Below are 127,144 nucleotides of genomic sequence, written 5' to 3'. Positions count from 1 at the left end.
ACCAGAGCTAGACAAGTAAGAGACTTTGGCGGCTCTAAGCATGTCTTCCAGGACTTCTCTCTAAATTACATTACAAAAGAGATGTTGTAATGTCCCGGTACTGCTAGTCCAATTCCCTCTAATAATCCTTGCAGACCGAGATAGCATGGACATTTTCATATAAGGTAAATATTTTCCTCCCCCTTCATTCCTTCTATATATTTCTATTCTTCCAGAGCCAGCACACAGGGGGTCTATTAATGAGCCATCTTGTGTATTTTTTTGTGAACTGCACCTGCCTATACTTTGCCATTGTAATTTGAGTTGTTACTGTAAAGGGAGTGTCCATTATGATTAGCTGACCTCCAGGACCAATCAGGCTCCCTTGACTGGCCTGGAGGGAGAGTTGAGTGACCACCCTCTCTAGAGGGGGTTGGGGACGTTTTTGGCTGATTTTTTTTGTGTGGGGCTACAAGTCTAAGACATGAGACAGCTAGCAGACTGAGCACATGGAGCATGGATAATGGCTCCCCACTATCAGGGTACACCAAGCAGAGATGCCTTCTCCTCTGTCCTCAAGGCCCTTCTCAGAGAGTGTTTTCCTCTGAAGCTCTAATCTTACAAGCGCTGAAGTTGATGGACTTGTCTTATCCGTACATCTGGGACCTCACACGTATATCTCTATCCAAGTAAGTCTTTGGGACAAATCTATAGTTAAGAAACCCATAGCTAGTCTGGCAGAAATTGAGGGTCTCCCGCTGCCGAATTGTATCTCCTCTTCTATATACGTGTACCCAGTTTTGTTGAGGACTAACCCCCTGGATACAGGCCATCTTTACAAGTATATACAAGTTAACTGCCAAGCAACTACTATCCAAAGCATTCTGCCCCATCCTTTGCTAATTGGACACTACCTACAAAGATCGCTGTATTGTATGTGAAGAATTCCTCCATATGTACATTTGTATTACTTTGTCCTGCTAGTAAAAAGAAAAGCAACGATTACCCCCGAAGCCTGGTTGTCTGTTGTCACTGTCAGGTATCAGAGCAGGGGTGGGTAGTCGGGGACATCAAAAAGGGAGATTTGGTGCACATTCGGGACCCAGGGACTCCCTGCAAGCCGGCCACATCGGATATAATCACCAGTGATACCAGCCCTGGCCTTCCTGAGTGTTGCAATGTCACTTTTGCCCCCTACTTCAACTGCTCTGTGAACATCAGCTACCCTTCAGATGGGGTTCCCTTTTGCTCTGACTGCTCGTCGGGATGGTCATTCTGCTGTCCTATAGTCCTTCTCAGATCTGTTCTGAGATGCCCTGGATCTTCCTCTCCTGGGGTTGATCGACTGGGAGCTAAGCCCTCCTCCTCCTCTACCACCACCTCCCCTCTGGAAGCCTAAACCCCACCAGCAGCCTTCACAGCAGTCCTCTTCCCTTTTGCCCCATATTGCCTACTCTCCACCGTGAGGACGGTGGGCTCACAGATACAGTGACTTCTATAAGTTATACTTATTGTACCTTCGGGTGCACTTTTGATATCCTTTTCTAGTATTGATTATAGATGGATAACCCCTACAGGTATACTTACTTTTTTTTCTAATTTTGCTTTTTTTTCTCTGGTCCTTATGGCCTTCTCATATCCTTGCCTGATATTCAGGATCATTTCCTCCTAACTGGAGCCCTGGCCGGCTGTGTCTTCCTAACATGGACTCACTTGGCCTTAGTCTGGCACTATTGCTGGAGTATTCTCCTTAGCCCCATTACTCAATTTACCTTCTAGACAGATGGGTAAGACACTTGTCAGACTATTCCTATATCTCTTATAAACTCGAATTGCTTTAAGATGGAAATCCACTGCTCTCCTGTCAGACACTGACTTTCTTGCTAGGGTCAAGGATAACCTGGAGAGCTTGAAGGCCTCCCTTACACTGTAAACACACATCACTCTCCCTTTTTCTTCCCCGTGCCTCTTGCGTCTATCTCCCTCGTTTTCTGTATAGGTATAAGAAGGGCAGAAAGTCTTTACTGCTGTAGCTGATCACTGGCCTCAGAAGTATATGGCACTTAAATAGGGACAACCATCATGTGTTCAGAATGGGATAAAGCAGGGCTGCACATTTCTTTGATACCTTTATTATATTGAGACGCCATTTTTTTCCTTATTTTTTATTTTTGTGTACTGCTATGTTTCTTATACTTACTGTAAAATACGTACAGCAGTTGAGCACACGCTGAATGCAACAATCATGTTTGTAATCATTTTTTTCTTATTGTTTTAGTGATTCATACCAAATACTGCCATCTGCTGGAACAAAGAAACTGAACATTATAATTTTTTTTTTTTTTTTTTTAAAAGAAAGAATATGCTGCTTACTGCTTTCCTTAAAGTTTTGGTTGATTAACCGATGAAACCTGAAGGTCACATCATAGGTATATTATACTCCAACATCCAAAGTCTTTAAATAATGACATTAAACCCATTTCTGTCAGTAGTCCAATAGACAAAGCATTCCTTTCAGTTCACCAATTTCCTTGAGGAACTTTTAATGGTACATTAATTACATAATGAGAATTATTGTGTAATTAGAACAAAGAACACTTATGCTACTGTTACAAAAAAACCTAAAAACTCTGACGCTATTGGAAACTGTCAACAAGTAGGCTAAAAGCTGACAGCAATTTTTATCATATCTATTTTTTTGTGCTTTATTATACTCTAGCACATCCAAGTAGCCTGATTAAAAGTATATATTCGAGTATAAGCCGACTTTTTCGCTGAAAGCTCCCCTCCGCTTATACTCGAGTCAGGGCCCACAGAGCACAGAAACTTGAAGGACCTGCATAAATTAAATGAAGGGGGAGGTCCATTAGTGCTACTGCTCTGTGATTGGCTTGTCATGTAGTCACGTGACTGTGATGTCATGAAAGGTCCTGTAGAAACTAGAATGTAACATCTGCAGATAAGTCAGCGGCCATTATGTGCAGGATTCATTGTGTCTTACAGAAGATGTCTGTCGTATGCAGGAGAGGGAAGCTACAGTAAAGTGAAAGTAAAACACACAGGTACCTACTAGTGTTACTCAGTAATACCTAGTAATGTCAGGCATTTGGGGTTATTAATTTAGTTTCAGTAACTCCATATGCCTCACATTAATAGCAGTTAACCCCATCATCATACCTCCCAACCGTCCCGAATTCCGCGGGACATTCACGATTTTGGTGTCCTATCCCGCGGTCCCGGTCAGCGGGCGGTATGTCCTGGTTTCAACTCATCAGCAGGACGCAGATGATTTGAACACACAAGCGAGTAAAGCAGGAGCTTTCACAGCTCAGCTCCTGCCTTACTGCTGGGCTCTGGTTTCTCCGGCAGATGAAGGGGGGGAGAACGGCATGACACTGGGGCAGATGAAGGGGAGGGGGGGGAAAGCATGAAACTGGGGGAAGATGAAGGGGGGGGGGAACGGCATGAATCTGTGGGCAGAGGTGGGGGACATGAAACTGTGGGCAGAGATGGAGGGGGGACATGAAACTGGGGGCAGATGAAGGGGTTATGGTACCGCACCCCCTCATGGCTACTCAGCAAGGGCCTAGCGCCCACAAACCTTTGCTGGAGATGCCTTCAAGAGGAAGGCACCTATTTACATATTTGGTGGGATTGCCCGCTCATTCGCCAGTACTGGACTGACATACAAGTTACCATTCGGTCCATCGGATATCCTAACCTTGAGATCACGCCTGCCATGATATTCTTGTCAGCCTCGATGCCTGAATACCACCCTTCTAAACATGTTCTTGTCTCCCACCTGCTAGCGGCGGCCAAGTCGCTCATCCCTATCCACTGGCTGCAGACTGTCTCCCCTTCCTCCCAACACTGGATACATAAGGTAGATCTTATTGCGCACTTTGAAGAGCTTCTAAGCTGGACCCATTGATCACATGACAGGTTTCGCCAGATCTGGTCACCATGGCTTGACCGTCTCACTGCCCAGGTCAATACGCCCTCTCCATCTCCGCCTGGACTAGCATAGGAGTTTGGAGATTCCTACTGACTTCCACTGAGTAGCTGTTTTTTTCTTTACCCTCCCCCCCCATCCTTTCCCCCTTATTCTCTTTCTCAGCATTTTCCCCCTCTCCCTTTTTCTCTCTCTCCCTCCCAATGGGTTCATAGCTCCTATGACCCCCTCCCCCTCTTTTCACACTCTACTCTCTGATTCCTTATCCTTCTCCCCTCTCCCCCCCCTCCTTCCCTCTGCTCCCTCTCCCATACCCATTCCCTCCTCCCGTACCCCTTCCCCTCTTCCCTCCCCCCACTTCTCCCCCCCCTCCCACCCCGTAGGCAGGCCTGCTTACACCACGGGTCCTCGCGGGGACCGCGACCCTATGTCTCTGTTCTTACTTACCTTCCATTATTCTCCCTTATTCATCCCCTATGACCTACCCACCTGATTACCTAATCCTTAGCCCACCCATACCTTCACGAAAGCCTGATCAGACACATTTGTAGTCCTTACATGTTGATGCTCTCTCTTTACTTACCAATTCTACTCCTGTTTGCATATTGGACTCGTTAATTTCGATACCCCTGTATCCTTTATCCGCTATATTAAGTTGTTGTAATGTTTCATTGTTACTCATTCACGTTTCCTTTCCTGTATCATACATGAAAAACTTAATAAAAAAACTTGTTGAATTAAAAAAGATGAAGGGGTTATATGAAACGGAGAATTATACTGTGTGGGAGCACATGAAAAAATGAATGAGAATGGGCGGAGTCAACATAAAAGTGGGCGGATAAATTTGTCCCTCTTTCTGCTGTTCATGAGTTGGGAGGTATGCCATCATGTCCCTCATATTAACCCCTGTGTGCCCCATATAAGGGCTTACTAATATGTGAGACACATGGGGGTACTAATAAAGGACCTTAATTATTAAGATACCTAATTATTACCTCCATATGTCCCACATATCAGTAACCCTTATGTGAGGCACACAGGGGGTTAATGTGAGGGACATGATGGGGTTAACTGCTGTTACTATGAGGCACATGGAGTTACTAAGCTGTAATGCACATGACCAGATTTTTTATCTGCAATGGTGGATTTACCCCCCTAGACTTATACTCGAGTCAATAAGTTTTCCCAGTTTTCTGTGGTAAAATTAGGGGTCTCTGCTTACATTCGGGTCAGCTTATACTCAAGTATATACGGTAGTCTTCAGTTTTTGCAGATAGAGTGTCTTCAGCATTTGTTCAGTGTTTCTTTAGCATCAGTAAAGTATGTCCACAAAAAAACTGCCTTTAAATATCATGATGTTATTCTCTGGGTCAATACAAATACAGCAATACTAAATGTATATATTTTTTCTTTTTGTACACTTTTTTCTACTTTTGCAGGATAAAACCCTTTTTTGCATAAGAAATTACTTTTGCATTGCCGTATTCCAAGACATATCTTTTTTTCAAACATATTTGAGGGCTTTATTTGTTTTTTTTTAATCAGCACTAGAGATGAGCGAACACTGTTTGGATCAGCCGATCCGAACAGCACGCTCCCATAGAAATGAATGGAAGCACCTGTGATGCCGGCCGGCCGCCGACAAAGTCAGCGTCACAGGTGCTTCCATTCATTTGTATGGGTGCGGGCTGTTCGGATTGGCTGATCTGAACAGTGTTCGCTCATCTCTAATCAGTACCATTCTACCAAACGTAGGGCTTTTTGATTACTTTTAGAACATTTTATTTCATTCTGAGGGTATATTCACACTGAGTATAGACACTGCAGCACATTGAATTAACAGAATGTGACTATGTTGTAGGTACAATATTTTAGAATTTGGTGCCCCCCCCCCACTTTTAATTTTGCCCAGGACCAGTTTTAGACAAAATGGGGCCCTGGACAAAATTAAAAGTGGGTCCGCAAATGCTGAAATATTGTACCTACAACATAGTCACATTCTGATGTTTAATTGATCTGATATTTATTAGGATATAAATCTTTGTAGTGCGCGGCTATTGTCTTTGATTCACTATGCAATGTAATGGTGGTAGTCACAGTATGGAGGTCGTGTACTATCTGGTCCTTGTATAGAGGTGTTGTTGGTCTATACATGATATGTTTTGTTTGGTAATTGTTAGAGATGAGCGAGTACTGTTCGGATCAGCCGATCCGAACAGCACACACCATAGAAATGAATGGATTCACCTGGTACTTCCGCTTTGACGGCGGCCGGCCGTTTAACCCCCCCACGTGCCGGCTACGTCCATTCATTTCTATGCGAGCGTGCTGTTCGGATCGGCTGATCCGAACAGTACTCACTCATCTCTAGTAATTGTCTGTATAGCGGTAACAATTCTCCTCAGTGTAGCGGTAAACACCTAGCAGTTTCACAACAAAATATATCCTTACATTTTTTTTTTTGTATTCCTGATGTTTTACGACTATATTAATGCCACTGGAAGTGCAGCCCTGACTTCTGAAATGACTGAATATGATGGTGTTGTTGGTATATCAGGATATGGGGCCCCAATTTTAACTTTGCCCAGGGCCACACTTTGTCTAAAACCGGCCCTGGTTGAGTATAGCCGCTTTTATCTCTACTCACCTCCCCTGGTGCTGCACAAGTTCAGCCGCTACCTATTGGGTTATTCCAAAAAGGTAGTGTCTGATATTTTACTCACTGATCCCCGCTCCTGTTGTGTTTGGCCTCTGCTTCTGCCTCTAGGGTGCAAACAATGAAGAACACTGCAGTGCCCTCTGGAGGATGAACTGAAAAATAGCCTGGACAGAAGTGGGGATCGGTGAGTAAAATACCTATGGAATAATCCAACTGGAAGTGGCCCATTAAAAACATGCCACCCCTCAGTTTATGTCAGTACATCATAAGGTCAACTCATGGCAGGTGCGGTCCTGGTTACTATGTAAGTTGCCAAACAGTGACCTCTAATAACCGGATAGAGTCCCTTAGATACATCCCTACGCTATGCTGAGGATGGCCCAATAGGCTGAAACAGCGCTGTCCATAGCTGGGAATCTGTTCCTTTTGGGACAGAAATACTAATTTGGCAATTAAATCCACATTATGATTAAATAAAAGACTTTATAACTGAGTCATTCATGATGTTAAGGATGCTGCCCTCTATAGGCTGGTGTACAGAGTGCACTGTTCTCCTAATTACATCCTGGAGAATAGATTTGCATATTTTTTACCCATATTGCCTGATAGTGACCCTAATACCAAAATCCACTAGTAGGAAGGTCTGCTTGGGACAATGATCAATGACAATAGCTGTAAGGTGCTGAAGAAAATATGTTCCCTGTCGTCCTTACCAGCGGCACAATGTGGGGTATTTCGTGCCCCTGTGTGCTGGTAGGACAGGCGGAATTTTAATTAGCCATGTATTAATTTCACATGGCTTGTTCCCTTTAAGAGGGCACAGATACCTCCCCCCTGTGCGTTTTTTTCTGTCCTGTGTAAAGGATCGGACAGGTGGGGAGGACTCTGTGTCCTCCTAAAGGAAAAGAGTAAAGAAGAAGTTTCAGGTACTTACCTGTTCAAGTGTCTTCAATGATGCACTCTGCCCCTTTGGACTTCGGTGTCGGTCCTGCAAAGAGAATGGGTAAGATTAAGGTTACCTATTTACCCACCTCCCTCCCGCAATCCTACCTCCTGTTCCCCGGCATCCAGTCCTGCTGGGCTTCGGGAGCCGCGCGCAGCCAGCCGGCGTGTACGCGCGGCTCCATGAGGGGAACTTCCGGTTTCGCGGAACCTTTCCTCTGCCGTAGGAGGGTTCCGGCCGGTCGTTCAATAGTGTGACACCGGCAACTTCCGGTTTTCGGCATTCGCCGCTCCGGGACCACGCGAACGGCGTTGGACGCTAGAGGTCCTCAGGAACTTTAAGGTAGGTGCCAAAAGTAGTTGGCTCAGGGGGGGAGCGTGCCTTGAAAGGGCTAAGAGTGTTATTAGGGCAAAAGGAACGGAGCTCGTTTTTTTGACTAAGGCCACGCCCCTTCCGGGTATGGGGCTGTAAAAGGGGGCAGGTTGCTTCCCTCATTGCCTGCTAGTTTAATCCCTAGCTGGTTCTGCGCTGTGGCTTGTGGTTACCGCTTCAATTGCATTTATTCTACTGCAAACTCTGCTGAAGTTTGGTAAGTGGTCTGCAGAAGCTGGGTGAGTCTCCTTATATGGTTCCTTGAATGTACTCCTCTGATGTTTTCCGTATCCTATGCTTAGGTATCGCTGAAAGCTAGTTTCTATTTGTCATGTCTTCCTCTTCTACCCCTCCCGGGGATCAAGTGAGACGGAAGAAGTCTTCTAAAAGGAGACACCTGGCTTGCATTGAGTGTGACGTTCCACTACCTGATGGTAGGTGCGGGTTTTTTTCGTCTGCTAATTCTCCCAATGGTGGGAGTATCCTGAATGTCATTGTTTTGCCTCTAGGCTATGACTGGTCACGCTGCCAGCAATGCAGGGGACCTCTGCGGGAGGAACCCATTACCAGTGATATGGTAGCATGGGTCAAGGAGTACATGGTGAGTACGGTTGCCGCAAAGAAGGGAAGGGTCCCCTCCGGCTTCTAAGTATCCTTGTGTTTTTTGCAGGATGATTCTTTAAAGGATAACCGTACTTCACTGGCTCAGCTCACCAAGAAGCAGCGCGTGGAAAGGCGTTCTGCTTCACTGCCCTCCCTGGAGCGCCTCCAGGTGGAGGATGTGTCCATATCATCGGACGATCAGTCCTCCTGTACCAGCAGACCAATTTTCCATCGGGAGAAGACTAATAAGCTGCTGAAGGCCATCCGGTCGTGGGACCAGGTTGGCGAGGGGGAAGCCTCTGCGTCCACCTCTGGGAAGCGGAGGGTTTTCCAAGTGGACGCCTCCATGGCCAGCCTAATGGAACAAGAGTGGAAGCAGCCGGAGAAGGCTTACGTCACCACCAGAGCTTTCAAAGCAGTGTATCCGATTGATCCCTCCCAGCTGGATCGCTGGGGTCCACCACCCAAGGTGGATTTAGCCATCTCTAAGCTTTCCCGTCGCACTGTCGTACCCATCGATGACGGGTCAAACCTTCAGGATTTGCTTGATAGAAGAGTGGATTCAACGCTCAAGAAGGCGTATTCGTCTGCTTCAGCCCAGGTGACGGTGGGCATCACCTCAACGGAAGTAGCTGATAAGCTTCAAGCCCGGCTGGACCGCCTGGAACGGGATATCGACTCCGGGGTCAACAGGGATGACATCCTGGCATCCATGGGGAGATCCGTCTCGCTACGGATTTCCTGAGAGAGTCAGCAAGACAGCAGGTGAAGCTGGCTTCCAAGGCCATGGCCCTGAATACCGCCGCCAGGAGGCCCTTGTGGCTCAAACCTTGGTGGGCTGATGTCGCCTCCAAGTTTTCTTTGTGTTCCTTCCCCTTTCAACCTGGGAAGGTTTTCGGCCAGGGGCTGGACGACCTGATGGAGGGACTGGCTGATGGTAGAGGCAGATCACTACCACAAGCGACCAGAGGAAGAAGGCCTCCCCCTTCTAGGGGTCGAGGCTCCACGTCTCAATACAGGCCTCAACAGGATAACCAGAGACGCCCCAGATACCGTCCGAAGGGGGCGGGTCGGGGGATCCCCAAGGAGGACCCTAAGAAGAAGGGGTTTTGAGGAGACGCCGCTCTCTGTGACCAGCTCTCCCGTAGGAGGGCGCCTTTCAAATTTCCTTGTGGCATGGCATCTTCACATTCTGGACCCATGGGTCCTTCAAGTTGTTCAGCGAGGATACGCAATAGAGTTCTCCCATCCTCCTGGATCATTTCATCACTACGCGGGTTTTACCAGCCCTACAACAAGACTGCCTGGAGGCTTCCGTCGCAGAATATCTCTCAAAGGGGGCCCTGGAAAGGGTCCCTCCTTCAGAAGTGGGACAAGGAGTTTATTCACCCGTGTTCCTGGTTCCAAAGTCCACAGGAGGGTGGCGGATGATTATAGATCTTCGGTTCCTCAACCTCTTCATAAAGAAAAAACCTTTCAGGATGGAGTCCATAGACTCAGTAACCAGTTTCCTATTGCGCGACGAGGTCATGGTCACCCTGGACCTGAAGGATGCCTACTTACATATCCCCATATTCCCGCCACACAGGAAATATCTACGTATAGCCGTTCTTATGGCTGGTCACAGAGAGCACCTACAGTTCACTGCTCTGCCATTCGGCATATCGTCAGCTCCATATGTATTCACCAAGATGGTCGCACCAGTTGCCGCCGCTCTCAGACTTCAAGGCCTCTTCGTGGTTCCCTACCTCGACGACTGGCTTATAAAAGCTCAGTCTACTTCAATTCTCCATCACCACCTCCAGATAGCCATCACCTTCCTCCAGGAGTTAGGTTGGCTGATCAATTGGGAGAAGTCAGAAATAGTGCCATCCACCCGGAAGAAATTCCTAGGGTTTGTTCTGGATTCCCAGATCATGCAGATTTTCCTATCTCGTCCAAGGCGAGCAAAAATAGAAGCTTCGGTTCGGGGCCTTCTCAGGTCCCGATGGATCACCATTCGCACCGCCATGCGGGTCCTAGGCCTGATGTCTTCTTCAGCCAAGGCGGTCCCTTGGGCTTTATGGCACTTGCGTCCCCTTCAGATGGAGGTGTTGAGAGCCTGGAACGGATCTCCACGGGGACTGCACAGGAAGATCTGCCTTTCTCCCGGTACCCGTCTTTCCCTCAGATGGTGGAGACACCTGAAAGACGGAAGGTCCTCGGTTCAACCTCGTTGGACCCTGTTGACAACAGATGCGTCCCATTCGGGATGGGGAGCCCACCTGGACGGCAGGACTGTCCAGGGTCTGTGGAGGAATCCAGAGGTAGGAACCTCCAACCTGAAGGACCTAAAAGCAGTTTATCTGGCGCTGAAGTACTTCGCCCCTTTTCTCGAAGGGAAGGCAGTCAAGGTCCGGTCAGACAATATGACGACGGTAATATACTTGAACAAACAAGGCGGCACCAGGGTCCCAGCCCTACTGAGAGAGGCGAACTTGATCTTTACGTGGGCAGAGAAGAATCTGACCCACCTATCCGCTGTTCACATCAAGGGCTCCCTGAACATAGTAGCGGATCAGTTGAGTCGGGGTATCCCTGTATCAGGAGAATGGTCTCTCAATCAAGACATATTCCATCAGATTGTCCAAACATGGGGCCTTCCGGATGTCGACCTCATGGCAACCCGACTCAACGCCAAGGTGGAAACCTTCTGCTCTCTGTACCAGGAGGACAATGCCTTGGCAGTGGATGCCCTGTCCATCCCATGGAGGTTCAGGCTGATATACATTTTCCCTCCAGTTTCCATCATTCCCAAGGTATTGATGAAAATCAGACAGGACCAAGTCTCGGGAATTGCCATAATCCCGTTCTGGCCGAAAAGGACTTGGTTTGCCCAGCTCATGTGGATGAGTCAAGGCAGGTATTGGAGGCTTCCCCCCCTCCCAGATCTGGTGACACAAGGAGAGCTGAGACACCACGATCTGAGGAGATTCAATCTGACAGCCTGGAGGTTGACCAGTCCCTATTAAGGAATAGAGGACTGTCTCAAGGCGTCCTAAGGACTTTAGCCAGCGCCAGAGCCACCTCGACCAATAAGAATTACCGTAGAATCGGTAATATTTTCCAGGCCTGGTGCATGGATCACGAAGTGGACTCCTCCGATCCCCCTGTGAGGGCGATCCTGGATTTCCTTCAGGACGGCCTAGACAGAGGGCTTGCAGCTTCTACCCTGAAGGTACATGTAGCCGCTTTGTCCGCCTATCTGGGGAGGCGGTTGTCTCAGGATCCTTTAGTGAGCACCTTTATCAAAGGGGCAACCAGGCTGAGACCAGCAGTTTCTGCTCCTGTCCACCAATGGGACCTCAACAAGGTCCTAACGGCACTTTGTGTTGCTCCATTCGAACCTCTGGAGGAGGTGGATCTAAAGTGGCTGACCTATAAGGTATCTTTTCTCCTCGCTATCACCTCGGCAAAAAGAGTAGGGGAGCTTCAAGCACTCTCATCTGAAGCTCCTTACATTGTCTTCTTTGAAGACCGTGTTCAGTTGAGATTTCTGCCAGGATTCAGGCCGAAAGTTTCTTCTAGGGCGAATGTGAGTCAGCTCATTTGCTTGCCAACCTTTTTTCCCGTGCCCACTTCCCCTGAGGAGGAGAAGTGGCATACCCTAGATTTAGTCCGGAACCTGCAGATTTATCTTCAGCGCACACGCGCTTTCAGGAGATCTGAGAACTTGTTAATAAATTATGTAGGTGGCCATAGAGGCCGCAAGGCTTCTAAGGCCACCATCTCTTGCTGGGTAAAGGAAGCAATCAAGTTGGCGTTTGTGAGTCAGAACTTACCTCCGCCGACCGTCCTAAGGGCCCATTTGACGCGGGCAGTATCGACCTCTTGGGCAGAAGTCAAGGCTCTCACCTTGGACCAAATTTGTGCGGCAGCATCCTGGTCTTCAGAATTGACTTTTGTGAAGCACTACCGACTTGATCGGTATGGCTCAGAAGCTACTGCCTTCGGGCGCACTGTATTACATTCGGCTTGTGTTTAATCTCCCACCCTTATGGGGATTACTTGCTATTTCCCCACATTGTGCCGCTGGTAAGGACGACAGGGAACGAAGGATTATGTAGATAATCTTGTTTCCCTTAGTCCTAACAGCGGCACAAGGATTTCCCACCTATTGTTGTTTATTTTGGAATGTATGTATTATTACTTGTTATTTACGCACAGGGGGGAGGTATCTGTGCCCTCTTAAAGGGAACAAGCCATGTGAAATTAATACATGGCTAATTAAAATTCCGCCTGTCCTACCAGCACACAGGGGCACGAAATACCCCACATTGTGCCGCTGTTAGGACTAAGGGAAACAAGATTATCTACATAATCCTTCGTTAGTGCTGTATAAGCAAAACCAATAAGTGAATGAGGTTGTGCTGTTATCATGTCACCTGTGCCCACATTCTGGAGTCCTCTACTCTTTGCTGAGTGGGGCCCTCTTCCAACTTTTGTTACAGGGACCTGCGGATATGAAGCCTCTTTAGTCTATTCCATATTTTTATACAAGATCCCCGGTCACTCTTGTGGACTCTTCAGTCTTCTTTCAGGTAGTATGTTGTGAATAGATGTGAGGACACTTCTTATATTATTGTCCCCCATCAAGGAGACTGAACCCCATAACACATGTAATGTAACCTGGGACAGGAGATGACATTATGGTATCACAAAGACTAGAATTCTGAGTGATCTGCTCACTGTATATGGCACCCCTATAGCCCCCTGTCCTGCAGGAGCTGCTGCCATATATGTAGATGATTCACTTTATAACTGTATCTACAGATACTGAAATATACTGTAATATTAAGCGACAGTCATTACTATCATCATGGTCACAAGACGAAAACCACAAACACAATATAGATATGTTTAAATGTATTTTATTGGCAACATTGTAATGAAATATTACTGTCCCTTTAAATAAAATAAATGGTGTCAGTGACTGAGAGGTCATGCCTGGTGGAGAGTTGTAAAATATCCAGTATTTGGATGAGACTTGACATGATAGGAAGAGTCAGCTTGTTATAAAACAACATGTTGATTTATTAACATCTTGAAGGAAAACACAGGAACACAGGAGTGATTGAACTGCTGCCTTTTTCTATATATGACATATCTGAGGAGAAAAATAGATAAAATTTAGCAAAAAACAAATTGGTACAATAATGATTTTAACCAATGGAAAAGTTTAATAACTTTATTGACTCCTATACTATTTGATCTATAGTATTATTCACAACGGCATAATCAGCATAACCATCATCACATAACCATGTGAACTATACCTGATCATTGGACTTCTCATATAAAAGGGATTTCTCTCTATATAGCCAAATAATAAGTATGAACCCAATAAACAGTCATTCCTTCAGAGATATATTTTTAAGTTCGACCCATGACCTTCCTGTCAATAACATCCATCAATAGTTGGGCTAACTTGTTAGAGAATGCCAAGCTCTCCATTTTCTTCTTTAATAATATAGGGCAGATCAGATTCCACTTGGTTACTGTAAAGATCTGACATTTTGGGGACAACTGATACATTCTTTTGCAAAATAGCAATAGATTTTACTGGCTGAACTGATTCTTTTCTGATCGTTTTCAATGATAGAATTTGCCTGTTCACATTGTGTATATAGATCCTGCCATATACTCACTAAACTATCACTAGACAAAAGCTTAAACTCAAAGCTACATTTCTTAGAAGTTGACTGTATGATCAATACTCAAATGTAAAATCTTAAAATCTTACTTACCACTGTAGGAAGCTTGTCCTTGGAACAGCTGGTCCCTGTCGTCAGACCGTCTCAGTACGTCTGGCACTTGTAGTCCTCTGCACTTCCTCACAGGCTTCTGTATCATATAACACATGTAACTGTCAGCTGTAGCTCACCGTCCTAGGTTCTTTTCGAAGGTTCCTGAAGCTTGCAATAACTTGCCACATAAGGTCATGCCCTCCTTTTGCAAGTGAAGTAACATACGAATGAGCTGCTCACCATTTGGGTGAGACTTGTGGTCACATGTTGTGAGGCCTTAACATGATAGGAAGAGTCAGCTTGTTATAAAACAGCGTGTTGATTAACATCTTGAAGAAAAACACAGGGAAACGTGCAGAATAATAGAAATATCAGTCAGTGTCTCATTAGCTTACATCGTCAGAGAAGTTAGGTTTCTTCATCTGGGTATCTTGTAGAGTTCCAGCTTGGACATCTGGTTGACTTGCGGGCTGGTCAAGATGTATCTTCCATCTTGTTGCTATGTAAGGAGATTTCTAATATGGTGCACTCTAACCGCGCCCATGTACCCAAAATATAGGCGTGTGAAGCTAGCATAGTTAATCCAGAGGAAGGCAAAACAACCCCCCCAGATATGGCAATAGGATATATCCCTGGATCATATCGCACCTGCTGCCTACAGGTGTCTGTCTATGTCTGTCCATTTGTGTATCTGTCTATGTATGTACGTCTATGTCTGTATGTTTCCATGCATCCCTCTCCATTTATCCCTCTCCATGCATCCCTCTCCATTCATCCCTCTCCATGCATCCGTCTCTCTCTGTACATCCGTCAAACATACAGCCATCTCCGTATATACATCAGTGTCTGACGAAAGTGCTGAATGTGAAAGTGCAGGATATGCGATGTAATCCAAGGGAATAAATCTGTAAAAAATAAATAAAAAACTACAGCAGGTCATACAAATGAGAGTTGACGTCTGAACAATAGCTGTGTCATCCAACTTTCCAACACACATGCTAGGTCAATAACTACAAGTAACCCATCCCCCCAACCATTTTCTGCAGTTAACAATCAGATCTATATAAAACAGTGACTGGCACCAATTTACAGATGTAGCAACTTGTAAACTAATGTCCAGCACACTACAAGGACTGTTTGGCCAGAGTCAGTGGGGCTGTGTAATGTATATGGAGACATCTAGGCCGGGGCCACACACAGAACACACTGCAGAATTTCCACCATGGCAAGTAAACCTGAAATTAGATGGTGTCCCCCCCCCTTCCTCATCACAAGGCACACAAAGTGTTATAAAGTGTCAAATACACATAGAAAATGAGGTGCAAGTAAGGTACATCAGTTTTTGGTGAAAATTACATCAGAATTCTGGTGCATATTTATTAATTTATCTTCCCCAGTGTGTGAACAAGGCCTCAGCATTGAGTGAAGAGCTACATACCTGCACCGACCGTCCTTCTTCAAGTTGTCAAGCTCAGGTGACACAAGATGGCTCAGGTAAGATCTGTGCACATTCTACAGCCGTTGTGATATCATAAGATGTCTGTGATGTCATGTGGCATCTATAATGCAGCAGAGATCTGCACCATAAAACCTTCATGTACATGATCACATCACAGATATGTAACAGTGACCGCACCAATATAAATCTATATCACAGCACAACATGGAAGAGCCCTGATATATCGGGAGAAATATAAAACAAAACAAAGACTCCGAGCGCACTAAGTGTAGTATTTGAGAGTACACAGATGATTAAAAACTGGGTAAGTATTAACGTGGACCAGATGGCCTCTCACCTTATGAGGTTGTGAATAGTCACAACACTTGAAATCGTATTAGGGTGAGAGTGGCAGCAGTTCAATCCGTCACCGGAGAACCGGAGGAGATACTGAAGAGGAAAAAGGGGACCTGTCTGAGCGTCTGACCTGACGGGACCTGCTCTCGTTTTTTGCACTTGAGAAAGGGCCAGTGTAAGGCCCGAAACACGTCGTGCTATATGCTGTATTTTTAACTATCCAATAAACCCTATGTGATTGGACCCTGGTTTACCATCTTCCTAAACTTACCAGTGTGTGCGGTTCTCCTTCAACAGACCTTTGGTCCCCTTTTTCCTCTTCTGATATATCGGGAGAGACATATAAAGGGACCCTTTTCCTTTAGTACATATCACCTACCGCTCTATTTACTAAAGGAAAAGACAGGACCCCAGACTGGTCACCCCCTGATTCTACATGACCAAAAGGAGCTGATAACAGAGAACTAGAGCACTTCTCTAACAGGTTTATGTTACAAAATGCTTGTTCTATAAATTATATGGAAAACTACCACAAAAAGAACCAAATATAAAGGCATTAACCTAATGGTTCACCCCCCTGTCAGACCACATGGACATATCTTTGTGCATTTTGGAAGGGTAAAAACCCATTCCCCGGGTGTGCACATGTTCATAGAATGAGGCATAAGAACGTTTCCAAGAATTGTCTGCCTGTAAAGAATTGTCCTGACAATAACAGCAAGAATTCCATTGTACAGAGGTCTAGCTGAGATTTTGGCAGTGTTCATGGAACAGTCCTGAACTTTAGACCCCTCCCCCTTTCCCAACAACACAATGTGTGAAGGAGTCAGCACTAAGTGAAGAGCTACTTACCTGCACGTGTGTCCTCTTCAACCTTTCAACCTCTAGTGACACAATATGGCTGACATTGAGAAATTGACATTCTACACCTATTGTAATGTCACAGGGTGTTTATGATGTCATGCACCTTGCAATGTCACATGATGTGTATGATGGCAAGGGGTTTTAGAATACATTTACCTGTAGAGATGATATTTAAGAAGTTTTATCTAGGATTTATAATATTTATATATATGGACAGTATATAGTACTATTTTTCTTATGCTGTACACTGGCTGTAATTTTCAGTATCTTCTCTTATTCTGTATACAGGGTCTATTCTAGGTGAAAATACAACTGACACACCCACATGTGGTCCCCTTAACTGTCCCCCTCCCCAATCTATGCAACGCATTTCTTCAATATCCCACTGCTCCAGCACAGATGCTATAGTGGTGCCTTCTAGTCTTTGTTTCCTATTCTACAACAATGATATACTAAAATTCATGTGACCACTACAGTTCATTTATATATTCATTTATAACTCTCTCAGATGCTCTGGGTGTCTCGCCAAAAAAAAGGGGTGACCATCCAGACTCCTGAAGAGCAGGTTAATCTTCCAGGCCACCGGGGTAGCAGTCACATTATATATGACTTGTGTGTGCTATTTCACCAACAGGGTTTTTGCAGAAGAATCTCCTACCACCTTCTGAGCAACCAAGGTCTCACACAATACAGACAGATACTTCATGAACATGGAGGTCATCTCTTGCTGCCATTTTTCGGCTGCCTACATGACACTCTGTTGACGCTTTTCAGCATCCAGCTGGGCCTGGCCAAGTAATTTAATCAAGTCCTCTATGATAGTAGCATCCTTTCTTGGGCTCTCCCACCGCCTTCACCCAGCACATAAGCTGTGATGCACATGACCACTTTTTATCTGCAATGGTGGATTTTCCCCCCAGGCTTATACTCTAGTTTTCCCAATTTTCTGTGGTAAAATTAGAGGCCTCAGCTTATATTCGGGTCGGCTTATAAGTTTTTTTTTACAGACCGTATATACTCATTTCACCAACTGCTGAGGTCTTCTGCTACCCTTATATTTCCTCATATAGCCATTTTTACATTTGTTTTATCAAAATAAGTCACCAAACAGATAAATTAAAAAAATAACTTTTATTCATAATTAAAACTGGAGCGTGGTTGAACTGTAATTATACGTGAGATATCCATATATAACGGGATTACAGTTTAGGTGTGTAATTATATAAAAGAGTAACATCCCTTATTCTGATGTCATAGTGGCCCAATAGGTATTGGTTTATCAATGTCATAGAGAAATAAGATGGTATAAAGGGTTGGCACCACAAACAACACTTATGTCATTGCTGGTGTTCTCACCAGTCACGAGACTTAGGGTCACAGAGTTAATAACCAACACACTATTCACTTCTATAGGTTTACAGACTTCACCATCTATAACACTTCATCTGTTCTATAGATGTGATTGAAGTAGTGTTCACCATTTGTGATCAGTGGGAGTCCCTGGGGTCAGACCCTCACTGATGAGATACTAATCCCCTATCATGCAGATAGCAGCGAAGTGCTAAAAAACAAATCCTTTAAAGGTTTACAATTTTGGTCTTACAAGGTACAGAATAAATTAGTTACCAGACCGAGTCACTGCGGGATGCTGGATTTTATTACTCACTATTACTTAGTCATTCCAGTTTAAAGCCTAGAAATGACATCACAATTATTCAGCCTGTCCACAATCAAGCGGCTTTATCATTGCAGAGCGCCCTATTATTACATTAGCTTATTGTAGATTACCTTTATGAATGACCATGAATAACTTAAGAAGAAACAAAGCGCTGACGAAAAAAAAAACAACAACTCACTGCTTACCCTTGGCTAGAGGAATGCAACTGTAAAAATTATATTTTATGCATCATAACACTGAATAATCAAAAATCACAGCAATAAAATGAGAATACAACTAATAGGGTTGACCAGCCGTAGCCGTAACACTGCCTCAGTTGGCTATAGGCTGTGTTTGGTTAGTTCATCTGTTCTTCCCCATTCACTTAAATGGGGTTGAATTGAAACACCAGACAAAGCTCAACAGTAGCATGGTCTCTGGAAACGTCCATGCAAACCTATTTCTAAACCTGGACAATCCCTTTATATCTATGTATACATTTGCAATCATTTTACTTCTACATCTACAATGATAAAGTAATTATGCAATAGGTCTTGATAAATAAAAAAAATCCTCTTGTTTTCTTTAGAATGCCCCTTAAACCTATGTCTCAATGGTAACAGACTACAAGTTGGACTTGGAAGAAAGTAAGACTGCATAAACTAAGTATACATCAGTCCTCTTCTTTTGGTAACCTACTGAATATACTGTATACTAGTAAAGTTGGAAACACATGGCAGAAAGTATAAGTACAGTACTATCTACAGTAGGTAGCAGTTTGTTGTCTGCTATGATAGAGCAGCACTTCTCTGCATACACTGTACAAAACAATAGGAAAATTGTAATAAAGACCTAATGCAAAGTTACATTGTCTTTCATTTCAGATTTATCAACATAATAACAAGCTAGTTGCAAAGGTAGACAAAGTCTTTAGGTTCTTAAAGGAAATCTTTATCCAGAGCCCAGAATATTAACTCAGCCCAATAGATACATAGGTTGGAATCCCCTGAATTAGTGTTCTCCCCTTGTAAATTGGTGCCTTCATTGCTAAGATACCGCTGTCTTTGTCAATATGAGCTCTTTGAAGCAATGATGCCATTGCTTCAAAGAGGGAAGCACCAATGTCCACTTTGCTCCAAGGAGCTTATTGGCATATTCACAAAAATAGAGATATCTCAACAACAGAAGCACCACTTCACAAGGTGACAAACAGGACTTTTGTACTCATGGTAAATTCCTTTTCTCATTGTATTCATTGGGGAAGGGGGACAACGACACAGTACTATGGGTATAGACCTGGCCACTAGGAATAGCAAAAGATGTTGGCTCCGGCTCTGAGCACTGACACTATGCTAACCTGTTTGTACTGCAGGAGTAGTAGGAGAGAAACATAAATAACCAAAAAATGAACATGGAACCAACAACCACCAAAATGTCCTGAATCCGAAAGCTAACCAAAATAGCCTGGGGCCAGAACAGCAAAAAACAAGGGTGGGATCTGTGTTCCCCACTGAATACAATGAGAAAAACATTTTATAGAGAGTACAATAATCCTGTTTTCTCGCTTATTTAATTGGGGGACACAGAACCATGGGATGTCCTAAAGCTGTCCTTTAGGGTGGGAAGTACATGACAATGTGAATAACCCACAGCTCAGCCATTTGCAGAACCTGGTATCAACAGAGCAAAATTGATCAGATAGAACCTGGCAAAAGTATGGACAGAGATCAAGGTGGCAGACTTGCAGACCCGGATGTCAGAAGCCTTACACCGAATAGCCCAGGAGGCTCTGATAGCTCTGGTGGAATAAGGTGGTGTCCGGTCCTTAAGCCGATAGGCCTCCCTGATAGCACGCCCGATTCACCGGGAGATGGAAGCCTTGGAAGAAGCTAGGCCCTTATGAGGGTCCTGAGAGAGAACGAAAAAGGTTTACAAATTACAGAAGGGGTTAGTGAAAGTTCAAATAGACCCGGATCGCCCAGACCACATCCAGGCAGTAAAGAGAATGCTCAAACTGCCAGCAGGAAGATAATCTTCCAGGAGAGAGGAAGAGGAGAGATTTCACACATAGGCTGGAAAAAGGGAGCATGAAACACCTCAAGGACAAGTTTAAGAACCCAAAGTTCCATGGGAGGATGGTAGGGAGGACCACAGTGCGCCACTCCCTATAGGAAAGTCTTCACCTGAAGGTTGCCTTCTGGAAAAGAATAGAGAGGGCAGAAACCTGTCCTTTAAAAGAAGACTGGGAAAAAGCCGGGATCCTGGGAAGAGAAAAGGAGAGCAGATGAAAGTCATTACTCTCACACCATCAGATGTAAACCTTCCACGTGTGATGATAGATCTATGCTGACTGGGGTTTCCAGGCCTTGAGCATGATCTGGGTAACAGGCTCTGAAAACCTGCAACGCGTCAGAATTTCAGCTTCAACAGCCACACCGTTATATGTAAAGATCTTCAGGTACTTACCTGATCAACCATTTTCCAGCGTTGCAGGGTCACCTCTCACACAGTAGTGGGATCAGCATTTCAGCCACCAATGCAGTGAGTGGGGACTGTGTAACCAGCGAGTGCTGTGCCTGCAGGGGGTACAGCTAGTGTGGCTATACGCTGAAAAACTTCTGCACTTGAAAAGAAAAAATAAAATCGATGTAAGACAGAAACACCCAAGTCAGGTTGTGTCTGCCTCCTATAGACATTAGGCTAAAAATGGTTAGAATAGAGTCTGTGGATAGAATACAGCCGGAGGTGGAGCTGGCACCTTTCTACTCCTAGTGTCAGCCTCCTAATTGCCAGGTCTATACCCATGGTGCTGTGCCTCCAATGAAAATAGAAAGACAATATTTGATTCATTTGCCCTGACTTATCTATCTGTTGGGCTGGACTGATATAATGGGATCTCCTTTGAAAGATAATTGTGCAACTGCAAAAAGAAAAACAAAAGAAAGCCAAACATTAATTAAGTATAAAATACATTGTATATACAAAATACAAGCATTTGCGCAACATGTAAACATCATACAATGACACAACCGCAACACAAGATATGATTACTTCCCCTAACCACAGTGGCTTATCTAAAGTGCACCAATAACCAGAAAGTACATATGGTTTAGGTTAAAGCCCACAGAAATTCGTTCTAATATTACAGTAAAAATGTATTGGTATTTAGTTATATAAACAGTTTCCAAAAAAAGTCTCCATGTTATTTTTATAGCCAATCAGAATTAACGTTTCATTTGACAGATTTAAAAAAAAAAAAAAAAAAAAAAAAAAAAAAGCGAAGAGCTGACTGGTTGCTGTGGTCAGCATGTGACCTTTTTTGGTACATGAGGACCCATTAAAGCACACAGGCAGATTTCTTTAAAATATAAATACCATTTATGCTTAGACCATATGCTAAAACTTAACAGTGGGATGTCCATAGCGGACCTGTCTGTGGCAAAAGCCAGATGAAACCGCCTGGCTTGTGGGGCAAGTTTCATGGGCAGTTTCCAGTGTGGCTAGCCTGGGTTTCAATCATGGAATTATGAAGGCTGAGATCTGCAACTGAACATGAACACTGCAGTGTGTGAACAAGATTCAATAAAATCCTATCCACTACACTTGTAATGTACTTTGCAGCAAGTTAACTGCTGGCAACTCTGCTGCAGGTAACCCACTTCAAACTTGCAATGTGTGACCTTAGCATAACCGGGCATTCTTATCACAGACGTTTATGACATATTCACATAGATTGGGTAATTGAGGTTTTCACCTCTGGGATCCATAACAATCTCTCTTAATCCCTTGTTCTGACTGGTGCAGAAGCTGCGGTGAACTGAGATGTGGTTGAGCATGAGTGACTCTCTATGGGACTTACACTTACATGGGTGCCATTTGTACTACAATAGAAGTGAATGGTAAGAAACATAGATCCCTTCATTACAGCCACTGCACCAATCAGAAAGGAGAGATATATGTGGTCTCAAAGGTGTATATGAAACAAATGTCTATAATCAAAATACCATTTGTACATAAGTAAAAAGCATTATAGAGTCAGCTAGAGGCAAGTTCACTAATATTTGGTAAAAATAAAGTATATTCCTGAAACTTGCCAATATATCTCAAAGCAGTCTTGATCTTATGAACTTGCAGTACTATATAAATGGTTTTATTGGGTACAGCCATCAACTGGCCTCTATGCAGAAGGCTTGATCCACTGATAACCGGCTTTGTGAGATCACTGCAATGGAATCTACTGTACAATGGACTAGGACAATCTTCTTCTATTGTTATAGAGAAGCCCTGTTCCACTTGTAGAGGATTGCATTTCCATTCTGTAGGGCAAAGTAGTTGCAAACAAGGGCTTGTTTAATTTACTCACTCATGGTGGCACACAATATTAACCATAACACCTTATTTTTACCCACAAAATCATGCAGCCATTGTTAGTGTCTCCCAATGACATCTGCAATGCCCTGAAGAAGGATGAACTGTGTAGAATCACCATATTAGAGCTATTTCACATGGCGTATGATTCCTCCTCGCGGCTAACCACAACAAGATGCCAATGCACTGCATCGGCATCCCGTTCCCGATTAGGCCCGAATGAATGGGCCTAGTCGGGAGCGAGTCTCACGCCGCGAACGAGTCAGCTGTGGAATCCGTGGGAAGATAGGGCATGTCACTTCTTTTTCCTGCTAGCGGGAAAAAAAAAAGCGAACACCTCCCATTGTAATGAATGGGAGCCTTTTTTGCAGGCGGATTCTGCGTCAAAATCCACCTGCAAAAAACTCAGTGTGAATATACCATAAGTAGCTGTATTGTACTTTACTCTGAACTATAGTAGATACGCACAATGAAGTCTATCACTGGACCTTACTGCTGACTTGTCAATGGGAGCTACATGGCACTGCCACTGACAAGCTATAAAACCATCCCTTTTGTGGAGAGATCATGAGGTAATGACAATCAAAGTGAACAAACCTGTAGGAATAAAGAAGAAAACAAATGGCCACTATTAGTATAAAATCTTTTACCTGTTGTGCACCATTCTGCATTAAAGCATTACATATAACATTTACAGGAATGCAAGATCTGGGTCTTTGTGCAATAAGTATAATAAATAGGTTTCAGTCCTCTGAGACTCCTTGGAAGGAGTAGATTTTGCAGATTTATACATGACAGTCTTCATAGAAATTTATTTACAGGCAGATGCACACACAATTTTTCCATTTTGTTTATAATCATAAAAGGGCCATAAAATGCCCAGGAGATTAAAGAAATTCTCAAAAATCACGAGAAGCAAAAAGTCAGGCTTTGGGTTGTGAAGAAGGCATCAGAGGTGAACTGGGTAGGATTACATTTTTCCTTCCTCAGAGCATTGCGGTCTTGTTGACAGAGGTAACATTCCCTGGAGAACACTTGTTTCCTATTTGCGGTGTTCATACTGATAAGGGTTTCATGTGCTGTAGCCCTGACTTGGTACTATCACGTCCTTAATGATCCCGGCCAAGTCACAAGACAGCTTCCTTCAATGGCACGAATCGTGGTTCATTTCCTGATCTAATGCAGCATGCAGACTCTAGTGCTCTCCTGGGTTTTTACTTTGAGGCATCTAGTCTTACAGGTGACCCGTAAAGCACAGGAGCAGCAGTACATGGATGAGTAGTAGGTAAACGGAAAAGAGCAGAGGCGCCTTGGTGCGCGAACATAAGAAAAAACGAAGGAGTCTCCGGAAAGATGAGCTTCGAGTCTAGAGGTTAGGAAAAAATAAAATAAAATGAGAATTCATATATTTATATATAATAAGGCTGGGTAGAAGAAAAAAATATGTTGGGTACAAATTCACCTAACTGAAAGGAAAGTAAAGGTGCTTTCACACCTCGGTATCTACATATCAGGTTAATATACATATGAACCAGGAAAGCTGCATAGACATCCATGTTAAAAACATATACAGCACAGTATATGTAATTTTCCAGTGGATGCTGCAGTATCCCATATGGCAGTATGCACAAACCCTAGTGGATACAACCTCAAACAGAGACTTTTTTTTTTAAATCTTCCCTTAGTAAAGGAGGGGTTTCCATGGGTAGATTTCAAGGCACATATGATAAACTGAAAGTAAACACATGGAGTGAGTGAGTATATGGATAAAAAGCTATTAAATTAGTGGATATACAACTATGTGATTCTTACGCAAGGTGAAGGCAAAGCTAGACTAATGTATACGGGGAATTTCTAGAGTCTACCTTAACACTTGTAGTCCCATGGGTTTCAATCAGCAGTGCCGTCTCATGTGATGCAGGGTGCGGAGAAGCTGACCAGTCATGTGATGTTACCCTATAAGAAAAATGTTGACAGGAACAAAATAAGACCAAGCCAAAACGCAAATCAAAATTTAGCCAAAGTATTAGAATGTCATAGCAAGCAGAAACTCAATTCATCATGACATACTATTACGTCATGGACATGACGCCACCTCAGGAAGTGAGCCTCCACCATTAGCAGTGGATATAGGTGGATGTAACATACAGCTGAGATCTTCGCGCAACACTTGTGACTAGAATAAATCGTGACCCAGCTGGTTATATGATGAACAAACTGACCTGCTGATTCAGAAAGTCCATGCGGGCCTAGATCTTATACTTTTAGAAAGTTACATTGCAAAAGCAAATTATTAACAAAAACACCAGAAATCCTCATTTCGTTCACCTTGGTTCCAAGAAAAAATTAAATAAAAAGTAATCAAAGTGCATATGGACCTCAGAATAATATTAATGAAAAGCACCTTTTTTCTTGCAAAATATAAGCCCTCCACAAGTTATGGCTTTTAGAAGATGACAACGCAGAAACGTGATTTTTAGTGTAGAACATAAAAAACTATATAATCTTCCTTTAAAAGTGACAGTTTCTTTCTTTTTCTCATAGTGCGTTTTAGCAGACAGCTGATTCCAGTTGGATGTCTGGGCCACTGTCTCAATTGGAGATATTTAATTGTTCCATAATATGTATGAAGGGATATACACTCCTCAACACTGAAAATGCAATGCCAAGAAGGAAAGACTTGGAAGACTTATATGATCAGGCTACATTTAAGTATTTTGAGTGCCTGAATACAATGCACAATATTCCCAAAACTCAGTTTTTCAGTTTCCTTCAAATCAGACACACATTGTCCACTTAATTCCTGCAACCAAACGTGTGCATTTCTATCTACCCTCATAGGTATACTCAAATCCCAAGGTACAATAGGTTTGATATTTTGGATTCAGGTTAAAACATTTCATTTGGATGCACCTGCTCTGGAGAGGTGGCAAACCCTGATCCCTGGGGTGACTGGTGAAACATATACGTAAACCCTGGGGTCAGCACAATATGTTTCTCCATACACTAATAAAAGACTGATTCAGGTTTATGTATCGCACCAAAGTTATTTGACTCCTGCGTGTTTGCATAAAATGAGGTGACTACCCCATCCTGGGTGCCTCAGATGTTCTGTTCCCTACTCTGATTTTTAGGTGAGGGGGGATGCCAGGAGCACCCAGGACCTCTGTTACATTCTGAACCTGTGTATTACTCCTGTAGTTGTATTATTTCTTATGTATTGATTGTACACTGTATACTGTTTGTTTTTGTATCCACTGCCTGTTTACCTCCTCTACAGGTTGTGATTTCTTTCTTTGGACTCCCGTGCCATGAACTTCCTCCCTTTGAGATACCTGGCTATGAATTTGTTGACGGTATTGATTTTGCAGCATCGTTATTTTTTGTTTGTTAAACTGTTTTGTCTTTTTTTTTTTCAATCCTTATATGTACCATATACTGTATGGTCTGCGATTATAATTAGAGATGAGCGAACAGCGTTTGATCGAGTACATGTTCGATCAGATATCAGGCTGTTCGAGATGTTCGATTCCAGTCGAACACCAGGTGGCAAACTCGCTAAAAATTCGATTCCCCTCCCACCTTCCCTGGCGCTTTTTTTGCACCAATAACTGGGAGGTGACACAGGAACTATGACGATGGAGGCATCGAAAAAAAATTGGAAAAAGTAATTGGCTGGCTAAATCAGGTGACCTCCAATTTATACGAATAGTGGATTTAATATCTGGTTCATATGAGACTGTGAACTATATGACTGTGAGACAGGGATAGATGTACAGGCAGGGTTAGCTAGGCATTACCTTTATTTAGGTGGGAATGTCACTCACACAGCTCTTTGGGGCTCCATCTGGTCGGGATCCCTGTCAGCTTGCAATATGCGGGAGATGACTTTTTCCCATAGGAATGCATTGACCAGCGTTGATTGGCCGAATGCCATACAGAAGTACAGCATTCGGCCAATCAACGCTGGTTCTGCCGGAGGCTCGTCTGTGAGGAGGCGGAGTCTAAGATCGGACCAGAATGGAGACTGCTGTGGACCGATCTTAGACTCTGCCTCCTCCGGCAGAACCAGCGTTGATTGGCCGAATGCTGTACTCTGTATGGCATTCGGCCAATCAACGCTGGTTAATACATTCCTAGGCTGAGATGTAGCAGTACTGGCCGTGCGCTCAGCTAGACTACACTGAAGATGCATCCGAGCTGAGCGCACGGCCAGCACTGCTACACCGGAGATGTGAACTCTGCTGCACACTCAGCTCTGCTGCATCAGAGATGTAGCAGAGCTGACTGTGCTCTGAACCCTGCCGCACACTCAGTTCTGCTGCATCAGAGATGCGCTGAACCCTGCTGCATCAGAGATGCACTGATGTAGCAGAGCTGAGTGTGCAGCAGGGTTCAGCGCATCTCTGATGCAGCAGAGCTGAGTGTGCAGCAGAGTTCAACGCATCTCTGATGCAGCAGAGCTGAGTGTGCAGCAGAGTTCAGCGCATCTCTGATGCAGCAGAGCTGAGTGTGCAGCAGGGTTCAGCGCATCTCTGATGCAGCAGAGCTGAGTGTGCAGCAGGGTTCAGCGCATCTCTGATGCAGCAGAGCTGAGTGTGCAGCAGGGTTCAGCGCACACTCAGCTCTGCTACATCTCTGTACGGACTGCAGAGTAGATATTTCATCAGTATATTCAGAAACAGTGAAGGGAGGGAAATAACAGGAGAAAGAGGCAAGACATTACAAAAATGTAATATCTGCACTACTACTTTATAAACTTAAAAATAAAAATAAAAAAGAATAATGAACGTATGCTTTATTTAAAGAAACTAAAATGAAATACATGACCATTCAGTTTTCCTATCCATTTGGTACTCGCCTGTTTAGATTTTCTTCCAGTTCCTGAATCCTGCACTCATATCTTTGGCGCTCCTCTCTCAGTTGTTGCTCCAGAACTGACCTCACTTGTTCATGCTCAGTAGTCTGATGCTTCAGTGCCAAACACCTGTATATGTAGAGACATAAGAACATTACTGACAACTATCGCTTATAAAACTACTTTAACTTCATACATTGCCAAAGTATTTCTCTGAAAGGAATATTGTGTTGAAACCCATATTATTGAAAAAAAAAAACATCAATTTGTTCCCTTTTTCACTATTTCTTTCCAAAGTGATCTTGCTTTTGGCTTATAATTTGTTGTCACTCTATATACAACAGTGACAAAGATAACTAAATAAAAACACTGTATTAACCCCATCCTTCCTGTCAGGGAAATTTTAATTAATGTTTTATCACTCTGTACCTTCCAAAAGCGATTACTTTTTTTAATTCTATGCTCAGTAAGAAATAAGAAGGCTTTTTTGTAGGATGAATTGTACTAATGGGTTTATTTAATATTACATAGTATGTACTAAGAAGCTGGAGAAAATTTTTTTTGTATGAGGTGGAATGGAGTAAAAAAAGAAAAAAAAAAAAAAAGAGACGCAATTGTCTCACTTTCTTTCACATTTTATTTGGACAGCATTTTCTGTTGGTAAAATGACATGTTATTTTATTAAGTGGGTCAGTATGATCAAGGTGTTGCTTAAATGATATAGTTTTTGTTAGGCTTTAATATTTAAAAAAAAAAATATTTTTTTTCAAAACAAAATTTTACACTTTTTTTTTTTTTTTTTTAATATAACAACTAGAGATGAGCGAACACTGTTCGGATCAGCCGTTCCAAACAGCACGTTCCCATAGAAATGAATGGAAGCAGCTGGCACGTACACTTTGCCAGCGGCTGGCCGTGTGCCGGCTACGTCCATTCATTTCTATGGGAGCGTGCTGTTCGGAACGGCTGTTCCGAACAGTGTTCGCTCATCTCTAACAACAACATCTACAGTGCTAGGTTTTTTGGAAGCTTTTTTTGCTGTTTTTATTGTTACCTATTATGCAGTACATATGACTTTTTGGTCACCTTTTATTAAATGTTTTTATTGGGGGCTCAAAAACAGCAATATGCACAGGATTTTTTTAGTTACCGCCTTCTCCATTTTGCCTTAAAATGCTAATATTTTAATATTATGTATACTGCACTTCTATTATATCCTACTTCAGGAAGGGTTTAATGCAAATTCTATAATGACAAATCTGCGAACCTTTAATTGGCTTCTAGCTGTCATGATAACTGATCACAACCCCTTATGACCTTTTAAGGGGCGGCAAAGCCTTTCCCGATGGCAAACTTAAAGGGATCCTATCTTTCAAACACATTTTTTTCTGAGTAACACGTCTGAATAGCCTTAAGAAAGGCTATTCTTCTCCTACCTTTCGTTGTCTTCTCCGGGCCACCGTTTCATAGGAATGCCTTTTTTGTCGGTATGCAAATGAGTTGTCTTGCAGCACTAGGGGCGAGCCCCAACGCACAAACAGCACTGGGGGCGTCCCCAATCCTCCATCTTCTTCTGGAATGTCCTCTTTACCAGTCTTCTTTCGATTCAGGTTTCGGACTTCTAGGCCTTGGGCAGAGCAGACTGTGCATGCTCGCAGGCCACAAGAAAATGGCCGCTTACACAGTATTGTGTAAGTCTGCTCTGCCTAAAGCCTAGAAGTCTGAAACCTGCGCCGGAAGAAGAGGATGAAGAGGCCGTTGCTGCTGAAGATGGAGGCTGAGCTGTAGAAGGTTCTCTTGCAGCATTCGGGATGCTCCCAGTTCTGATTGAGCGCTGGGGCCCGCCCCCAGTGCTACAAGAGAACTCATTTGCATTCCGACGAAAACCGGGATTCCTACGGAACGGCGGCGCGGAGAAGACAACAAAAGGTAGGAGAAGAAGCCTTTCTTAAGGCTATTCCGTGTTACTCAGAAAAAAATGTGTTTGAAAGTTAGGGTCCCTTTAAGATGTTCCCATCAATTGTGACTGCACCATCTAAGTTAGATACTGTCACTGTTCACAGTTGTTATTAGTCGGTGCTGGCTTTACAACAAAGCTGGCACCTGGCATGTATCTGTTTCATATCCTGAGCCATCTCCATTCCCCTCCCAACAATATGACATATATCACGTGGAGAAGGGTTAAAATGTACCTTCATACAGCTGGCTGGAGCAGATCACTATTATAAAGTATTAGTGGGCTATCCTATAAATGGATCATCAATATTTGGCATAGATAAACACATTTTGAGTCTTGCACAGATATTATCTAAAGACTGGTATATTGTCTATATATTTTAAAGAAAAATGCATAAACCACCAACCTTTCCTGTAGTTCCAGTAGTTGCTGATCTGTCTCTGTTTGTGGTTCCTTCTTCTCTTGTGGTGCTCCAGGGGCAGAATCACTTGGCGGCGCTTCCTAGAATTGACCAAATTTTTATAAATAAGCCTATTTTTTTTTTTTTTTTTTACTTAAAAATTTCTCATGTGGACTGCAAAACTGAAATACAAGGCGGCAATACATATAAGACAGTCATCTGGCATCCTCATAAACATTAAATCAGCTGAGAGCAAAGGTTCAGGAATGTTAACCACTTCAGGACAAGGCCATTTTCCTTGGTTTACAACTGGACACATTTTTAAAAAAATTTTTCAAACACACATTTTGTAGAGCAACATTTTTTCGCTTTGATTATTCGAAAAAAAAAAAAAATTTCTGTGATAAAGAGGGCTCTATTTTTAAGTTATTTTTTTATTTTTGCATAAAAAAAATAAAACATCGGTTTTCACATACACACACACAGTACAGACCAAAGGTTTGGACACACCTTCTCATTCAAATAGTTTCCTGTATTTTCATAACTATGAAAATTGTAGATTCACACTGAAGGCATCAAAACTATGAAGTAACACATGTGGAATTATATACTTAACAAAAAGTGTGAAACAATTGAAAATCTGTCTTATATTCTAGGTTCTTCAAGTAGCTACCTTTTGCTTTGATTACTGCTTTGTACACTCTTGGCATTCTCTTGATGAGCTTCTAGAGGTAGTCACCGGAAATGGTTTTCACTTCACTGGTGTGCCCTGTTAGGTTTAATAAGTGGAATTTCTTGCCTTATAAATGGGGTTGGGACCATCAGTTGTGTTGTGCAGAAGTCAGGTGGATACATAGTTGATAGTCCTACTGAATAGACTGTTAGAATTTGTATTATGACAAGAAAAAAAGCAGCTAAGTAAAGAATAATGAGTGTCCATCATTACTTTAAGAAATGAAGGTCAGTCAGTCCAAAAAATTGGGAAAATTTTGAAAGTGTCCCCAAGTGCAGTTGCAAAAACAATGAAGCGCTACAAAAAAAAACTGGCTCACAGGAGGACCGCCCCAGGAAAGGAAGACCAAGAGTCCCCTCTGCTGCGGAGGATAATTTAATCGAAGTCACCAGTCTCAGAAATCTCAGGTTAACAGCAGCTCAGATTAGAGACCAGGTAAATGCCACACAGAGTTCTAGCAGCAGACACATCTCTACAACAACTGTTAAGAGGAGACTTTGTGCAGCAGGCCTTCATGGTAAAATAGCTGCTAGAAAACCACTGCTAAGGACAGGCAACAAGCAGAAGAGACTTGTGTGGGCTAAAGAACACAAGGAATGGACATTAGACCAGTGGAAATCTGTGCTTAGGTCTGATGAGCCCAAATTTGAGATCTTTGATTCCAACCACCGTGTCTTTGTGCGACGCAGAAAAGGTGAACGGATGGACGCTACATGCCTGGTTACCACCATGAAGCATGGAGGAGGAGGTGTGATGGTGCTTTGCTGGTGACACTGTTGGGGATTTATTCAAAATTGAAGGGATACTGAACCAGCATGGCTACCACAGCATCTTGCAGCGGCATGCTATTCCATCCAGTTTGCATTTAGTTGGACCATCATTTATTTTTCAACAGGACAATGACCCCAAACACACCTCCAGGCTGTGTTAGGGCTATTTGACCAAGAAGGAGAGTGATGGGGTGCTACGCCAGATGACCTGGCCTCCATAGTCACCAGACCTGAGCCCAATCCAGATGGTATGGGGTGAGCTGGACCGCAGACTGAAGGCAAAAGGGCCAATAAGTTCTAAGCATCTCGGAGAACTCCTTCAAGACTGTTGGAAGACCATTTCCGGTGACTACCTCTTGCAGCTCATCAAAAGAATGCCAAGAGTGTGCAAAGCAGTAATCAAAGCAAAAGGCGGCTACTTTGAAGAACCTAGAATATAAGACGTCTTTTCAGTTGTTTCACACTTTTCTGTTAAGTATATAATTCCACATGTGATAATTCATAGTTTTGATGCCTTCAGTGTGAATCTACAATTTACATAGTCCTGAAAATACAGAAAACTGTTTGAATGAGAAGGAGTGTCCAAACTTTTGGTCTGTACTGTATATATATATATATATATATATATATATATATATATACACACACACACACACACTATATATAATTTTTTTTTTTAAATGGCAAAAAGTCTTACTAAAATAGTGATGGTCAATCAGCGGTCAGCATTTGGATAAAATGCTTGTCCCCCCACACACACACACAGGAATTCAGCACAATTTGCCAGCATTTCTCTAATGTATATAGGCATTTGGAAAAAATGTATTAAATTTAAATTTACATCCTAGTGATAAGTCTTTGCTGCCCATGGCTGAAATACCCCATTAACAAAATAGCTGCTGGTGAATATTCACAAGGGATTCTGCCAGGGGCATTGCTATAGGGGGTGCAGAGGAAGCAATTACTACCAGGCCCTGGAGCCTGAGGGGACCCAGAGGCCTTTCTACAACATAAGACAACACTAGTATAATAGCTAGCACTTGGGAACTGGGGTCCCAGTTAGACATTTTGCACTGAGACCCAGGAGCTTTCAGTGATGTCTCGGAGTTCTTCCCTTGTGCAGCCCTTTTAGAGTACAGGATTTAGCAGCTGCTAATTCTACTCATTTACAATTTTTTTTCCACTGATCCTTTTAAGTATTGAAAGTTGTGTTAGTGCTTTTATGGAAGGTCATTTTTACCACGTTCTTCTGCTGCAGTTCTAGAAGCTGTCGTTCAAGAGAGGAACATCGATTAGTGGCATCTCGAAGATGCTGGTTGCTGCCACGCAATTGCAAAGATAGAGCATTTTTCTCATCAAATATCTGAGAAAGCTGCAAAGAAAAATCAATAAGTATAAAGAATGTACAAGAAATCTAACATAATAATCAGTTTCAAGAGAATTTTAATCCAACTTCTATAACTGAACTACAGCGGTAGCCATAGTTTGATAGCTAATTTCCTTATTTACAGAGATATTGGCATTTTTTTTTACTAAATTGTTGCAACCATTTTTGACAACAGCAAGTGAAGATTTTTTATTAGTAATTTTTAATAGCCTTTAAAAGACTAGTGGTAAAGCTGTCCTTTCATTGCTGACTGCATATACATACACTATTGCAAAAAGACTACTGTTACGAAACATAAAAAACACGGATATCCCTGACATTAAAGCATGTATGTTCTCTCTGCAACTGTGAGTTACAGACATATATATAGTTGCTATAAAACTGTCGGCTGCAATAAACTGAAATTCTTTGACACAAACACAGTCATTTCATATTTAACCTTTGAGTTCAGTTGTTGGATCCTGAGTTCCTTGAGGTGTATTTCTTTAAGTGTTTCACTGAGCTGAGTATGTAAGTTTTGCATTTCTGTCTGCACCTTTTGTAGGTCTTCAGCAGAGTTTTTGGCTTCATGACTGGAGATCTGAAAGATAAATCACATGAAAACCTTAAAGGGTTTCTCCAGGGAGTCTTTTGAGCACTTACTTTCTGTAGGGTTTTTAGGTACTGTATCTAGATGTTCCTGGCTGATTTTGTCATCAGGAAATGTGATCAGAACCAGAAGCTAGATTCTGAGATTCCCAACATCCTCTCCTATGTTCACAAGTAGTTACCTGTGTTATGGGTGCTGGCAGACTAGATCATTATAAGGCCAGGTTCACACGATGTCTTTTGGCACGTAATGTGGCACGTAGACGCCGCGGGAGCTTTTGCGGGCCGTATACGCTCCCAGGGAGCCGGGACCATATACGCGGCGCTATTTTGCGCCCGTGATTTTGCAGCGGCCGCAAAATAGTGCCGCGTATATGGTCCCGGCTCCCACTGAAATCAATGGGAGCGTATACGGCCCGCAAAAGATCCCGCGGCGTCTACGTGCCACATTACGTGCCAAAAGACATCGTGTGAACCCGGCCTAATAGTAAAGCCAGGTTCCATAGCACAGGTTACTAGAAGTGAATAGAATGGAGGAGCAAGGAAGTTAAACCAACTTGGGGACCAGATGCTGGTTTTGATTTCATGAGCTGAGGAAAGACCTAACCCAGAATCCTTTGGCTGAGTTCGCACAGAGTTTTTTTTTTAAGGAAGATTCCGGACCAAAAAACTCAGTGTGAACTCAGCTTAAGTGTTCACAGATTCCCTGGAGAACCCCATATAAGTCTCTACTGACTTTATGAGGCACTAATAACACATGGATTCAGAATAACAAAGAGGATCCCTGTGTCAAACATCACCACTTGTATCTGAATGCTTATCTATGGAGAAACTGGGGTAGCTAATTTAGTGCTGTTTATTGGAGAAAGCTGACGTTCTAAAAATACCAAAAATACCCTTTTTGTTAGGCCTGATGGCCAGCTGAACCACTAAACAATAGCAGTCCTGACAAGGCTCTCCGTGTGGCTTCATGTGTAAAGGCAAGGGAACTAATGTGGACGCTATTAGTGGATCTTATTACCGTTATGGGCTGACCTGAATATTGCCCTATATATATCACATACAAGACTGGTTCATTAATACAATACCCTGAACCAGACTGGCTGTGTTGTTACTATGTTTTAAGACATCCCTTTGAGCACAATTATTTAATTAAAAGTTAATAACTATTTAGTTATCCCTATTCAGTGAATTACACCACAATGATCACACACACAGTACTGTACAAAGGTTTTAGGAAAATGTGGAAAACATTCAGCAATAGAAGAATACTTTCAAAAATAGAAGTGTTAATAGTTAATTTTTCTCAATTAACAAAATTAAAGGGGTTTTGCCACCCAAGATGGATTTTTTAAACTGATGACCTATCCACATGTTATGACTTTAGGAGGGGTGCAACTCCGGAACCATCCATAATCCAGTGTTTCTGTCATCCTGCGGGCACTGGAAACTGCCATTGTGGACACAGAGTGCATACAGTCTGCTCATTTTCAAACAACAACAGCAGAGCCTTAGTGTCCACAGCCATTACTTGAAGAAGGGCAGATTGCATAAGCTTTCTATGCCCGTAGACTGACGAAACAGCTGATTTGTGTGGGCCTGGGTGGATAGATTATAAATCAGATCAAGATTTGGTGGAAGTGATATGGCCCCTACAGAGCCCTGATCTTATGGAGTCTGTCTGGAATTACAGGAAGAGACAGAAGGATTTAAGAAAGCCTACATCTACACACGCTTTTTGGAACAACCTCCATGCAGAGTTCCTTGAAAAGCTATGGGCAAGTCTTCCAAGAACTGATGATGTTTTGAAGGCTAACGAATTTCACAAAATTACTAAAGTGATTTAGATTTCTCTTTTGTTCATTCACTTAATTTTGTTAACTGACAAAAGTAAGCCATTAACATTTCTATTTATTAAAGTATTCTTACTTTGCAGCATTTTTTCCACAACTCCCTAATACATCTGCACATTACTGTAGGTCACCTGGTTGGATGATATGTACTGTATATACCACAATATATAATGGAGCATGGCTGCCTCTTAAAAGTAAACTGAGAACAAAACATGGTCATAATATCCAATTATATAGATTTATGAATATCTTCCATAAAATGACTTTTTAGCTCTCCCAACTCGGCCATGATCACTGGAGTCCATTTGAGATGTAAGATAATAAATCTATCACTCTGCACAGAGGTATAGTTTATAATACCTGAGATAAAAGAAGAGCTGAGACAGATGCTTTTGTTTTTCTATGTCAGCTCTCAACATATTATTGGTAATTTTGATTTGCTTTCCTTTAATGTCTCTTAGATGCTGAAGAGCTATTCATAGTTCAATGCCCAACATTAGTTTCCTTTACTATACGTACTTTTTACCCAAGTTCTCCAGTTGCCTATATGAATACTGTTATTTAGTGATGTATTACCTTAGTTTCTTTTTGGGAAGGACTCTGCAAACTCTTTTCAATTTCTTTGCGTGGAGCCTTCAAGGTGCTTTGCAGTCTATTATGATCTTCTTGTAGATTACCCATTGCTTTGGACATGTTTTGGAGCTGCATCTGTGAGCTATGAAGTTCTGATGCAATTCTAGTTCTTTCTTCTTCGGTGGCTTCTAAAGACTTAGTAATCTCTTTAAGTTGCATTTCCAATTTGTATTGCTGTTCCTTGCTTTCTGATAACATAATAGTGAGACGGTCTTTTTCTGCGTTTACGGCACTGAGCTCTGTGTTTTGGACAGATACGTCTGTCAACTGCTCCTTCATTCTTCGTATTTCTTCCTGAGCCAAGTCATGGCTGTCCTGCAAAGACCTCATTGAGCCTTCAAATGCTTGCAGCTGAGCTTTAAGACCAGATATTTCTTCATTTGCTGCTAGTAACCGCTGTTCTGATTCCATAAGATCTCTTGCAAGCTCAGCCACACGTTCCTCTGCAGTCTCGGTCTCATTACGTAAAATTCCAGTATCATGCTGCATGCTCTGTAACTTCTTATTCAGCTCATCTTCTGCACTCTGTACTCGCTGTTGTGCTTCTGCCTGCATACGAGAGCTTTCCTCTTGAACACGTGACAATTCCTTTTGCATCTGCAAAAGTTCATCTTTTAACATCTTCATCTCTTGCTCTGCCTGCTCAAGTTGATTTCCTTGTGTCTTAATTTCAGACTGGAGTTGAGATACATATAGTTTTAGGCTATCAATCTCTTCCAGCATCTTCAGCTTTTCCACCTTACTTTCATCTAGCTCCTGCTGTAATATCTCTCGTTGGCCTTTTTCTTGGAGCAACTGCTGTTCTTGGTTACTTTGCTCATGTCTTAGCTTTTCAATCTCCTGTAATTTTTCACCCAGGAGCTGTTTCAGTTGTGAGTCCTTCAGTGAAATAAGCTCTTTCAGGTCATCCCGGTAGCGAGTCAGCTGAGCATTCAATTTAGCATTTTGCGCATTCATATCATCAGTACGACTACGCAGGAGCCTTAATTCTTCACGTAGCTTGTTGCTCTCCGCTGCTGCCTCTTGAATTAGGCCATCTTTGTCTAGAATTGCATCAATATGTCGTTGCTCCAATTGTTGATAATCATTCAAAACGCGTTCTCGCTCCTCCTGTAGAGAGCACATAGACTTGGTAAACGACTCTAGCTGACCTTTACTTCGGTCACTTTCCTCCTGTGATGTTTTTAAGAGAGCTTTTAATTTTTGTATATTGTCTTGCATGTCTAGTCTTTCCCTCTCAGATTGTTTAAGTTTATCTTCAAGCATCTTGCATTCAATAGCATGCACATCCTGCAGTTCACTAACAGATGTACTCACAGCTTCATCCCGAGAATTTAACAGCTGCACCACATCTTGTTCTTTCTGCTCCAATTCTTTGTGCAGCTGTTCTATAAGAGACTTGGACGCCTGCAGATCACTGAGAAGCTGTTCATTGTGCAATTTCCAGTTTTGAACCTCTGTCTCTAATCTTTTTACTGCTCCCAGCAAATTTTCATTTTCAGATTTCATCTGGTTTACTTCTATCTCAAGAGTTTCCAATTGACTCTGCCTATCATTGGCTTCTTGAGTGCGCAGTTTCAGCTTCTCCAGACTGGCACTGTGCATCTTTTGCTCTTCTTCCAAAGAGGATGAAAGGATGGCCTTCTCCTCTAACAAAGAATTTCTCATTTTTAGGTGATCATCTGCTTCTGTCTGCTGGCTTGTAATAAGTTCCTTATTTTCAGTTTGAAGCCTAGAAATGAAGAAAAAAAAAAAAAAGCATAGTGAGAATATATTTTTCAGGGAACAACCCAAATATGTATGGAACTAAAATAACAATCATACCTGGTTACCTCAACCTTAAGCTCTTCAAGTTGGGATGTGATATTGAGCAACTCATTTTTAAGATCCACAAAACCCTTCTCTTTTTCATTCAGCTCAATGTCCTTTTTCTGCATTGTATCCGTGAATTTCTCACTCCACTTTTTGGATTCTTCTATAACACGGTCCCTATCATTTTGCAGAGAACACATGCTGCGAGTAAAGGCTGCAAGCTTAGCTATATTTTCATTCAAGTTACTTTGCAAGTCCTTTATTTCCTGATCCTTTTCCTTTAGACGGCTCTGCCAGTTGACAATAGATCCCTGAAGTTGTTCATTTTCTTGTTGTAGACCATTTATTTTCTCTTGTAAATTCGCTATTTGTTTCACATGTTTGTCTCTCTCCATATCAAGTCTCCTTTCCATATCTTCCTCTTTCCGTTTCAACATTATTGTTGTATTTTCAGTTATTGCCCGCATTTCATCTTTTAGTTTTAGGTTTTCGGCCAAGATCCTGGCGGCCTCACTCTGTGTGTCATCAAGCAGCACACGGAAAGATGCTAGATCATCCTGGGCTTTTTTTGTGTCCTCCATTGCTTTCATTAGCCTATCATCAGAGATGACTTTTTCATTTTCGTATGTACTGTGCTCAAATTCCAGAGCTTTTATTGCTCTTTCTAAACCACTGATAGTCTCCTGATGTTTTATGCAATCTTTCTGCAAGTGCCGAACTTCTTGCTGCTTCTCTTTGAGCAATTCCTGGAGCTCCTTTGATTCGGTTTTTCTGCCTTTGGCACTTTGATTTGCAGATTTTAGCTTTTCTACATACTCCTTTTGTGCCTCTGACAGTGCTTCCATCTTCTGTCTTTCCAGCTGTCGTTTTTCCTCCTCTGACTGGAGTTTAAGCTTCTCCAACTCTTTTTGTAGGCTGTCATTTTTAACTTGCAAATCCATAGCATCTTGCTGGAAATTTCCAATGCTTCCATTGAGCTCAGCCATCTGATTCATTAGCCGCTCTTCCAACTCATCCTTCTCAAGTTCAATGGCTTGCTTCTTCTTCTTGAGATCATCCAAGTCACCAACAGCTATCTGATACTTCTTTTCTAACTCTACAATTTCTATTTCCATTTTAGCAACCTTACTTTGTGTATTTGTCAGCTGAGACTCCAAGCTTAGCTTTTCCTCCCTCAAAACCTTGATCTCTACATTGATACTCTCCATTTCAGTTTGTTTTATCTTGGCTTCACTTTCTAGTTTCTTGATTAATTCCTTCATTTGTGAATTTTCCACTAGAGTTTCTTGTTGGTGGGTTGCGTCATGTTTGGCAGTTAGCTCTACACTTGCCTGTTGTTCTCCAATTACCTCTTCGCTTTCTTGGAGTTGTGAACAAGTCACCTCAACCTTCTTTTTAATGATCTCTTCCTGTATTTCAGATGTATGCTCCTGCATACTTGCTTGTACATTAGACTCAACGCTGTGTAACTGGAGTCTCAGTGATTCTATTTCTTGATCAACTAGATCTTTTTCTGACTTTACCTTTTCTAACTGAAGTACAAGGCTGTTGTTTTCTGAGTGAACTCTATCTAGCTCTTCCTTTAATCTGGAGTTGTCAGCAGTAACTGTATCATTCTTCTGTTCCCCTGCTACTGGTTGCAATTCTCCCCTTAATCTGTCATTTTCTTCTTCCAGTTCAAGAATTTTTTGTTGCTTAGATTTGGCAAATTTCCTCATTTTCTCTTTCATATTTTCAATCTCCTGTTCTGCCTCTTCCAACTGTTTCTCTACTTCTTTCTTTTTGCCCTCCACAGTTTTTACTTTACTAAATAACTCTTGCTTTTCCTGTCTCACTGTTTCTACAAGACGCTTCATTCTATCAGTTTCATTGCTCACATTTTCATAAGATTGTAGCAGTGTCTCATACTCCTTCTGGAGATCAGTAAGCTTTTCTTGCCACTCAGATACCTGAGAATTTTGAGATAACTTCATAGATTCCAGCTCTTTACTTGCATCTTCTTTTTCTTGTGTGATACCTTCTAAAGCTAGTTTTAAGCTTTCACATGAAGCTTCCAAATTTTGGTTTTCTAGTAAATATTTGTCAATTTCAGCAATCAGTTTTTCTCGCTCTTCTTTGTGGGCAGATACAGTCTTAAGCAATGCCTCTTTTTCCATGCCCAGCTGGTTTACCAAATCCTCTGATAGTTGTATTTTGTTGGACAAGTCAACCTTAAGTTTCAGAACCGTGTCCAATTCCTGTTTTAATGTCTTGTTTTCTTTAAGCGCTTCCTTCCTAGATATCAGTGCTGCCTGAAGCTTTCTTTGGAGCTGTTGCTTGCCCTTTGTTTCCTCCATCTCTTCATCCTGCTTATTTTGTGATTCGAGAGACTGTATTTCAAGCTTTCTTTGCTGTTCTTCATAATCCTTAGCCTGAACCTCTAGTTGAGTCTTAAGCGACAGTATAATATCATCTTTCTCAACCATCAATGTATTCAAATCCTTAAGAGCTACATTTACAGCTTCTAGGTCCTGATGAAGTTGTCCAATCTCCTCCCTCTTGTGCATTAATTCTTCCTTCAGATTCCCTATTGTAGCTTCATTTAGATGTAATATTTCTTGTTTATGACTTTCAAGTTGTGCTTTGAGAGTAGATGCATTTACTTCTAAATTCTGATTTTTTTCCCTCTCCATTTGTAGTTCTCTAGTTAACTGGTCGGTGCTATTCTGCATGTGTGAAATCTCTTCTAAATGGCCATTTATTTTATCTTCTAGTTGCAAAACTTTTAATTCTAGTTCATTTTTATGAGACTGAAGTGCTTCAATCTGTATCTGGTAGTCTTCAATGGTCTCTTCTGAAACCGTTAATTTTTCAACCACAGGGTCCTCAGTTCTTGCTGGTGCAAAATCTACCCAATCCTTCCCCCATTGTGATTCTTCAGCAATTTCCTCTGAAGCAGCCTCAGAAATATTAGCCACGGTATTTTGTGGTTTGTCTAATATAGTCTGTGTACCTCTTTCTTCAAGAACTACTTCATCGATCTGATTCGGCTTTTGATTTAACTGTAGCTTTTCATATTTTTCTTGCAACAGATTAAAGTCTTCTTTCTGTTGCTTTAATTGTTCACGATGATGGCGATCTTTTTCCTGTGCTTTCTTAATGGTATCTCTGCGAGAATTCACAGCCTCTTGAACTTTTTTCTGCAAGATCTCTTTGTCTTGCTCGAGAGCTGCAATTCTGTTTTCATATTGAATTATTGCCTCTTGATCCTCAGCATTTGCTGACACATGAGAATATTCTGCCGATGTTCTCTCTGTCTGCTCGGTTTTTAAAGACTCAATCTGTCTGGATTTATCCTTTACCTCTAATGTTAACTCTTCAATGACATGTTGAAGCTGCTCATTCGCAGTACATTTCTCAGCCAGTTCTTTCCGGACAGCCTCCAGGTCAGATTCCCTTTCAGACAGTTGCTGTTTTAGATAATCTTCAGGGGCATTTTGCTCAGATATCTCTTCGACAAGGGATTTCCCTTCAAGATCAACGGCAGCCGTAATGTCCTTGCCTTGATTTACTGCACAGTTAACCATTTGTTTCTCTAGTTTAGAGATTTTGCGATTCAGCTCTTTTCTGCTGATTAATGCGGCTTGTAACTTTCTCTTTAGCTGCTCATTTTCTTTTTTGTGATCCTCTATTTGAGCATGAAGATCCTCGTTCTCTTTCAATCCCACCTCTCTTGCGTCATGTTGCGATGTGTTGCTGTAAGATTGTAGCTGACTCTCTAACACACTCTTCTCACCCTGCAAACTAGCAATAACTTCCAAACTATTTTGTTGTTTCTCAGTTAGGAGTTGCACCTGAGTATCTAACTGAATCTGCAGATCCTCATATTCCTTTTCTTTCTTAAGGATTTCACATTTCTGATCCTGTAGTTGTTTCTGCAGTATTTCCTGCTCCTCTTGGACAATCTTAATCGTTTCTTGACTTTGGGCAAACTGACTTTTCAGCTCCATAAACTCATTCTGAGCAGACTCAAGCATCTCCTGAAGGTGACATTTCTCTTTAGTAATAGTTTCTATTTGTAAATGTATTTCTAGATTTTCTGTTCTTAATGCCTGTATCAATTCTTCACCCTTCCCATTTTGATCTTGGATGATTGAGTTCAATTGTTCCTTCAAGGCTTTTATCTCCTTAGTCATGGAATATTTTTCCTCATTTAGAAGGACTACCTTATCAGATAAGCTGTGGCTTATCTCTTCAACTTGTCGATCCTTTTCTGAAATTAATTCTTGAAGGCTTTGAATCTCTGCTGTTTTTTGTGAAAGCAGTTCTTGAAGTAAGACTTTTTCACGCTCATTGGTGGCAAGTTCTTCAGAGAGTCTCTCCTCTTTATTTTGACTAAGGCTAAGTATTTCCGTTAGGTTTTCAAGGTGTTGCTTCTTCTCTTCAAACTGATTCTCCTGTAGTTTTAAAAGGTCATTCCTTTCAGACAATAGCAGATTCATATTGTCTAGGTCTTTCTGTAAAGCGGTGATCTTTAAGTCTTTAGATTTTGACTCGTTTTCCAAACTGTTTACTTGTTCTACAAGTATAGTTTGACTTTCATAAGTAGACAACTGTTCATTTGAGGGCTGCACTTTTTCAGCTGTAGCTTGTTGATTTAGAAGTGCCTCAAACCTTAATGATATTTGCTCCTTCTCAGATGTTAAAGTCTCAATTTGACTTTGGAGTTCTTCAACGACTTTTGTCAGTGAAAGAATTTCATCACCTTTTTCTACATGAATCATCTGGTGCTTGACATCAGAAGAGTCATGTGTCTGGATATGTGCGTCTACTTCCTTTGATACATCTGTTCTGTTCTCTAAAACTTGCTCACTTGATGCACTTTCATTTAATTTTTCTTCCACTGGTAGTTCTCCTTTAAACTTATTTATTTCTTCTTGAGTATCTAAAAGGTCCATCATGAGTAGAGATAGTTGCTTTTCCTTTAAATCTTCAAAGGATACATCAAGAACAAGCTCCTGAGATACTGAATTTGTTTGCACATTCACAATGTTGGACTGTAATACCTAAAGAATAACAAAAGGAAAAAAAAAAAAGTAAAATAAAAGTTTCCAGCTCACCACATTTGCAATCCTTCCTCCCCTATCTGTGTGCTCTGCAGCATGAAAACTGTAGAACATCAAACATTCCAAAATCCAGCACCCCAAGAGGATGACTGAAGAGGACCTTTAACCACCACCTCTAATTCAACTACCACATTGATTGCTCAGGAACGGTGGGCACTAGAGATATAATTCCAATTGTTCCAGAATCAGCAACACCTATTAATCGATGTAACAAGCTGGACTTGTTGGAGGAGGGGAAAGTTCCTCTTTAAAATGATATTCACACGGAATGCACTATTTTCCCTAAATTCACTTTAGAAAATCACTACTAAAAGAGAAATGCACTATTACATAGAAAGACACTAGTATTTGGTCACTAATACAGAGGTACCAGAGAAATGAGCATGATTTGTTGGAACCTCCAGCTTAAGCAGTGGATGTTGAGTCTGGTTTCAAGTTGTAATGGTTCAGAAAAGACCACTGTATGTTCAAAATATTGTACCCTGACCTTGTAACTTGAGCAACTACTATAGTCTACATATTCACCTAATTAAGCTGTTGTGCAGAGAGTAGGTGGTCCATGACTACAAGCATTTCCTGAAAATACTATGCTATGAGGAGGAACTTTGGCTCAAAACATTTTCTTCATCCTCTTGGGTTACTGATTTCGGAATCCTTAAAAAAGGTCATGATGTTGATATCTGTACTGCACATACAAAACTTTGCATTTGCAATTCTTTTAGTATCGCAGCAGAAATCAATAGGAAACAGATGTTTGTATTAGCCAATGTAATCTTCAAGTTGTAAACCTAATAATTAGGCTAGGGCCTTGCGACTCATGTTGCAACCCTGATGGTGCCACAATGTCAATCCATTCTCTAACTTGAGGGAAGGAGTCACAAGGCAACATAGCAATTTTTGGTCATGTGAAGAGAGTCATGACCGAAATAGCAGTGTAGCCCTAGTCTTAAAGATTTAGCCTTACCTGGTGACTCACGATTGATTCCTGAAAGCCTTCTGTACATGATATGGTATTGGAAACTTCACCTATAAAATAAGATTATTTAATGGTAAATGTATCATTTGTAACTTGCAATATGGTCACCTGGTAGACACAGTATTCTGTTATTTTCACACTGTATATTTAATTCAGAGGTAAAATATTCATATGACGTATATGCCCAGGTTCTATAACCTAAATTTACATGAATAAAAATGGCACTATGATTCAAATAAATCCCTATGCATAGGACCTGTCCATATGAACTGACCTGTGTGGGAAAAATTTGCACTATTTTAGTCTGTACTGTGTCCAACACATACCAAAGAGCACTGTAGGCTGTACATAGGAGTACAAAAAAAAAATCTAGTTGACAGATTTTTTTTTTTTATGATTGTGTGAATCCAGGAAATGAAGTGAATATATTACTTATCTGGAAGTTAGCAAAAAGAGGAAGCAGAGATTTATTTGTGGTCAGTAACAATGGAAATGCATGGCTGTTCATAAGACTATTTACAAGGTTGCTTATTTTCTAATTGTAGGTTCCTTGGAACACTTTAAAAAGGTGACATATTACTATACAGCTTACCTGTTGTTACAGTGTATTGTTGAGTTTTGAGGTTTGCAAACGTGACCGTGGATTGCAAGTCCTTTTTATCGCTTGCCATTTCTTCTCCCTGTCCACTCAGATTTTTAGATTCCATGTTACTCTGTTCTAGTTGCTGCTCTTCTTGCGGTTTAGTCATCTCTATCTGAGCTTCGCTTATTCTTTCCAATTCCTGCTTCTTCCCCTCCAACTCATCCAGAGTTTTCTGCTCTCTTTCAAGCTCTTCTTTCACATGATTAAATTCTTTGAGGCATTCCCTCACCCTTACTAATTCTTCTTTCATTTTGGACAATTCTTCTTGCCTTTTATTTTCCTTTTCTAGCTCAGTTTTCACATGTTCCATTTCCAAGTTACCTTCATGTGTTGGATAATTGTTTTTTGCATTGAACTCTCCTGATTTCAGTAACAGCTCCTCATTAGATTCAGTCAACCTTTTCAGCTCAACCTGCAATTGTGTTTGGATTTCTTTCTGTAATTTCAACTCTGCTTTTAGTTTCTGTAACTCCTCCTGGGCATCCTCCTCCTTGTCAAGCTCTACTCTTTGTTGCAACTCCTCCTGGGAACCCTTTTCCTCCTTGTCAAGCTCTACTCTTTGTTGCAACTCCTCTTGGGCGCCCTCCTCCTTGTTAAGCTCTACTCTTTGTTGCAACTCCTCCTGGGAACCCTTTTCCTCCTTGTCAAGCTCTACTCTTTGTTGCAACTCCTCTTGGGCACCCTCCTCCTTGTTAAGCTCTACTCTTTGTTGCAATTCCTCCTGGGCACCCTTCCTCTTGTCAAGCTCTGCTCTTAGTTGCTGCAATTCCTCCTGGGCACCCTTCTCCTTGTCAAGCTCTGCTCTTAGTTGCCGCAATTCCTCCTGGGCACCCTTCTCCTTGTCAAGCTCTGCTCTTAGTTGCTGCAACTCCTCCTGGAACTGGGCACTCTGCTCTTGCTCTGCTCCTAGTTGTTGCAACATCTCCTGAGCATCCTTCTCCTTTTCAAGCTGTTCCCTAAGTTGCTGCAACTCCTCCTTGGCACCCTTCTCCATTTCAAGCTCTGTTCTTAGCTGCTGTAACTCCTCCAGGGCACCCTTTTCCTTTTGAAGCTCTGCTATGATCTGGTGTAACTCTTCTTGCGCATCTTTTTCCTTCTCCAGCTCTGCTCTCAAGCTTTCTATCTCCTTATGTGATTCTCTTTCTAACTCTACTCGGATTTGTTCCACATCGGGCAGTGGTGTAGCGTTCAATTGCAGTTTTGCTTTCTCCAATTGTGATTTCCAACTTTCTATCTCACTCACCGCATTCTTTTCTTTATCAATGGCTTCCTGTAACTGCAGGTATAAAATATCTTTCTCTTTTAACAAGTCTTTGTACAATTCAGCTTGCTGAGAACTTTCTTTTTGTTCCACAACTAGAGATTCCCGCAGAGATATCAGTTCATGTTCCATCTCCCGGAACTGCTCAGACAGAACCTACAAAGTATGGATTTAAGAGGAAATTACAATGAAGTGGTTGATCACAATAGTAAAAATTAAAAGAATATCTAAAATTAAACAAACAACTGCACAACTGTGTTTGGGAGTTGCGTTGGGGTTTCCATCAAATTTTCCAGTATGTCTGAGGCCTGGTTCACATCAGCGATCGGAGAGTCTGTTTGGGGTCCCCCCCCCGAACGGAAACCTATACACATTAAAAAGTGGTGACCTAAGGAAACCACATGGACCCCATAGACTATTTGTTTTGCACAAATGATGCGGAGAGAAAAGTTCTGCTTGTAGGATTTTTCTATCCGCATGTTTTGTGCGGAAACAGAGTGGAAACCACACGGACCCCAATATAGTCTATGGGGACTTTTTAATGCATATGGGTTTCTGTTGGGGGGAGTCTCCAAGTGGACTCCCCAAACGGAAACCCAAATGCAGATGTGCAGATGTGAATAGGGCCTGACTGCAAGGAAAGCACCATCTGCAGCGCTGCTCTTGCTATCAAAAATATCTCACAGTAGACAGATCCCATTAAAAACAATGGGTTCTGTCTGTGTCTATTTGCATCTGCTGTCACAATGTCACGATATTTCATGATAAATGGAATCTATGATCCTGGCGTCAAGAGTCAAAGGAAAAATTTGGAAAATCTTCTGCCTGGCCCTCATATTACTTCATCATCTACCTACCCAGCACAGCACCCACCCTCCTTCAAGAGGTGTTTTTTTTTTTTGTTTTTTTTTTCAACCAATACAAAAAGCGATATCAGTCACCTGTTTCTGAAGTTCAGCACTTTGCAATTCCTGCTCCAACATCCCCACTACTTGATTGCGGGACTCAAGGACTTCATTCTTTTCCTCCAGTGTTTTCTGTATTTCACAAATCTAAAGCAGGCAAGAATGTATCACAAGACTCATTAAAAAAAATACATTACAGAATAAACTATAGTATTATTTACTAAGACGTGACATATTGATCAAATTCAGTGCAAGTAAAACCACTAACTAATAATAATTTTTTTTTACTCCCTGATGTCTTTTTGCATTATACATACTACAATAACTATAAAACCTTTATTTCACACTATTATGTATGGTTCCAGGACATTGCAAGCTAAAAACATGCAGTTAAAGGGAATCTGATTGGAGATGTGAGACAGAACAATGACCCATGGACCCTTTTGGATCATGAGTTTATTGTCCCAAACTGCCCTATTATAATGCTATTGACAGCCACAATTAAAGTAAAAAAAACCCCAAACAACTTTCTACTCACCTATTGGCCGTACTTTCAACGTCAATGCAGTTCTTCAGTGACGCAAGAGGAGTACACCTCGGCTTTAATGGCCATGCACAGTGAAGTTGGGGAGTACATCTACGGCTTCAGTGAAGCACAGCACAGGCCCCAGGAGCATGAGAAGTGAGTTGGACTCATCCCATAGTAAGTATAATACTTTTATCATTTTAATGCAGCCGCAGAATGCATTATAACAGGCCCATTTGGGACACTAAACCCTGGGTCCATAAGGACCTGTGAATGTCCTAAATCACCTTGACAGGTTTCGTTTAACCCCTTCCCGACATTCGCCGTAATAGTACGGCGCTGCTGGGAAGGGCTTCCCGCAAACCGCCGTACTATTACTGCGGATGCATGGAGCGCACACAGAAACTGTGTGCGCACCATGCACAGCGGGAGACAGCCGTAATACACGGCTGACAATGCCCCGTAACACCCGCGGTCGGACCCGGGTCCGATCGCGGGTGTTAACCCCTGAGATGCCGGTGATCAATATGACCACCGGCACCTCCGGGGTTACAGTGTCATATGGTGGCGATCGGCACCCCCCGCGCCGGTTTCGGGGGGTGCCGGTGTTCGTAGGGGGCAGCCTGGGGTCTGATCAGTGACCCCGGGTCTGCCCCTTCACTTACCCCGTCCTCGCGCCTGGCCGATCCTGCCGTAAATGAAGCTGTCAGCCTGTGCGTCTACACAGGCTGACAGCTTCCTATACACTGCAATACACGTGTAACACGTGTATTGCAGCGTATCTCTATTGAAGCAGTGATCAGCCGATCACTGCTTCAATCCCCCATGGGGACAGAAAAAAAAAGTTGGACAAAAGTAAAAATAAAAAAGTTTAAATAAGTTTAAAATAAATTATAAATAAATAAAGCCCCAAAAATCCCTTTTTCCCCATATAAAATGTTTTATTATGTAAAATAAAGAAAAATAGAAAAAAACATTACATATTTGGTATCGCCGCGTCCGTAATAACCTGAACAATAAAATTAAAACATTATTTAACCCGAACGGCGAATGTCGTAAAAAACCCCGTAGAAAACCGCACAAAATAATGATTATTCACCACCTTTCTCTTACAAAATGTTCAATAAAAAGTAATCAAATGGTCAGATGAAAACCAAAATGGTACCAATAAAAAGAAGAGGTCTTCCCGCAAAAAAATAAGCCCTCAACCAGCTCTGTCTAGCGAAAAATAAAAACGTTATGCCTTTCAGAAGATGGCGATGCAAAAACAATAGATTTTTTTCCCTGAATTCTATTCTGCACAAATAGCAACGCATTAAAAAATCATATAAATGAGGTATCATCGTAACCGTACCGACCCACAGAATAAAGGTAACATGTTACTTATGCTGTACGCTGCACGGGAAAAAAAAAATGCTAAAAAGCAATGCCAGAATTGATGTTTCCTTTTACATCCCACCCAGAAAGAGTTAATAAAATGTAGTCAATAAGTTACAGGCCCCAAAATGGTGGCATTGAAAAGTACATCTAATACCGCAAACACCAAGGGCTCATATGGCCACATTGCCAGAAAAAAAAAATAAAAATCTAGCTTGTACAATGTGAAGACAAAAACCCTAAAAGTCGCCAAATCATTAGGACATAAGTGGCTGCGACTAGAAGGAAATGTGTAAGCGGTGCGAGCGTTTTCAGGGGACACCCCATATTTAGAGCTTATGAGAGAGAATACACCAGCGCTGATCCCCCAGAATGCCCCTCTTCCCCATCCGTGTCATAGGAGCTAGTGGGAAAATAGAATGGGATTTGGTGTACCCAATTTACTCCGCACAGCTTACATATTCACTTCGAGGTTACTAATGCTCACTACATCACTTGATAAATTCTTTGAGGGGTGTGGTTTTCAAAATGGGGTCACTTTCTAGAGGTTTCCACTGTTTTGACTCCTCAAGGGCTTTGTAAATGCGACATGGTTCCTGAAACTGATCACAGCCAGATCTGCCCTCTAAAAGCTCTTTGGCGCGCCTTCCCTCCTGCGTCTCGCTGTGCGTCCATATATTAGTTTACACCCACAAGTGGGGTACTATGGTAGTCGGGAGAACTTGCCTAACAAATTGTGGGATGCGTTTTCTCCTTTAACCCCTTGTGAATGTGCAAATTCTAGGGCTAAACAAAAATATTAGTAAAATAAATTCAAATTTGAAAATTTCACCTCCATTTTGTATTAATTCCTGTTAAGCACTTATAGGGTTAAATTACTAGGTATATGTTGTTTTGGCTTATTTAAGGAGTGCAGTTTTGAAAATGGGGTGATTTATGGGGGGCTTTAATACAAGGGTCTTTCAAAATGCTTTCATAACTGGATTAGGCCCTTTAAAAAATGGGTTTTGGAAATTTCTTGAAAATTTTGAATATTGTTGTTTCACTTGTAAATCTTATAATGTCCGTAAAAATGAAAAGGGTGACTAAAGTTTGATGCCGACATAAAGCAGAGATCTGGGACATGAGATTTATGATATAATTTTGGCGGTCTGACTATCTGTATGTAATGCACATCATTTCAAACTTTATAAAATGCATATTTTTCAAAATTTCCACCAAATTTCCAATTTTTTCATAATTAAACACAAAACATATCAACCAAAATTTACCACTAACATGAAGTACAATGTGTTACGAAAAAACAATCTTAAAATCACTTTGGTAAGTTAAAGCGTTTTGCCACATAAAGTGACACATGTCAGTTTTGAAAAATCGAGCTTGGTCAGGAAGTCAAAAAGTGCCATCGGCGGGAAGGGGTTAAAGGATGTTCCTACTAGAGATGAGCGAACAGTGTTCTATCGAACACATGTTCGATCGGATATCAGGGTGTTCGCCATGTTCGAATCGAATCGAACACCGCGTGGTAAAGTGCGCCAAAATTCAATTCCCCTCCCACCTTCCCTGGCGCCTTTTTTGCACCAATAACAGCGCAGGGGAGGTGGGACAGGAACTACGACACCGGGGGCATTGAAAAAAATTGGAAAAAGTCATTGGCTGCCGAAATCAGGTGACCTCCATTTTAGACGAATAGTGGATTTCAAATCCGGGTCATATGAGAATGTGAACTTTGTGACTATGAGACAGGGATAGCTGTACAGGCAGGGATAGCTAGGGATAACCTTTATTTAGGGGGGAATGTTATTAAAAATAACTTTTTGGGGCTCTATCGGGTGTGTAATTGTGATTTTTGTGAGATAAACTTTTTCCCATAGGGATGCATTGGCCAGCGCTGATTGGCCGAATTCCGTACTCTGGCCAATCAGCGCTGGCCAATGCATTCTATTAGCTTGATGAAGCAGAGTGTGCACAAGGGTTCAAGCGCACCCTCGGCTCTGATGTAGCAGAGCCGAGGCTGCACAAGGGTTCAAGCGCACCCTCGGCTCTGATGTAGGAGAGCCGAGGGTGCACTTGAACCCTTGTGCACCCTCAGCTCTGCTACATCAGAGCCGAGGGTGCGCTTGAACCCTTGTGCACACTCTGCTTCATCAAGCTAATAGAATGCATTGGCCAGCGCTGATTGGCCAATGTATTCTATTAGCCTGATGAAGTAGAGCTGAATGTGTGTGCTAAGCACACACATTCAGCACTGCTTCATCACGCCAATACAATGCATTAGCCAGTGCTGATTGGCCAGAGTACGGAATTCGGCCAATCAGCGCTGGCTCTGCTGGAGGAGGCGGAGTCTAAGGTCGGACCTGAATGGAGACTGGTGTGGAGCGATCTTAGACTCCGCCTCCTCCAGCAGAGCCAGCGCTGATTGGCCGAATTCCGTACTCTGGCCAATCAGCACTGGCTAATGCATTGTATTGGCGTGATGAAGCAGTGCTGAATGTGTGTGCTTAGCACACACATTCAGCTCTACTTCATCGGGCTAATAGAATGCATTGGCCAGCGCTGATTGGCCGAATTCCGTACTCTGGCCAATCAGCACTGGCTAATGCATTGTATTGGCGTGATGAAGCAGTGCTGAATGTGTGTGCTTAGCACACACATTCAGCTCTACTTCATCAGGCTAATAGAATACATTGGCTAATCAGCGCTGGCCAATGCATTCTATTAGCTTGATGAAGCAGAGTGTGCACAAGGGTTCAAGCGCACCCTCGGCTCTGATGTAGCAGAGCTGAGGGTGCACAAGGGTTCAAGTTGTATTGCTTAGCACACACATTCAGCTCTACTTCATCGGGCTAATAGAATGCATTGGCCAGCGCTGATTGGCCAGAGTACGGAATTCGGCCAATCAGCGCTGGCTCTGCTGGAGGAGGCGGAGTCTAAGATCGCTCCACACCAGTCTCCATTCAGGTCCGACCTTAGACTCCGCCTCCTCCAGCAGAGCCAGCGCTGATTGGCCGAATTCCATACTCTGGCCAATCAGCACTGGCTAATGCATTGTATTGGCGTGATGAAGCAGTGCTGAATGTGTGTGCTTAGCACACACATTCAGCTCTACTTCATCGGGCTAATAGAATGCATTGGCCAGCGCTGATTGGCCGAATTCCGTACTCTGGCCAATCAGCACTGGCTAATGCATTGTATTGGCGTGATGAAGCAGTGCTGAATGAGTGTGCTTAGCACACACATTCAGCTCTACTTCATCGGGCTAATAGAATGCATTGGCCAATCAGCGCTGGCCAATGCATTCTATTAGCGTGAACTGAGTTTGCACAGGGGTTCTAGTGCACCCTCGGCTCTGCTACATCAGATTGCTACATCTGATGTAGCAGTGCCGAGTGTGCATCAGATGTGTAGTTGAGCAAAACTGACTCAGCACTGCTAAGTCTCTGCATTCGCATAGGAATGCATTGGCCAGCCTTCGGCCAATCAGCGCTGGCTCTGCCGGAGGAGGCGGAGTCTAAGGTCGGACCCGAATGGAGACTGGTGTGGAGCGATCTTAGACTCCGCCTCCTCCAGCAGAGCCAGCGCTGATTGGTCGAGTTCCGTACTCTGGCCAATCAGCACTGGCCAATGCATTTCTATGGGGAAAAGTTAGCTTGCGAAAATCGCAAACTGACAGGGATTTCCATGAAATAAAGTGACTTTTATGCCCCCAGACATGCTTCCCCTGCTGTCCCAGTGTCATTCCAGGGTGTTGGTATCATTTCCTGGGGTGTCATAGTGGACTTGGTGACCCTCCAGACACGAATTTGGGTTTCCCCTTTAACGAGTTTATGTTCCCCATAGACTATAATGGGGTTCGAAACCCATTCGAACACTCGAACAGTGAGCGGCTGTTCGAATCGAATTTCGAACCTCGAACATTTTAGTGTTCGCTCATCTCTAGTTCCTACGTATAAAATTCCGAAACAGCTGCTGGAAAATGGTAAATCTCTTTCTAAAAATAGTAGACTGTATGTCTTAAGGCCTTTTTAAAGGGTAGGCTGAATTAACATTCACTTCTGATGATTCCCCCCAGGTACACATGGGGCATTCAGCCAGACATTTTACAGTGTGAACAGGGGGTGTCCTGTAGACAATATGTAAACGTATCAAGGTGATTGATCACACTGATGCTTGGTCACCCCCATATCACAATAATCCCTACACTTAAATATACTAAATGAACACCATACTATTATAGGTGGTCAGAACTTGTCACTGGGCTGGAAATCTGCCTGTGTATAAGGACCCTTATTACGGGCATTCTTACTTTGAGTTCTTGCTTCTCCTGAAAACTTTTAGCAGCATCCTCCCTCTCCTGTAGTGATCTTGTGAGTTCAAGCACATTTTCCTGACTGTCTTGAAGCTGCTTTGTCAAACCATTAACAGCTTCTTGGCTTTCAGAAAGTTGTTCTGTGAGCACACCGATGTTACTTTGACTCTCTTGTAGCTGTCTTGTAAGTTCATTGATTTGATCTTGAAGTTTCAAGCTGTCATCTTCCTTATGGCTTTTTGATGATTGTTTTTGTCCTTTTTTATCTTCACTTCTACTATGGCTTGTCTGCATGCAAAAAGAGATACATGAAAAAATGAAAAATGTCACATAAAATAAAATACATAAAACATCTTACAAGATGACTAACAAAAATCAGGTTGGAAAATAAAGAGATGGATGAAGACTTTCAATCCCTCAGGTCCAATAGTCATGAGACTGAAAAGGGGAGGGGTGCAGTGTATGATGGTGCATGAAACAAGGATACCAAAGAGATTATCCCTGTGTCTTGCACCACTTCGTCAGGCCCACTTTTAACTGAATTGTCACTTCTAGTTGATATTTCTAAACTACTCCTCTTTGACACCAACACGATTTCTAAGCAAAGAGAATTCCGGATACATTGCATGTGACTTTGTATGAATAAAATACGAAATGCAGAAATGACTATGGCTGGTTACCTCATCGGTGACAGTTCTCTTGAGTTCTTCAATCTGCTTGTTCAGGGTTGTCACTTTAGCCTTCGCCTGAAGTTTCAGCTTGGCAAGTTTTGCCTCTGAAGCCTCTTTCTCCAACTAGAAAAGCAAATAATGGTTGAATTCATTATATTTTTACCTTGTACATCTGATTTACTTCACGATGATATAATATAATTCTTACATTCTGAACTACACCTTAAAACAGCAATACACAGTAAAGTTAGTAATTGTGGACTCAATGATGTCTAGGTGAATGAAGCCTACCAGCTTACTGAGAAAATGTGATATGTCTGTGCCATGAAGCTACAACAACAGGTCCAACTTTTGTATTATGCGCTGTTCAGGACTTGCAAACACGTCCATCATCATAGAAATTCTACTGGCTAAAGTGACTGCTTTCAGGAGTTGTGGCCTGAGATGCTTCTTTCATCTATGATTAACCATGTCAGTTTATGAAAATAAAAATAAGGAGGAACATTACTTTTCAGAAAGCAGACCGCAAAACCAATATATACAGTTATTTGTATACACCAATTCTTCGGCTCTAAACAAATGCACATTTCATAGTTCAGACATATTAAAAGGGGTTTTAAAGATATCCATTTAAAGGGTTTTCTGGTCTCAAATGCACATTGCATGCTGAAGACTTCTCCATAGCCGGATGCTTGGGCCCTACACTGATCAGCTGTTCTGGCAGCCACCAGTCTGCTCCTATTCAAGTAATAAGAACAAAACTGAAGTTCTCAGGAACCACTTTAATGAAGCACTTATTACTTCTTATGCTTATTTCTTGAATAGGAGCTGTAGGACCTTCACAGATCAATTGCAATTGATAAAAAAAAAAAGCTTGCAACTATTAAGATGGCATGAGAAAACCTTTAAAACTCAGCAAAAAATTTTAACAATTTATATTTTCAAAAGTATTAAACTTTTAATTGCTTACAAATCTAACTATGGTTATGTTCATGGAAAAACCTTTAAGGATACTGGATAGTGGTACATGTGGTTTTATATACTGATAGAAAGCCGTCAATGCTCTGAATTCAGCACACTGTCAGCTTTCCCATTATGTGCCCCAGGGCTGGAGATATCGGTGCCGTTAGTTTCAGCACCGATCTCTGCCCACTGTCAGAAGGCCATTCCTGACAGTCTAGTTGAGCTGTGAGGAGCACCCCCTCTGACAGTACTCATCCATAGCCCTGTACTGTCAGAGGGGGTGTGCCTTAGCGCCCAGTGAGGACACTAAGCTGTGAAGAACGCCACCTAGTACTAGTTTATGGACGAGTACAGTCGAGGGGGGGGGGGGTGTTCCTTATAGCTTAGTGTCATAGCTGGCCTGTAGGGGGATGTTCCTCACAGCGTTTCGATAACATTGAGAAGTAAGGCACCTCTTTCCGACAGTGGAGAGATATGGGTGCCAAAACTAACGGCACTAATATCTCAAGAACTGGGGTTCAAGATGGGAAATCCGACAATGCATTGATGCTAGACTTAATGAAGGTGGTGAAAGGTCCTCTTTAATATACATACGCAGGCTGAGAAACATCACATAGCACATACAAATAACTAGCTAGAGATGAAGTAAGGATTGTTGGAAACTCAACCAGCCAATCTTCTCTCACGTCACTCCAAATCATGAGACAACCTCTTATTTAAACAACAAAGTGTTCCAGGATATGCAAACAATGCAAAAAGGATATGATTTGGAGAGAAGAGATATGCAAGAAAAACAGAACCAAAGAAAAGCTAGAGTCAACAGTGCATGGCCAATGTAACTTCAAAGAATTGTCCAGGAATGTGCAACGTAAAAATAAAATATATACACACACATTATATATATATATATATATATATATATATATATATATATATTGGCACTCCTGTGTCTGCTGCCGCATTCAGTTTGGACTCAGATGGAGTTTTTTGGTCAGGAAACTGACTCAAATTCCTCCTCCTAAAAACGCCTCACCATAGGACTGTATGGTGAGGCGTTTTTAGGAGGCGGAATTTGAGTCAGTTTCCTGACCAAATTCCTGACCAAAAAAGTGTGAACACAGCCTTAGAAGAAGCAAACCAAGAAAAAATGTGTGTAACAGCTCACTCAGTTCTGGTTGAAATAGGAGATGCAAGGATTTCAAAAGCCTCTCGGCCTGAGGTTGCGATCCAGTGAATCAAAAGCATATCCAGCAGTCAGTCTTGGACTTGATTTTAAACACATGAACTGTATGATGTTCCAGTATTTCTACATTAAAAGTTAAGTTTTATGGACGGGATTGACTGCTGGATATCCTTTTGAATCATTAGAAGAAGAAAGCCTGCGCCGCCCCTATGTGCCTCCACCACAAGACTGGCGTGTCCCACATTGACAGGCAAATTCCACTGCAGGGCCACCTGCCAATGTAGCCCCGCACACGTTGCAAAACTACATCTCTCATCATGGACAGTTTGGGATGATGGGAGCTGCAGTTTGGCAACAGCTGCAGAGCCACACAGGTTGGCAACACTGCTGTCCGCATACAAGAGTGTTGCACAACCTGTGGCCCTTCAGCAGCAGATATTCCCCATAATTTTTTTTCCTATTTTCCTCCTCTAAAAACGAGGTGCGTCTTATGGTCCAAAAAATATTTACTACTATGTAAATAAGCCTTTTGTTATACTTTATGTTTTTTATATGCTTGAACATATTTTTAAGGTGGCCATGTGCATCAGACATATGGCTGTAAACTAAGCTGAAATAATCAAACACCCTTCAGTCTACTGAAATGATAACTTTATCCATATAAAACCTTTTGTTGTACCTTGATCTGGTTTTCCTTCTGCTGAAGCTCTGCATCCTTTTGCTGGATCAACTCCTTTAACTGCACCACCAATTGCTCGTAATGAGCCAGTCTTTCCATCTGGTCCTCTGACATTCCTGTCCCAGTTCCAGATTCTGGCCCAGGGTCCTGTATGCATAGGAAAACACTGTCACTGGACTGCACAATTGTAGTATTCTAATCATCTCTGCTTTCATGAATAGTTTGTGAACAGAAACGACCCATAAAGAAAATGCATTAGTAAATTAAAGGAGTTTTCTTAACTTCGATAGAGAATAAATTGCAGATCACTTGGGGTCCAAAGGCTCAGGTCCCCACTGATAAGGGAAGTTTTATTCCATTTTCTTAATAGAACAATGGCTGGCCAACACACACTGCTCCATTCATTTCAATGGGAAGGCAAGCGGCAACCTAAGAATAGCTCTCAGCTATATCCACCACTCCAATTAAACTAAATGGAGAAGCACACATGAATGCCAAACCATTATTCCATTCAATACGGCAGACAATATTCTTCCATTTTCCTTACCAGTGGAGGTCTGAGTGATTGGACAACTAGCAATCTGCAAGTTATCCTCTATACTATTGATATAGGATAACTTGCTAACATGGGAAAAAACCCTTTAAACTCATGCTCATGTCTTCTCTCCTAACATGAATTCTCCATTCTCTTAATATACAGGGGCAGTTTTTATTAGGACATTTCATTGTTCCGTTCCCCTATTGTTCCTCCTGGAAATACCATGAAGAACAAGCTATAGCATTCCTCTTGTCAATAGGGTGTATCCAACACGATCACTGCTGATTAGACATTTCATTGACAATAGGACTGTTAAAGGGATATTTATGTGCAGCAAACTTGCTGCAGAAACCTCTGAAGTAAAATTTCTCTTGAAGTGCATTGGATTTCATTTTCAGAAGTAAGACCTAAAATGAACATGGAACATTGTTATACTGCAAGTTCAAGGCTGCATTCACACTATCAACATGCATATGTACAGATGCAATTCTTGCCCCAACTGAGAGTGCTGCAGATTGGACATACAGGAGGGAATTTATTAATCCATGTATGCCAGTTTTTAGGGATAGATGAATGTAACTGTAGCGCAACTTTGGCATATTGCCCTGTCTTGCATCTAAGAAGCGCCACATGCCTTGTTCTTTGCTCACCACTTTCTGTAATAGTGGGTGGAGATCAGGGCAGAGACACCTTGGCCCAACATAATTATTATAACTCGCACCAGAGAACTGGCATGAGTTATACAAGAAATCTATGCTATTTCTGGATTGGCCTAGATTGCAATCTTGGCATCTGCCGTGCACCTTATTTATTAAGAGACCAAAAGCTTTTAATAATACAGGGGCACCTCGTACCAAGACTGAAGACTGATGTAAGAAAGCCAGTCCTTTTCACAACGCTGGGCCCCAGCCTTAATAAATTTCCATCACAGCATTTTGCCCAATCTGGAAAACTACTTTAACTTTCAGAACATTGTATTGTATGTATAATATATACGTTTTCCTCCTTTGCCATTTAGATGTCCTTTTTCATCTATTTCCATATTAATGTGTACAATGCACTGAATTTGCTGCAGCACAAGAATAAGATCCCTGTTCTGCAAGGACAATGTATTTGCCTGTTGGCTTGACCTCATTGTTTCAGAAAACAGGTACATGTTGCTGAGCAACCCAGGGAAGCCGTGTACAGTGACATAATATTAGCTCTAAATTTGTCCTGTGTATTTGTAGCGACGCCATTTATGAACTCTATTAAATGTTTCATTTTAGAAGTATTTACACAAATGCAATAAATAAGCAAAAAATAAATAAGTAAAAAAAGATGAATTTTCTTTATCCTATGACCGTACGTTCAAACTATTATTTGCAGTCGCAAGTATGTAACAATTCACCAAAAACAAACAACATTTACACTTTTCAACATTTACACTTTAAAAAAAACTTAACCGAAGTAGTAAAGCTAATTTTAGTCCAGGTAAACAGATCCTATAATAAAACTAATTCCCCACAAAGACAAGGGTGACTCAATATGAACCCGCTAGACCCATCACTAGAATGACAGTCATGTCTGTAGTATGTTGTATGATGTGAAGATGGAACTGCTGCTAACACAGTCAGCTATTTGGGCTGCAGACCTTTCCTTATTTCAGTCATTGTTCAGTTCCACAAGCCTGTTCACAGTCACAGTGCCGATATGCTGTAATAACAGGCACACAAACAGCATGAAATTCCTGGTTTGGATATGTCTGAAGTAACCAAAGTCTCTACATACCCTGCACCATATCGAAGAGTATGCAGCCTGCAAATAAAAGAGGATCTAGCTCCTCACCTGACATGGCTGTTCTAGTAAATATGTGTATGCCTTATAAAACAACAATTCCAGAACATCTTTACTTAGAGCGCTATGTTACACCGTTCCTCTGTTATTCCTCCTGGAAATTTATGAATAAGTTAATTAACAACTGGGTGTTACTTGATGATGGCAGTGACAATATCCAATCAGTGCTGACTATAGGGACTCTATTGACAAGGAAAATGGTAATACCCCGTTGTGAATGTATTTATACATTTGTAGGGGGAATATCAGAGGTACACCACAACTGAGATTTGTTAATTATGAGGAATACAAGCATTTACTAATACACAGATAAGCATTTCAGAAGAGACGACTGGTTCTCCATAATGAACATTACAAATTTGACTTCACACACCAATGTGCATATCCTAATAAGCAGAACCCTGGAGGGGAAGCCATGATAGTTATTATCAGTGGTATTTCTGTAATATTACAGTACTACTGTTCATGCTCCAGTGTGAACCTACAGCACACTGTGATATTAATAGTAGAATAACACAGGGAGACTGTGAATATTCAAAAGTCATGCGTGTAGGCAGACATTTTATGAATGCTTATGGCTCATATGTTGCCCATTCTGGATATGACTTACAGAGTCCATTGTGTTTTCAGTTCCTTCACCATCACCAGAAAGCTCATGAAGGACTGTGTTGGCAATGCCAGAAAGACGGCTAAACATTCCGAGCTGTGTCCGGCCTATAATACAAGAAGGTTGATAATATATGTCAATTGCAAATACAAGTCCCATATTCAACAATTTAACATTACCGTTGGCTATAAGGGCTGTCAGCTTTCCAGACTCCTAAATAGCACATTTCACTAGTTATGTTATGATATAGCTCTTGTTCACACAGTGCTGCACAGCTAGGCAGATGTGCCCCTCCGGGGAGCTAGGTGATACCCAATGGGAGATGTCATTGCACCTATAGAGATTAAACTGAAAACATATCTATACAGAACTTTTTAACAATTTGCAAAAATGCAGCAGTTTTTCATGCAGTTATTTTATACAAAGCCAAAAAGTTATTCAAAAAGAATGTGAAATATAATGAGAAAAAATGACTTCTTCTTTGGATCCTGCTGTATTACATTTGGCATTACCTAATAAACTGCAGTGTTGTTTTTCAAAATAACAGCATGTGTGTGAAACCAGCCCTAACTGTGATTTCTATACTTATATGCTACTGGAAAAAATGCAGAACAATAAAAAAATGGATATCAGTCAAAGGTCTCACATATGTAATAAGCCATATACAGCAGACGGGATGGCACGGGGTGTTGTCTACTAACAATAGGGCAAACATTCAAAGTTCTTTTACACAACTTTTTTACAAGAGTAAACAATATATTCTGGGTTTCTAGGTGAAGCATGGGACAGCTCTGGACACACTTCAATACAGTTCCAGGTTCTGGGGCACAGAAACTTTGTGGCATATACCCATTCTCTGAAGGAATGCTAGCAGCAGGATTCTTCTATTACATACTGTAAAAATAAAATAAAGTTGCAAGGCCTCCATTTTACAGTATGCTGCAGTATCACAACCACTGCGTAGTATGCTGCGGGCAGTATCACAACCTCTGCGCAGTATGCTGCGGGCAGTATCACAACCACTGCGTAGTATGCTGCGGGCAGTATCACAACCTCTGCGCAGTATGCTGCGGGCAGTATCACAACCACTGCGTAGTATGCTGCGGGCAGTATCACAACCACTGTGCAGTATGCTGCAGGCAGTATCACGACCACTGCGCAGTATGCTGCAGCAGTATCATGACCACTGCGCAGTATGCTACAGGCAGTATCACGACCACTGCGCAGTATGCTGCGGGCAGTATCACAACCACTGCGCAGTATGCTGCGGGCAGTATCACGACCACTGCGCAGTATGATGCGGGCAGTATCACGACCTCTGCGCGGTATGCTGCAGGAGTATCACGACCACTGCACAGTATGCTACGGGCAGTATCACGACCACTGCGCAGTATACTGCGGGCAACATCATGACCACTGTGCAGTATGCTGCGGGCCATATCAGGACCACTGCGCAGTATGCTGCGGGCAGTATCACGACCACTGTGCAGTATGATGCGGGCAGTATCACGACCAATGCGCAGTATGATGCGGGCAGTATCACGACGTCTGCGCGGTATGCTGCAGGAGTATCACGACCACTGCGCAGTATACTGCGGGAAGTATCACGACCACTGCGCAGTATACGGCGGGCAGTATCACGACCACTGCACAGTATGCTGCGGGCAGTATCACGACCACTGTGCAGTATGCTGCGGGCAGTATCACGACCACTGCGCAGTATGATGCAGGCAGTATCACGACCACTGCGTAGTATACTGCGGGAAGTATCACGACCACTGCGCAGTATACGGCGGGCAGTATCACGACCACTGCACAGTATGCTACGGGCAGTATCACAACCACTGCGCAGTATGCTGCGGGCAGTATCACGACCACTGTGCAGTATGCTGTGGGCAGTATCACGACCACTGCGCAGTATGATGCAGGCAGTATCACGACCACTGCGTAGTATACTGCGGGAAGTATCACGACCACTGCGCAGTATGCTGCGGGCCATATCATGACCACTGTGCAGTATACTGTGGGCAGTATCACGACCACTGCGCAGTATGCTGCGGGCAGTATCACTGTAGGTGGCATCATGCCCCCCAAATAGTATTCTGTGGGTAGTACGATATCCATAAATGGTTTACTGCAGGTGGCATCATATCCCCTACAAGGTATGCTGTGGGCAGTATTATGACCACGATACAGTATGTGTTGGGGTGGGGGGTATCATGACAACTACACAGTATGTCGCAGGCAATATTATGGCCACTATACAGTATGTGCAGGCAGTATCATGACCACTATACAGTATGTGCGGGCAGTATCATGGCCACTATACAGTATGTGTCAGGGGGGTATCATGACAACTACACAGTACGCTGCAGGCGAATCATGGCGAATATACAGTGGGTGCAGGCAGTATCATGCCCCCTACCAGGCATGCTACAGATACCAACGTACCCCAAATTAGTATGGTACAGTTAGTTTCATGTCTCCACGCAGGTAGGGCCACTATAACAGGTAACGGTGGCCTGCAGTCATGTGGCTAGTGGTAACCTGGTATAAGTGCAGGAATAGTTGATGGGTATAGTGCCAGCATCACACATAGCAGGGTGCCCAGGCATACAAGGCTGTGTTCTGTATAGTCAGGGAGAAGATGAAAGGCTTGAGCCAGCATTGGATACATGCAGTATAAGACAAGCTCTGCTCTCCCTTACATTACCTCTCCCCGGATCACCCTGGACGGATGCCCCACTCTTGTCTTTTCAAGGTTTCTCGTGTTCGCCTTAGTTCACACAGATTTCTTCCCGTATTCCTTATTTGCGACTCCGCCTCTGGCCACATCAGCAACACAGCATTTCCGGATGAACCGAGGACTCCGCCTTCTTCAAAACAGTTTACCAATCAGAGTGACGTTCCTCGCCTGTCCCCGCCCAGTGGGTGTGAACTATTTTACCCATTAGCCAATTGAATGTGTATCCTATTAATCCCTCCCACTGCCACATTCAGGCTCAATCAGAAGACTGCGATCACTATTAGTACAATGACGTCACGCGTTCACCTAGAAGAAGGCGTGCGCAATGGGCGTGTTCTCTGCTGGACCAATCACAGGCAGTGACACGGGTTTCGCATGTTGTACCTGGAAGACGAGCCGGACGCTGCCATTGACCTGTTGGTTACTAGTCACTGGACTGTGCTCACATATCTGTTCTCTTCCAGTATAGAGACTGATGTAGCAGAGCTGAGTTGCCATTTACAGCGGTAATCCAGCACACATAGAACTGGACGGCTCCAGCTTGGAAAGATATTTTCAATCTACGCTGTTCCAGGTGGAGCTGGCAGTGCAGGCATGAAAACAAAGGGGTAGACATGACATAATGCCTGTCTGCAGGGGATCAGGGGTATCATAGCTGACAAGGCCAGAATAGAACATGTCAGGACGGGATTCCTCCTGCTCCCGATCCCTGCTGATGGGCAAATTACAAGGTTGGAGGAGATGGTGGCTATAGCAGCAACCTCCAAAGTATGTGCAGGCAGTATCCTGCCCCTGCAAGGTATGATACCACAGGCCTAGCTAGCGGGGCACAGGGGTGTCTGCCCACTCACTCTGAGGTTTCATGCTTTACTCTTAACTAGATCTAGTTATAACCCATTCTTGTCTTGTAAACCGCAAGTTTATCGGTATACCTAAGTTGGGGGCTAACTTGGACATGTTCGTCCCCCTCTGCTGAACCCCTAGCTATGCCTCTGTATGGTACAGATAGTATTATGTCCCAAATTAGTATGGTACAGGTAGGGCCACTATGAAAGGTAATGTGGCCTGCATTGGAGTCATGTGGCTAGTGGTAATGTAAATGAATAGAGTGATTGAAAAGTTCAGTCATAAAGAAAAACCGAATGAGCGCCATTCCAGAGAGGTCACACCGCCATACCACAGTGCTGAAAACTTCTATATATATTCATTCGAGTCTAATGAATGTCTACGGACCAAAACGTCACTCGATGTTACAGAGAGTCTGCCAGCACAAAACTGACATAAAAACTAATCCCAGTACCTTGTAGGGCTGTCAGCATGGTTTCCTGTGATGTATTTCTTATTCAGGACCGCTCCTCTATTCTCGTAAAAATCATCTTTGTATCCCTACCCCTAAGCCGTTTTGTGATATTCGAACTAGAGGTCAGATAAGTAATTGCTTCTATTGGTAGCAGGAAAACAATAGGACTCCAGAATTATGGGAGGACTAGTGGAGCACGGTTTAGTCATCAATTTTAGACAGAACAATCCTAGGAGAGTGGAAGGGGATTTCTTCACTCTGTGGTGTGTGACTGCAGATTTCACTGTGTTACACATACCCTGGACAGGTCACCTTTCATATCCATACCAATAATCTCATTTTGATAAGTCTTTATTGCAATAGAGCAGATTTTTTTTGTAATACAGTGCCAGATTTGCCATTGGCCATTAATATTGGTGTATCTTGCTGCACTGTGATCTGTAAGTGTCCACAGAGTGTCTTGCTTTATTTTTGACAAAGTCAGTCCTTTTGGTACAAAATCTCATTTTGTTGGCAACATTGTTTTTTTTTTATACAGAAATGCTACAAAAAAATAAGCTGACTAGTGCAGAGTTCTACAGTAGTGTAATACTTACAGACTAAGACAACTTTTTATTGCTAAACCTCATCTTTTTTTTTTTTTTTTTTTTAAATAGTGCATGCACAACTTTATCTTACGTTACAAAAGTAAACAAACATGGTGGAAGCAAGCGTCCGTCATGGTGTCGACATTAGTGTCAATGGGAACAAACAACAAATTATCCTGTGACAGCTAATGTCCGTTGCTGTCATCCTATGACGGAAGACAGCAATGGACATTAGTAAAGGTAGTATGAATTACCCTTAACCCATGCTAGGTTACCCCCGTCAAGGCTAAAGCTCATTTGTTTTCCTAGTTTTTTTTTCAAATAGTTTTTTTTTTGTAAAAAAAAAATAATAAATAAACAAATACATACAGTGTCACAAATGTTGCAAATCACTGCTATTTAAACATTGAAGGAAAATACAGTAAGTGGAAAAAAACAGGGTACTTGATGAAGGTTCTAGAGAGACTGGTCCTGGCACATCTCTGACCTCTCGTGAGCCCTGCCATGGACCTACTCCAGTTTGCCTATCGGACTGGCATTGGGGTGCATGATGCCAACTTCTTCGGAGAGCTCTTTCTCACCTGGAGAAACCTGGAAACACTGTGAGAATAATGTTCTTTGATTTCTCCAGTGCTTTTAATATTCAGCCAGGGCTATTGAGAGACAAGCTGGACCTTGGTGGAGTGGACCATCACCTGTCCTACTGGATCCTAGACTACCTCACAAACCGACCTCAGTATGTGAGAGCCCAGGGCTGTGTGTCTGACACTGTGATCTACAGTACGGGGGGCACTACAAGATACAGTTCTTGCCCCCTTCCTCTTTACTCTGTACACTGCTGACTTTAGGTGCAACTCATCCAGCTGTTACTTACAGAAGTACTCCGATGACTCTGCAATAGTAGGCCTCATCACAGACAGAGACAACAGGGAGTATAGAGACCTAAACAGGGATTTGGTGGAATGTTGCCAACGGAACCACCTCAAGATTAATGCTGGGAAGACCAAAGTGATGGTGGTGGACTTTAGTAAGTGAAGATATGCTCCAAAACCAGTGGATATCCAGGGGACAGGCATTGAGATAGTCAAGACCTATAAGTACCTGGCTGTGCTCCTCATTAATAAACTGGACTGTGCTGATCACCTGGATGCGCTGCACAGAAAGGGCCACAGCAGACTCTACCTGCTCAGGAGGCTGAGGGCCTTTGGAGTCCAGGGGCCACTTCTTAGGGCCTTTTTCAACTCTGTAGTAGCATCAGCCATCTTTTTCGGAGTGGCCTGCTACTACAGGGTGGCATACTAGCCTGGGACAGAAATAGACATGACAGGCTGGTTTGAAGGACAAGCTCTGTCCTGCAGAGCCCCCTGGACCCAATGCAGGGGGTGGGTGACAGAAGAATACTGTCCGTGGTGAGCTCCATGCTGGAGAACAACTTCCATCCCATGTATGAGACTATGACAGCACTTGGCAGTACTCTCAGTGACCGACTGCTTCAAGGGTAGGAAGAAAATCAAGAGCAGAGGAAAAGAAAACAAAGTGATGGAGGGAGAAGAAAAGAGGTAGGAGAGTAAAAGATGGGGCCATAAAAAGAGCCATAAATCCCCCTGAAGGGAAAAGTGGCATATGAGAAAGACATAGTGGAGAAATGTATAAGTAAATGGTAAAAATCCTGTATATAGCCATATGCCCAAATTGAAGGTACATACCTGTGTTGAAAGAGTAGGGAGGTGAGGAGGGCATTGGTGGTGGTGGTCGGGAAGCCCACCTGTCTTTTTAAGAGGAATAGGTGTCTCCATAATGGTCACGCCTGTTTGTGCATGACCTAAAGTGATGCATCACACGATGTCACACGTCACTGGTCAGCCCATTGGCCGAGGTAGTCATGATGCGGTCCAACTGTAGACCGCATCAGCAGAAGTCAAGTGTCATGTCACTAGGCACACATGACTTCTTATTTGGCTCTGGAAGATAGAGAAAAAGCAGTCAAATGACCGAATGGAGATGGAGGACGCCATCTTACAAGTGGACTGGAGAGTAAAAGGCTAATTACACACTATAGTCTTAAATAAAGGAGGCCCAAAGAGAGGGGGAAAAGGCGGGATAGAAAAAGGAGAAAAAAAAAAGCAGAATGAAGGGGAAAAAGAGGGGGGAGGCTCCCAAGCTTGTCATAGCCATATTACTATTGAGGCTGGTCTGTGACCGGCAGCCAGTTTTGGGAGGCCACTCTTGCTCTTGTAGTTCAATACAGGAGCGTACTGCGCAGGCGTGGGAGATTGGACCGAGACGGAAGACAGAAGAGGCAGAGTTGCAGCTGAAGATGGAGGCGTCGCTGGAGAGAGCTTTCTGGCAGCAGTGGGGACGCCCCCATCGCTGTTTGAGCGCTGGGGCCTGCCCCCATTGCTGCGGAGAACTCATTTGCATACCGGTTAAAACTGGTATTTCTAAGGAATGGTGCCGTGGAGACAATGTCTAAAGGTAAGAGACGAATAGCCTTTATAAAGGCTATTCCGACGTCTAAAGCAAAAAAAAAAAGCTATTTAGTGGTAGAATCCCTTTAAGAAAAGGCTATTCTCCTACCTTTAGATGTTTTCTCCACGCCGCCGTTCAGTATAAATCACGGTTTTTGTCCATATGCAAACGAGTTCTCTCGCAGCACTGGGGGCGGGCCCCAGCGCTCAAACAGCACTGGGGGTGTCCCCAATGCTGCGAGAGAACTCTCCAGCACCGCCTTCATCTTCTTCAGGAACAGCCTCTCTTTGCGTCTTCTTCCGGCGCTGGCTTCCTCGGGCAGCGAACTGCACATGCCTGCTGGCTACAAGAGAATGGCCGCTTACAACACTGTGTAAGCAGCCATTTTCTTGTGGCCAGCGGGCATGCACAGTCGGCTTTATACTGAATGGCGGCGTGGACAAGACATCTAAAGGTAGGAGAAGAATAGCCTTTCTTAAGGCTATTCCGACATGGTACCCAGAAAAAATTGCATTTTAATGATAGAATACCTTTAATAAAATGTGATCAAAGAAATAGACCTTTCCCAAAATAGTATAACTAAAAAGGACACCTGGACCTGCAAAAAAGATGTCCTATGCAGAATATGGCAACTTTTAGATTTTTTTTTTTTTGCAGAATACAGAATAAATGGTACCATTATCAAGAACAATTTGTCCTACAAACATTGTCCCACAAAGCCCTCATATAGCTCTGTGAACAGAAAGTTAAAATAGTTATGGGGTTTGGAAGTCGGGGAATCAAAAATAAAAATCGAAAATGTCACCAACAGGTATGGATTAATCAGATATTTGTTCCGTTTGTCCTGCTTTTCCTACTTCCCTCAGCTCAGTCTCAGATACGTTTTGCCTTTTCTACCTAGGTCTTTTTTATATGCCCCTTTGCTTTTCTACTTTTCCTCCCACTCCTACCTCCTTTCCTTTCTCCTTCCTCCTCCATTTCATTTTCTCTTTTTCTACCTCTTCTTCTCTTCTTCTGCTCTTGATTTTCTTCCTACCCTTAAACTGTCTGGTTACGTTTTGTATCTCCCCCTCTTTTTTCCTACTTTTCATCCTTCCCCATAGGTTTTCCTTCTTGCTATATGCTATTATTCTCATATTCCCTCACGCGCCCTGATAATCATAGTCCCTCATAGCCCTTACTGTTACAATTTTGCACCCATAGTAAGTTTCACACAAAATATAATCCAATGCCATATACTTATATACTGTATATACAATTTATACTTATGTTGTTTGTTTATTCATATCTTATGTCCTGAGATCAAGCCAGACTAAGGTCATGGACTGACCAAAATGTTGCATGCACTATTTTTTGATCTTCATCTTGAATACTATACAGATGTTTACCATGTGATATGTCATTGTGATGTGAAATATTGAGCATTACCTACACTGCTTGGAAAAACAAAAAATAAAGATATAAAAATATTTTTGATATAGGACTTGAGGTGTATGCTGTGACTTCTGGCTACTGTTATGGAGCACTACTGCCTACCTATAAGCAGGGAGACACATTTGACACTGTAATGGGGCCCTGTGGCTGTCACTGTTATAGGACATTATGGCTTGTACTGTTATCAGGTACTGTAACCCTAAGCAAATTAACTTGTATTGTAAACTTTTAAAGTGGTTCAATCTGGTGATGGCCCTCAAAATGTTAGGGCACCCTTGGTTTAAAGAATACATTTCTGTAATGTGTTTAAGTATACTAGAACCATGACTAGTTAGGTTTGCAGTCTAAAGTTTTTCAAGGTGTTGGAAGTATTTGATGGTCTTCACCACATAGCAATAATGGTCTCACATGCTACGACACATATATTTTAGCCTGACTCACTCATTATCTCATTTGTACATTGTATATACTTGTATCAAGTGAATTTTACATCTTTGGAATATTGTCTTAAATACCCTGCTGGTCAGGCCAATATTATGTTTTTAGTGGATGATAATGTTTCCGATTATGATGTAGTAGAGGCTGAATGCAGGTCATAGTGTTCTAAGACATTTTGTTTATGGGACAAGAAATACAATGAGACATACAGGCCAGGGACTCTAAAATAAATCTAATAATCTCTTGAAGACAGATTAACCTTGACACTCGTAATGTCTTGGTACATGCATACACTCCTTCTTTGGATGGCATCAGGTTGGATTAAGCATCCGATGACTGCCAAGAGGTCCCAGGGTCAGTTTAAAAGCCTCTATACAGCATTTCAGTCCTTTAGTAGGGGAACTGTGCTGAGGGGACTGCCAGTATCGGAGAGACCCCAGAATACAGAACACCCTACGTTATTTTTGTCTTGCATCTTAACCACATCTGGCACTGAAATTAGACCAAGAAGCTGAAAGAATTATCTGGACTTAAAGTATAAGTGTAACTGTTTAATCAGTTAAAAGCCTAACATCTTGACTTATTCTTGTGCCGAAATACAAAGCCTTTACCTTCGACTTGGAGAAAGCCTCAAGAGCTGTGAATAAATATTGCAGCCTTAAGAAAAATCCACAAACCTAAAAAGTAATGGGTAATACAAGTAGCTCCACTGTGGATGACCTGCAGGCAGTGGAAATCCACCACTGGTACAAGAAGTTCATGACTGAGTGTCCATCAGGGCAGCTAACCCTACATGAATTCAAGCAGTTTTTTGGTTTACGAGGATTAAGTGGAGAAGCCAACAGCTACATAGAACAAATGTTTCGTACATTCGATATGAATAAGGTAAGTTCGTTATTACTACATCAATTAAACCAGCACTTGGCAAATATTGGGCAACCTTGGTTCTGCCTTGCATAGATTGACATCTTGTAGGCTTATGATCCACATTGCATAAACATAGTGTTTTTTAGTTGCTGCAAAATGAAAATGCAATGCAAATGAAATGCAAAAGAAAAAAAAACTGTGTTTTATAGTACTAGCAATGTCAATGAGATTTTGTTTACTCTCATCTACACATTTTTGAAAAATGCATCATATTAATCTTGTCAGCAAAATCTCCATTGCAATGTAGTAAAGAGCCCATACAGTCACAAACCTATCCCATGTTTTTCTTCAAGTCCATGTTTTTTTATTAGTATATTACAAACTTGCTGTGTTTACTCCATTATTTAGAAGTTGTCTTTCTATCAATCATACAGTTACAACAAAAAGTATGCATTGAATATTAGTAAAATGATCTTATTGCTATCTAAGGCACTTTTCCCCTTTTTGATGCAATATGACCTAATGGCCTTTTTATGCTGTCCATGTACTGGAGTGCTTTATTGTCTTGTCTTGCCCGTACTGAAAAATGTGCACGTCATAAATACGGGATCTCCATATAGGCCACGCCCCTTTTCCTGACATAAAGCAAAAGTGGCGAAGGCAGCTTAACATCTGGAAAAGAAAGGTACAATTGCTTCATAAATAAAGCACAGGGAAGAAAAAAAATATAAAAAGGGTCAATCTATGCCAAAAAAGGCACAAGTAGTTTAATAAATATGCCACAATGGGGAGGAAATTATTAATCCCTCCACATTATGCATGTCGTCCAACACATTCATTGTAACTCTTGCCAGTTCCTTACAGGCATAGATCTTCATTTTTTACATAGGAGTATGCCTGATTCATGAAGAGGTTGGAGCCTGTTTATAAATCAGTCGTTCCCATAGGAAACTCCAGTCTTAATGAATCTGTCCCAATGTGACAACACATAAACAGCTGTACTTTTCATGCCTCTAACTGAACCCATGAAGTGAAGTCACAGTACAAGGGGAAAAAGTATATAAATCTATGAATTTAATCCATCTTTAGTAGCAATCACATCCACCAAATGTATCCTGCAGCTGTAAATAAAATTAGTTCAATGTTAAGGAAGAATTTTGCCCACAAAGATGTTTCAGTTCATAGTTTGTGGGATGCTTTGCGTATCAAGCATTTTTCAATTCTTGCCATAGTAAGAAGGTTTGGACTCTGACTTTTGTCATTCAAAATGCAAATCTTTTTCAACAATTCTGTAGTCGATTTCCTTGTGTGCCTTGGGGCATTTTATTGTGGCATCACCCAAGTTTTTATTCAGTATGATATCATGTATTAAAATAAGTAGTTGCTTTTACAAGCTCTCCAAAAATTCTGGTTTTGGGGACTTGCAACTGCAGTAGGTTTGGCGTAATTTTGAATATTTTTTTTTAGCAGTGTGCCTGGCTGAAAAGTTAAGAAATGACGTTAAAAATAAATTATATATATATATATATATATATATATATATATATATATATATATATATATATATATATTCAGATTATGGGAGCAGATGCTGCACGCGTGTTGGATGAGCCAGTGCTCTTTTTGGGGAGTGGGTTCTCTTTACTGTAATTTTTTCTTATTATGCCACCAACAGTATGGACAGAGCTGTATCTAGCCTTTCTGCTGTCTGTGACAGGAAGTGAAAAGGAAGCGAAAGAGGGACCGTCCTCCTTGTGGAAGATGAAAGGAAAACCGCGCTCGCCCAGGTACAATGAAAAGACTTTATTTCGCACAACGCGTTTCGAGCATACTGCTCTTTCTCAAGTGCATATGATCAACTTGAGAAAGAGCAGTATGCTCGAAACGCGTTGTGCGAAATAAAGTCTTTTCATTGTACCTGGGCGAGCGCGGTTTTCCTTTCATCTTCCACAAGGAGGACGGTCCCTCTTTCGCTTCATTGCCTTGACGTCTTGCAGGCGTTCTTTCCAGCGGCTGCCCGTGTCCCTATTGCTTCCAATATTATACGTCATAGAGTTGTTGTGTCACACACAACTCTTCCAGGTGAGCGGACAAATTTTTTGCTTACCTACTTTTTACCCATCATTTCTACACATTGGTCGGCTCGGTGCCCCTCTCTCTCTGTAGGAAGTGAAAAGGGGCCATTATCAGCCTCAGTAGTAATCTGGTCCCCAAAAAAAAGATGCCCTACACATTCCCATACACAGAAATCTAAAAAATATTACGGGTGTTAGAATATGGCGACTAGGGTTGAGTGAAAAGATCGGATTCAGATCCCGATCTTTTACCACGGGATCAAGGTCGGAGGTTATTTCCCACAATACTTGGCTACTGGCCAATCATTGTTAGCTTTTTCCCACAATGATTGGCCAGTAGCCAAGCATTGTGGGAAATAACCTCCGACCTCGATCCCACAAGAAAAGATCGGGATCAGAATCCGATCTTTTCACTCAACCCTAATGTCGACTTTAAGAAACAAATTTTTTTTGCAAAGTTTTGCATTTTTCTTAATGGGTTAAAATGTAAATGAAGCTTGTAACGAAGTCGCATAAATGCACTTTTTCTCCAATGCCATCCCATTCTGAATTTTTTTCCAGCTTCCCAGTACATTATACAGAATAATAAATGGCACCATTATGAAGTTACAATTTGTCCCAAAACCATTAAGCCCTCATATGGCTCTGTAAACAGAAAAAAATAAAAAGGCTATAGGGTTTTGGAAGACGAAAATCGAAAAAATTCAACTAGCAAGAAAAGGGTTAACATTAATATATGCAAACTCTACTGCAGGGCCACCTGTCAATGCTTCATTATGGCCCCACCACGGTGCTACCCAGTCACTGTAACACTCACTGTTTGAAATTTTTGAAATTGCAGCATGTCAGATATACCTATGGAAACGCTGGTGGTTTCCCTATAGATATAATGGAAGCAGAAAGTCTGCAGGGGCAAAAACCGCAATGCATTTTCCGCCGCGTTTTTTCCTGCAGCACTTTTTCTCTGTGGCCGTTACATGAGACCTTAGCCTATGAGAGATTTGTCTTTGTTAAAAAAAAAAAAAAAATTAAGTGATCTCAGAATATGAGAAGGAGTTGGATATATTTGACTCCAGCTAATAAATTGTTGATCATAATCTGGGGCAAGAAGGTGAAAGCCTGCATGGAATATATCAGACTCCCCCCATCTTCCATCTCACCGAACTCTGTATGCTTTATCATTTTAAAATGGGGTTCAATAAAGTCATATACACACTGTGGATAAACTGTATGTATTACTACTGTAATAAAATAGGAAATGATTGTCCACAGAACATGTACATTACGCTCCAACTTTTATTTTGACTTTGCTGATAATGGTGATGGATAAAAAAGGAAAGTCTTCTGATTGTATCTATAAATCTCGCAGTTTTTAATTATGTTGCTCTGATCTAGTTACAGACTTTCAATAGGGTTATGTGAAATAGAAAGTATCTCAGTGTATTCACTTCTTTGGATATTCCTTCTTACTGAAATATTTACTTGTCCCCCATCACACCCTTTAGCTGGGTTTGTAGATTACAGTAGGAAACCCAAAGTCTTCCTGGTCAGCCTCCCCTGCTGCCAGTCAACTCTTGATTAGAGATGAGCGAACAGTGAAATATTCAAGATTCGATATTCGTTTCGAGTAGAGCCTCAACATTCGACTACTCGATCGAATATCAAATCCCATTATAGTCTATGGGGTCCGTACGCTTTAACTGCACAGCGCTTGCAGTTGCGCTGATTAAAAGTCAGCTCCCTCGTAACCGCAAGCTGCCTGCTCTCCCGACTAGCAAAGACAAGCCTGCGGCAAATCAACGCTGGTTCTGCAGCAGGCTCGTCCTTGCTAGTCAGGAGAGCTTGCAGCTTGCTGTTACGAGGGAGCTTACTTTTTCTCTTAGGAATGAATTGACCAGCGTTGATTGGCCAGTGTACAGCATTCGGCGAATCAGCGCTGGTTCTGCCGGAGGCTCATCTGTGAGAAGGCGGAGTCTAAGATCGGACCACAATGGAGACTGCTGTGGTCTGATCTTGGACTCCGCCTCCTCACAGACGAGCCTCTGGTAGAACCAGCGTTGATTGGCCAAATGCTGTACACTGGCCAATAAACGCTGATCAATTCATTCCTATGAGAAAAAGTAAGCTCCCTCGTAACAGCAAGCTGCAAGCTCTCCTGACTAGCAAGGACAAGCCTGCTGCAGAACCAACATTGATTTGCCGAATGCTATACACTGTATAGCATTCGGCCAATCAACGTTGGTACTGAATCAAATATTTACTGCAAATAGCTAGTAGTATTCGATCGAGTACGAATATTTCGAATACCGTAGTATTCGATCAAATACCTACTCGATTGAATACTACTCGCTCATCTCTACTCTTGATGCTTCGAGTCGACTCCTGGTCATGTGGCTGCCCCACTCTATTCTATGGACAAGTGGCAGTAGATCAGAGTCTATCATATGACCAAGGGTTGGAGTAGCAGGAGAGGAGCAGAGGAAAGAGACTTCTGGTCCCCTACTATCCTCTGTACACCTAAGCATAAAGTTTACGGGGGTTGTATGCAATAAATATTAGTAAGTAAGGTAAACCTAGTGCAGGACATACAGTGAACATTTTTATTTCCCCACATAAGCCCTTTAAATGATACTGTGAAACTAGCATAGATGATATTATTTAGTAGCTAATAGATTATACAGTTATATGAACTATATGATAGACGCTGCTAATTAACTCACTATTTAAAGGGTGGGTGCTACTTTGTAAGTGTTAATTCCAACATTAGCCACAAGGCAGTATCAGCCACAAAGTAGCACCCACCCATTAAACCGTGCCAGCCATTTAGCAGTGTCATTTGACTCATGTTCACTATATTATATTGCTGGTTCAAGCGACTGCTATTTTCACCCTCTGTTTCTTCAGTTCTCCCCCTTCCTGCAAAGTTTTCTCATATCTGAATTCCATTACAGTCCCACCACCTTCCTTGCTTCTGGAGGGCCTACGTTCCAGTTTATGAGTTTCATGCTTCTCCTGCTGCCTGCTTATCATGACTCTCATGTACTCTCAGCAATAGCAGATCTAGTCAGAGGCAAAATTCTTACAGATCCATGTAGATAGTTTTGACAATATCACCCACAGCACAGAGTACATTTTTTGCCGTTACATTTGAGGATGGACAAGACAATGCGCCATTGGCTAACTGAACCAAAAGATCATGGGATCAAAGTTATCTGCCGGAGTAAGCGACCACTCCAGGTAGACTGAACCTGGTTGCACAGGCGTCCCAATTTAGTTTCATAGTGAGGGTCTAAAAGCACGAAATCAAGTCGTCATTCCTTTACTCAATATGCTTGTCCTTATTATAAAGAAAGAAAATGGACGGCACTGCTTTGTATGATGCAGAGACCTTGTTGCTCAGGTCATTCCTCTTTTCCTCTATCAAACCCCTTCTCTGGCTATATATGCCAGTTGCATACCGCTAAAGGTGGTGCTCTACAACCCCTATTGACCAGCACATAGTTCTAAGGAGAAAAAATAGAAAAAAGTCGGGGTGGGCACTCACCATTCAGTAGTTGGTAGATGACACTTCTCGTAGGTAAAAACAAAGTCCTTTATTAATTGCGGATAAAAATAATTATACAGGGAGGGAGAAAAAACATTATCGGCACAAAAAATGGCAACAGCCGTTTCGCGTCTAACCTGACGCTTTTTCAAGCCAAAAATGCAATGCAATATATTGCATTTTTGGCTTGAAAAAGCGTCAGGTTAGACGCGAAACGGCTGTTGCCATTTTTTGTGCCGATAATGTTTTTTCTCCCTCCCTGTATAATTATTTTTATCCGCACTTAATAAAGGACTTTGTTTTTACCTACGAGAAGTGTCATCTACCGACTACTGAATGGTGAGTGCCCACCCCGACTTTTTTCTATTTTTTCTCCTTAATATGCTTGTCACTATCTAAGTAACGAACTTAGAATAACTTTCCAGAATGTGTACAGCCCCAGGGGTCTGCCATGTTTAATCTTGGCCATAGTGGTTATCATTATTATTATTATCCTTTCCACAACATGCAGCCTTGTCCCCTGGCTGTGGAATATCAATCCCTATAAACATTTGTGCTAACCAGATCCAAGGAGCACCCTGGGCGTTTCCCAGGGACTCCAAGCACACCCCTATGTCATACCTCTGTTCACACCCCTCCATTGCTTGTGCTCCATATGCCCTCCTCCTCCCTGGATGTTCGGCCACCCAGATCACACTCCTGCTTTTGAAATCTCAGGCATACGCAGTTCCGCTCCGTTCAGAGTGGTACTGCGCATGTCCAAGCGCCATTTTGGTGTAGTTCGCTGGAGAACCAAACATACTGTATACTCAGTATGCTGTAAACATCTGAAACAAATTACAAAAGTTTTGGTTTAGTTGCAAATTTTTGTGAATTTCAGGTTGAATCTAGTTTGTTACAAACTGGTCACCCATTTCTATTATGATATCATATTTGTTCCCTGGTATGCCAGATCTGTAAAGCAGTACTAGGAGTGCAGATATAAGATAATATGGATGTAAGTTAGATAACAGTTATCCCTATGGTTCACACAAACAGATGTGTAGGTAGGCAGAGGAGGTGTTCAGGCACTGTCTACACTTTGTGTGCGACCCCAGTGCAGTATGACTCAGCTTGGCTCGCTCTAGCTGTTACTGCGGTTGTGTTGCATATTGTACCGTGTTGGTTTATGGCTTGCAGAGTACTGATTACTGCATGTCACCTTGGCTACAGATGCAGGCCATCACACTGTTGTGCACATTGCATGTTGACTCTTTGGCTAAGTTCACACAGAGTAAAATGGGCCACAGAATCCGTGCAAGTTCGAACAGGATGCAATTTTTTTAGTGTCCTGCTATGATCTCTGCCTCCCATTAAAAACAAGATTCGGGTTGGAATCTGCCACGGATTTGGGGAGTAATCTGTTGCAGATTCCTCTGTATGAACGTAGGTATAACAGAATTGTTTCTGAGGCCAGGGCCCCACGGGCCGGAAATGCCGTGGTAAAAATTGCGGCGTTTTACAGTACTTGCAAAGTGGATGAGATTCATGCGAATCCCATGCCCACTTTGCGGAAAGAATCGCAGCGCGGACACGCTGCGATTTCCAAAACCGTTGTGGTTTTGAAAATCGCAGCATGTCAATTATATCTACGGAAACGCCTGCGGCATTCCTGTAGATATAATGGTAAGAGAAAGTCCACGAAGGAAAACTCTGTGAACTTTCTCCTCAAAGCGCTGCGGGAAGAACCGCGATGCGTTCATGCCGCAGTTGTTCCCGCAATGTTTTAGCGTGGCGGTTCTAGCCCGAGAGGCATTAGCCTAAGTGTTGCAACATGGGAGAAGTTGTGAGTAGCTCTTCTATGGTGCAACCATAGACATCAGTAGTTGCTTAGGTTACACAGGAGGGGAAGGGGCATGCCATTTAAGTGCCGTTCCCATGTTGGGAGCAGAGGTGGAGCGACTTGCTGCTCGGAGGCCTGCACATACGCCAGAGTCAAGTTCTGTGTGAACTCCAATTTTAAGTAAAGATAAGATGGACATTTCAAGTAGTACTTAGAAAAACTCTTCATGAGCAAACATAGTTCAGTGATTTTACACATGTAGCTTTACTATTTAACTTAACTTCATTTTTTATAATAAATACATAAGCCCAGAATTAATGTTGTAGTTAAAACTAGATATCGGCATACATGTGGTGCATCTTGGCCTAAATTGGCTTATCCTGGTCCATCAAGTTTGAGCTAAAATTTCCAGACTATCAGGTCTGGCTTCCCCAAAAAGAGTGTATGGCTTAAATGCACCAAAAATATACAAAAATTGTGTCATATGTAAGATACAATGTAAGACAACTAATAGATGGTATAAAAGTAATTTATTACTTGGTATCATGTTATTTCACAGAATATTTGCACTTTAAAAAACTATGTATGTTATATATGCACTTTAGAAACTATGGATGTTTTACATATCCTTATATATATGTAGTATAAGTGTCATTTATTCATAATTAACCATTAGTATTCCATCTTGGGCCTTCATTGTTCTGTTTGGTTGTATCACCCCATTCATTATTTCTGTCTTATATATGTTTTAAAATGTATTTAAATAAAGCTTTATATATTTTTTGCTTAACATTTTCTGTGGCAGTGCGCTTTTTTAGCATAGTGTTCTATTTACATTGCTTTGCCAATATTTGCCCTATATTTAGTCGTGTATACTTATTTCCCGTTATGTGCCCGGTGGAAGAGCTATCGGTGGTGGGGTATTCCTCCTCGCTCTCACTGTACAGCGCGATAGGCGCTGCTGTGAAGAAGGACGTACCTGACTAACTGTCAGGAACGCCCTTCTGACTGTAAAGAGCTACGGTACCGGCACTGCTAGCTCTTTACCCGGGGCACAGATCGGGAAAACCGACAGTGCGCTGAATTCAGCGCACTGTCAGCTTTCCAGCAGTATATAGAACTGCCTGTGACCAAATCGGTGAAAGGTCCTCTTTAAAGGTAAAATTAAATATATTTATACGTGGTATACTTTACTTTACGAAGTGTTACCTAATAATGTGTTAGCTAATATGCAGATTTAGGATGTTGTCTCTTTTTAAATTAAAAACTTAAATTTTATATATATGTATTCTGCAAGCATTGTGCTTCCTTCTGCAGCGCTGTTCTCCCGAGGTTCACACTAGCGTTCAACCCTCTATTGTTCGGGTCTGCATGGGAACCTGAATGACGAAGAACTTGTCCACTAAAAATGCAGTCACCCCTGGATCTGGTTTCTAACGGTTTCATAGTGAAATCAGCGGGTGACAAGTACTCCATGCAAGACTTTTCTCTTCCCTGATTATAGACGGAATCTGCAGTGGAGTCTCCAACGCAGATGTGAACTTAGCCTTAGTCTTCCCAGTTGTTTCACTGCTAAAGAAATTTCTTGCAAGGACATTCAGTTGCCACTTGATTTAGGTTAAAGGGATTCTATCATTGGTGTCAGTGGTTTTGAGATAAAGACATTCCTGGATGGCCTTTAAAAAGGCTATTTTATTACTACCTTCTTTTTACATAATTACTTTATGTAAATGAGCCCACCAAGCACCCTGAGCGTACCCCAGGGCCTCCTAGCAACCCTCCACGTAATACCTTTATACACACCCCTCCATTGCTTGTGCCTCATCTGCCATCCTTCTCTCTGGATGTTCTTCTGGCCAGATCGTACAGCTGCACGGTTCAGAGCGGTACTGCGCACGCCCGAGCACCATTTTGTTGTAGCTATCTATAGAACTCAGCATACTCAGCTCAGTATGCTGTTCTATAGCGAGCTACACCAAAATGGCGCTCGGTTGTGCAGTAATGCGTGTCCAAGCACCATTTTGGTGTCCCAGGTACCGGTTGTTTGCAGCACATGGAGCCTCAACCTTAGAAGGGATTTTCTGGGACTAAAATATTGATGACCTATCATTAATATTATGTAGATAGGTGATTACACCGGGAACATCTATATATCAATAGTTAAAAGTGACAATTGCTTCACAGACTATGTGACATCACAGTCATCGGTCACATGGTTTGCATGCAGCTCAGTCCCATTGAACTGAATGGGGCAGTTCTGCAATAAAAAAAAGGACAGCCGCTATATAGTGTATGGCACTGTGATTGTTAAGAAGTGGTATGTAGCTGTTACAAATGCTGCAGTCTCTTCAAACAGCTTATCAGTGGGTATATTGGGTATTGGACACCACCTTCTATCTAAAGGAGAGGAAGTAACTCACTGATCAGTGGGAGTATGACTGCTGGATTCCAGTGATCACAAAAAATGAAGTCCTTTGCACCCCAGAGTTTTCAATGGAGGGGCAGATCGAGAGCCGGTACAGCGGTCCCATTGAAATTAATGGAGTAGTGCACTCTCAGCTTGCTACTCTTTTCAAAACTGTAGTGTAGTACTCGTGATTGGTGGTTGTCCCAGTGGTTGAAACCCACCAATCCTTTAAGAGCAAGGCCCCTGCTGCAGTATGGAAAAAAAAAAACTCAGGGAGAGCAGGTAAAGAGCCTAATAAGAACAAAAATAAACATTTTTCTCTGATAAGATATATTACAAAGTTTCATATAGTTGCCTGTACTTAATGATTTCTGGAAAGTTTTTTGTAAAGTTAGTGACCATTTAACTATTAATGGCCTATCCTTCGGCTCAGATCTGAGTTGTAGGGGTCTTGGCTTTCAGGTGAGTGCTGTGTCGTCTTCATTGTATACCAGGAACAGCCCCATATATTATATATTGGTATTATTTGAGACTGATCTCCAGAAAGGTCATGTGATGGATGAATGTGACATCTCAGACCTGATGAAAAGACTGCAGCACTCACTAGAGCGCTGTAGCCCCTTCAAAAATCTGATCAGTATGGTTGCTCTGAGTTGGACGCATTTGATATAATATTGATGACTTACACAATGAAGACCTTAATTTTCTAAATTACAGAAAGGGTAACATGATTGTAGTATGATAATAGTCCAAAGGAAATCTACAGCAACTATAGTCCTTTATAGTCTATTTTTATATATGGTAGAATTCGGGTTTATCTTTCTGTATATCTGTTTATTACAGGATGGATACATTGATTTCATGGAATATGTGGCTGCTCTTAGCCTTGTTCTCCGGGGAAAGATTGAACAGAAGCTACGCTGGTATTTCAAGCTTTATGATGTGGATGGAAATGGCTGCATTGACCGACATGAACTGCTTAATATAATAAAGGTATGTGAGTTTTGTATTCAATAGAGTGCTGTGAATTGATTTCTGTTAGACATACAGTAGTACAACATTTACAACATTCTAGAGTACTTTTTTCCATTCAAGTCACTCAAAATGGTGTTCTCATCACAGACTTTTATGGGTACAATGTAGTAAGTAGAAAAGTGACAGTATATGCATGTCTCTTTCCATTCACTTTTATTGGAGTTCCAAGAATAGCCGAATGGACAAACAATGGAACATTACAAGAACAGTCTAGTATAGATGCAGTGCAAGAAAAAGACATGACCTTTCAGAAGGTTCTCTGCTACATGCTCTGGTTGTCAACTGCCACGTGTTGTCACGTGTTACATTACATATATATATATATATATATATATATATATATATATATATATATAGTAATAGCAAGTCTCATTATGTCCCATGATAATCAGTTGCCATTTTGAGAAGGTGTTAATTTTGTCATAGAAGATCCTAGTGGCCGCTGGACTCTTGCCTGGTTGATTCTGTTCCGCTTGTGAGGAATCTGATACATGAAGAATGGAGCAGGTAGCAGACAGTTCAGTTCTCTGTGTTTTGGCTGCACCTTGTCATTGCAGCTTAGCTCCCATTCAAGTGAATCAGCATTAACGTAGATTGGATAACTGGACAGAGCGTCTGCTTCCTGCTCCATTCTCTGTGTATCAACTGCTGCGAACAACTGATTCATGGGTGTGTTAGGTGTTGAATCTCCATTGATGTGATACTGATGACCTATCCATAGCATAGGGCATCAATATTTTAAGGCCAAAAAACCCTTTTGGGCTACAGCCCCATGCAGAGAATCGCTTCCAAAAACCGCTGTGGAAAAGACCGTTGCAGAAATGCATTGCGTTTTTTTTCCCCAGTGTTTTTCACAAAAACTCTGCAAAGTCTTCCTCTGCGGACTTTCTTGTCTTAAAACTGTTTTTATTAAGAAGTACAGAGCACTAGATTGCATGTCCACACAGCAAACAAAAATATAAGGTACAATGCACAACTTTTGTTATTTTTCAATGCAAGTAAACATATCATAGCATAAGGGTGCATTCACACGGAGTAAAATGGAGTGTAATTTGGAGCGTTTACGGAGCGTATATGGAGCGTTTGCTCCGTATACGCTCCGTATACGCTCCAAATTACACTCCATTTTACTCCGTGTGAATGCACCCTAACAATGAAAGTGTATGGGGTGGGGCGGGGAAGGGTAGGGGGGTGTGGGAGGGAGAGAGACAAAACCAGGGGGGGATGAATAAACTAATACAAAGGTATGGACAGGGCAAACATCTAGGCGGGATAAATGAAGAGCAGTAAACATATCAAGGTTGTAAGAGAAGAAAGGAAGATGTATCTCTCAATGGCTGTATTAAAGGCGGTATCGAAGGTTGTTTCTAAGGTTGTTTCAATGTGAAGTGCCGGGGCTTGAGTGTTGATTAGAAAGCAAATAGCGCACCAAGATCGTGTCTCTCGCTGCTAACCAGGGTGACCAGGTCTTGAGGTACGCTGGTCTTGACATAGTGTTCCAGTGCGCTAGTTCCTCCAGTCTGCATATTTCTGAGGCTTTTAGGACCCAGTGAGTGACTCTGCGGACTTTCTGCCGCTGTTATACCTATATGGAAAATGCCAGTGTTTCCGTAGATATAACTGACATCCTGTGATTTGCAATCACACAAGCATTTGTAAAATTGCAGCATTTCCACTGTGAAATGTAAAACGCTGTGTTTTTTGCAATGGCGTACTTGCAATGTGGGGCTCCAGCTTCAGGTCAAAGCCAACATAGTGAAATGCAGCTAAAAAACGCAGATGAAAAAAAGCAGTTAAATGTAATGGCCAAGATTTATGAAGACTGACGTTCCTCACACCGGTCTTCAAAGCCTGTCCAGGGGCGGAAGGTGTGCTTCAATTATGAGAAGGTGCTTATAAAAAGTGGAGTAAAATTTGCAGCAAAACAGCACCAAAATTCAATGTGTATCTCCAAGATAAAGGTACATTCACGTGACTGTGCAATTTTTTTCACAGCCGTCTTGCATCCAAGGGGAGCGCATTTTCACAGATCTCCATAGATTTGAGTATAGCATAGCCAGAATAGCAAGAAACAGGACATGACCTATTTTTTGGCGGTCCATAATTCACATGTATTAAATTTAATACACAACACTTATCATCAGTCTTCTGAATAGGGTTTAAGAATCAGTTTTGTACAGAGATATCATTGGGTTTCAACAGAGGTGCATGTTTTTGTTTTTAGAGTTTTTTTTGTATTTTTATATCTTGTTGCATTTCAGACAAATGTGATAGGTCGAATGTGATAGGACAGAAGTAGCTATTACGTCTAGGAGAGACTATCTTTGCATACATGATGAAGCCTGAGTAACAGTGCAGGGATGCTGGATCCATGTTAAAGGTTTGGTGCCAGAATGCGTTAGACTATACACAAGAATAACTAATTATCCATTTAGCTAAGACTTTGCCTCACTTAGCATTGATCTGTCAGTGGCGGTCAGCTCAGTCTTCATCTTCAGCTCAGGATAAGTTTATAAAAGGTTTGTAATTGTAGTTGACATATGTGTAAAAAAAAGGAAACCACTTAATCCCCCAATGCTTATGCTAATAGGAGATTCTTTGTCTTACATTTGCCCCTTACAAACCATAGATAATGATGGTTTTGTTTTATAACTTTGTATATGTCTTAGGTAGTGACCTAGCGCATTATGAGCCCAGCCTAATTTCTGCTCCAAATAGCATTCATCTGGCCTTTTGCACATACTTAGCCATGTCTCAAGGTGATTGTTGAGATGCCCTGTCAGTTTAGATGAATTTAATCCTAGTTATGAATAATCTGCTCTTAATAAGTGAGCTAATCTTCCAGAGGACAGATATTTGGAGATTAATGTGAATGTGACCTAGTAACATGGGGATTTAAGACTGAGGAACAAGATTCATATACAGCTTCAGTGTTAACTCAACGTGGCTTCTCCTAATAAATGCACAGACTGAGTTCCTTTACATGGTTTTCTACAGTTTGCCATAATTAGATTTATACAGGGCTAACATGCCCTAATTATGCAAAAATGCCAGTTATAATGTAATGTAGGTTACCTCAGCCTAACATGCAGGGACATAGCTATAATGGGTTCAGAGTTAGACGTCGCTACTGTGCCCTGGAGGCTAAGGGAGCCCAAAGGTCTCATTACAGCACAAAATGACACCAGCAGTATAGATAGCACATGGGTAATGGTGGCCCTGTTACAGATTTTACATTGAGGCCTAAGAAGCTATTAGTTAATGCCTTTGCTACCATGTGAAAAGTAAAGACGTACTAAGATGGCTATTCGAACATAATACATAGAACGTGCTATTCCGTTACAACTGTTGATATACAGTATTTGTCCATTCTCTTTTTTTACAGGCGGTGCGGGCAATAAATGGCTGCGACCATGATACTACGCCTGAAGAGTTTACTAATCGAGTTTTTGATAAGATTGATGTTAATGGAGATGGTAAGAATCAAAAAATATACATAAAGAATTTAGTTGCTGTGTTGAAATGTAAAAAAAAATTGTCCAAACCTCAGAATTTGTGAGGTCTACCTCCCATTTCCCAATATAGTAAGGCTTGGATACAACAGATTGCAAAAGCAGGTTGGAGTAAGTATTGAATATTCTCTTAGAGAGAACTTCTCCAAACAATCTGTTCTTATCACATTTTGATTGTGCCTCTGGTGATTTAACTTATAATAGTGGATGTGTATAGTGGAGAATTACTTTACTACATAAGTTATAGGGGAGAATTAGGAGATCATATAAACGACAAGCCATGGGAAAATAAAAGATGTCTCTCTAGGTCAATATGGATAGGAAGTTATAAATGAGAACCGGTCCATCTGTTATGATAGTATCTTTTGCAGGAACTGGCTGACAACAAAGAGCAGTAGAACAAGCCATTTAAATCCCACACAGTGCTGAGAGACAGATCCCGGGCGCCAAATGTCTTCACCAGCACCTGCCATGAAGCCAGACAGACTTGTGTTGAATTTATCACGGAGACTCAAAGCGCAGGAACCATTGTGGAGCAGGGGAGTTTGTGGCTTCCATACAGGCACTCAACACACCAGCAATGGTCAGCAATTTGCATGGGAAGCCAATTTACTTATCAGTATATTTTTGGCATGTGGGAAGAAACCAGTGTATTCAGAGGAAACCCGCACAAACTTTTGCCATAGATATTACATAAACAAGCTGAGGAGAGTTTTGAAAAATGCTGCTGAAAGGGAAATATTAGGATAACAGATGCAGTTCTGAGCCAATAGCGAGAACCAGCACTAGATACACTGATGAAAATGGTTAACATGGCGCTATGTGTCCAACACACCCCGGGGCCGCACCAACTCCAACCCCACAGTGGTGTTCACCAGAGCCCCAAATGGTGAGGATAGACTTGGCGGCACTGCTGGGCAGAGCGGTACGGATTGGGAAACGCCAAACACACAGAGGCAAGGCGGGGTCATGAACAGGAGCCGGCAGAGTGCACAAATCAGGAGGCAAAAGGCAGAGACAGAAGTCAAAGCAAGGGGTCAGAGCACAGGCAATCAGAACAGAAGAAGGCTAACTATCAGGAACATGAGGAAACACTGAGTAGCCAGCAGCGGTCCGGAGCCAGTCATCTTTAAATAGGTGCTAGCCTGCTGCTAGGCCGGAAACCGGAAGTCCCCTGTTTGGCTCAGGAGGAGACCAGCAACCCCCGCACACTGCATTTCTAAGATGTGAAATGCAAATACAGCTTATTCAGTTGTGACCTACAGTAATATTGGAGAGGAATGGCCATAATTTCTGGAGTAGAAGACACTAGGGATGTAAGGGAAGTGTACCATCAACACTAAAAAGGAGTATTGGAGCCTTATGAAGGGTGTAATAGGTTTTACCTGTTGGATTGAAGTTTGGGAGAAAATGAAGCTAAGTTACAGCATATGATGGAGGATACTACAAAAAACTCTATATGAAACTGGAGCAATATATAGATATAAAATCCAATTGTGGCTCCATGCAAAACAGAGCCATAAAATAGTCAAGTGAATGAGGCCTAGGAAATAAACTCGTTTAAGGAGAAAGCAAGCAAGAATCTTATACAGTATAATCATTTCATAGTGCAGTATCATCCCAAAAAATACTTGCTTCTTCAGTAGCCTACTGACCTGGTGTAGCCACTCTTTTTTCCTATCCCTTTATATGAACATGCCACAATTGCAGTTAAGCTTCATTCATGTAAAATGTCTTTTTCATGGTTTTACCTGATGGTTGGTGACTTTCTATTGTGCCGCTAGCAGGTAGTAGCGTAGCCTTATTATTGTGTATTATAAGAACACATTCAGTATCTTTTCTATTCTGTCACAGGGGAGCTGTCTCTGGAAGAATTTGTGGAGGGTGCTCGTAAAGACGAAGAATTTATGGATGTGATGATGAAAAGTCTGGATCTGACCCATATTATGACCATGATCAACAACCGAAGGCACAGTGTGTGATTTGTAGGTGTCAAAAATAGGCTTATGATTTACAGATGTTTCAGGGTCTATTTTCCAGATGAAATGAGGAAATGGATCTAACGACATTTTACAAGGAGTTATCGAAACGTAATCAGAAATCCAGAAATTAAATATGGAGAAGGCAATTAATGGTATAGTGCTCCTCCAAACCTATCATCTCAGATTTGGGCCTTTTGCGTATAATTTGATGTTATATCAAGTTAGATGACATATAGCCCTTCATGGGTGTAAATGTGGAGTAACCTACAGTGTGTTGGCTCATAACTTGTGAATGGTATTCAGAAATATTTTACTGTATTTAATAAAGATCTCCACATTTTATGCAATATTATTGAGCAGCATTCATGATCTAGAAAAATCTAGTGTTCAACAGAACAATAGAATCTCTAAATATATGATATGGATATACATTGGGTACTTGTGTGATATGCTGCAGCGAGTCTACAGGTATGTGCTCTATAAGGCTTAGGCCTCACGATGCAAAAAAAGCTGCTTTTTTTGTTGCAGATTTTGCTGCCGTTTTTTGAGCCAAAGTCAAGAATGGCTTCAGTAGGGATGGGAAATATATAGGAAGTTCTTATATTTATCCTTCCAGTTAATTTCACTCCAGACTTTGGCTCAAAATAAAGCAGCAAAATCTCAGACTAAAGGAGTACCCCCGATCAAAATTGAGATTCTGTTATGCCTAGTGCCAGAACTGGAGAACATGAAGTCCATGAAAGCAGCATAGATATGTAAGGAAGCCCTTCAGATACTGCAGAATATCAGTTGTTCCTGCAGTATTCCTATAAGAAGTGACTTATGAGTGTTTCAAAAGATATTGTTGGCTGTCATGGTAAATTATACTATTACACAATGGACAATGTTTGATCATTTTTAAGTAATGATATTATACATAGGTACACTTACAATGTTTATGCAGTGTACATTCAACCAAGTATGAGATAAAGCAATTCATTGTATATATATCTTAGCTTACCATCTATGAATAATGTACATACATACTGTATAGCAATTTCAATATTATCTATTCCTCTAAAGCTTGGTTCACATCTGCATTCAGGTTTCTGTTCGGGGAGTTGGCTTGGGGACCCCCTGAACGGAAACCTATCCACATAAAAAAGCAGTTACCTAAGGAAACCTGCAGACCCCATAGACTATAAAGGGGTCCATGTGGTTTCTGCATGGAAAAAAGTAGAGATAAAAGTGCTGCTTGCTGGACTTTTCTCTCCACATATTTCATGTGGGTAGTGGAAAGGAATGGCCAGAACTCGGATGTGAACCGAGTCTAAGGGGTTTGGACAGAGTATGTGATGGATACTACCAGACAGCACTCTACATATTGTACATACTGTATTTTTGTTATTTGTATGTTTGTGCCTTTGTAAGCTGTAAATAAAATGCTGCTTTCTATAAATAAATTGTAAATATCATAAGAAGACTACATATCTTAAATATTTATGTTTTTTACATTATATTTCTTATTGCTTTTTAAGCAAAATAAACATATCAATAGGCCAGAAATCTAGGACAGCAGGGGAATTTGTCGTCCTTTTCCAAAGTTGATACTTGAGGGCAGTGAATGTGCAGATAATGGGTGAAGGGAGGTGTTAGGGTCAGTTCACACAGAGTTTTTTGGCAGCGGATTTTGACACGGAATCCGCCTCAAAATCCGTTGCCAAAATCAGCTCTCATTGACTTCAATTTGAGCCTCTCGCTTCTTTTTTCCACTATCTAATAGCGGAAAAAAGAAGCAAGATGACCCTTCTTGCCGCGGATTCTGCGGCTGAATTAGCTGCGGCGTCCGTGGCGCGAGGGTCCCTCCCAATTAGGCCCATTCATTTGGCCTTAATCCGGAGCGGACTGCCGCGACGGGATGCAATGTTCACATACGGAGTGCAAATTCCGCTGTGTGAACATACCCTTAAACAATAGAATAGCAAACAGTGGAGGTCTAAAAATAGGTTTAAAGTTAAAAAAAATTAATTAAAAAAAGTGTAAATGACTTCAATATTGTGATTGACCTCAATATTCAAAATTGTTTGATTTTAACCCCTTCCCGACATCCGCCGTACTAGTACATATAAAAAAGTACACATATAAAAGTAGTTAAATACTGTATACATGTTAGGTATCCCTGTGTCTGAAAACACCCGCTCTACAAATCTATAAAAATATTTTTCCTGTATGGTATATGCTGTAGCGGGAAAAAAGTAAAAAGTGCCAAACCGCCATTTTTTTACTGTTTTGCCTCTGATAAAAATTTGAATAAAAAATTACAAAGCATAAGCAATTCCCCAAAATGGTAGAACTAAAAAGTACACCCGGCCCCGCAAAAAAAGACACCCTATACATCTCCATACGCCAAAGTATAAAAAAGTTACGGTTGTCAGAATATGGTGACCTTTAGAAAAAAAAAAATTTTGGCACATTTTTGGATTTTTGTTAAGGGGTTAAAATGTGAATAAAACCATATAAATTTGGTATCCCGAGAATTATACCGAAACATAGAATACAGGTGACATGTCATTTTGGCTGCATAGTGAACGCTGTAAAAACAAATCCCACAAGAAAATCGCAGAAATGCACTTTTTCTTCAAATCCCCCCATTCTGAATTTTTTTCCAGCTTCCCAGTACATTGTACAGAATAATTAATGGCGGCAACATGAAGAAAAATTTGTCCCGCAAAGATTATCCTCATATAGCTCTGAAAACAAAGAAATAAAATAGTTATGGGGGTTTGGAAGGGGGAGAGTCAAAAATGAAAAACGAAAATTGGCTGGAAGGGGTTAACAAAACTGAATACAGTACTTTGCGACTTGTCTCTAAACTAAAATGACCACAGTGACATACATTGCACCCTGAAAATACAGAGGAGACGTGTCTGTAACATTTTGGTATCACCTGATAGTCTGACAGTCAGTCAGACACTGGACAGTTAACCTTTTAATTGCCAATAATTTCATTTTAAGTATTTTTTTGCAATAAAATAGCAGTTTGACCTGACTATCCAAAGAGTGTCTTATATTCTGTTTACTGACAAAGTCAGTCCAGTTTTGTCTATTTTGTTAAATATATACAAAGTCCCGTTGTAACAACAAAAAAAAGAACTGACAAAGCCCGTGGTCGTCAAAAAAGTCTCCTTTTTAAGATTTTTTTTAACTAATATATCCAAACTGCCCTTTGTAATGGCAAAAACTGATGCAGCCCGGGATAGTCAGAAAATCTCCATTTGCTAACGTTTATTTTTTGTTATCCAATACATATGGCCAAGAAACTGTAAAAAAAAAAACTGAAAAACCTGTCCTGACTCAGGATTGTTGCTAATCACTATTGTATAAGCAGTAAAATAAAATGACTGGAAAAAAAACAGGGCAGGGGATAGGCTAAATTAGGAGGAGGAAACATTTGTGCTACAGTCATACCATCCACCAGTGCAAATACTAATATAAATAATAAAAATGTGGGTGGCAAAAACAACACTACTTCTGGTCTTGGCAACTAAGCCAGTAGCCACAGTGTTATACTTCCTGAGAATGAAGACATTTTTGAAAGCGCTGAAACACAAACATTGAGTCGGGGTTCAGTGTGTTCCTCCTCTGTTGTAACATGTACTTTACCATGCTGTATTTCTGAACAGTCCGCTATCACAAGGTGATGATCAGTCTTTACACTTAATTCTTTATAATGGTGAACTGATCACAGGGCTGCCAATGCATCACTAATTGATCAAAAACCTCTACAGACATTTAAACATAATCAAAAAATTTCTGAACATATCTTGAAAATCAAAAAGAGGTCAAAGTAGTTTAGAAATGTTAACTTCTTCCTGACATATGACATAATAGTTTTCTCAACATGATGTACTATTTCGTCTTGACTGCTTATGGTGTCTAAAGATATGGTGACCAAACAAAGGTGGCTATTGTCCATGACAGCACACCATGTCTTCACATAGACAGGAGGAGTCATGGCACCGATAGTGGGATGGTGGAGAATGGTCCAAGACAGCACTAACAACCACTTTGTGCACAAAATGAGGTGTGAGACCTGATGCCCTTCATGGTTGTGTTTGGTAATTTGTCACATCCTACCAATCACAGCCATGTTTCCCAATTCCGGAGAATGTATCTCTGTATTGGTGGCAATTGTTTATGGTACAAACGGTGCTGTGCCAAGGCTGCTAGCTGCGTCCTTTCCCTGCTTGTTAGTGCCCTCTACTCAGTGGTGAACCTACAAATACAAGAAAAATAGAGTGGGGGCACTCAGCATCACCAAAATTTCATATAAAAATAAAGTTTATTAATATCCAAAGAGGGAACAAATACAAAGAATGAAAAAATGTGTCAAGGACACAGGAGTGGACATAAAAACTTACAAATTGGAATGAAAGTAGGGGAGGTTGCAAAGTGGAAATATATGTAAATAACAAAAGTGTGTTACAAACAACGATAGGTATACATTATACGGAAAAGATTGACATTTGGAAGAAAAATGAGATAGTATTATATGTGTTCACCAGATGAGGGCAGCAAATTACAAGAGCAAAATAAAGTATCTGTGTAGAGATTTACAATTACAGTTACAACATTGTTGCAAATAAATGGATTGGTTCCAAAAATTGGGTATTAAGTAAATGAGTTTAGGAGTCACTAATAGTATTTTTAATTACACAAGATAAAGTTCTGATATTATCATGATATTTAACTTTTTACAACATTGAAGAAGTCTTTAGAAGTCTTTCTGAAATAGTCCTTGCTCACAAAAAACAAAAGGCATGGGGATAGGGACCTCTCTTCAGTGATCCTGTTATCAAACTTGCATCATTAAAGGGGCTCTATCAGGAAAATTATTCGTGAATAGCCTTTGAAAAGGCTATTCAGGCACCGCTAAAGGTATATTAAACTACACCCCCCGCCCCCGTTTTAAAATAAAACCCTAAAAAAGAATATGTTAATCTTATCTATTGTGCACGGTGGGTGGGCATTCAGGGTCTGACGTCATCTTCAGCCACGCCTCCTCTTCCAGCGATGTCTTCGGGTCCCATCTTCCTCCGGCACTTGCGAACTGCCATTGATAAAAAATGGCGCGGGTGCATGCGCAGTAGCATGCTGCTACTACTACTGCTGCTCCTACTGCGCATGCACCCGTGCCATTTTATATCAATGACAGTTCGCGAGCGCCAGAGGAAGACGGAACCCGAAGACATCGCTGGAAGAGGAGGCGTGGCTGAAGATGACGTCAGACACTGAATGCCCGCCCACCGTGCACAATAGATAAGATTAACATATTAACCTTAGCGGTGCCTGAATAGCCTTAGGCTATTAACGTATATGTGTAACGTATTATGCTCTATCAGCATAATTTTGCTGATAGAGCCCCTTTAAGCAAAACAAACGACAAAAACATGGCATAAACAGAGAAAAGGTAAAACTCATCCTAATTACAATCAGTGTCATCTCCAAATATAATGAAGGCTCTGACATATATAACGTGCTCTAGCACCCAAACAAGCATGCATAATAAGAAAAAAGAGGGAAGTAGCACTCAAAATAATAATAAAATACTAAATTTTATTAAACATGATAATAATTTACACGAAAGGAACAAAAACCATACGTATAGATGTAAAGAAAAAGCACAGAGAAAGGAGTAACATGACAAACACAGTCACAAAGGGCCAAATTCATGTATGTTACAATAATATATTTTATAATAACCAAATGGATATATCCTGTTTCCCCAAAAATAAGACGGTGTCTTATATTAATTTTTGCTCCCAAAGATGCGCCATGTCTTATTTTCAGGGAGTGTCTTATTTTTTCAAAGAATTCACATATATTGCTAAATATAAAAATTAACATTTATTAAATACTGTACAGTATAAAAATATTTTTATAGATTTGTAGAGCAGGCGATTTTGGACACAGGGATACCTAACATGTACGGTGTGTGTTTCACAGTATTTACATACTTTTATATGTGTTCTAGGGAAATGGGTTGATTTGAAGTTTTAATATATATATATATATATATATATATATATATATATATATATATATATATGTATATAATTTTATTTTATTTATTTATTTATTTATTTATTTATTTTTTTGCATTTATTAACCCCCTGTAATACATTACAGTCAGGCAACCTGCCTTCAAAAGAAATGACGATTTTTTGCAATGCAATTGCAAAGGTCTGATCACTAATGCAATACATTGCATTATTGATCAGACCTTTGCAATGCAATGCAATTGCAAAGGTCTGATCACTAATGCAATGCATTGCATTAGTGATCAAACCTTTGCAAATGCAATGCAATTGCAAAGGTCTGATCACTAATGCAATACATTGCATTATTGATCAGACCTTTGCAATGCAATGCAATTGCAAAGGTCTGATCACTAATGCAATGCATTGCATTAGTGATCAAACCTTTGCAAATGCAATGCAATTGCAAAGGTCTGATCACTAATGCAATACATTGCATTATTGATCAGACCTTTGCAATGCAATGCAATTGCAAAGGTCTGATCACTAATGCAATGCATTGCATTAGTGATCAGACCTTTGCAATTGCATTGCATTTGGAAAGGTTTGATCACTAATGCAATGCAATGCATTAGTGATCAGACCTTTGCAATTGCATTGCAAAAAAATCGTCATTTCTTTTGCAGGCTGCATAGAGCAGCTGGAAAAGAAAAGCACTGCAGACAGGCCGGGGAGCCTTTACAAGGCTCCCGGCTGTCATGCCAATGTGATGTCGGCCCTGGAGCATGCTCCAGGTGCCGGCGATCACCGGCGCCAGAAGGGTTAATGCCCACAGTCGGTGTGGGATGCCGGGTGTTTAACTATGGCGGCCACCCAGGAGTCGGGCGGCCGCCATAGCCGCCTGGTGTCTGCTGGTGTCAGCAGACATCCAGCGCTAATGCCTCCGGTCGGTGCCCACACACACTCCCATAGAAATGAATGGAAGCGCCCGGCACGCCGATTAACCCCCCGCTTGCCGGCTACTTTCATTCATTTCTATTCACTGCGTCTTACTTTTGGGGGAGCGCCTTATATTAGGCAAGGCAGCAAAATGTCTGCCATGCCTTACTTTCGGGGTACGTTCTATTTTCGGGGAAACACGGTATACAACACTACACTGCTCGGAACAGCGCCATTAAAAAGTGTCTATAAATAATGTATGAGTAACAAGTAAATAGCTACTGAGGAATGAAAAGAGTGCTAGTGCATAGAGGACCTAAGAAGTACCATATAGGCAGTGTAGGCATCTAACAAGAGTATACAGATCTAAAACATGCAAATGGCTCATACCCTTGTAGGTGAGAATTCAATCCACTGCCCCCTGACATCGCCCAACGTGCATTTCGACGCTTGTGCCTTCGTTCGGGGGTGGTGTCTAGGGGACAGTATAGGGCCTACGTATGAAAAGTATCCAATAGACATAAAGGAAGATCAATATCAAATGCAAAACACAGAACAAAAGAGGTCACCATGCCAACAAAAGGCACCTAGTATATAGTGAAACAAGGAGAAAAATTATGTACACTGCTCAAAGCAATAAAGGGAACACTCAAATAACACATCCTAGATCTGAATGAATGAAATATTCTCATTGAATACTTTGTTCTGTACAAAGTTGAACGTGATGACAACAAAATCACACAAAAATCATCAATGGAAATCAAAATTATCAACCAATGGAGGCCTGAATTTGGAGTCACCCCCAAAATTAAAGTGGAAAAACACACTACAGGCTGATCCAACGTTGATGTAATGTCCTTAAAACATGTCAAAATGAAGCTCAGTAGTGTGTGGCCTCCACGTGCCCGTATGACCTCCCTACAATGCCTGGGCATGCTCCTGATGAGGTTGCGGATGCGCTCCTGAGGGACTTCCTTCCAGATCTGGACTAAAGCATCTGCCAACTCCTGGACAGTCTGTGGGGCAACGTAACGTTGGTGAATGGAGTGAGATATGATGTCCCAGATGTGCTCAATCGGATTCAGGTCTGGGGAACGGGCAGGCCAGTCCATAGCTTCAATGCCGTCATCTTGCAACTGCTGACGCACTCCAGCCACAGTCTGGCATTGTCCTGCTATAGGAGGAACCCAGGGCCAACTGCACTAGCATATGGTCTCACAAGGGGTCTGAGGATCTCATCTCAGTACCTAATGGCAGTGTGGCTACCTCTGGCGAGCACATGGAGGGCTGTGCGTCCTTACAAAGAAATGCCACCCCACACCATTACTGACCCACTGCCAAACTGGTCATGCTGAAAGATGTTGCAGGCAATAGATTGCCTTCTATGGCGTCTCCAGACTCTGTCATGTTTGTCACATGTGCTCAGTGTGAACCTGCTTTCATCTGTGAAGAGCACAGAGCGCCAGTGGCAAAGTTGCCAATCCTGGTGTTCTGTGGCAAATGCCAAGCGTACTGCACGGTGTTGGGCTGTGAGCACAACCCCCATCTGTGGACATCGGACCCTCATACCATCCTGATGGAGTCAGTTTCTAACCGTTTGTGCAGACACATACACATTTGTGGCCTGCTGGAGGTCATTTTGCAGGGGTCTGGCAGTGTTCCTCCTGATCCTCCTTGCACAAAGACGGAGGTAGTGGTTCTGCTGCTGGGTTCTTGCCCTCCTACGGCCTCCTCCACGTCTCCTGGTGTACTGGCCTGTCTCCTGGTAGCGCCTCCAACCTCTGGACACTACACTGACAGATACAGCAAACCTTCTTGCCACAGCTCGCATTGATGTGCCATCCTGGATGAGATGCACTACCTGAGCCACTTGTTGTAGAGTCCGTCTCAAAGCCATAAGGTCATACACAGAAGGTCAGGAAGATGCCAAATCAGAATCACGGAGGAGAGGTCTTTAAAACAAGCCGGGTCATACACATACAGAGAATCCAGGTAACAGGGACAGGAGACAGGCAGGGAACATGTCACTTGGGGAGCTGATACCACGGTGAAACTTCTGACCCAGAAGTGCTGTTTCCAGCACAGGGGGGAAAACCAGAACCTCCACAACTCAAGCAGAGGCCTCTCTCCTACCTTGCGTCAGGACCAGCTGCGCCATTCTGGCGCTGGACACGGAGAGGACCGGGAGCCTCTGCGCAGCACAGCAGGGCCCCAGCCTGTTCTAATAGTTCCTTAGTGCCCATCACACAGTATAATGCCCCATTTGTTGCTTGGACACACAGCAGGGCTCAGAAGAGATGGAGCACTAAGTATTTTAGCTTTTGAAGTATAGATTTAGAGGGATTGGTTTGTGGACGCCATATAACCGTATATACTCGAGTATAAGCCGACTTAAATATAAGCCAAAGCCCCTAATTTTATCACAAAAAACTGGGAAAAAGATAAGTGGGACATATAGAGGTAATAATTATTTATCCTAATAATTAAGGTCCTTTATTAGTACCCCCATGTGTCTCACATATTAATAACCCTTACATGGGGCACACAGGAGTTAATATGAGGGACATGATGGGGTTAAATGCTATTAATGTGAGGCACATGGAGTTAATTAAACTAAATTAATAACCCCAAATGCCTGACATTAATAGGCATAGTAACTCCAGCAGGTACCTGTGTGTTACTTTCACTTTACTGTAGCTTCCTCTCCTCCATACGACAGGCATCTTGTATAAGACACAATGAATCCTGGCCACTGACTTATCTGCAGATGTTACATTCCAGTGGCTACAGGACCTTTGATGATACAACAGTCACGTGACCTACATGACAAACCAATCACAGAGCAGTAGCACTAAGGGACCTCCCCTTCGTTTAATTTATGCAGCATCTTTTCAGTTTTCTGTGCTCCGTGGACCCTGACTCGAGTATAAGCCAAGGGGTCTTTTTCAGCATAAAAACTGTGCAGAAAAAGTCAGCTTATATATTTTGTAGGGGCAAGTTTAAAGTCTTTAAAAACGTGATATGGTGTCCAAAAACTAACAATCTAAAATCTGCACTCCAAGAGTTACATAGCATTGTTTATTTGAAAAGTAAAAATTTCTCCACAGAAATGCCATTTCAGTCCCTGATATTATTTTTTTTCTTTTTAACTTTTCTACATTATTTTGTTGTCCTAGCAGGGGACTTGAACTATGTATTGCATATGTAATACATACATACATATCGTCATAACGCCCTTCTGACACTGAAGAGCTACGGTACCGGCACTGATAGCTCTTTACCAGGGGCACAGAACAGGAAAGCTGCATTGAATTCAGCGCACTGTCGGCATGGGTCAGCAAATAACTACATGAGACAAGTACATAACTACTGGACAATGCACAATGTAAGCAGTGACACATTCACGATAATATAATTGGCTGGAAAGCATTTCACAACCTTGCTGTAAATACTTCTATTAATAAAGGTATTATTGATTTATTAACACAGGCCATGGATTATATTTCTACCAGTAAACACAAATTATAATGTTTTATTTTGCTTTGCATACCAAGGAAATTATATAATTACTGGTTTAGGAGATCAGTATAGTTTTTATCTTAGAGACTGATTGTATAACAACGGCTTGTAATTCAGCAAATTTCCATAGTAACATTGAACATAGAATAAGTAATACAGAATGCAAATGTTCTACTTAAAGAGGACCTTTCACCATTTTGCCCACAGGCAGTTCTATATACTGCCGGAAAGCTGACAGTGCGCTGAGTTCAGCGCACTGTCGGCTTTCCCGATGTGGGCCCGGTGTGAAGAGCTTTCGGTCCGGTACCGTAGCTCTTCTATGGTCAGAATGGCGTTTCTGACAGTTAGTCAGAGACGTCCTTCTTCACAGCACAGCCAATCGCGCTGTGCTGTGAGAGCCGGGAGGAACGCCCCCTCCATCTGCTCGCAGTACTCGTCCATAGACGAGCATTATCAGGGAGGGAGGGGGGCGTTCCTCCCGGCTCTCACAGCACAGCGCGATTGGCTGTGCTGTGAAGAAGGACGTCTCTGGCTAACTGTCAGAAACGCCTTTCTGACCATAGAAGAGCTACGGTACCGGACCGTAAGCTCTTCACACCGGGCACAGATCGGGAAAGCCGACAGTGTGCTGAACTCAGCGCACTGTCAGCTTTCCGGCAGTATATAGAACTGCCTGTGGGCAAAATGGTGAAAGGTCCTCTTTAAAGAGGACCTTTCATCAGATTGGGCACAGGCAGTTCCATATACTGCTGGAAAGCTGACAGTGCGCTGAATTGGCTTTCCCGATCTGTGCCCCGGGTAAAGCGCTATCGGTCCCGGTACCGTAACGCTTTACAGTCAGAAGGGCGTTTCTGACAGTCAGTCAGGAACGTCCTTCTCCACAGCAGCGCCTATAGCGTTGTACAGTGTGAGCGGGGAGGAACGCCCCCTCCCCTCCTAATAATACTCATCTATGGACAAGCACTGTGAGCAGAGGGATGGGGCGTTCCTCGCCAGTCACACTGTACAGCGCGATAGCGCTTTGTCGGCTTTCCAGCAGTATATAGAACTGCCTGTGCTCAATCTGATGAAAGGTCCTCTTTAAATGGTCCCAACTGTTCCCCGCTTAGCTATTTTCATAACTCCAATGTAAGTGAGTGAAGAGATACCCACATGCATGGCCTCTCTCTATTCACTTTCAAGAACAGATGAGGCCCATTCTTGAGGTTGTTGTGTGTCTCAATGGTGGGACCTGCATCAATTTGATATTTAGAGCATATTGTATGAATATATCCATAAATACTATAACTTTTCATTATACCTTAGCAAATGCATATTGTATTCTATATCTTTACATTTTAGTCTTATAGAGTACTGTAATTGGTACAGGACAGTATGTCGCTGGGAGGCAGAAACTCCTAGCAGCATACACAACCATACCTCTCAACTGTCCCAGATTCTGTAGGACATTCCCAGATTCGGGTTCCTGTCCCGCAGTCTCGGTCAGCAGGAGGTATGTCCCAATTTCAACCCATCTGCATTCGGAGGGCACAGGTGAGTTGACTACACTGCTAAATGAAACCAGAGCTGTCGGCAGACATCTCCCGCTTCACTGCAGTCCTCCATCCACTGGAACTGTAGGCGCGATGTAATGATGTCACTCACACCGCGCCTATAGCTCCGTGAATGAGACTGACTTTATTTGCTTATGTTGAGTGCTTCTCCCCATTTTTTGTCTGTTTTTGTCCTATTTTGGTTTTTGAAGCATGGCTTAATAATGGAGCCTTTATCCTTGTGGGAGGTCAGTTATCTTTGAGGTTTTTTCCTAGTTTCCATTTGTACCATGTTGTTGTTGCTTGTTATAGGCCTGCACCAGAATGTATGATCACTGACTCCCAAGAAAATCGGAGGAGATATCTGAAGATCGGTGTTCCTAACGTCGGTCTTCATAGCCCCAAAGCCGACTCATATAAAATGAGGAGCATGCCTCTTCATAAATGAGGGGCATCTGCCACCGGGCTCTGTAACTGGGGGTAAATATACGCCTGCTGGTAGCTGGCATACTTTTCCCCAATCATTTAGACCAGATTTCTAGTGCAAATTATGATAAATTTGGCATGGCCAATGGCCCTGTCCTCTGCATGCCCCTGTCACGCCCCATTTTCAGGAAAGCCATGTTTTGCACAAAGATTATGAATTTTTATGCCTGTATACCAGAAAACCATCATACATAATAAATCTGCCCACAGTGTACACTGTACATTGTGTGTCAGATCACACCTTACCATGGAGTGATGCCAATAACACATGTAATGTTAATTACATGCTATGCTTAGTACTCCTTGCCAACCCTGAACATAATACTATAATCAATTTCCACTTATCTACATCACACCACATCTACTTCCAGATGACAACTAATGTATTATCTCAAGATTAAAAGTGTTGCTATGAGATGCTCTTTGGAAAGGTATAAAACTGGAACCTTTTTTTATTTACTGAAGTACTATGCACGGGAGCTTCTTTTAGGCTGCTTACACACTTGGAGCATCTATAGCAGGTCTGTATTATGCTTTGCAGAAAAATGTAGGGCTAAATTATATGACAGGGAAAATGAATAGTCTTTGGTTATTATGACATTTATTGTTACTGTTATGTTCAATACATGACACTTTTAGGTATACATTATATGGCAGTATTATTATTTTATAGTACTATTATTTAGCATAGTATTTTAAGCTAATTTATTCATTCCAATCCCTTTGTTTCTGTGCATAGAAGTTCAGTGCATAATTCTACTCAGTAATTTACAGCTATCCATTTTACATGAGAAACAGAAGCCGTTGTATCCCTATACCATGGTATTCATTGAAGGTATATGTCTACAGGTATACACTGAAAAATACTTTTGATATATACCGCAGGCTAGGTTGGAGATTCCACCCCAGAAACTTCCTAAAATCGGTGGAGAGAAAAATGCTCCATTGCAATATAAAAATGGCGGACACCCAAAGGGCACCCAACCACACATGGATTGTTGCAGATTGCAGCACGCACAAAATAAACTTCAATAAATTCCACAGAACTGCAGTCACCATTTCAAAACAGCCTGTGCAGATACATGTGACTTCTGTATGGGGCAGATATGAGCATCAGTGCAATGTAAGGGAGCATTCACACGGCGTAACGTCCCGCGAGATTTGGCACGTGTACGCCGCGTGACCCTTTGCATGCCGTACACACTCCCATTCATTTCAATGGGAGCGGGGAGCGTATGCGCCGCGCTAGTTTGCGGCCGTGCATTTATTCACGTCCGCAAACTAGCGCGGCGCATACGCTCCACGCTCCCATTGAAATGAATGGGAGCGTGTACGGCACGCAAAGGGTCACGCGGCGTACACGTGCCAAATCTCGCGGGACGTTACGCCGTGTGAATGCTCCCTTAAAGGGTTTTTTTGTCTTAATGATATAGAAACCAAAAAGCAAATGGCTGTCCTATTCGCACTGTATCGTAAGAGTGGCTGATTAACTATAAAGGTGGAAAACTACAATAAAGTGACTGAGCTGCAGTGTCCTCGTAGCTATTGATAGCCATAGGACGTTTATTAGCCATAAAGACCTTAAAGGGGTATTCCCACGTCACATACTCACCAGTCTTCGTTGCTGTAAAGTCTTCCTGCTATGTTGCGTCATTGGTGGGCGGGTTTACATATGCAAAGCCAGCGGCGAGATGCCGCTGGCCCTGCGTGCACGCTCATAGACCAGTCTAGCCTTCACAATGCGAATACAGACCCGGCATCCGCCTCTCTCTATTACATCGGATGCCGGGTCTGTATTCGCATTGTGAAGGCTAGACTGGCCTCACTATCTATGAGCGTAGCACGCAGGGCCAGCGGCATCTCTGGCTTTGCATATGTGTATACAGACCCGGCATCCGCTGTAATAGAGAGGCGGATGCTGGGGATGCGCTGCTGGCTTCATGCAGGGCAGGAGCATAGCAATGTTGCAGGCATCTGTGCCGGCGTCTACACTCCCCGGCATCTGCTGTAATAGAGAGGTGGATGCCGGGGAGTGTAGACGCCGGCACAGTCTGTATTGGCGGTCCCTTCCACCCAAAGAGTAAACTACTCCCCACCCCCTCCAGGCTCGCTCCCGTGCACTTAGCCCCCCTCCCTCCCCCCTGAGAGCAGCAGATACATCACTTGACTTATGACTAGATAAGTCAAGGGATGTGTCAAAAAATATGAATAAAGTGATATAGTGGACAAACAAAGCAGTTTTGCTGAAGCAATGTATTTAGGAAAAGTCTTACATTCACATTATCAAGCAGTATAGATAGGATCCATGTGATGGGACAACCCCTTTAACCCTGGGCAACCCCTTTAAAATAAAATCAGTAGTATAAATTAACCAGTTACATACAGCATAGCAGTAAATGTACTCTGCAGCATATGTTTGTGTAGCAAGGATATGTGTGTTCTGTGTAACAGGGTTGTGTGCGTGTAGCAGAGCTGTGTGTAGTAAGGCTGTGTGTGATGTATAGAAAAACTGAGTGTGCTGTAAGGCAAAGCTGTGTGTGTGTTGTGCCATATCTGAGTGTGCTATGCACACACATAGCTCTGTAATACATATAACACACAGTCCTGCAGTACACACATTATATACACATACACAAACAGCTTAGAAACAGCTGTGTTTGTGTATAATGTGTTTGCTGCAGGATACAGAAGGCTCTAGACACTCGGGGATAGGGACGCCATGACAGGGGGAGGATTAGGGAACGCAGGGGTTAAACTAGAAGAGCATGAGCGGGAAAAATGGGGAAGGAGTCCGAGGTTATTTAAGGGGCTGCTTCGGTCGCACTGGGGTCAGTCTGGAGTGGCTTCTACAGAGCGTGTCCCGCCCGCCCTCCCTTAGGTTGTGGTAGTAGTTGTGGTTGTTGGTTGACCGGGGGTTGTTGGGGGTTAGATGCCTATTGCCAAGTTGGTAGGACCTCATTGATAGTATGGGTCCCTAGTGGGGGTTGTTTGAAGACTGGTAGGTCCTCTAATTGGGTTTGGGACCCTTTGGAGTGTCAGACTCGTGTTTGCTCTAATTGTTGATGGTCTTCCCGAGGTAGGAGTTATTGCGCCTGGGCAGATTGGGGGTGTGGCCTATTCCCGAGGTGGAATATGCCAGTGTGTTGAGCACTTATATGGGGTTAACTTTATATCGGTTTACCTTAGTTATTTAAGGGGTTTTTGTTTTATGCACCACCCCTTTAGTAGGCGGTGCTTGTCAACGCAATTTGTATTACGTTGTTGTTAATAAAATCTGCCTAGAATTAGGCCATTTAAAATCCAGCAAGTTGTCTGTGTTTTATTGGTCAAGGGGAAGGTTAATTATTTTGAGACATCGGATGCAGGGGGGGGGGGGGGGTAATACAGAGAGAGGCTTATTCCTCCTCCCCAAGTCATGTGTGTGTTGGCTACTAATCCCTTCACCTATCCTAAAATACTAAGAATCAAGATACTACACCAACAATGATAGTTGACTTTGCAGCAACCCATTGGAGGCAATCTGGAGGATGAGAGTCGTAGTATGAAAAATGGGTGTTGTCAGAGGTGGCCTTAGACTTGACCAAATCTTACAGATTAGTTCTTTGGCTGCTGCAGAGCTGACGCGGCCTGCAAGGTACCACTGACTTTGGGGGATTCACCTTGGGACTGCCACAACACAGCTTGACACCAATACAGTTGAAATATAGTAGAGAAGTAAGCCTCTAGCTTTTTTTTTTTTAAATGTAGATTGTGAGCCCCATATGGAGATCACAATATACATTTTTTATTTTCCTATCAGTATGTCTTTGTAGAATGGGAAGAAATCCACGCAAACACGGGGAGAACATACAAACTCCGTGCAGATGTTGTTCCTGGTGGGATTCAAACCCAGGACTCCATCGCGGCAAGGCTGCAGTGCTAACCACTGAGCTACCGTGTTGCCCCTCCTCTAGCTTATTTCTCTGCTAGTAAGTAGCTCGTAAGCCACAAGCTAGTTCAGGTGTGTGGCCTACGAGCTGTCCTAAGACGTCTGCTCCAGTACGCAAAAGTCTTGCTGCTTTCAGTAAGCAACGGCAGTGCTGGTTGCTTCTTCTCATACAGTTTGCATATTGTACACATAGGGAGAATTGCTGCTGATGGCGATTATTTGTATGTCCACTTAGAATATGGATTCAGGTGACAAATGAATGTTTGCTCTTTTGTCAGCTGAGTGCAGCCTTTTTAAGATGGGATAATAATTCAGAACAGGCATTCTTGTGAATTTGTGCTTGTTCACTAGACCATTAGTCAGCCTAAATAGTTTATCATTATTGATTTTCTACTGAGCATCTTCTGGACATGTCCTTATTCATACTGTATGAAGCAAACTAGACAGGCAACACCTCATTGGGGGTTCACAAATTCCTTAAAGAGGACCTTTCACCATATCCGGGCACAGGCAGTTCTATATACTGCCAGAAAGCTGACAGTGCGCTGAATTCAGCGCACTGTCGGCTTTCCCGATCTGTGTCCGGTGTGAAGAGCTTACGGCCCGGTACCGTAGCTCTTCTATGGTCAGAAGGGCGTTTCTGACCATTAGCCAGAGACGTCCTTCTGCCTCGCGGCGCCAATTGCGCTGTGCTGTGGAGCGGGGAGGAACGCCCCCTCCCTCTGCTCACACAGCTTGTCCGTAGACTAGTATTATCAGGAGAGGGAGGGGGCGTTCCTCCCGGCTCCACAGCACAGCGCGATTGGCGCCGCGAGGCAGAAGGACGTCTCTGGCTAATGGTCAGAAACGCCCTTCTGACTGTAAAGCGCTACGGTACCGAGACCGATAGCGCTTTACACCGGGCACGGATCGGGAAAGCCGACAGTGCGCTGAATTCAGCGCACTGTCAGCTTTCTGGCAGTATATAGAACTGCATGTGCCCAAAAGTGGTGAAAGGTCCTCTTTAATGACTTTGGACTTTGTCAAGTTGCTACCCCAGCCATTCGCACCACCTATATAGCATTATTAAAAACTATTATAATTCCCATCTCTTTAGTGCTTTTTTTTCGCATGGAGATTACTTTTATATATCTGTAGATTCTGTAGTTATAAGATTTTATACTGTTTTGACAAATGTTTATTTAACTGTTGCTTTATGTCTACTTATTACCGTTGCAGTTATCAAGAAATCATGTTGACTAACGAAGATTACTGTTCACTTGTCCAAGGCATTAGTAATCTGAATTTTACAGGAGACAGTATCCCTTGTAAGCTTCTTGTTACTGGTGACACAGCATTCCCAGTATTGGTGACTCCTGAAAATCATGTTCTTATTGCTGCGTCTAGATATGGCAAGGGCCGCTTGGTTGTCATGAGTCACGAATCATACCTGAATGAGGCACAGTTTATGGATTTTCTGCAGAATGCGATATCCTGGTTGAAACCATCCTCAGAAGCCATAGTAGGAGTTGACAACAGTCTAGGTCTTCTGGCAGAAACTCTGTCTAAGTTTGGACATTTAGTTGACATGATCTCTGGCTTTAAAAAAGGTTTGGGAGTGCTCTGTATAAATGGATATGATGATACTCAGGTATCGGAAATTGTGCCATTTTTGAGAGAAGGCGGTGGTCTGCTTATTGGAGCTCAAGCCTGGTATTGGTCTGAATGCCACCCAGAATTAAATGTCTTCTATCAATTTCCTGGAAACAAAATAACATCTGTGGCTGGTGTCTATTTCACTAATAAAGCAGGAGAAAGGGGGAATTTCAGTGTGAATGAGAAATCACCTCCGTTTCAATTATTTGATGAGTAAGTATACGTACTGTATGCACTGTGTACACACTAATGGGCTTTTCACTTCTTAGGCTCAGTTCACATCTGTGTTCGGGGCCTTTCCGTTCGTCTATTCACATGAAATGAAAAGTCTTGCAAGCAACACTTTTATCTCCACATTTTTTGTGCAGAAACCACACGGACCCCAGTATAGTCTATGCGGTCTGCAGATTTCCTTAGGTAACCGCTTTTTTATGTGGATGGGTTTCCATTTGGGGTGTCCTCAAGCGGACTCCCCGAATGGAAAACCCGAACATGAATGTGAATCGGGCCTTAGAGTTCCATGTACTGTTGTTAATACACTGATTTCATGTTTATTATTCCCTACTACTATATTGGTTGGTGTTTTTTTTTTTGTTTGAATGGTTTTGTGTCTATATCATTCAAAAGTACATTTTTCACTGGGTCAGTAGAAAAAATCAAGTCTAATCTTTTTGCAGTGTGGACTTCTCAGAGGACCTAAAGCAGCTCTTGAATGGTATTTCCAGCCTGGATATCACTGGGAATGCTATTGCTTCTGAACTTCTACTACATGGGCCTTTAACATTTCCAATTGGGCTGACTAGCAACCTCCAGTGTTTCTTTGCTGCGGCATACTATGGCAGAGGACGTGTTCTAGTGGGGACACATGAAAGTTTTCTTGATAAACCAGAGCTGAAGCCTTTCATCCTTAATGCAGTTTTATGGTTGGATGCAGGTAGGAATGGAAGGATAGGTGTTCGCAAAGAGTTACAAAACTTGATCTCTTCACTACAGGTTGAAGGTATGTCTTGTGCAATATCCAATGTGAGTTCTGAGTTCAGCGTCTATTGTTGCAAGTCTTACAGTGATTCTGATGTAGACAAAATCCAACAGTTTGTGGCAGAAGGTGGAGGTCTTCTCATTGCCGGCCATGCCTGGTACTGGTCTTACTCTCATCCAGATGTGCTTTCTCAGTATCCAGGAAATAAAATCCTCAATAAATTTGGGATAAGCATTTTGGAAAAAACAGTAAACAAAGGCAATTTTAAAGTTCCTGATCCCAGGGCAGGAAACAATACATATCATTTTCTCAGAGCAGTTTGTCAGCTTTTGAGTGACCTGAAAAATGAAAAAGAGATCACACCACCTCTAAGTTCTTGGATGTCAAAGCTCAGACAGGATGTTACAAGCTTTATGAAGATGCCAGCCAGTCCTCTTATTGTGTCCTTATGGCATGAGCTGTCACATCTGACACACGGATATAATTTACCCAAAGTCAGCAAAGAGCATCCAGTGAAAAGCTGCTCCAAAGAGGCTTTCGTTATGTGTTTGGCTCAAGATGTCAACTGCTTATATGCAGATCAAGCAGACAGAGAAACACTTGATGTTCAAGGGAAACCCACAGTGCTACAGATTGATGCAACAAACCTCGGTAAAGTATGACTAGCAATACATATAAAACGCTTAACATTTTTGCATGTCAAAAGAAATTATATATATATTATTGTATTTGGTAATTTTATTAAATATCTTATTTTCCCTAAATTTGACCTCTATTCAAAACCAGCTACAATATGCTATCTCTGCCTGCAGACACAACTATCCTGTGTGTTGTAGACCTAGAGGACAGATTCAACTGGCATTACTATTACTACTGTCTATATCTATAATATAAAATAAGACAATGCATGATTTATCGTACGTGGCTGTATAGACTGACCCTTCTAATGTTTGTGACTGTACTTTAGTAAACCACAAGACAGCAGGTACAATATATTTTATGCATCTGTTCTACTACTGTCAAGGACTTCACTGTAGACTGTAGAATACAGGTCACTGACATATTATTTTTGTGAAATCAGATATGGGTACAGTACTACATATAGGTATTAGTCCTAAAACTCAAGATACAGCAATGAATAGTATACATCATATTAAACACTTATGTTGTGTTTGCAGGTGGTGACGCATGGAGAAGCACAGGACTTTACTTGCCTCCAAACAAAAGAGCAACGCTTGTATTTCCATCCTCAGCTGTTGGGAAAGGTCTCCGGGTAACTCTTATTAGCTATGTAACATTATTTCTAGTGCCAATTAATTTTTTTATAAAGTGAAATTTCTGGAACATGCTGAATCTCACAAATTCTAAATAAGAGAAGTGGTATCTTTACTTAACCACTAGTTAGGTTTGTGAACTTTCTCACCAAAAATGGGCAGGAAGAGTAAAAGGGACGTGACTAGGGGGTGTGGATATGGGTATGGCTTAACACAGAATGCAATTTCACACTTAGATTTAGGGAAAATTCATTATGAAGCTTGATCAAACATGGATTGTTGTGCACACTACTCTTTCCATTATTGTCATATCTATGCACACAAGCTAAGATAAGGATGGAGAAAGGAGACCGTGATTCCTCACTCCCCAAGTATTAGCAGCCATATCTCCCTGATATACTGTCCAGGAAATAACGATAGCTAATAGTAGTAATAATCAGAAAGTGTTTCTCCTAGTATTAGGCCAGGCAGGGAAAGCTCCAGCAGACTATGATTAGTGGAAGCGGCTGCTAGTGTCCAAGAGAAAGGCATCTACATCCTCTACTACAGTACACAGCCTCTAAATAATATGGCCATACAGTTACATGTAATACCACTGTACAAGAACCAAATTATATCACCACATTATGCCCACACATTACTCTCACAAAGTGGCTAAATAATGCATTACCAAATAATATATCAAAATCAGGATCACATATTACCAGCATATAGAGACTGAATAATACCACCGTGCTGCTACCAAATAACAATAATACACTATGTCCACACATTACTACTCTATAGAGACTGAATAAAACCACCATAGTGTTACCAAATAATACCTTAACACCATGGCCTCACATTTACTAGCATATAGTGACTGAAAAATTACACCATACTAAGACCAATATTACCACCATACAGTGAACATAAAAATTATGGATACCAGTTTTGCACAAAGGATACAAATAAATCGAATAATGTATAGATGTGGTATCCTGTTTGCTTTTCTTGACTTAAACCACCATGACAACTTCTTCCAACCATGACTTATCTCTGTGGAGATAGCAAAACAAATGTCTTTGTAATAATGTCTCTCAGTGGCCCCAGAACCTAATAATGCTCCCACTGGCCCCAGACGCCTCATAATGCTCCCCAGTGCCCCCCAGACAACTAATCATGCGTCCTAGTGGTACCCAGACACCTAATGATACTTCCCAGTTGCCAACAGCTAAGTATTAATACTCCAAAGTGGCCCCCAGGCCAGTAGTAATATTCTCCAGTAGCCCCCAAACAAGTAATAATGTCCCCCAGTGGCCCTCATACAATTAATAATGTGCCCCAGTGACCCCAGAATCTAATAATGCTCCCCACTGGCCCCCAGATTAGTAATAATTAGAGATGAGCAAACACTATTCGGAACAGCCGTTCCGAATAACACGCTCCCATAGAAATGAATGGACGTAGCCGGCACGCGGGGGGGTTAAGCGACCGGCCGCTTCTATTCATTTCTATGGGAGCGTGCTATTCGGAACAGCTGTTCCGAATAGTGTTCGCTCATCTCTAGTAATAATGTCTCCTAGTGGCCCCTTTCAATTAATAATGTCCCACATTGGCCCCCAGAAAAGTTATAATATCCCCAGTGGCCCCCATACAAGTAATAATGTCCCATACTGGGGGAGGGGGGTCCTGGGCAAGTGGCCCCCTGACAAGTAATAATGTACCCCGGTGACCCCCAGACAAGTAATAAATTCCCAGAGACAAGTAATAATGTCCCCTAGTGGCAACCTTACAACTAATAATGTCCCCATTGGCCCCCTAACAGTTAATAATGGCCCCATTAAAACTAATAATGTCCCCCAGTGGCCTCCAAACAAGTAATAATGTCCTCCAGTGGCCCCTAGACAAGTAATAATGTCCCCTACTAGGTGGCCAGACAAGTGCCCCCTTGACAAATAATAATGTCCCTCTGTGGTCCCATATTGTTGTTGTGCTATAGAAATAAAAGAACAAACAAACACCACTTACCCATCCTCAGTGTCTGGAGCTCTCTGATCCTCCTTTTCTGCAGATCAATGCAGCAGGTCTTCAGCAGACATCACTAGCTGATGTCTGAGTAATAGAGCAGGAAGCTAAAGCCTTCCTGCTGCTCCATTCTGTTCAACTACATTAGAAGAATGCCAATATAGTTAAAAGGAGGCCATTTCCCCACTGGATTGTCACTGTATTCCAGGGGGGTCTCCACGGTACCCATGGGTGCCCTGTCACCCTGGTTGGGAATCGCTGTCTTAGGGTATAGTGCCACCTCACATTGACCCCTATAGTGCTTCCCTTTAATCAATTGTGCCCTCTCTTGGTGTCTAAACCCCCTGTCAACTATTAGTGCCTCTAGTGCCCCTGTCAATAGTGCCTCTAGTTTTTCATTGTTTTTTACCAAGAGACATAACTTTTTTTTAGATTTTTCCACATTTTTGAGTACCTGTAACTAATAGATTAACTTAATTATTTGGGGGAATGAAAAAAAAATACCAGCTGTTTTTTGGCATTAAATATGTAACATAAATAAGACTAATTTTTCTGCATGTCAGTACAATTATGACGATACCAAATACGTATAGTTATTTACTGATTTACTACTTTTGCACAAAGACACATTAAAAAATGTTTGCTTTAACCCATTTAATACTGCCGAGTTCTTAACTATGACGGCCGCTCGGGAGCCGGGCGGCTGCCATAGCTACAAGATGTCTGCTGTTTTATGCAGCAGACACCCAGTGCTAATGTCCACGATTGGTGCCCGGGCATTATCCCTTCTGGCGCCTTCGAGGCACCAGTTTACCAGCATTGGACTAGTGATAAACCCCCCTGGGGTTCAAGACCCCTAGGGATTCTAATAAATGCAAAAAAAAATAAAAACAAAGTAAAAAAAATATATAAAAAAATAAAAAGTATTAAAAATTCAAATCACCCCCCTTTCCCTAGAACACATATAAAAGTACTTAAATACCGTGAAACACATAACCAGTAGGTATCCCTGTGTCTGAAAATGCCCAATCTACAAATCTATAAAAATATTGTTGCCATACGGTAAATGTTATAGCAGGAACAAAAAAAATCAAAAGTGCCAAACCTTTTTTTTTTTTTCACTGTTTAAAAATTTGAATAATCAGCAATTCCCCAAAATGGTATAACTAAAAAGTACACCTGGTCCCACAAAAAGACACCCTATGCATCCCCGTACACAGAAGTATAAAAAAAAGTTACGGGTGTCAAAATATGGCAACTTTTAGAAAAAAAAAAATGTTGGCATTGGATTTTTGTTAAGGGGTTAAAATGTAAATAAATCCTTGGAATCGAACCGAAACATAGAATACAGATGACAAGTCATTTGGGCTGCACAGTAAACGCCGTACAAATGAAGCCTGGAAGAAATTCGCATAAATGCATTTTTTCTTCAAATCCACCCATTCTGAATTTTTTTCCAGCTTCCCAGTTCATTGTACAGAATAATTTGAAGAAAAATTTGTCCCACAAACATTAAGACCTCATATGGCTCTGAAAGCAGAAAAATAAAAAAGTTATGGGTTTTGGAAGTGGGGGAGTCAAATACGAAAATTGAAAAATGCCCGCGGTGGGAAGGATTAAATTCTGAGTGCCATAACTTTTCTATTTTTCCACCAACAGTAGGGCTTAATAGGAATACTAAGATAACAATCTTTTAGTCTCCTCCCTTTATTTTCCATGGCTGTCTTACTTAGGCTTCTGTAGTGATCATACATGCAAAGCTCTTGTGCTCACTTGCATGTACGTGTACGTCATTCTGCATTAAAGGGTTGGCATTTCTTTAACACAATGAAGACATAAAATAAGAAATGATTATTTACTGAACATATATATGTGTAAGTTCTTGCCTATTTGCTGTTTTCTAAAAATCTTTAACCAATGTTATTACATTGTTGCTGTTTATTTAATTACTTTCCTGTAATGGAAATTGAAGTATTTATAATGTTTATCTATGGACTCATACTGCTCTATGTGATCATTTTCACTCATATATAAAAGCATGTGGAGAGAGGCTTTCTTTCTTCTTTTGCTTTGAGGAGAGAAAAAAGTGCCATGTGGATGCATTAGGCTGAATTCACATGGGCTTGTTTGGGCCGGATTTTGATGCGGAATCCGCGCTAAAAAATTTAAATCCATAAGTTTCTTTTTTCCGCAAGCGGATTGTTGCTGCTCCAGGAAAAAAGAAGCAACATGCTCTTTCCTCAGGCGGATTGCGCGGCCGGACGACCGCCTGAAGGCACTCCCTTCCAACTAGGCCCATTCATTTGGGCCTAATCCGGAACAGAGTGCCGCAACTGGATGCTGGTGCACTGTACCAGCATTCAGTCGCAGCTACCCATTTTTTGGTCCACAATCTGAGGCGACCTCCACGTCAAATTAAAAAAAAAACATCTGAACTCAGCCTTATACAGCTGCATGCCAAGTTTCTGTGGCTCAGACATAAAAAAAAAAAAAACTCTAGTAACTATGTTGAGGTACACTTGGTTTGTGAAGGCCTTATAGTGTTTCTTATTCTGTATTGCAGATACAGGTTGGCTGTCATTCAGATGACCTGAGCTCAGCAGAAGAGTTGTGTCGTGCCCCAGTGGTTGTACGTAGAAAGGACATTGTCAGTGAGAAGGTTGTCATATCCTGTATCTGGGGAGGACTTCTATACATTGTTGTCAAAGAAAAAAGTCAACTAGGGATTGTTCCAGTTACAGTGTATGGAGCAGAACCAGCACCAACATTTATAAAAGGTAAGTACAGACTTTCTTTTCTAATCAATGTATTTACTTAAACGGGGTGTACTTAACCCTACTGGAGTTTCATAGACACTTTTTGGGACTAATAGAAGCAATTGTATTTCTCATGAAGAGCTATTGGAACAGAGGAACGGTTGCAAAAGAGTTGTTTAATCTTTGATGAGGCCTTGTGCTCAAGTTGTGTCCACAATGACTGATGGCTATTGCTTGTACCTTCTGTGGTGCAGTTTGCCCAAGGTTTGCTAAACCTATCATAGCGTGCGGCATCTGTTATTTTTTGAAGGAATGCATCAAGCAATAATATGCAATACTCTGTATTTCAAGGGGTGTCTGTGACTGTAACCTTTTTTCCAGAGGCAAACAGAACCTCACTGTGTCTATAGCATGCATAGTAGCAGCACTTGCAGTTTTCCCAGACCATGACTCCACACAGTTCATGTCCAAAGTCTTTAATTGGCATATTGCCTTTTTAAGATTACTACGTAACATAGTTAACAGCACAGATTTCAGCTTGTCAATAGAGATGAGCGAACACTTCGGATCAGCCGATCCGAACAGCACGCTCCCATAGAAATGAATGGAAGCACCTGTGATGCCGGCCGGCCGCCGGCAAAGTCAGCGTCACAGGTGCTTCCATTCATTTCTATGGGAGCGTGCTGTTCGGATCGTCTCATCCGAACAGTGTTCGCTCATCTCTGCTTGTCAATAACCTCCTTTTTATTTGAGTCAGATGCTTTCTACAGATGCTGATCCCATATACAGTCCTATGAAAAAGTTTGGGCACCCCTATTAATCTTAATCATTTTTAGTTCTAAATATTTTGGTGTTTGCAGCAGTCATTTCAGTTTAATATATCTAATAACTGATGGACACAGTAATATTTCAGGATTGAAATGAGGTTTATTGTACTAACAGAAAATGTGCAATATGCATTAAACCAAAATTTGACCAGTGCAAAAGTATGGGCACCTCAACAGAAAAGTGACATTAATATTTAGTAGATCCTGCTTTTGCAAAGATAACAGCCTCTAGTCGCTTCCTGTAGCTTTTAATCAGTTCCTGGATCCTGGATGAAGGTATTTTGGACCATTCCTCTTTACAAAATAATTCAAGTTCAGTTAAGTCTGATGGTTGCCGAGCATGGACAGCCCGCTCTCAAATGATCTGAAAACAAAGATTGTTCAACATAGTTGTTCAGGGTAAGGATACAAAAAGTTGTCTCAGAGATTTAACCTGTCAGTTTCCACTGTGAGGAACATAGTAAGGAAATGGAAGACCACAGGGACAGTTCTTGTTAAGCCCAGAAGTGGCAGGCCAAGAAAAATATCAGAAAGGCAGAGAAGAAGAATGGTGAGAACAGTCAAGGACAATCCACAGACCACCTCCAAAGAGCTGCAGCATCATCTTGCTGCAGATGGTGTCACTGTGCATCTGTCAACAATACAGCGCACTTTGCACAAGGAGAAGCTGTATGGGAGAGTGATGAGAAAGAAGCCGTTTCTGCAAGCACACCACAAACAGAGTCGCCTGAGGTATGCAAAATCACATTTGGACAAGCCAGCTTTATTTTGGAAGAAGGTCCTGTGGACTGATGAAACAAAGATTGAGTTGTTTGGTCATACAAAAAGGCGTTATGCATGGTGTCCAAAAAAAAAACAGCATTCCAAGAAAAACACTTGCTATCCACTGTAAAATTTGGTGGAGGTTCCATCATGCTTTGGGGCTTTATGGCCAATGCCGGCACCGGGAATCTTGTTAAAGTTGAGGGTCGCATGGATTCCACTCAGTATCAGCAGATTCCTGAGAATAATGTTCAAGAATCAGTGACGAAGTTGAAGTTACGCCGGGGATGGATATTTCAGCAATACAATGTCCAAACACTGCTCCAAATCGACTCAGGCATTCATGCAGAGGAACAATTACAATGTTCTGGAATGGCCATCCCAGTCCCCAGACCTGAATATCATTGAATATCTGTGGGATGATTTGATGCTCGGCGACCATCAAACTTAACTGAACTTGAATTGTTTTGTAAAGAGGAATGGTCCAAAATACCTTCATCCAGGATCCAGGAACTGATTAAAAGCTACAGGAAGTGACTAGAGGCTGTTATCTGTGCAAAAGGAGGATCTACTAAATATTAATGTCACTTTTCTGTTGAGGTGCCCATACTTTTGCACCAGTCAAATTTTGGTTTAATGCATATTGCACATTTTCTGTTAGTACAATAAACCTCATTTCAATCCAGAAATATTACTGTGTCCATCAGTTATTAGATATATCAAACTGAAATGGCTGCTGCAAACACCAAAATATTTAGAACTAAAAATGATTAAGATTAATAGGGGTGCCCAAACTTTTTCATAGGACTGTATATCAGTGATCCTTCCTTTCTCCAGTAACAGCACATGCATATTCAGCTTGAGTTTCTTATTTCCTTTATCAAGTAATGAAAAGCAGTCCTATTTCTAAACTTGTTTGGGTCTATACAATTCTCAATGCACAGTGTGTCTAGTTGCTTTCTCCCTTGCAATCGTTTCTCAAACTTACCAGCCTGTGCAACTTGATCTTTATCCTTATGATCTCTCTATCAGGACCCATCTCCGAGAAACAATTGCAGTCTCTCTCAATAGAGTTAGGAACTGTCATAGATTTCCATTATAACTCATGGCAAAAAAAACCTGTTGCGAGTGCTAATGAATCTGTTGGGCCTAGTTGTCCCAACCTCAGCCCACCCCTCTCTGTCCACATTGACAATGTGGAAAGTGAGGTGTGGATCGGAGCTTGTGGCATACATTTGGCACAGGAAAGGTTCTTGCGCCAAATGTGCACCATTATATCACTCCACTATGACAGATAAACGGTATAGATGGATTGATGAAAATTCCTCCTATGCATATAATGATACCTTAGCTCTTAAAATGATGCATTTATTTAATGCTCCTTATATTATATCATAGTATAATGTAAAAACTGGTTGTCTACTTAGTCACTTAAATGTGTCTTCTCACCAGGACATACTAACCATTCTTCATGGTTGGAATCACTTCGCTCTTCAACCGTTCCTTGGGCTGAGCTTATTACAGAGAACATTATCCTTACTGTCCCTTTTGATGCAATCCGCTCACTAGAGGATCCAGAATCTGTGTTGTCTTTATGGGATAAGATCATGTCAGCAGTATTGGATCTTGCGTCCATCTCAAAGAAACTGCCTCGTCCAGAAAGAATCGTGGCTGATGTTCAGATCTCAGTAGGTAAGGCATGGACCACATAAATATCCAGTAGACCTACACATCCATGAGCTACAAGACCTATGAGCCTAGATGTACAAGAACTAGTACATATTTTACCAAGATATAGGCAGAACTAGAGATAGACAAACCTCTCAAGATTTGTTTCATTTCAGGTTTGAGTAGCTCAGGTCAAACAATTTACTCAGACTTGATTCAGGTCAAACAAGTTTGATAGAAACCACAACTTAAATTGGCTTAAAACATAGGAACCTATTGTGGGGAATCACTCAGGTAGATGCTCGGTAGCAGTGCAGGAAGCAGGGACACAGAGACTGGGTTGCATACAAGTTCAGGCTTTATTCACTTGCAGTGCATTAACTGCCTTTGCAAAGGCACAAATAAACAAAACAAAAGCCTTCTCAGCTGAGAACTAACTAAACATAAGGAAACTGTTCCCTGACTATCCAGGAGCCTGGCTACCAGACTCCCACCTTGGCAACAACAGCAGGTGGCACAGTACCTGCTTTGTAGGTTTGGTCTGGACAGGTCAGCTCTGTCAGTGTGGTGCCACACTTCCTAGTCCTCACACACAGACTAATATCAGGCCTTGATTACACAGCTGACCTCCCTGGTGTGGGTATTTACCAAACACCCTTCACTTTCTCACTCTATCTATCCAATTTCTAGCTCTCTAAGGCAAACAATCTATATTATGTGAAATCGACATATATGTCTATGGAAAAACAGATGGTAAACAGTGAATGCAAATTTGATATTAATAATAAAGTGCACTACCATTTGCTTTTCCGCATTTTAACATTTAAAACGCTTCTAAAATTATCCTTTTTTTGGGGGGGATGTGTTTTTTTAGATATATATGGAGGGTATATTGCAAAAAACAATGGTTTTGTAGAAAAATTAGCCTATTTTGTTCATTTGCTAAAGCCTTGTTATTTGTTAGACAATTAGGCTGTGTGAGCCTTCTTAAAACGTGATGAAGAATCGGCTTTCAAAAAATGTAAGAAACCACCCCAAATTATCCCTTTATGGGAGCAAAACGGCACACCAACATTGCTTTGGGATTGGAAGAAGCAATGGTGGGGGTTGTTTGTTTGTATTTTATTCTTATTATGCCAACAAAGTGGTAATGGCAAGTGGCACTGGCAATTATAGAATTTGAAGACAAGTTTGTGGCACACTGTCAGCCTGACTGCCACTTGAAATGTGAAGTGGTAATGAATTGACTAAATTAAAATAGTTCCTTTACTGCAGCAGATGCAGTTTTAATGAGTCAAAATTACAAGATTGGAAGAAACATTTGTGGCACACCATCAGTGTGCTGGCATGCCAGATAGAAAATACTCTGAAATGGAACAGATTCTATGACCATGAGAACAGCACTTGATAGACAGCCATTTCTATCACTAATTTTCCTGCAGTTGATTAAATTGGACTACATTCTCCTATTTCTAAGATTCTCTAGCTCTATTGTTTGCAATTGTAAACTGAGTGCCTTGTATGATGCAGTAAGATGAATCACAGGTCCTTTGCTACTTCCACCATTAAAGCAATGCCTCATGTTTCAGCTTACAGCACCTTATATAATGTATATGACATCATCACTGTAAGGTGTCCACCTACCACTGATGCAGGTGATGCTAGAATGTCATTGCGATTCAAGACATGTGTCCCTTCTGTATTTTTACTGTGCAATAAAAGTAGCGTTCATTTTATTTAATCTAAGATGAATCAACACTTCATTGTTTCTTTAAAAATGGAACAATTGGGAATATTTGGGTCAAAGCTGGATCATAACAAATACCGTAGGTTCATTCATTTCTACACAGCACTAAGCCTATGTTAAATACTGGGAATAAAAGTACAGTGTTAAAAGCAAGAGGCAAGGGAGTAGGGATTCATCCGTATATCATGTTTTTATCAGCCCAATCGTGCATCTTTTACATTTTTTTTCTTTTTCCATGTTGTAGGTTGGATGCATGCTGGATACCCCATAATGTGTCATTTGCCTTCAGCATCTACTTTAGTAAGCATTGAGAATATAAAGAAAGGACTATGGGGGCCTATACATGAACTTGGTCACAACCAGCAGAGAGGAGTATGGGAATTCCCTCCTCACACCACAGAAGCCACATGTAACCTGTGGTCTGTATATGTACATGAAACTGTGCTGGGAATCCCAAGGGACAAAGCTCATCCTGCTCTCAAGCTTGAAGCCAGAGGAAATAGAATCAAGGAGTATCTGAAGAATGGAGCCAAGCTTGAAGAGTGGAATGTGTGGACAGCGCTTGAGACTTACCTTCAGGTATTAAAGACTAATAAATAATATCTTGTTTGTTATATAATGCCGACATATTATGTAGTAATGTACAGAAACCGTCACCCCTTAGGTCAATCTCTGTCCCCAACACTATCTAATTTTACTCTCTCAGTATTATCTATAATATTTCCAGAGATATCACTGGCTGAAAACAGTGGGGAATGGGATATTTATATCTTATATATTATACAGCTACATAGAAATATCCTATACCCGACTGTGTTTTCAACCAGTGATGTTTCTGGAAATAATATAGACTGCATATAGACTACAATAGCACTGAATCCTTATTGTCACATGGAAGGATAAGGGGCCAGGAAATGGGTGCTATGTTGTAGGGTGGCCAAGTCTTTGCTAGTTACATCTCTGATTAGACAACCAAATGTTCTGTATGTATAGTACTATGTAGAGATGAGCGAACGGTGTTCGATCGAATTGATATTCAATCGAATATCAGGCCGTTCGAGGTATTCGATTACAATCGAACGCCACGTGGCAAACTCACTAAAAATTTGATTCCCCTTCCACCTTCCCTGGCGCATTTTTTGCACCAATAACAGCGCAGGGGAGGTGGGACAGGAAATACGACAAGGTAGGCAGTGAAAAAAAAAAATCGGAAAAAGGAAACAGATAACCTCCAATTTAGACGAATGGTGGATTTACCATTCGACTAATTTGGGACTGTGAACTATATGAATGTGAGACAGGGACAGATGTACAGGCAGGGTTAGCTAGGGATAACCTTTATTTAGAGGGGAATGTCACTCACCTAGCTCTTTGGGGCTCTATCTTGTCGGGATCCCTGTTAGCTTGCGATATGTGTGAGCTGACTTTTTCCCATAGGAATGCATTGACCAGCATTGATTGGCCGAATGCCCGTACAGTGGCCAATCAACACTGTTCAATGCATTCCTATGGCTCGGAACTACTAAAGGAATAGCTGAGCTGAGCGTGTTAGTACTACTAAGGAATAGACAGCTGAGTGTGCAGTGTGGGAGATTATCCTATTCACTACACAGCATGTACCCCACGCTGTGTAGTGATTAACTCCCTCCCCCCGGTGTCCGTTTACCTGCAGCTCTTTGCTCTTGGTCCACTTTGGTCCATGGTCCTGGTTTCAGAGCGCCCTGCCCCCCTCTCCCCCTCTATTATTATAGAGAAGGCGGGGCTTAGGAGAGTGTGGGCGGGGAGACCTCCCGCCCAGTACCTGCCCATACTCTCCTAAGCCCCGCCTTCTCTATAATAATAGTCAGTGAGAGGAGGCAGGGTGCTCTGAAACCAGGACCATGGATCGAAGTGGACCAAGAGCAAAGAGCTGCAGGTAAGCGGACACCGGTGGGGGGAAGGGGTTAATCACTACACAGCGTGGGGTACATGCTGTGTAGTGAATAGGATAGTCATACAATCCCAGCTCTGCTTAATCAACAAACAGTAGTGTCCGATACTACAAACGCAGCCCGGCTATACCGATAAACTGAGTGTGTAGTGTCCGATGTAGGTGAGCTGAGTGTGTAGGAGATGTAGATGTAGGAGAGCTGGCAGATATGCAGCAGACTAACACACTCAGCTCTGCTAACATCGGTCAGCTCTGCTACATCTCTGGTGTAGTAGCTCTGCACTACATCCAACTAACCCTCCATCTACTCCTCCTGTCACACACATCTCGTGTGTAGCAAAGCTCAGCGCACACTCAGCTCTGCTACATCTCTACAACAGAGTGTAGAGATGTAGCAGAGCTGAGTGTGTGCTGAGCTATGTTACACCAGAGATGTGTGTGACAGGAGGAATAGCCAAGCTGGGCGCATGGCTGGCTCTGCTTCATTTCTCCATAGGTATGCATTGACCAGCGTTGATTGGCCAGTCTTACAGCAGCCAATCAATGCTGGTTCTGCCGGAGGAGGCGGAGTCTAAAATAGGACCAGATTGGAAACTGCTGTGGACGGCTCTTAGACTCCGCTTCCTCCGGCAGAACCAGCGTTGATTGGCCGAATGTCGTAGACTGGCCAATCAACGCTGGTCAATGCATTCCTGTGGGAAAAAGTCAGCTCCGGCATATCGCAAGCTGACAGGGGATCCCGACATAATAAAGGTACTTGATGCCCCCAGTCATGCTTCCCCTGCTGTCCCAGTTGCTTTCCAGGGTGTTGGCATCATTTCCTGGGGTGTCTTAGTGGACTTGGTGACTCTCCTGAGTCGAATAGTGGGATCCCCTGTAGCGAAGAATTTTCTCCCATAGACTATAATGGGGTTCGATATTCGTTTGAATAGTCGAATATTGAGATGCTATTCATAACGAATATCGAAAATTTTACTGTTCGCTCATCTCTAGTACTATGTATTGTAGGCCTTATATTATTTTTCAGCAGTAGGCTAATAGTAAGTAGTCTCTAACAAAACGTTCACAACGTTCCTGTTTATACTATAGTCCACTGGCTACTATGATATAAAATTGATAATCAGCTGTTTTCTTTTATTATAACATATTCATCATCCTTCTCTGCATAGACCATGTATTCTGTACTATATATTGTCTTTATTGTTTTAGCTACAAGAGGGCTTTGGTTGGGATCCATTCAAGCGAGTTTTCTCAGAATATCAGACCTTGTCAAATGTCAGCAATAACAAGAATGTTAAGATGAATCTTTGGGCTGAGAAGTTCTCCAAAGCAGTCAATAAAAACCTGGTTCCATTCTTCCAGGCCTGGGGTTGGCCCATTGATGATGCAACCAGCAAAAAATTATCCACATTATCTGCCTGGGAAGAGAATCCAATGAAGAATTATATTAAACAGATTTAATAAGAGAAATTTTTAAAATAACACTTTTAGATTAATACATTTGCAATGATTTAATAACAATTATACACAATATCGCGAAAATTGAAGGAAAAAAATTTAATACAAATCAAATCATACTAGAATTTATGTAAAAGAGCTTGATAGATTATGATGTGAATTTATAAAAGTCCTGACATTCTAAATCATCAGTATTTTTGTATGATCATGTGCAGTACATGTAGTCTTCAATAAATAACTCGCTTGCATTCGTCAACTTTGGTCTTTTCTGGCAGCACAATTTATGAAGCAAAAATAAAATAAAAGTAATAATGTGAAGTACACAGACTGACTTCTAGTAGCTGGGGCTAGCCAAGACTTTCATTTTATTTGATGGAGATATATACCGTATTTTTCGGACTATAAGACGCACTTTTTTCCCCCCAAATTTTGGAGGAAAATGAGGGTGCGTCTTATAGTCTGAATGTGGGTTTGCAGCATGGCCGCGCTACTGCCACCGCTGGTTTTCTTCAGCGGCAGTAGCGTAGCAATCCGCAGGCCCCGGCAGCTGTTGTAATAGACCGGCGGATGCCGGGGAGTGTCTTAGCTGCCGGGGCCTGCAGATTCCCGCGCTACTGCCACCGCTGGTTTTCTTCAGCGGCAGGAGTGTGACAATACTGCAGGCCCCGGCAGCTAAGACACTCCCCGGCATCCGCCGGCCTATTACAGCAGATGCCGGGGACTGTCAGCTGCCGGGGCCTGCGGATTGCCGCGCTACTGCCGCTGAAGAAAACCAGCAGTGACAGTAGCACGGCCATGCTGCAAACCCACTCCTCCACCGCAGGTCCCGACAGTCAGTTAGCCGCCGCCGCCCCCCCCCCCCCCCCCCCCCGGCCTCATACCTTTAGTGATGCAGGCCGGCTCCTGCACGGCGAGGCCGCAGGAGCCGACCTGTTCCGATGACAGCCGGGAGCCTAATGAAGGCTCTGAGGCTTGTCATAGATATATATTACTATCACGGCTGGTCTATGACCCTCCGCGATAGTAATGTATAGAATCTCCCATAGACGGCAATACACTTGTATTGCCGTCTATGGGACTTGCAATCAAATGATTCCAGGTTCAAGCCCCCTAGGCGGGGGATATTAAAATAGTAAAAAAAAAAAAAAAAAAAAAAAAACTTAAAAAAAATATAATAAAAAATAAAATAAATAAAAGTTCACCCCCTTTCCCTAGAATACATATAAAAGTATAACATTACTGTGAAACATATACATTAGGTATCCCTGTGTCTGAAAATGCCCGGTCTACACCTGGCCCCACAAAAAAAACGCCCTATACATCCCCGTACAGCTGCAGGGTCACCTGTCAATGTGGCCTTGCAGCTGTTCCAAAACTACAACTCCCATATATTAAATATTTTACCATTTTTTGCCTGAAAATTTTTTTTCCCTATTTTTCTCCTCTAAAACCTGGGTGCGTCTTATAGTCCGAAAAATTGGCTTTACTTCCAGAATTTTTTAAAAAAATGCTAGTATATAAGGGCAGGACAAGGGCTAGCATTTGTTCCCAATGGTTTTTGGAGTGAACTCCACCTGATGATAAGTCCTGGTTAGGGTTGAGCGATTGTGTTCGGAAAAAAAAAAAAAAAAAAAAAAAAAAAAAAAAAAAAAAAATCGGATTCCGATCGGCGATCGAGAATAATTTCACGATCGCGATTGGAATTCCGAACACAATCTTTTTAGGTGGGATCGAGATCGGTAGTATTTCCCACAATGCCTTCACACTGAGTATATAGTGTATACTCAGTGTGAAGGCTCCGCTGCGGTTCCATAGGAATGAATGGAAGCAGCCGGAACACAGCCTTAACCCCCTGCGCGCCGGCTGCCTCCATTCATTCTAATGGGAGACTAAAGTAACATCTCTAGTAGCTGCTTACCTCCAGAGATGGCTGCTCCGCTGCTCTTCGCCTCGCTGCCGCTCCAGCTGCAGTCTTCTGCAGCGAAGGGAGAAGAAGACTGCATCTGGAGCGGCAGCGAGGCAAAGAACAGCGGAGCAGCCATCTCTGGAGGTAAGTGGACACCAAGGGGGGACTAAGTAGCCAGAGGATTAAAAAAAAATCCTCTGGCTACTTAGTGATTCACTACACAGCATGGATTCTAACAATTCTTAGATTCCATGCTGTATAGTGAATAGGATTGCTTTTAAAATCCGATCTCTGATTAATAAAAAAATCCAATTGATTTGCATTGGGATCGAGATCGGGTTTGAATGAAAAATGATCGAAAATCGGATTTTAAAATAGATCCTGAAAAGTCAGGATCGGCTCAACCCTAGTCCTGGTGCTTCTTTTTCTTCTAGCTGAAAAAAAAAAAATTAGCTAGAGGAAAATCTGCTACTGACTCCCATTGAAATTAACTGGCTAGTTGGGAGGTGTTTTCTGAAGCAGATTCAGTCTCAAAAATCAGTCTGCAAATATTCCATGTGAACTTACCCTTAGAAAGGGAGAGTAAATTGCACTCCCCTTCTCACCTTTCTGCCACATTATCAATTTAGAATAGTAGACATAGGGTCACTGAGTTTACAGAAGTCAATACAGCATAATATTATTGGTTTTACACCAGAAACATGAAAACCTTGTAACTTTTAAACTCTAGTTGTACCAATAGTTGTCACAGCCAATGTTTTCGAAAGTGAAGGTGGAGTAGGAATTGCAGTTGACTGTTTACTGGCACAAGTTAAAAATCTGATTCCAACATAAGTGCACCACTCAGTGGAGGCGGCTCTTTCATTAACACTGGTTTTTGATAAACCCACTCTTCATAAAAGTACGCCAATAAGCCAGTCTTCATATATGTTTTCTAATGAGATAAGTACTCAGACTCCAGCTCTGTTCAAAAGTAGGCTGGCAGGAGTGGAGAATGCAAAGATCCTGTTTTACGTATGGCCAAGGATAGATGTGCAAAAAATTTCGGTGTGCATTTTGACATGGATTTGCCACATGTTAATATCAATATCTTATTTCCCTGGCACAGGCAGCCCTAGTACTCGCCCAGCTGTTTCAATTGGACTAAACACGGCCAAAACGAAACTGCTATTATTATACTGTGGGGTCTCGTCAGACTCCAGAGTACAGTATAATAATTTGGAGGCCCAGGGGAGGTGATCAAGGATAAAAAAAAAAACAATGTTAGGCTGCATTCACATGGAGTAAACGCTGGCGTTTTTTGTGTGTTTTTTGCACATAGCGCCGCGTTTACGCCGCGTAGCGTCGCGTTAACGCCGCGTATACGCCGCGTTAACGCCGCGCTATTTAGCGGTGGCGTTGCCCGGCGTTAACGCGGCGTATACGCGGCGTTAACGCGACGCTACGTGGCGTAAACGCGGCGCTATGTGCAAAAAACACACAAAAAACGCCAGCGTTTACTCCATGTGAATGCAGCCTTACTCACCTTCCCTGCATTCTGCATCAGCTCTCTGTTCTCTTCGGTGCTTCTACCTGAAGTAAGAGTCTGCTGATAGGGCCTTAGGGGTCATGTCGGCGTCATTACACATAATCAATACTGTGTTTAGGGGCATTATGGGACATAATACTGTGTGCAAGGACCACTATGAGAGATTATACTGTGTGCAGGGGTCACTATGGTACATTATACTGTCTGGAGAGGCCACTATGTGATATAATTCCCTGTGCAGAGGCCACTATGGGACATATTACCGTATGCAGGGGCCACTATGGAACATAATACTATGTGCAGGGGCTGCTATGAGACATGATATGGTGTGCAGGGGCCACTATACGACATCATACCAAGTCCTGGGGCCAGTATATGAGACATAATACTGTGTGCAGGGGCCGGTATGAGATATAATACTGTGTGCAGGGGACGGTATGAGACATTATTCTGTCTGGAGGGGCCACTATTAGACATTATACTGTATGCAGGGGCCACTGTGTGACATTATACTGTCTGGAGGGGTCACTATGGGACATAATACTATGTGGAGGGTCCGCTATGGAATATGATATTGTGTGTATAGTATTGTGGGCACTAGTGCAAACTTTTGTCCGGGGCCTCCTAGCCCCTTCCTACAGCGAATTCTTGATAGTGATGGCTATGGGTGCTGCAGCGATAGCTTAGATACTTAAAAGAGATACAAACTATAGTACACACAATTGCAGTTATCAAATATATGGTGAGTAACCAGTGCAGAATCTGGCATGTAAGCAATAATGGCAGCTGTGTGCTGTGGGAGACATCTGATCTGCTAGTTCAAGGGAAATAAATAGACATAGAAGTTGTAGAAACATATCTTGTCTCATGTCAAGATTCTTTTTTAGAAATGAAGATATTGCTCAGCATGGTGTGACTAATGACTAATGCATAAGTTTAGCCTCGCTGACCTCTCTTTGTAATGCTGTTACTAAAAACGGGGATTAAACAATCCCAGTAAAATTAATGCTTATCTTAACCTGTTCCCACAATTGAAAAAAAAAAAAATATCCTAACATCTGATTCTAGAAAGAACATAGTAGATTGTGATCCAGCTGTTTAGCCAATTTAATCCATATCAAAATCACAGCTCCTTGATCTTGCCCAATTTCCCTTTTTCTATTGTATCAGTTTACTTGCTGCTCATACATCCCACCCAGTGTCTTTAGATAATCAATTTTAGTCACTTCGCTTGTCAATGGTTAGATGATACTAGAATGCAGCGGTACTACACTGTTGACTAAAAGTATTGGCACCCCTGCAATTCTGTCAGATAATACTCATGTTCTTCCAGAATATGATTGCAAGCACAAACTCTTTGGTATTAATATCTTCATTTATTTTGCTTGCAATGAAAAAAAAAACCACAAAAGAGAATGAAAAAAAAAGTCAAATCATTGATCATTTTACGCAAAACTCTAAAAATGGGCGAGACAAAAGTATTGGCATCCTCAGCCTAATACTTGGTAGCACAACCTTTAGAGAAAATAACTGCGAACAACCGCTTCCAGTAACCATCAATGAGTTTCTTACAATGCTCTGCTGGAATTTTAGACCATTCTTCTTTGGCAAACTGCTCCAGGTCCCCGAGATTTAAAGGGGGGCCTTCTCCAAACTGCCATTTTGAGATCTCTCCACAGGTGTTCTATGGGATTCAGGTCTGGACTCATTGCTGGCCACTTTAGAAGTCTCCAGTGCTTTCTCTCAAACCATTTTCTAGTACTTTTTGAAGTGTGTTTTGGGTCATTGTCCTGCTGGAAGACCCATGACCTCTGAGGGAGACCCAGCTTTCTCACACTGGGCCCTACATTATGCTGCAAAATTTGTTGGTAGTCTTCAGACTTCATAATGCCATGCACACGGTCAAGCAGTCCAGTGCCAGAGGCAGCAAAGCAACCCCAAAACATCAGGGAACCTCCGCCATGTTTGACTGTAGGGACCGTGTTATTTTCTTTGAAGGCCTCTTTTTTTTCCTGTAAACTCTATGTTGATGCCTTTTCCCAAAAAGCTCTACTTTTGTCTCATCTGACCAGAAAACATTCTTCCAAAACGTTTTTGGCTTTCTCAGGTAAGTTTTGGCAAACTCCAGCCTGGCTTTTTTATGTCTCTGGGTAAGAAGTTGGGTCTTCCTGGGTATCCTACCATACAGTCCCTTTTCATTCAGATGCCGACGGATAGTATGGGTTGACACTGTTGTACCCTCAGACTGCAGGGCAGCTTGAACTTGTTTAGATGTTAGTCGAGGTTCTTTATCCACCATCCGCACAATCTTGCGTTGAAATCTCTCGTCAATTTTTTTCTGTCCACATCTAGGGAGGTTAGCCACAGGGCTTTAAACTTCTTGATGACACTGTGCACAGTAAACACAGGAACATACAGGTCTTTGGAGATGGACTTGTAGCCTTGATATTGCTCATGCTTCCTCACAATTTTGCTTCTGAAGTCCTCAGACAGTTCTTTGGTCTTCTTTCTTTTCTCCATGCTCAATGTGGTACACACAAGGACACAGGACAGAGGTTGAGTCAACTTTAATCCATTTCAACTGGCTGCAAGTGTGATTTAGTTATTGCCACCACCAGTTAGGTGCCTCAGGTAAGTAACAGGTGCTGTTAATTACACAAATTAGAGAAGCATCACATGATTTTTCAAATAGTGCCAATACTTTTGTCCACCCCCTTTTTTATGTTTGGTGTTGAATTATATCCAATTTGGCTTTTTGACTATTCTTTTTGTGGTTTTCCATTGAAGAAAAATTAAATGAAGATAATAATACCAAAGAATTTGTGATTGCAATCATTTTCTGGAAGAAAATTATTATTATCTGACAGAATTTCAGGGGTGCCAATACTTTTGGCCAACACTGTATGACCAGCAAATTTGAATGCTAAGTCACTAGCCATATTCTAGTTGTGCTATTTGTTATGTCCATGTTCAGTTGCATCCATAGATTTTAAAACCTTTCATTATGGGCAGCTATAATGTGGTAGCTAGTCTGACTACCAGACCAGAACTTGGTCTCTTGTGGAAATATGATGTCAGTCTTCTGTTTGTAAGGCTTAGGCCCCATGTAATAGAAATGCAGCTTTTTATGTTGCAGATTTTGCTGTGGTTTTTTTGAGCCATAGCCTGGATTGAGCAAAAGTGAGAAGTGTAAGAATTTCCTATATATTTCCTATTCCTTTTGTAACCATTCTTGCCTTTGGCTTAAAAAGCCACAGCAAAATCTGCAACAAAAAAAGCTGTGTTTTTCACAATGTGGAGCCTCAGCCTAATACTTCCTGTGAACTACAGGATTACTTAATTTAGGCTAAGGCCCCACGGGACGTCCCGCAGCAAAAATGCAGGAAAAACCGCAGCGGCAACGCATTGTGGTTCTTCCTGCAACACTTTAGACAGAACGTTCACTGAGTTTTCCTCCGCGGACTTTCTGCTGCAATTATACCTATGGAGAAACCACCGGCGTTTCCGTAGATATAATTGACACGCTGCATGGGATTTGCTAGAATCCCATCCACTTTGCTCTTACTGTAAAACGCTGCGATTTTTCTCTTGCTCTTATCCGCCCTTCACACAATAGTCTCCAAGATTTCTCCCATGCATCCCCCATACTCTGGAACTCATTACCAAGACACATAAGACTGACCCCCAGAATCACAAGCTTTAAGAAGGCCCTGAAGACTCACTTAATCAGGAAGGCCTACAACCTCCAGTAACACTACTGTCACCTCACCACTATCTGAACAGTCTCTTCCTTTACCTTCTGTCTCTATTCCTCTTCCCTCGTAGATTGTAAGCTCTCGCAGGCAAGGCCCTCTATCCCACTGTGCCAGTCGATCACTGTATTATATTTGTTTTGCATATTTTGTGTACCGTATGTAAATCCCCAAATATAAAGCAACATGGAATTAATAGTGCTATATAAATAAACAATAATAATAATAATAATAATAATAAATAATAATAGCCTCTTTGGTTTTATTACATTTTTCATGACATTTCCATTCCCACCATTTGGACCTCTTCGCAGGGTTCCTGGGTAGTATTTATTTAACTTATTTCCATTTCTGAGTAACCAACAATGTCCAACTCTGGACTTACTCCTCACCCTCTTGTTGTGCTATTGTACATCACTTTTGTGATGAACATTACAGACGTTACTCCATATCTGGTAGTCCTGGTTAGTTGTCCTCATGTATTGTCTTCCTTGTTGTGTTTGAACAGTTTGTCCTCGCCCTTATCTTCATTGGTGGTGTTTGTCTTAATCACCGTTAGTCTTGCACTGTGTCCCTTTCTTGTTTGTGCCTCCATATCCTGCCTCTTCTTTTTTCTCCATTTCTTCCTCTTCCTTTTTACTCTGACTTTGTTCTTTTTCAGTTCTTTAAGATGACAGAGCTGACTTGCACTTTTAATATGAAAGGGTTTAATTCTCCTAACAAGCGAC

At 42.0% G+C, this 127,144-nt stretch overlaps 3 protein-coding genes across 3 annotated transcripts; 2 read left to right on the top strand and 1 right to left on the bottom strand.

Moving 5' to 3' along the window:
• Window positions 1-27,779: 27,779 nt before the first annotated feature.
• Window positions 27,780-62,407, bottom strand: GOLGB1 (golgin B1). The gene is made up of 14 exons (XM_075273792.1): window positions 62,262-62,407; window positions 59,552-59,655; window positions 56,568-56,714; window positions 53,752-53,865; window positions 53,069-53,359; window positions 46,896-47,006; window positions 44,643-46,110; window positions 44,039-44,100; window positions 37,982-43,014; window positions 36,101-37,889; window positions 33,523-33,663; window positions 32,937-33,068; window positions 30,200-30,294; window positions 27,780-27,965 (listed from the first exon to the last, which is right to left on the bottom strand). Exons 2-14 carry the CDS (start codon window positions 59,636-59,638, stop codon window positions 27,821-27,823), a joined length of 9,615 nt encoding a protein of 3,204 aa, XP_075129893.1. The 5' UTR covers window positions 59,639-59,655; window positions 62,262-62,407; the 3' UTR covers window positions 27,780-27,820.
• Window positions 62,408-68,900: 6,493 nt separating this feature from the next.
• LOC142203227 (guanylyl cyclase-activating protein 1-like) lies at window positions 68,901-85,794 on the top strand. The gene is made up of 4 exons (XM_075273777.1): window positions 68,901-69,407; window positions 80,081-80,230; window positions 83,658-83,748; window positions 85,639-85,794. The coding sequence occupies exons 1-4, from the start codon at window positions 69,210-69,212 to the stop codon at window positions 85,764-85,766; spliced, it is 567 nt and encodes a 188-aa protein (XP_075129878.1). The 5' UTR covers window positions 68,901-69,209; the 3' UTR covers window positions 85,767-85,794.
• A 17,588-nt stretch (window positions 85,795-103,382) lies between these two features.
• LOC142204535 (TRPM8 channel-associated factor homolog) lies at window positions 103,383-119,233 on the top strand. The gene is made up of 7 exons (XM_075275852.1): window positions 103,383-104,035; window positions 104,500-105,452; window positions 105,980-106,074; window positions 110,646-110,859; window positions 113,880-114,119; window positions 116,087-116,421; window positions 118,982-119,233. The coding sequence occupies exons 1-7, from the start codon at window positions 103,383-103,385 to the stop codon at window positions 119,231-119,233; spliced, it is 2,742 nt and encodes a 913-aa protein (XP_075131953.1).
• Window positions 119,234-127,144: the final 7,911 nt, after the last annotated feature.

Source organism: Leptodactylus fuscus, chromosome 5 (genome assembly GCF_031893055.1).
Source record: "Leptodactylus fuscus isolate aLepFus1 chromosome 5, aLepFus1.hap2, whole genome shotgun sequence".
Taxonomy (NCBI): domain Eukaryota; kingdom Metazoa; phylum Chordata; class Amphibia; order Anura; family Leptodactylidae; genus Leptodactylus; species Leptodactylus fuscus.
Note: the sequence above shows the minus strand (reverse complement) of the source record. Positions and strands in the feature narration are given on the sequence as shown.

Excerpts from the sequence above, each read along its gene's own strand:
- LOC142203227 (XM_075273777.1), top strand. The coding sequence starts at position 69,210 with ATGGGTAATACAAGTAGCTCCACTGTGGATGACCTGCAGGCAGTGGAA. Across the intron at positions 69,408-80,080 it reads GTACATTCGATATGAATAAG|GATGGATACATTGATTTCAT; the intron begins GTAAGTTCGTTA and ends TGTTTATTACAG. Across the intron at positions 83,749-85,638 it reads GATTGATGTTAATGGAGATG|GGGAGCTGTCTCTGGAAGAA; the intron begins GTAAGAATCAAA and ends ATTCTGTCACAG.
- LOC142204535 (XM_075275852.1), top strand. The coding sequence starts at position 103,383 with ATGTCTACTTATTACCGTTGCAGTTATCAAGAAATCATGTTGACTAAC. Across the intron at positions 106,075-110,645 it reads CTGTTGGGAAAGGTCTCCGG|ATACAGGTTGGCTGTCATTC; the intron begins GTAACTCTTATT and ends TCTGTATTGCAG. Across the intron at positions 116,422-118,981 it reads CGCTTGAGACTTACCTTCAG|CTACAAGAGGGCTTTGGTTG; the intron begins GTATTAAAGACT and ends TTATTGTTTTAG.
- GOLGB1 (XM_075273792.1), bottom strand. The coding sequence starts at position 59,638 with ATGTTTAGCCGTCTTTCTGGCATTGCCAACACAGTCCTTCATGAGCTT. Across the intron at positions 53,360-53,751 it reads AGAGAACTGTCACCGATGAG|ACAAGCCATAGTAGAAGTGA; the intron begins GTAACCAGCCAT and ends TTTTGCATGCAG. Across the intron at positions 27,966-30,199 it reads CTACTGGAACTACAGGAAAG|GTGTTTGGCACTGAAGCATC; the intron begins GTTGGTGGTTTA and ends CTACATATACAG.